The 144179-nt window shown below is 34.5% G+C and overlaps 2 protein-coding genes and 2 long non-coding RNA genes across 21 annotated transcripts; 1 reads left to right on the top strand and 3 right to left on the bottom strand.

Moving 5' to 3' along the window:
- Positions 1 to 57252: 57252 nt before the first annotated feature.
- LOC116402010 lies at positions 57253 to 69580 on the bottom strand. 3 transcript variants are annotated; one of them, XR_004214368.1, is made up of 4 exons: positions 69386 to 69580; positions 66212 to 66347; positions 61007 to 61088; positions 60536 to 60904 (listed from the first exon to the last, which is right to left on the bottom strand). It is a non-coding gene; the product is annotated as an uncharacterized LOC116402010 (long non-coding RNA). The 3 variants fall into 3 exon arrangements; XR_004214369.1 differs by lacking the exons at positions 60536 to 60904; positions 61007 to 61088 and adding an exon at positions 57253 to 58108; XR_004214367.1 differs by having other exon boundaries at positions 60536 to 61088.
- Positions 69581 to 75187: 5607 nt separating this feature from the next.
- On the bottom strand, positions 75188 to 79191 carry LOC101209703. 6 transcript variants are annotated; one of them, XR_004214621.1, is made up of 6 exons: positions 78657 to 79189; positions 78330 to 78404; positions 77890 to 77997; positions 77559 to 77660; positions 77090 to 77302; positions 75188 to 75448 (listed from the first exon to the last, which is right to left on the bottom strand). It is a non-coding gene; the product is annotated as an uncharacterized LOC101209703 (long non-coding RNA). The 6 variants fall into 6 exon arrangements; XR_004214617.1 differs by having other exon boundaries at positions 77090 to 77164; positions 77240 to 77660; positions 78657 to 79188; XR_004214622.1 differs by having other exon boundaries at positions 77090 to 77164; positions 78657 to 79187.
- A 9781-nt stretch (positions 79192 to 88972) lies between these two features.
- Positions 88973 to 94509, top strand: LOC101217916 (ETO1-like protein 1). The gene is made up of 6 exons (XM_004145318.3): positions 88973 to 89332; positions 89667 to 89868; positions 89978 to 91699; positions 92496 to 92787; positions 93152 to 93461; positions 93998 to 94509. The coding sequence occupies exons 2-6, from the start codon at positions 89741 to 89743 to the stop codon at positions 94216 to 94218; spliced, it is 2673 nt and encodes an 890-aa protein (XP_004145366.1). The 5' UTR covers positions 88973 to 89332; positions 89667 to 89740; the 3' UTR covers positions 94219 to 94509.
- Positions 94510 to 95032: 523 nt separating this feature from the next.
- LOC101210198 lies at positions 95033 to 142696 on the bottom strand. Of its 11 annotated transcripts, none has more exons than XR_004214656.1 (22): positions 142262 to 142696; positions 141648 to 141906; positions 137133 to 137238; positions 136912 to 137053; positions 134725 to 134986; positions 134175 to 134542; positions 131505 to 131578; positions 130563 to 130710; positions 130133 to 130313; positions 128846 to 129056; positions 128039 to 128533; positions 127430 to 127487; positions 126765 to 126852; positions 125821 to 125895; positions 125604 to 125687; positions 123138 to 123281; positions 117425 to 117497; positions 115809 to 115891; positions 96924 to 96978; positions 96755 to 96809; positions 95482 to 95675; positions 95033 to 95373 (listed from the first exon to the last, which is right to left on the bottom strand). XR_004214656.1 is itself a non-coding variant. In XM_011650889.2 (21 exons), exons 1-21 carry the CDS (start codon positions 142548 to 142550, stop codon positions 95644 to 95646), a joined length of 3282 nt encoding a protein of 1093 aa, XP_011649191.2. In that variant the 5' UTR covers positions 142551 to 142696; the 3' UTR covers positions 95035 to 95643. The 11 variants fall into 11 exon arrangements, 3 of the variants coding, with proteins under 3 accessions (XP_011649191.2, XP_031737273.1, XP_031737274.1); XR_004214657.1 differs by adding an exon at positions 95752 to 95871 and having other exon boundaries at positions 95035 to 95675; XR_004214658.1 differs by lacking the exon at positions 96924 to 96978 and adding an exon at positions 95752 to 95871 and having other exon boundaries at positions 95035 to 95675; positions 142262 to 142695.
- Positions 142697 to 144179: the final 1483 nt, after the last annotated feature.

Raw genomic sequence — 144179 nt, 5'->3', positions numbered from 1 at the left:
ATTATATGTATATATAAAGAAGAAAGTAAGAAAAACAAATTTATTAGAAATATTATTCAAGTTGTTATTTATTGTTTGAGAAAGAGGACAATCTTCTTCTCTTATCTCTTGTTCTGTATTTGGAGGTTAGCTATGGCTTCAAATGGTAACATGTTTCCAACCCCAACTTTCAAGATTAAGTAGGAAGAATTACAATTAGTGAGGATTCAAATGAAGGTGTTATATGGCTCACAAGAACTGTGGGATATTGTTGAAAAATGATTCTCCGAAGTCGAGAACCAGAATAATGGACTCACAAACCAACAACGTGTTGAATTGAGAGAAAATTGTAAGATAAGAAGACTTTATTCTTCTTTTACCAAGTTATTGACAAATTTATCTTTTTTTAGAGAATTTCAACCGCCACTTCTACAAAGGTGGTTTGGACTACTTTACAATCAAATTATCACGAAAAATATAAGGTAAAGATTGTACACTACAAGAAATTGAGGGTCTCTCGACGTCCTCCAACGTCGACATATATACCCAAAAGCGTCGAGAAAAGATCTCTCGACATACATAGCGTCGAGAAAAGATCTCTCGACATACATAGCGTCGTCGAGAAGGAAGTCAGTAGTAGTGTGTAGGGGGAGGAAATCTTAATGAGCAAATGAAAATGAATCAAGAATGACTTACTCCTGACATTGAAAATTCTTGCGTCGGAGAAGGTTGGCCCTGTTGGGATTTATGTCCTAAAACTCGTAGATTGTAAATATAATTCATTGACCGTTATTAATAAAGTGTTATTGTTGTAATAATTGTTATTGATTAAATTATTAGTTTTGTCTTAATAACCAAAATCCAATAAACTAACATTCTAAGCTATTTAATGAGTCTTGAACAGCATGTAGAAACATACAAGGATCAATATTTAAGATCAACTTAAAGGATCTATAGTATAGGGATAAAATTGGGTATCTTATCCTAGTAACACTATTGATACGACTCACTTTGTATTTGATACAAACGCAATGATCTAATGTGTTCGTGTAGTTGACATGCGAGTAAGGGTATCATATGCAATGAGTTAGCATAAGATTAGACCGTGAAATAGTAACCACTAGATGTAACTCCGTTAACTAGTTAGATTTCTATTTCACTAGGATGACCTAGGTAACAGTCTTAATCCTAAGTGTGTTATGAATTCCTGTTCGCGATGGATTGTCCTTGATTTATATGGGTGAGAGTGGCCAGATCGCCGACTCAATAGGCTTATCATTTTGGGGACAAGACCGAGTGGGGAGCTAGAAACATAATTACACAAGATGGAATTCACTCCTTCCCTACTTTAGGGTAAGTAGATGGATGTTCCCTTAAATGGTGTCTCCAAGTTTTGAACAAAGAGTCATACCCTCTCTATAGCATGAGAAAAGTTTCTGTTTATTGGTAGGACCATAAACAGGTTGTTCATTGGAGGAATACTAATATTTAAGGATTAGAAGTAACCTAGGGGTAAAACGGTAAATTGACCCAGTTGGTGTTACGAACACTCGTGGAGGACTAACTTATTGTTATTGGTCTATATCCGTGAACACAAATATATCTATAGTGAGAAAAGTTCAACTCTGAGTCTTTAGTGGAGTGTACATACAATTAACGAATATTGATTAATGTGGTTAATGAGTTTAGCTAATTAATCTCAGATCGTTGTAGCTTCTGATCTGTAGGTCCATTAGGTCCTCTTCCTAGCTCGTAAAGGGTAATGAGATTTAGTTATATTGGTTCAAATTTGAAATGTTCAAATTTATTTTAAGAATTAGTATAATATATAGTGATACATTATAATATAAAGTTCATCAAACTTTATTATATAAATTTAATTTTGGATATGATTCAAAATTAATTTATGAGAGTTAAAATATTAATTTTAATGTGAATTGGATTCATGTTAAAATTATTGATTATGAGATAAACTTATATTTTAATATGATTCAAATTTAATATAAGATATTTAATTTAGCTATTAATTAATTGAGGATGAATTAATAGTTCAATTTGATTTAATTAAATTTGATTTAATTAAATTTATAAGGTATTAGAGAGATATTCATTCAAATAAGATTCGAATTCGAATGAAATATTAATTAAATATGATTTAGTTAATTATATTAATATAAATATATAAGATATTGGAGAGATATTCATTCAAATAAGATTTGAATGAAATATTAATTAAATATGATTTAATTAATTATTAACTAATTGATTAATAGTTAATTAATTAGTAGATTTGATAAAAAAATCTTATAATTCTTCCTGCTCCTTTTCCTATTCCAAGAAGGAAAGAGAATTATAAATATGTAAAAGAAAACACTTTTCTTCAACAAATTAATCAAGAAAAACAAAAGTAAATGCTTTTGTTCTCTGCAAAAAAAAGAAAATGTTTCCCTCAACTACCTTTAATGTTTTCTCATCTCAATTGGTTCCTACAAACCAATCTCATTCTAGAGAATAGGAAGATCTCCAACGGGTGGTGTCCCAATTTGGAGATTGGTTTGTAGATTCAAAGACGTTATCGAAAGTAAGTTCTCATATCTTATAAATTAAAAGCACGCCTAGTTTTATATTTAGAATTTTGATTCTAATTTTTTCAATGTAGTGGTATTTTAAGATTCTCAAATTAGTTTGAGAAATGTTTCTTTAAATTCTTTTGCTGCCATAGAACTTTTATCCCTCCAGGCCCGACATGTTGCTTAATACGTTGAGGAAATGACATCATTTCTGAGGTCTTTTGTGCATCGAGAGAGAGTTTTAATATATTTTTTTCATTTATTATGTTCATTTTTTTTGCTTTGATTTAAATTCAACAAATTCTGAAAGACAATTAATATAAAATTAATAAAATTATTAAAATACCAAATTATAATTTATATAATTAGAAACTAAATCCAAATATGCGAATAGTTACAAATTGTTTGAAGCAATTACATAAAAAAAGAAAAAATATATATTATTTAGCTCGTAGTCACTGCGGATGCCATCTTCGAACAAAACCACACCTATAATGACATGAAAGTAAATTTATATATCACAAATAACAAATTATACAACTTAAAATTTCAAAAATATGTACCATAAGTTTTCAAAATCCTCTGTGTGCCTGACTCGTTTCTTTAATCATCTTCTTCATTTGTTCCATTTGTCGACCATTTTCTTCCATATGTCGGGCATACAACTTGAGGAGTGTAGGCGCACGAGTTTTGATGAACAATCCCCTTGGAAGCAAGAAATTCACTAAGGTTATGGTTTTGGAATTCCCGACCATTATCACTCCGAAGAATAGCAATTTTTTGATGGAATTGTGTTTCAATGGTGTGATAGAAATTTTGAAACATAGAGGAAACCTCAGATTTATCAGTGATAAGGTAGACCCAGGTAAGACGGGTATGATCATCAATGAAGGTTACGAACCACCGTTTTCCAGATGAGGTTGTTATCTTGGATGGTCCCCAGACATCACTATGAACAAGAGTGAAGGGTTGGGTTGGTTTGTATGGTTGTGAGGGAAAAGAGACTCGATGTTGTTTGGCCTGAATACACACATCACAAGATAAGGTAGTCATCTCAACTTTAGAGAAGAGATGTGGAAATAAATGTTTCATATATTGAAAATTAGGGTGGCCTAAACGAAAATGCCACAACATACAATCTTGTTCAGAAGTAGTGAAATAGGAAGATAAGAGACTAGTCCTAGGAATGCTACTAGAAGAGGTATCGTCATCAAGGAGGTAGAGTCCCCTACTATGCCGGGCAGTGCCAATCATCCTCCCCGAGCTCAAGTCCTGAAAAGAGACAGAATCAGGTAAGAATATTGCTTTGCAGTTTAACTCATGAGTGATCTTGCTTATCGAAAGCAAATTATAAGATAGTTTGGGCACATGCAAAACATTATGTAAGGAGAGCCCTGCACAAGGAGAAATCTTCCCCTTTCCAGCAATGGGGGCCAAGGAGCCATCTGCAATTCTAATTGTCTCGTTCCCAGCACAAGGAATGTAAGATACAAAATGTTCAGAGGACCCAGTCAAATGATCTGTGGCACCAGAATCCAGAATCCAGGGGTTCTTCCCATCAATACTAACAAGACCGAAGGAATGAGGTATACCTGATTGGACAATGGCACCTAAAGTGGCAAGACTGAGATCAGTTTGGTTTTTGTGTGGATCGGATTGTTGAGGAGGTTCAGCAGACTCACTCACATACGCCCGCCCTGTGTTCTGTTTGTCGTTGGAAGGGCGTTTCTTACTTCCTGGGGGACGACCATGTAACTTCCAACATTGTTCTTTGGTATGCCATTGTTTTTTGCAATGCTCGCAGACAGGAATTGGTTTTCCATTATGCTTGTCACTGCTACTGTTAGAAGATCTTGCACTAAAAGCAGCAGAGTCAATAGTAGGGGTTGCGGAAATATTCATAGCACTTGTGCGATCTTCCTCGAGGTGGATTTCAGAACAAACTTCCATCAGGGAGGGAATCGGTCTTTGGCCTAGTATACGCACTCGAACTACAGCAAACTTAGGATTAAGACCAGCAAGAAAGTCATAAATCCTGCCATTCTCTTCAATTCTCGAGTACTGCACACCATCAGTGGGATCACACTAGACTAGTTCTCAACATAGGTTCCATTTCTTGCCATATAAGAGAAAGCTTATTGAAAAAGGATGTGACATCCATGGTTCCTTGCTTGCATTCATGAACTTGCTTTCTCAGCGTGTATAGACGAGAGACATTCTGACGTTTTGAGTAAAGTGTCTGGGCTGTGTCCCAAATATCCTTGGCTGTTGCAGCAAACAATAACGGCTTGCCAATTTGAGGTTCCATACTATTGATCAATATGGATCGAAGAATAGAGTCTTCTGCCTTCCAATATCGTTCATGTGGGTCGCCCGGTAGGGGGCGAGGTATTTTTCCTATCAGAAAGCTAAATTTTTGTCGTCCTTCGAGGACCATCTTTACTGACTGAGACCATGAGAAATAGTTGTTGTCATTCAACTTTTCTCCTGAAAGATGATAATTTAGGGAACGAGTTTAATCAATTAGGGAACGAGTTTACTGGATTCTCAGAATACATCGGTAGAGAAATATTGGATGTCGTCTTTAAGGTAGCCTCGAGTGCTGTTATCTGTTGTCGAAGCCCTTCGAGTTGTTGATGAACTATTCTCGAGGAAGCTTGCACGTTATGGTTCGAATGTGTCGAAGATTCAGTAACCTCAAATGTTGAGTAAATTTGAGAATTTTTAACATCGGGATGGTAGCTAGGATCATTGGGTGGCTGGACATACAAATTTGACGGCAGAAGCGGTGGTGGCCTATCAGAATTAGATGGCAAAACATAAATCAGGGCGTTGAGAGCAATATAGGCCGTAGATGAAGAAAAGGGTTGGACAGATGAGATGGTCGACTCCATCTAAGGACGAAAACCAGGCGCGTGGTGGTTCAGCGGCGGCGCGGACGACTGCGGAAATGACGAAAAATTATTTTCGAATGTTTTCTGTAGCCGGCTTAATAATTTGTCCATGGAAGCACTCATCCGAGCATCAACGGCAGCAGCTACGGCGACACTAAAATTGATGACTGTCGCTTCTGTTTGATTTTCATCAGTGGTTTGGTTTTTTGGGGTTTCCAGGGTGCTTTCATTGTCCCGCTCTGATACCATATTGAAAGGAGAGACAACGAGTTCACACCAATTTACGTGGAAACCCGAGTACCGGGAGAAAAACCACGATTGTTTGTTGTTATTATTTTCTAATGAATAAAACAATAGATACAATGGAGAATAAATAGACCATACAATGGAATAAAAAAGGAAAAGATTTAGGAAAATAAGGAAAACATTCCCATAATCTTTCCATAATTATTCTAGGACTCTAACAAGGAAAAAGCCTAGAAAAAAAGGAAAGGATTCCAACACCTCTTTCCGATGCCTATTGATTCTTCTTTAACTTCTGTATATGGATTTGCTATCTCTTTTCTTTCCTTCCAATACCCTACTGATTCTAAACTAGAGTAATTCTTGTTGTATAGCTAGCAAAATAGAAAGATAACAATAAAAATGGTTACTTCTTAAAGTTCAAGAGATCAAAATGAGACTTCATATTAACGTATTTATCAATATTTTTGGCCATCACTTAGGGGTAGGGCATTGCCCTTGTAATCCCAAATTTTATTTCAAAGAAACATTTATCTTTATTATGATATTTTGCTTGGAGAGTTTGTGTACTCTTTTTTAAGAACGATTTGATCGAGTTTGTGTAATATTTTTCTTGAAGGGAGGGAGTGAAACATTGATTACGAGTATATTATTTTCTAAGCTTATATATCTATATTTATTTGCTTAATTAACCATTATTAGTATTTCATAATCATGTATTGATATATATTTATTATATTTCATATATTCATGTAGGTGTGGATGAAATGATACCTTACCAAAGTAAAAGCGAACCAACAATGACAACTCAACTACATTGATAATATAACCTTGAAATACTTGATGAATCAAGTACATTTTGTAGCTTGTTTAGTTTGAATAACAACTTATTTTAGAAAATTATTCAATACTTTATTTTGTAATGTTAATGCTATCCATGGAAGTTATGGTGTTTGGTTTGTTACGAAGTATTTCATGTGTTTGGATTTCAATTAAAAATGAGTACTTCAAGTAAAATTTATGAAAATATAATTAATTAAAGAATTATTGTTATAAAGAAATTACATATTTTATAGCCATGAGCAAAAGTTGTAGAAATTTTTGTATAGCAAAAAAAAAAAAAAAAAAAAAACTATCAAAAGGTTAATACAATAATAATAATAGGGATTATGATGGATTAAATAAAATTGTTATAATTATAGATAGAAATAATATATTATAACATTAAAAAATGTTATTATATGTCAAAGATAGCATCTGATTTTAGTTATGTAAATATATTATAGCTTTACTAAAACAAGCTATCAAATGAATTTATAGCAACATATTTAAGCTATATATGTATATTGTAATCTAACATTTGCTATAGCTCAACAAAAAGGCTATAAAAAGTTTTGGACTTTTAATAATATGGGCTGTTGGGATTTTCGAAAAAGGGTTTGATGCTACACCATACCACAACTTTCCCGTTTAGGGTGAACACTAATCTCGATGTGGATTTCCTATAATTCTTATTGGTTTGGAAGTCAGATTCAGTGTATCCTGTAAGGATCAAATCCTTAGTTCCACACACAAACATATAGTCTCTCATTCTCCTAAGATATTTGAGGATAATTTTAACCACCGTCCTGTGGTTTAACTCTGGGTTGGACTGATACCTACTAACTATTTCCACTGCATAACAAATGTCTGGCATAATGCAGAGCATAACACACATTAAGTTGCCTACAGTTGAGACCTAGGGAATATGTCTCATATCCTCAACATCTTGAGGTGTCGTGTCTTAGGACACTATTCCTTAGACAGGTGGATCCCATGCTTGGAAGGCAATAAACTCTTCTTGGAGTTCTGAATTGAATATCGAACCAATATTTTGTCGATATAGGTTGCCTGAGACAGTGCTAGCGTTTTGTTCTTACGTTCCCTTACTATTTGGATCCCAAGAACATATTGTGTCTCTCCCAAATCTTTCATTTGGAATTGGTCTGCTAGCCATGTTTTAACGTCAGTTAAGTATCCTACATCATTTCCAATGAGAAGGATATCGTCCACATGAAATACTAAGAAAACTACTTTACCTTTGTTGATTTTTTTGTATACACAAGGTTTATCAACGTTTTGGTCAAAACCGTAAGATTTGATTGCAGTATCAAATCTAATGTTCCAAGATCTAGATGCTTGTTTCAACCCATAAATGGATCAATTCAGCTTGTAAACTTTTTGCTCCTGACCTTGGGTTATGAACCCTCCGGACTGAGACATAAATGGGTTGTTTGGTGCGCAAGTTCATAATCAAATACCTGGGAATTAAATGCTTGTGGGCTTATATGATGGGGTTTTGATGCATGAGAATTAGAAATGTCTGTGTTTGGAGTGTAGGAATTGGAAATATGGGTTTTTGGAGTGCATGATTTAGAAATATGGGTTTCTGATGCACGTGTTTGAAGGCTGGTTTTACATTCCTAAGTTTAATTAGTTTGATTATTTATACATTTATTTATTTTGTGAATCATCATCCTAATGTATCAATTATTGAATTAAAATATTTTTCAACTTTTGTACCTCTGATTCAATTTCTTTACTCTATTAATTTCTCACGACAATAATATAAAAACAAAAAATTTTAACATTCAATAACAATTATTTTGATCTAAGTTGCATTAACATGAATGATCTAATTAGAAATATTACAAACCATCCACAAAATATAACAAGTCATTTATTTGATAGGCTTTACAAAAGTTATAGTTAAGCAACATTTAAAAAGGTTTTGTTGTTTTAAAAGGAAGCATAAGGGTCAAACAAAAGTGAAAGTTTAGAAAAGTTATACATTCAACGATGATTATGGTTGCCTTCCTAAGATACGCATGCATTTTCTGTACTTCCATTCTGCTGAGTAGTCAAGAGTTGTGTGCAACATCGTGGGAGCAAGTAATAGAGACTCGACTACAATTAAACAATCATCCACGTACATTCCAAGAATAGTCTGTAATTCAGCATATAATTGTTTATGTAAGGATGATTCTATTTCCATTTTTTCTTTTTGCCATGAAGCAATCTTTCCAATTTCCTTCGAAGTTTCTCACATACTTGTGCAAAATGTGTCCATGAGGTCCCCTGAATATGGGTCTTTTCTTACTTGGCCTAGATGATCCTGCATCATGTGCCATACTTGTTGGAGTGGATGGCATGTCTTCCCCCGATGGTGGCTCAAGTCCATGTGGATTTGGAATATCAAAGTCTTTGAGATTAATATCCATGTCATCTTCCTCAATATCTCTTGCAGTATGTGAGCACATCTCAACGGATGTATTACATCTATCACCAGTAGCCCTATCTCTACCAAACACAATTTCCAAGTCATAGAAGTAAGGAAATGGTTTGTTTAGTAGGTCTCGAGCATTGGGGTATCCGTACATGTTAACAAATGTAAGTATATTATATTTTACTTTTATAGAAAGTATGAATTATATTCACTGTCTTACCTTAACCCAATCATCGAACACAGATTTCTCTGCCTTAAGCACTTTTGTTCCTAATTCCAGCCAAACCCGCTATAGGTTGGCCCCATCATTTCTACTATGGCAGTGTACTGCTTCTTCAAAATTTTCACTCTCAACTCTAGATTTGGAGTTACTTTTATGTTGTTTCCAGGAATTTTTTCTTTCATTAGTTTTTATACTTGTACCAAATATCCTATTTTGAATGTCCCATTGTCAGCCCTCCAGCCACCTTCCTCCACTAGTTGTAGTAAGCACTCAACTAATGCCTCCTCCTCAATGGTTGTCCACCGATGCTCGATGGCTTTTGAATTTGTCCACGGCATCTAAATTAGCACATGAAGTTTAGAAAAGTTAATGTATACAAAATCTATAGATTGAGATAGATAACTTAGTTTTCATAATTTAGAGGAAACCTCATGTATTTCTAACTCCAATTACACACAAAAAATAGTTAAAGTACATATCATGTGATCATAAAACAACAAAATTATATGAAAACTAAACTACATATATTAGTCATACATTATTCCAATCCTCAAACATTTGGTTTGCAAGATTATCCCTCCATTCAGTCCAGACATTAGTCGTTTCCACAAAGTTTATATTCTCAATGTTCATCTCACTTGAATCTCCTTCACCAAGATGTGGCTCCTCAAATGTTGCCTCAGAACCCATTTCTCTGTGTATCAAGTTATGTAAGAGGCAACATGCTGTTATAATTTTACATTGTCTTCCTCGTATAATAGCCCACTGACCCTTCAATGATCCAAATGCTCTTTCAATAACGTTTCTAGCAGAGGAATGCCTCATGTTAAATAGCTATTTCGGACATGTTGGTGGGTTTCCTCCATGCCATTCAGTTAGATGGTAACGTTGACCTCGATATGGAGCGAGGAATCCTTCAACATTCGAATAACCAGCATCACACAAGTAATAGTAACCTGCTCATGTTGCGCCCATAATGAATTATTAGGGTACACCATATTAAATGAACATATGATCTAACACCATTGTGTGGGGAGAAGAGAATGCATCATCTTACCCCTTGGGACTTTTAGACCAGTAGGTCGTGACACTGCATCTCTAAGTACCCTTGAATCAGATACAGACCCTTCCTATCCAGGCATGACAAATATGAACTCACCATTTTGCAAACACACATATGAAGTAGTGGTAATGTCACCCTTTCTAGACCTATATCTTGGACAATCACTCATACTTACATTCACTTTGATGTGTGTACCATCTAATGCACCTAGACAATTCTGTCAAGGGGTAAAAGTCATTTTATTCATCATTTCATAGAAGCACATATCTATTATAAAGTAGTGGGTGAGCCGATTGTATACCTGAAACCATCGCCACTTCTCATGTGAACATAAATGGGTCACTGGATCATGTTGCTTAAGAAGGATTTCATGGAGTCTAAGAATTGCGTTAAGAACAACGTTGAAGTGTCTAGACACTGTCTCACCAGACCTTGCAAAATGCTGTCTAGCTACCCTATTCTTACTATCTTGTGCTACAATATGCAAGAAAATCGCAACCATCTCTTCAAAGTCCACACATTGAGTGGCTTCCAATCCCCCTCTTGTTCTTAACATAGTACACAAGATAGTAAAACATCTTCGATCCATCCGTGTACTCTCTCGACAAGCTAGATCACTTTCATGACCTAGACGAAAAAATTTAAGTTGCCTAATTTGGTGTCTTAGGTGTGGTGATTGGTTTTCTATTCTTCTGTCTCCAAGTCTCATTATCATATTGAACATTAACATCCATTGTTGTTGTGTCGTGCAAATGACAATAAGTATTGCAATCAATTCGTTTGGTTCTATATCCATGCTATCTTAGTACTTTAATTAACGATAGGTTCCTCACAAAACAAAAACAATTAAGTTCCTAGTACACGAGGCTCCTAAAGTAGTATTGACATATATTTGCCATATTTCATAATCATAAAAATTGGCTATGGATAAAAGAAGCCTTATAGATTTTAACATAACAACATGGGAAAAAGTTTCCTCATAGTCAACCCCTTTCGTTTAGGTATACCCTTTTGCTACATGTCTAGCTTTGAAGGTCTGTACCTTCCTATCTGAACATCTCTTTCTCTTATAGATTCCTTTGCACCCTATAGGTTTCACCCCTTCAGGAATATCTACAAGCTCCCACAATGAATTGAGGTACATAGACTCCATTTCAAGGTCCATGGCTTTGACCCATTGGTCCTTGTCTACATCATTCATTGCCTATTTGTAGGACAATGGATCCTCAACGTCATCATCTAGTATGACAACCTGAGTTTCGGTTAAACCCAAGTAACAGTTAGGTTGTGATACAATCTTCCCACTGCGTCGAGGAAGTGTCCACGATTGAGAAGTTATGCACAATATGCTTTTCCTAACTATTTACACTGTGGTGCGAATGGATCAACAAGGTGGTCATGGCGATAAAATGTAATGAAACATGAACTCAGTGATTTGGGGTGGACGTGTAAGAATATTTAATTAATCAATCTTAAATCAAGGTAGCTTAATATTTCAAGGCGATACAAAGCATTTATTCATTTCAGAATTAAGGCGAGTAACCCCTGGGTGCTTTCACCATACTCTCTCACCTTTCGGGATCCAAATACTTAAAGTTAAGCTATGATTTGTATCTCATTTGTTTGTTTGAACTATAAGCAATTTGTCCTTATTAAGATGAGCAACCTCTCGGTGCTTCTGCGACACATATCGTACATTATGTGATATATGCAAGGAACAAATTCAATGACAAGATTGTACTTTTACAATCTCCTCAATGTATGGTTACATTACAAGAAGAAGCGGATCTGCTGACGTAGATGTGCATCGTTAAAAATCCAACGTAGAAAGGCACGTCAGCGCGAGTGTCGTGATTACTGCATCGTAGGAGGTAATGTCGACACCTGAATGAGACAACGCCAGCATAGGGTTGGGCGACGCATGATTTTCCGATAAGGTCAAAATGTCGATGGTAACCTCATGTTGATGTTAGGTCAAGGCATTGGTATTCATTAGAAAATTTTGAGACCAATCACAAATTGTCTGATCATTTACTAAATTAATGATAAAATATACAAATAATTGAATTTGGGTCTAATTAAAAAAAATTGACATGTGTCTCAGTATAAAATTGAAGATATAAATTTGCTAATTCAAAAGATGCCACACATTTTCATTATAACCATTGGATCAAGTTAATTATTTTGGTCTAATTAAATATTATTTACTTGAGCTAAGTATATATGAACAAAAAAATAAGCTTAATTTAGCCCAAAGGCTTAAATATCACCCAAATCCATGTGGTATGAGCCGATGGATCTAGTCCATGAACCAACCAGGCTTAAGCCCATTAACTCGACCAAGGAACTCTATAAATAGAGGAGTTCTCCTCATTTTTAAGGGTTAAATTTCTTTTTTACTCCAGAAGGTTTAAAAATTATTCTCTCAAGAGCTAGAAGGTTCCTTAACTCCTAAAGCCAACCACCCTCGAAGATTAAAACTCCTTTGAAGATACAAGCTTTCTTCCAAGACTCAAACTTCAAGAACATCACGTGCTCTGCTTCCTCAAATCAAGCGTAGGCGTTCAATCACAACTTCAAGAACATCATGTGCTCTGCTTCCAAATCAAGCGTAGACATTCAACAAACTTAAAAAATGTCACGTGTTCCACTTCCTCCAAATCAAACATAAGCATCCAATCGAGAGAGAATAAAGGATCAAATTCTAGATATTGAACCACATCGCATCAAATCAATACAAGCACAACATCAACTCGGATCAAATTTCTTCGAAAATCTCGTGCAAAAAAAGTGCAACATCCTGTGTGATATCTCTACCTCTCATCTCTGTATCATCATCTAAATCTAAAATCAAACCAATGACACCAAAGAAAGTTGCATCCAAATCTTCTGTTTCAAGCAACGCTTACATGGGACCTGTCCTCTGTAGTCATTCAAAGGGGATTATCCAGAAGTAGGATCAAGGTTTTGTCATCACGCAAAGCATCCTTAGGCAATTGATGGAATCTCCTAAAGGCGGGATCATCATCAAAGAAAATCTGACAACTCTACTCTTGCTTCTGATCCATCAGAGCAAGAATTAGACCTTGAAAGTAGTGTCTACCATGATGGATTATGTAACTATTGAGACTGCCATGGCAGAGATGGAGAGGAAAATAAATTTCCTAATGAAAGCTATCGATGAGTGAGATCAAGAAATCTTTGCCTTGAAAGATCAAATGAAAGCTTGTGAAATTGCTTAGTCGAGCAAAACTTCTGCTGCCAAAGCTGACAATAAGGGAAAAGCTTTGTTATAGGAAAACCAGATGCAAGAGTCCAACAACTACAAGATATGATCACAAGCTCCATAAGAGCTCAATATGGAGGACCATCACAAACTTTTTTTATGTACTCCAAGCCACATATCAAGAGAATCAATGACTTGCGAATGCCTATTGGGTATCAACCTCCAAAGTTCCAACAATTCGACGAAAAGGACAATCCAAAGCAACACATTGCTCACTTTGTTGAAACAGGCAAAAACGCAAGATCAAGGGGAGACCAACTAGTCAGGTAGTTCGTTCGAAGCTTAAAAGAAAATGCTTTCGAGTGGTATACTGATTTAGAGTCGAAAGTCATTGATAGTGGAAACAGTTGGAAAAAGAGTTCCTAAATCGCTTCTACAACATCAGACACACTGAAAGCATGATGGAGCTTACAAACACAAGACAAAAAAATGGAGAGTTATTCATCGACTAGATCAACCGTTGAAGAACTCTAAGTCTTGACTGTAAAGATCGACTCAAACTGTTTGTAATGAAAGTGTGCAACGAAGGCATGCACTGGCAGCTTCTCTATATTTTGGATGGAATAAAACCTCGTACATTTGATGAATTAGTGACTCGTGCCCACGATATGTAGTTGATCATCGCTAATAGGGGAACTAAATATTTCTTAATCTCTGAAGTAAAAAAGGAGAAGAATGAAATCAACGATGCTAAAAAGATCATGGATAGTGTCACAAAAGAGTCTATAGTAGTTCATGTGATTTCATTGATATCTCTCTCTAAAAGAAAAGAAACAAAAGTGGAAAGAAAATATGATGATGAAGAAAAGCGACATCCAACTCTTAGAGAAAGAAAGAAAAAATTTATCCATTTACTGACTTTGATGTTGTAGGCATGCTATAGCAATTGATAGAGAAACAACTTATTCAATTGCTAGGATGTAAAGGATTGAAACAAGCAGAAAAAATAGATAATCCTAACTACTGTAAGTACCATCAGATCATTAGTCATCCTGTTGGAAAGTGTTTCGTGTTGAAGAAGCTGATTCTAAAGATGGCTCGTGATAAGAAGATCGAGTTGGATATTGATGAAGTTGAAGGGATAAAAGCCATTGACAGCAGAAAATTTTACAGAAGCATTCCTCAATTTAATTTGGAAATCCCAAAATACCAATACATTGACAAAATAATATAGAAATAATTTTTCTTATTAAGACTTAAAGGCTAAGCATGCTTTCTAATTATAAATGCTTTCGAGTTGTATACTTATTTGACGTCTCTAAATCTACAAAATAAATCTCCAAATTAGGACCCACCAGTTGGAGACTTTCCTATCCTTTAGGATGAGATTGATTTGTGAAAAACCAATTGGGATGAAAAAAAGTTTAGAAATTTGTTACAGTAACTCTTTTACAGAAAAACAAAATTATTAGTTAATGAAAATTTGTTTTCTTTTGCAAATTTATAACTCTCTTTCCTTCATAGAGTAGGAAATAAAGTAGGAGAGAATCATGAGATTCTATTAATTTAAAAATATTAAATTAATAAAAAATTCAAATATACTAATTAATTAATCATTAATCAATTAGTTAATAATTAATAGAATCATATATAATTAATATTTCATTTAAACCTCATTTAATAAATATCTTTGCAAAATCTTATAATTTTATATTAATTTAATTAAAATAAAACTAAACTATTAATTAATTCTTCAATTATTTAAAAGCTAAAGTAAATATCTTATGTTTAACTTAAATTAAATTTGAATCGTATTCAAATATAAGTTTCTCATAACCAAAATTTTTAATATGAATCCAATTAACTTAAATTAAATATCATTTAATAAAGAGCCAAGATGCCTAATCGTTTCTATTAGGAAGATGGATATGACGAAAAATGTCTGATCGTCCCGCTGACAGCGAAGAAGAGCCAAGATGCCCGATCATTCCTACTAGAGAAGTAGATTTGACGGCCGATCGTCCCCTAGTAGAAGTTGGATTGCTGACGGCGAAGAAGAACCAAGATGCCTGATCATTCATACTAGGAAGGTGGATCTGATGGAAAGTGTTTGATCATCCCCTAGTAGAAGTTAGATCGCTGACGGAAAAGAAGAGCCAAGATGCCCAATCGTTCCTATAGGGCGGTGGATCAAACGGCACATGCCCGATCATCCCTTAGTATAAGTTAGATCGTTGATGGTGATGAAGAACCAAGATGACAAATCGTTCCTACTAGGGAGGTGGATCTAACGGCACATGCTCGATAATCTCCTAGTAGAAGTTGGATCACTGACAGTGAAGAAGAACCAAGATTCCCGATCGTTCCTACTAGGGAGATGGATTTGATGGCAAATGCTCGAACGTTCCCTAGTAGAAGTTGGATGCTGATGGCAAAGAAGAACCAAGATGCCCGATCGTTTCTACTAAAGAAGTGGATTTGACGACAATACCTGATCATCCCCTTATAGAAGTTAGATCGCTGGCGGCAGAATCACCTCTACAAACGGTTGCAAAAAAAACAAAAAAACAAAAAAACAACGACAACAAAATAAGAAGAAGAAGAAGATCTTACTTTTAGTTCTTAGAAAAAAAAGGATAAAAAGTTAGAAAAAAAAAAAGAAAAAAAAGACAGGGAGAGAGAAAGGGCGAAGATAAGTTTTTTTTTTTTTTTCTCATACCTTTCTTTTGCTTGATGGGGAATGAATGACCAATGTGTGGGTCTATTTATAAGGCCAACAAATCCAATTTCTAAAAAGATTATGAATGATTTTTAATAATAAAGAAAATATAATCCAATTATCTTATCTTATTTTAATTATATTCAATATTTTTCTCAAATCAATTAAGGTTTGGCCATATTCAATCAAATTAAATTGCGGATAAAACCTTAAAATTTTCTCAAATTAATTATGGTTTGACCATATTCTAACCCTTATTTCAAATTTAAATCAAACTCATGTAATAAATTCATAGTTTGATTAAATAGATATGTTGAATTTAGCAAAAAAAAAAAAAAAAAGTCATATTTTGACTTCAAATTTAATTTTTTCAAGATTCATTCACCCATATACGTGCATTAATCTTGAAAAGGGGCATTTTGTTGAATAGAAAATTTTGAGTCCAATCACAAATTGTCACATAATTTACAAAATTAATGATGAAAAATACGTGCATTAATCTTAAAAAAATTGACATGTGTCCCAATATAAAATTTAAGACATAAATTGGCTAATTCGAATGATGACATATGCTTTCATTATGAATGTTGGATCAAGTTAATTATTTTGGTCCAATTAAATATTCTTTACTTAAGCTAATAACAATTAAACCAAAAAATAAGCTTAATTTAGCCGAAAGGCTATATATCACAAAAATCCATGTGGTTGGGCCCATGGGTCTGGTCCATGGACCAATCAAGGTCAAGTCCATAAAGCTCACCAAAGAACTCTATAAATAAAAGAGTTCTCCTCGTTTGTAAGGGTTGAAAATTTTCTACTCTCGAAGGTCTAGAGAGAATTCTCCCAAGAGCTAGAAGACTCTTTAACTTCTTAAGTTCGAACATCCTCAAAGATTGAAACTCCTTTAAAGATAAAAGCTCTATTCCAAGACTCCAACTTCAAGAACATCACATGCTCTGCTTCCTCAAATTAGTTTTAGGTGTTCAACCAGCTTCAAGACCATCACACGCTCTTGTTTCTCAAATCAAGCGTAGAAGTTCAACCAGCTTCCAGACCATCACGTGCTTCGCTTTCTCAAATCAAGTGTAGGCGTTCAAACAGTTTCAAGAACATGTGCTTTGCTTCCTCAAATCAAGTATAGGCATTCAACCCACTTCAAGAATATCACGTGCTCCGCTTCCAAATCAAGCGTAGGCATTCAACCAACTTCTGGAACATCACGTGCTCCACTTCCTCCAAATCAAGTGTAAGCATCCACTCAAAAGAGAATGAGAGGATAAAATTCTAGAGATCAAACCACACCGCATCAAATCAACCAAGCACATCATCAACTGATCAAGTTCAACTCCATGAATCAAATTTCTCCAAATATCTCGTGCGAACAGTTGACATAAGTGTTTTGTTAACGTTCGATTAACGCATCGACAATACAGAATTATTGACATTGTCATGTACATCAACTTAAAAGAAAGACCAATGTGATGTCTGTATACGTTGGAACAATGTCGTGTCATTAGAAGTTGCCATTCTCAATGCCTCATGTGCGTCAGGAAAACCTTTGTACAATTTTTCTAATTTTTTATTATTTAATTTTGTGTTGTTGCTATTGGGATCGAATTGGATTTAAATTGATTGAAATTCTAAAACAAGTAAAGTACAATTAGCAAAATATAAAGTTGAATATATATTAAAATTAATTCAAATATACATAAATAGACACGTTCGTAGGTCGAAAAATTACATGAATAACCTAAACAAAAAACAAAAAACACAATTAAAGCGTGTGGATGTAGTCCCCTCATGCCTGAACCTACAATGACACGAAATTAAGTTTACATATATATCACCCTAATAAGAAATGAAAGAACATAAAAGTTGAAAATTACGTACATTAAATGAAGAAATCAAGGTCGTCTCGCTACTCAAGTGAGTTCTTCAACCATCTTCTTCATTTCTTCCACCTGCCAAGCATTTTCTTCGTGCCTCTGTCTACATTCTTCTTCTACTTTCTGAAGATGAGTTTTTAGCTCAGTAACTTCCTTGGCGTGCATCTCTCACTCATGGAATGTACAAGAAGAACTACCAGCAGCATGTCAGAACTTTGGTCTGGGTCCCACCTAAGACCTTTTTAGTAGTCGAATTGTCTACCCAAAATTGTCTGCTATATCTCATCCCTAGATAAGGATTTTGAACCCTCTAGAGTGGAGCTGGAATTAGACTTTAGCATTTAATGCTGCAATAAATTTTTTTATTGATTAAGTAAAATGTGTAAATGAAATGTATGTACAAAATAAGACCAAAGCATAGCAAAAACTTACATGAGCATCTCAGCCACTTGAGAAATGAATTAGCCATCCCAAACGTGTGTTTCCTTGAACAACTCTACACGATCGATTGGATGACCCCATTTTTTAGTGAGCTTGTGTGCTTGTTGTAGAAATGACTTGGTGCTGCTATTCTGATTGTAAGGTTGCTTCGCTCTAGCAGCCCTGTTCATCGTTGATTGCTCCAACATGCAAACAATCAAAATGTTACATAGAAGAAAAATGAACTACCGTTTGAGAACATTAAAAGTACTGGTCAGTTAGGAAGTGCCAATCTTCCACACGATTCTTAAATTTTGGGGTGGGTTGGCATGTGTCCATTCAAAATCATTGAACTTCCTAAAATGACGATGGTTTTACCCCTTAAACTCCTTCCAGGTGGTGAGCATTTGATGCTCAACAAATGAAGTAAGTGCTGGACTTGTGAAATGCAGCACAAAAAATTGCTACAAAAGAAAAGTACACATGGATTAGGATTCTATATATATACGTAGGTAATTAACATATATGTATGTGTGATTTTCAAACTTACCTATAAAGATCCCTTCACGAGCTCGATATACTCTGGTGTAACGTTAGGGAAACTGGAAAGGTATCCCCTGTTACAACTTAAGAAAGCAAACTGGAAAGGTATCCCTCATTACCGCACTGATTGTATAGCTGAAGCGAACAACATGTGTCGAGATCGACATATCCTTTCCTAGATCAATCGATATGGGGATCTTCCCATTTTGTGCAACTTATTGTTCCAACTCATGGTTCCTCGAGTGCTTGCATCTTCTAGGAGAGTGAGCTATTTGACAGCCATCAACAGAAACAAAATAATTTCAAAAACAAAACTCCAGGCTTATGCAATTAATTGTTCATGTAAAGGTGACTAATCGACGTGCCACCCATCGATGATGAACTACCCACATTAAAATAAAATAATCATCACTATCATCGAAACTGATAAAAAAAGTAGACATTGTAGTACCTGAGGACAATAAACCAAAATTAATTAAACATATGATTGTACTTCAAACAAAAAATATAAAAAATGAAATATATGTGAATACGTGATTCATCATCATCATTATTCTTTATTGCTTGATTCGCTACGAACAGACAATTGTTCGTCATCATGGTTTATGAAGTCATCAACGACATGACGCACAATCGATCTTTCCACGACTGTAGGATCAGTGTCGAGTTTGCACAGAGTGTCATCCTCAATGTAATCATCCACATGATGTCCAACAACAATTTCAAATACATTAAGTTGTTGATCCTTAACATCATCCACTTCGAGCACGTCTCATATACGTTTATTTTAGACCACCTAAACAACCTTTTCATTGGTACCACTTTTTGGTCGTCGATGTAAAAGACTGTGCCTAGATTGCGAGAATGATTGGTTCCTTAGGACATAAAAATTAGACATGTTGATTGATTTGTACCCTAATTCAACTTGTCCTATGATTTTTGTTCTTATTCATATCAAACAATCTACACTTGAATAGCCAAACAAGGTGTCCCATCAGATATTGAACGTAATGAACTTCATCTAATACACCGTAAAAATTATTCTCATCGGTTGCACATTCCATTGGCACTGTTTTCCCTAACTACCATTACTCCTCTATTTTCTGTTGTGTGTCAGAAATCATGATCTTTCATGATCTATCATGTGAAATCGTACCCCACCTACGATGCATCCACTACACAATCGAACATCAAGTGAAGGTCCCATCGCAGTGAGAAGAAATCATAAAAAAAGTTATCACTAGAACACATTTTGATGACCTAAAACTGTTTTGCTAATGAATATAAGTCTAAAATAAGCCTACATCAATTTGAAATGGATTTATGTACTCTACATACTTGATCTCTCAACCAATCATGTAATGTCATTGATGTCTTTTAAATAAGTCGAGAGAGTTGTTTACCTAACGACTTATCAACCTCAAGTGTTTCCTAAAATTCATAGTTGTGAGTATTTGTGACGACTATGACTTGACAAAACGTAAAGTGCTAGTGAAGTACGGAATTGAAAGTACGTACTTGTGGTACTCCACAATTTCATCTATAGTAGTCAAGATGTACCAATGTATCTGACATTTCTCTTGTCATCTTGAGAAAATTGACTTTCAATCCCACTTAGATATCTAGAACAAAAAGTACTTGATTCACTCATCACATATGCTTCAATAATAGATCTCTTGGGACGTGCTTAGTTTTGGACATATTGCAACAACGTGCTTAGACTTCTCTCAATGGGATACATCCAACTATAATTAACCGGACTAGTGACTTTTGTTTCATACGGTAAGTGAACAACAAGGTGTATCATTACGCTGAAAAAGATAAGTGGAAATATTATTTCCAATTTGCAAAGTATGATAATGATATCTATTTGCAATCGATCCAAATCACTTACTCTTATCGTCCTTATGCACAAGTCGCAGAAAAAACTACACAATTCAGTAGTAGGGTGTACACATTCTTCGGTAAGTACGCTTGAACACTGATAGGTAGTAGTCGATGAAACAAAACATGACAATCCTGGGTCTTAGACCTGATATCTTCCCGTCTCTATCATTCACACATGTGAAATATTATAAATGAATCCATAAGGAAACTTAACTAATTTTAGGTACTTACAAAAAGTAACTTGTTCGCTGCTAGTCAACATGTAATTTACATGGGCCTTCACCAACCTGTTACCGACTTTTATCAGGTATAAATCATTTCTTATTTTCAAATCCTAAAGGTCCAATGGAGCATTCGTAGTATTCTTCGTTTTCCCTTCTATATTCAACAATGTACCGACCAAGTTGTCACAAACGTTCTTTTCAATATGCATTACATCCAATTTATGATGTAATATTAAATTTCGCTGGTAAGAGAGTTAGAAAAAGATACTTCTCGTTGTCCAATTTAGAGCTCTTTTTTTTTTTTTTTTTTTAAACTTTTAGTGATGGATGTTTACTCATCACTGAAAACTTCAAGGAATCAAATTGTTCCAAGATATCATGTCCATACAGTACAACTAGCAAGATTACGCTTTAAACTTCCATCATGTAGCTTACTTCTACGCCAAACATGATTATCTGGTAGATAAAGTCAAAATCCCATGTAAGCTATTTTTCCTCTTATCCTGAATGACGATTTGTCTTTCATGCATATGGGACATGCCTGATACCCTTTTATACTCGATCTGGATAAGTTACCATACGCTGAAAAGTCATTAATCATCCACAACAAAACTGCATACAGATGAAAAAACTGACAGGTAAGATAATCATACGTATGAACACTAAAACTCCATAACTCTTTCAGTTTCTCAATCAATGATTGAAGATAAACACCAATTTTTCTACTAGAAGATCTTAGATCATGTATTAGCAATGACATGAAGGAGTTGGACTATTTCATGCATTTTCAAAGTGACAAATTGTAAAGAATTAACACCACATGCGACATACTATAGGTTGTACTCATATGCCCAAACAGAATGAACTCATCAAAAGCTAATCCAAAATGAACGTTTCGTGGATTTGAAGAGTTGGATGTCTCAACACATCCTCTGTTTCGACTCGTATTTTCTGATGCTATCTCATTTCAGACGAGCCATCATGTGATTCAAACAAGCTCTATAATCTCGATATCAACGAAAAGTGCTATAATGCCTTGTGCGAAATTTTTTTCCTTTGTTAGAATGAACCTTGTATTGAGACTCACCACAAATGGGATAGTGCTGCAAATCAGCAAAGTTCTTTCAGTACAATACATAGTCGTAGTTACAGGCATGAATAGTCGTGTATCCCAAGCTCAAATTAATAAATTTTTGTTTCACTTTGTAGAATGAGCTAGGGACATTAGTACCACGCATTGGAAACACATGTTCTATATATTATCTCAAACATCATGTTGATGGACTTGTTCTATAACCATTGATAACTTTCACATGTATCAATGTAACCAAAAAGTTAAAGGATAAAAATTCTGAACAGTCGGGATATAGCTCACAACGTGCTTCGTTTAATAACTCCTAAAATATATTTGTCGTCTCGTCTTCTACACCACTATTTAACATGTCATTCTCTAAACCATCCTCTACCATTTCTTGTTCATGTTCAATCATGCAACATACCCAACATTTCACTGTCTTAATAAAATGGATTACTACTACTTGATTCATGGAAGGGGTCACTGCTAGTTCCTTTCTGAAAAGCCTCAACTAGTTCCTTCACCAAATCTTTTTATACCTCTATACAAGTTCACTGACTTTCCATGATACACTCAATCTATGTAGGAGGGACATATTTCAATCACTAATAAATATCTCTCCACATCCTTTAATGATGTACAATTTGAGTTCATACATCTCTTACATGGACACCTTATCCATTCATATTCATCGATGTGATACTTGAAAACTTCTAAAACTTAGAAGACACACTCTCTATACTCAACTAATAACTTATTCCTAAGTTTCATCCAACTCTTGTCCATCGTTAAAGACCTATAACATAAATACGTGTAATGCGTCTTTTATTTCTTCTCTCAAATGTTAAATTTTCTCCATGAATAAGTCACACTGCACAAGTACCAATATCTCAACTTTCACTATATCTAAGTTTAAACTAAAAAATCTACATAACACTTCCATCTAACAAGCGTTAGTAGCAACCAAACACTTCAAACAAATTATCATAAACTAAGGGCTCACATAATTCTAAATAAATAAAAGTCACCTTACTTCTAACAAAAAAAAATCATGTTCACAAATAATAAACTATAGGCTACCATAATTGGAGGATAGCCACAACAAACCAATAAAAATTTTCATGTGTAGAAACAATTTCAACAATTTATGGTGTGTTTGGACTAAATTTTAAAGTTTTTGATTTAGAAAATAAGTTATTTTGAAAAAAACTAAAGTGTTTAAAAGTCATCTAAATAGATTTTAAGTGTATTTAAAACAATTTTTAGGAAAAAGAGTTTAAACAAAAATGCGTTTCTTGAATTTTTTTTTTAATTCAATTCAAATGGATCCTTAGAAATTTTCAAATTCATTAATTTCATCAATTCATCAATTTCAATACATTTAAATCTCTCTGAAACAATCAAAATCTTAATTTCAATAATTATTACTACAATTTAATAATTTAAACCCTAACGTATTACAATTTTAAAAATTTCATTCATGAAGGGAAGAAAGTCATTGACAGCGGAAGATTTTACAAAGACCTTAGATCAATTTAATTGGGAACTTAAAAATGCCATGCATTGGCAGTGTTATAGAAACAATTTTCTAATTGTGGCTAAGCATGCTTTAAAATTATAGGCTAGAGAAAGAAAAACTCACGTAGTTCGGTGCCTCTGTACCTACTAAAACTCCAAATGGGAGACACTACTTGTCGGAGACCTTACGACTTTGGGATGATATGAGTTTTGTAGGAACCAATTGGAATGAAAAAATCTTTTAAGAGGTATCACACAGAGGTAAAAGCTTAGGCTTGAAAAACCTGTTTATAACTCCCTCTTCTATAAGAAGTTTGAGAGAATCATGAAATTCTATTAATTCAAAAAATATTAAATTATTAAATCATATTTCATTAATATTTCATTTAAATCATATTCAATATGAAGGGAAATTTTCAAAAATAGAAAAATTTACAGAATATTTACAACATATAGCAAATTCTATCACAGACAGTTATTAATATGTTATGATAGAAGATTGTTATCGATAGAATCCAAAATTTTGCAATAGCTTGTAAATATTTTAATTTATTTTGCTATTTTTAAAAAGGCCCCTTTAATGAATATCTCTAACAAATTTTGCTATTTGCAATAGCTTGTAAAAATGCCCTCAAAATTAATGATAGTTTTAATTTAATTAAACTAAACTATTAATTAATTATTCAATTAATTAATTGCTAAATTAAATATCTTACATTTAATTTAATTCAAACTTGAATCATATTCAAATATAAATTTCTCTCGTGACCTATAGTTTTAATGTGTATCATAGACACATTAAATTTTAACCTATAGTTTTAATATGAATCCAATTCACATTAAATTAATATTTGAACTCATTTAAATTTTCATCCCTCATAAATTAATTTTGAATCATATCCAAAATTAAATTTATATAATAAAGTTTATTTAAAATATAAACTTTATATTATAATGTATCACCATACATCATAGTAAGGGACTCTTGGAAAAATAACAAAAAAAAAAAAAAAAAGATAATAGGGTCCATGTCACTACATTTTCTAAATTGCAAAAGTAGCAAATTTAAAAGCCGATAACCTTATGATTACTGTCTGATAGCCCTCTAGTAGCCCTATACTTACCGTTTGATAGCCGCCTGATATCATTGATTTTTCCATATTCGAAATATGCATAAAATATGTGTCATGAGCTGTTTTTTTCTAAATGTTTTTGTCATTTGATGCAATTTCCCTTATATTAATTTTCAAAGTAAATTTGAACATTTGAAATTACAACCAATATAAATAAATATCATTACCTTTTACGAGCTAGGAAAGAGACCTAATGGACCTACATATTAAAAACTACAACAATATGAGATTAATTGGCTAAACTCATCAACCACATTCAACTAACAAATATTTAATTAATTCTAATTTGTGAAACTCGTAATTTTTGTAACCTTTGGTTTTTTAAAAAATAGTCCACGATAGGAGGAAGTGAAATTTATAGGAAAAGAAGATAAAGATTATTGAAATTCAAGTTTAATTTGAGAATAAAAAGAAAAGTAGGAAGATTGGCTAAGGTTGGCTATAGAGGTTAGAAAGGGTTTCAAGTGTTTAAGGTTGGTGAGAAAGAAAGATGCTTCTCACGACTCACTTTGGTATTTTCACTCAAACTAGTGTTGAAAGTTCAGAAATTGAGTCTAGTTTATAGTTTATTGAGGAAGGTGGTTGGTTGTTTTGAATATGAGAAGGTTGGCGTTTTGGATCAGAGAAGGCGAGAAGGTCAGTTCGCGAGTGAATCTGAGCAAGCTACACTCCCAGAAAGCTACAAAATACATTGTTTGGTGTTTTTCTCTGAAATTTTGGGGCAAGAAATTTAACGCATTTTAGAGAAACTTTGTTTAATGAAGTTTTTCCAAAAAGAGTTATGGTTTTTAAGATATAAAATTTTTAAGTCGGGTTATGTAGTCTAAGTGAGATAGTCATGGAAGCTAGCTATGAGTTTTGGACAACTATGTGGTATGATAAAGGTAAGCCATTTAAGGATTAAGTGAGGTGTAAAAACCTTGTCACCATGAATTTTAAGGTGTAAAGTAAGCAGAAGGTGTCCTAAGATGGTTTAAGGTGCATTTAAGCAAGAATGAGGTGTCAACTTGTACTCATGCAAGAAACTTGATAAATAGGACAACTTTAGTATTGAATTGTTCATAATCCACTTGAGCGTTTTGAGTAAAATTAATCTAGAAAGTTTCCTATTTGAGTCTATTTTCTATATTCGGGCTGTTGATTTAATTTGAGAAAGGGAAAGTTGGGCCTGAGTAAAAAGAAGAGAGGAAGGTCGTTCTTGGGTAAAAACTGAACCGTCTTTACTCCAAGGAGGTTACAGGACGCGTTCTGTTGAATATTTCACTAAAAGTTTGAGCTAACATTTTAAGATATTTTGAAACAATTTTGTAGAAGAAAGTATTTTCATTTGAGTTATTGCTTTTATGTTATTAAACTTTAAATTGAAGATAAGGTTCTGGTCGAGTGATAAGGTTAGGCGAGATGGGCAAAATTGTTATGTTATAGAGGTTGTTTTGATATTTTTGAAAATTTTAAAGCATCTTTAAGATATTTTCTTGTTCAAAGGACTAAATAAGGAGTAAATATGAATTTTCAGGACAAGGAGAATTGGAAGAAATTCCCAAGACCAAGGCTATTCAAGTATTGTGAGTAACACCATGTTTTCAAATCATTATTTAAGAAACATTGTTTTCAAGGCTTACAAGCAATAGCTTGTGAGTAACAAAATGATTTGAATGTATTTGTTAAGCGTGTTTTCAAGTTTTACAAGCAATAGCTCATGAAATGATTTACTAAAGTATAAGTTCAAGTGAATATTTCAAGTTATGTTTTATGATAAATGTTTACTAAAATGATATTTCAAGCCATGTTATGATTTCATGATTCAAGAAAATATTTCAAATAACTTCAAGAAAATATTTCAATGTTTTCAAATGTTTTGGTGTCATGCCCAAATATTCCATGAGACCTATTTGTATAAATGTGGTTAACGTAATGATGGTAGGATTGACGAACCTATAGTTTATGGGCCTTCAATATTGTTATACCTTAAAGGAGGAGGGTTAGCTACCCATCGACCATTCCATCTTCAGTCAAAGAGGTAAGTATTGCCCATTGCTATAGATGATTGTCTTAAAAAAACAAAGCTATGCAAATATTTCAAGTTTCATGTTACGATTTACTGATAAATGTGTTCAAGTTTCAGTTTTATACCAAAATGTTTACGAAAACTTATTTTCTAAAATTGTTGCTCACTAAGTCTTTCGACTTACCATTTCAAAATATTTTTTCCACTTTTAGTTATGGATTGTGGATCTCCATGTGCTAAACATATTACTGTCAGGCCAACTTGGTTTTCAATTATAAAAGAAATTGATGTACTGTAAATTTTATTATTGTTATTCAGGAGTTTATACTTTTACGTTTGATATACTTTCCACTTGGTTTCGATAAAAAACAATTTTAAAATGGGTTACACCACGATTTTAAGTATTTAAAGTTTAAAGACTTCCGCTGATGAATGTTTCATGTTTCAAGTTATATGTCAGTTGAGGTTGTTCTGAAAGTGAACGGCTTCGGCTGACATCACGCCACATCTTGAGACAAGCAAGCAGGTGTCTGGGGCGGGGTGTGACATGATTCCACAAAACCATCAATTCTAAATCAAATATTTCAAAATAATGCTCAATAGTTCCAACATAATTAAATAAAATTAAGATAATTGAATTCAATATTACCTTAATTTCTAGAGAATTACACGTCGTTTGGAATTGAAAATTAAAAAAAACACAGGCAAGATGGAATCTGTTAATTTATAAGCTTTACCAATTGCTGGAGTATCTTTGAAATTAGGCGAATGGAGAGAAGACGTTGATTTAGTTGTGATTTGCATGGACAACTTTGACGTTGTACTCCATACACAATTCCTCTTGCATGATAAAATCATTTCCATGCCACTTGCTTAGTGTCAGGTTGTAAAGAGCAGTAAATCAATAGTGGTCCAATAAAAGATTAAGCAATCGAGTGGAGTGAGAATGATTTTAGCCTTACAACTAAAAGAAGAAGCTCAATAGAGAAGAGCCAACCTTTATGAACATCCTGTTGATGGATGAGCAAATTGAAATTGGAACTATCTCGGTAGAGATCCAAAAAGTTGTGATCGAATATGTTGATATAATGTCGTTTGAACTACCTAAGTCACTGCTTCCTCGACGGGGGATTGATCACGAGACTAAATGACTCCACTTGAGTTAGCTGAACTCAGCAAACAATTAGACAAGTTATTTGGTTGTTGGATTTATCAAACCTACGAAAATGTCCTATAGGGCCCCTATGCTATTTCAGAAGATGAAAGACAACACAGTCCGACTATGTATAGACTACAGAGCTTTAAACAAGGTTACAATTCTAAACATGTACCTGGTTAGTGTTGGTGGAATTATTATACCGTGGACTTAGTTTCAATGGTTTCGTTCTTAAAAGTTACTGTAGCAATACTTCACTAAGTCAGACCATTGCGCTTAATGCACTCATAATAACTTTCGGTATTGCTTGCTTTTAATCTATGGTGATGAGTCATGAGTCATGATCATTGCATTTGAAGTGCTCTCACGTACTTCTTCATTGTATAGATCTTCAGTCCTCGTTGGGTACAACTTTTCCTACGGCTCGCCCAAGTGCAAATGAATAGTAGGTTTACGTGGGTGATCCAGGGTCGAACACAGGAAATTGTTATAGATGTTAGTTCTAGATACCACTGATAGTAATAAAATTGAAAGAATGCATGCTAACTACAACTACTTATTTATAGCTCGAGACTCATGCACAGAGAGTAATTTAGGGTAAAGGAGAATGGGTTGAACTAACTTGTATGCAAATGGTGGGTGAAAGAAAACATACTATTAGATGATTAGTCATTGTGATAACCTTAACGTGCTATAATTGCATAATGGACACATGATTAAGGTGACCTCATATCAAAGTCTTTAAACGCCACACTTGTTCGCCTTTCCGGATACAAATGACTATGCTGGTTTAGGTAAATTATATCTAGAGATCGTGACTCATAATACTTACAAAATTTCTTATTTAAGGATGACAACCTCTCTGTACCTATTGTTCACACTTGGTCACCTTTCAGAATACAAATGTTGGAAGCTATCTCGCTAAGATGAAGTTTGTCGCCAAACTCCTCCCTACTCACATTAAGCCTTATCCTTGCTACTTACCCTTCGGGACAGTTGGTGATTTACACTAGCCAAATGATGAACAAAGCTCAACTAATTCGATAAGCTTTATAAGTTGAGCTCCTTATCAAGAACTTATCACAACTCTTCTCTTTTAATAACACGAGGATAAATGAGATGTTAAGAGATGGTGGATTGAAAATGTATAAACATGCAGTTTATGTATAAAGAATGTAGGTCTTTGGCCATTGTACAATATAAACAATACATAAACTACAATTAAATAAAAATGAAAAGATAGAATAATGGAAAATGTTACTACAAGTTTGGAGATCAACAACAAATATTCTTTTCTTTTATCCCGGCTATAAAATCTCAAGGTATTTTGTTTAATCTCTCTCTATAATTTTCTCTAGCCATTTGAGTCTCTCTTTCTCTCTGATCTATTCACGCTTCGGGCCTATTCGACCCCCCCTTTCTCTCAGTGGGGATGAAATGCTTGTAGAGGCTACTTTTTTTGTGGAAAAACTTTGTTCCTTTGAGTGTGTCAGCACTGACATCTGCCCCCGTGAAGTCACATCATTCCAACTACCATTCTCGTCTTTTTGTGATTTTTTCTTGCGTGATGTTTAGGTTCATCGCCGGAGGTTGTTAATTGCCAAGTGCGATCCATCACTTTGTCTTTGCGTGAGATGTCAAGTGTGAGCTTCTCATTTCTTCTTTTCTCACTTGTCCTGTGTTTAAACATGATAACCGTGTAAAACAACAGCGTCACTTATGAAAGTCATATTTCTAAATATTTATGCATTTATAACATAAGTTATGCATTCTAATTATCTCCTTATGTGTTTTATCCCATTATTCTAATAAAAAGGGCTATAATAACGGTCATTTCTTCACATTATCAGTGCCCTCTCCCAATCATAAGTGACTTGTTTAACCAATTGAATGGGGCTTAGTACTTTCCGAAGCTTGACCTTCAGTCAAGCTATTACTAAGTTCGGATAACACAAAGGGACGAACTAAAGATTACTTTCGTAATTAGATATGAGGCCTTTGAGTTCCTCGTAATTCCCTTCAGCTTGACAAACGTCCCTGCAACCCCTTACACCTTGATGAATCATGTATTATTTGAGTATATCTAGATGATTTTGTGGTGGTTTATCTTGATGACATTGTGGTTTTCAGTTCCAACCTTGAAGAACACCAAGTCCATCTTCGATTAGTCTTTGACAAGCCCTAACAAAATCAACTATATGTTAAGAAAGAAAAATGTGCTTTTTCTTAATGACGTATCAATCTTTTGAGTCACTTCATTGAATATGGAAAGATTTGAATGGACGAGAATAAGTTATGAACTATTAAGGAGTGAAGAGCCCCCGCTTATGTGATAGAATTACACTCCTTCCTAATATTGTCTAATTACTATTGTCGATTAGTTAAAGGATTCTCAAGATGGATGCACCATTAACTAAGTTGTTGAAGAAAGGTACAACTTGGAGATGGTCTATCGAATGTCAAACTGCTTTTGACAAACTAAAGGTGACAATAACGAGGGTTCTTGTCCTCAGACTGGTTGACGTATTTAAGTCGTTTGTAGTTGAGATCGATGCGTCATAATTTTCTCTTGGAGGTGTCCTTACCCAAGAGAGTCATCTAATAGCTCACAAGATTCGTAAGCTTAATAGTGTTAAGATGAGGTATATTGTCTCCAGGAAAGAAATGCTTGCAGTGTTCCATTGTATGAGTACCTGAAGGCAATCTTTATTGGGATCGCCCTTCATTGTGAAATCTGACAATAGTACTATATGTCACTTCTTCGGTCAGCCAAAGTTGACCTCTAAGACGGCGAGGTGGCTTGCATTTTTAGTTGAATTTGACTTACAGTTTCAACACAGGAAAAGAACCAACAATCAAGTTGCTGACCCTCTTAGCCGTATAGGCCAGCACTCGACCCTATGTATGCTAGCCCTCTTTATACGAGTAAAGTTGACGCACTGATGCACAATATCATTTGTGAATTCATTTAGAAGAATTCCTCTACCTAGGCTGTCATTGCTATAGTCAAAGTCGTCAAACAAGACAATTTTGGATCGCAGAAGACTTGTTATTAAAAAAAGGAAATTGGTTGTATGTTCCAAGAACAGGTGATCTGATAACTTGTAGAAATACAAGTTATTATAGCCTTAGATAGAATATGGGACCAAAATGCATAGAAAGTGTGTCAAAACACATAGCTTATGTTGTAAATGCATAAATAGTTAGAAATACACTTCACATAACCATCCATGCCTGTTTCACTCTGTTTTGAGTGTCTAAACGCACGATTGGAAATAAAAGAAGAAGTTAGTGAATTGTAGAGGAACTCACCTTGAGACTACGTGAGAAGACTTTATCAGTAGAAGAGAAGAGGTTTGGTAGAAGACAAACATGGTAGATGGAGTTGATATGAGTTAGCAGCAGGCAACTTTCGGCACTAAGATACTCAAAAGATTATATTTTCTGCCTAAATCTGCATATAAAAAGGACTTCATCACCATAAAAAAAATGAGGCTCGAATAGGCCACAAAATGCTTGCATGAGCTAAGAAAGTGTCCAAATTGGCCAAACCCTAAAGAGTTGGTGGAAATGAATGGCTTTTCCATTGTCTGTAAAACACTTCTTTCTCTTCTCTGATAAATTCACGAGTGAGGTCTGAGTGAAGAAGATCCCATTTCCCATCTCCTCGAATTTGTAATGTGATTTCTATTCTTTAATTTTTATTTTTGTATTTCTTTACACTGTATTTTTTTATATTGTATAGTGGCTAAAGGCCATTCTTCTTTAATACAATGTATATTAATGCATTTCCAATCCATCATTTCTTTATTGTTCATTTGTTCGTGTGTTATTTGTAGTTTAGGATCTATGATAGATTCTTAATAAAAAGCTTAGCTTATAATTCTTATCGCGTTAGCTGAGATATTTTCATCACTTGGCCAATGCATGTCGCCAACTATCCAAGAGGGCAAGTAACAAGGATATGATTAACACGCGCAAGGAGGAGTTAGGAGACAAACTCCACATTTGGGAGATAACTTCCATCATATATGTCCTGAATGGAGAACATGTGTGAGTATTAGGCGCTGAAAGGTTGTCAACCTTAAACGGGAAGCACTATAAGTGTAGGTATTACACTTGATTTTTCTATAGAACATAAATATTTATAAGGTTGAATAATTTATTTTAATAAAAAGTGTTTAAATAAATAAATGACATTTTGAATATTCCTTTTTTCTTAAAGTTTAAACATGAGTGGGGATTATATTTCACCTTTCATTTCATTTTAAAACCATACTATGCTTTTTGATATATTAAAAAAATATATATACACACTTTTTTCCTTTTGGAAATCTGGTTCACCACGATATTTTGCTCTATACATTTCGTTCAAGAGCTACCCAAATATGAGCATGTTATCAAGAAGGGAATCTTTGACCAAACAATTTGATGAACTGATTTGACTAAAGTGAAAGCATAAGTACTTTAGTTTCTGTCTTTTATTTTTTGTTTTCCTTTTTTTCTCTAAAATTGTATATATTTCTACAATATTACCCTTCCATAAAATAAGGTTTTTCATATATAATTCCTACCATCAAGATTAGACTCTGTTTGATTGACCTTTCGTCAATGATCTTTTTATAGACATTTAATCTTTTATGAACATAATAATCTTATATTTTAAATTTTCAAAATGAAATGCTTTAAAATTCATATGACATAGATTTTTTAATGTACTCTTCAATTACTTTAAAATTCATTTTCCATCGATTTTCTAAATTCATTTATTATACTTTTAATCTACTCTCAAATATAAAACTAAAGGTCGATTCAAACATAGTAGATGAATAGTAATAGTATAATCTAATTACTTTATTTATTTATTATCTTCAAACCTATCATTAATTTCATACATCATGAGTAGAGGATAAAAAACGTGAAATCCATTAAGTTTTGGAAAACTTTCCGAACAACCCAATTTTATATTTCAAATTATATAAAGTCTTAAACCTGATTGTGGGAAATTGTTTGTAAAGGTCTTTTTCTTTTTTTTTTTTTAAATATCAAGTTGATTATTGTGGAATATAATAAGAGAGAGTTTGCAACCACCCAAAAATAAAATAAAAAATTATGATAGTAGATTTTACGTTACTTACATTATAAAATGTAAAAATAGTAAATTTAAAAGCAGATTATCATCATATTACTATTTGATTATCATCATATTTACCAAATATACAATATGCCAAAAAAGAGATATCATGAGCTGTTTTTTTCTAATTCTTTTTATCATCTAATACAATTTTTATATAATCAATCTTCCTCCAAAGAAGTTAGCCTATCAAAGTCACTAAAAAGCTCACAGTGACCCTTAATCTCTATTCATACTTTCTTTATGGTAATGGAAAATGTTTCATAAACACACAACGTTTAATGGGAAGAACCATCATCATTTTTATATCTTTTCTATCCATTTTCATAATCAAAATTTTGTCTCCTTTCTAGCTGCTTTTTTCCTCGAGTATTATATTACGTGCGTTCATGACTTTTTCTTTCATGATTTATTGCTCATATAATTGCTTTTTTTTTTTTTTGACATGTGCATGCACATATTTAAAGGTGAAAATATCATTTTAACTTTTATAATAGATTGTATTCTATTTATTTTTTTTTGTATTTGAAACATCTAAATTCATTTATTATACTTTCAATCAATCTAAAATATGGTTAGATAAGGCTTTATTAGCAACCCATTGTAAATTTTGGAAAGCCTTTCTTCAATAAAATATCATTAATTATTAATTTACTCAATTTGATAAAAAAAAAAGGATTAAATTAAAAATTACAAATTAATTTTAAGATTGTTTCAAATACTTACGTATATTTTAAATACTCAAATGAAAAGATGAAACATTTTAATTAGTTGATCAAAGTAGTATTTTAATCTTACTAAACTTATTGGTTTGACATAAGGGAAGAAATTCAAGTTAATCACAATATGAGAATGAAGTATGGTTAAAAAAATTAGAAAGTTTTGAGCTTATCAACTAAGCAATAAAACAAGTAGAGATATAGATGCCCACAGAACTCAAACTTTTTGCTTTAAAATAGTATTGATCAATTCAATGTCACCATTTATAAATTCATCATGATAAAAAGTAAAAGAAAAAAACAGATTTTATTTGAGTGGGCAACAATGGCTATAGGGTTTGCCACTTTGAAGGCAATAATATAATGGTTTCCATGGCATTCACTTTTTAATGCGTTTAAAGCATATCTGTTTAAAAGCAGCGATATATGTTTCTATATGATGGTTTTTTTAATCTATATATATGGGGATTTGATCCTTGAATCCCATGGAGCTAAATAATTTAAAGAATATGTATAAAAAGTTATGAAGAAATAATCCTTTTACGTTTTCTATTTTGTCCTAATATTGTTTAATAATTTCAGTTCTATCATTATATATATTCACTACAATTATTTGAAGCTAGCACTGCAGGAGTGTGATTTAGGTCAAAAATATGAAACTTCGCAGTCTGAAATCCAAGGTATAATTGAACAAGCAATTATCATTTGTCCAATCACAAACATGCAACTCATGAAACGGGTTGTATAAAAAAGAAATATATCAATTCGTGCACGAGTATAATATAATACAAACTACAAATATAAGACATTCGCGTTCTAATGATGTAAATATGCCTAATAAATTCCTACATTTTAAAATTTCATAGATTCTTATTTGGTTGTTTCAAATACTTCTGCAAAACTAGCTTTACTTGATAGCTTTACTTCATGCTTAAAAACTGTCAAATATCTATTTACTTGACTCTTTTCAATGCGTTAAGTAATCCAGTGTAAAAAATAAAAGAGGTTTACTTGACAGTTTTTAAGAGTCAAGTAAACCCAGTGTAAAGACCAAACTCTTCTATCTAAGTCGAAGTCATTATTTTAAACAAAACACTTTGATTGACACAAAATATTATGAAATTTATTTGAAATCATAACTATCAAGAAAAACTTAATTTCAGGCCCTATTTCAAACAAATAAAATTCTAAAAGTACTGTTTACAAAATAACTATTCATAAACTTAGTTCAATCACAAATAAAATTAAAACCACCAGTGGAAGCAATTTAGAAGACATTTTTCCTATGGCAATCACAGATCCTTGTCCCTTGTCGGTCTGCCCCTCTAGTTACCTTTGCCTGAAAAGTTAAACATAAAAGGGTGAGTATAAACATACCCAATAAGAGACCCACTACTAATCCCGTTAGGGGAAAAATAAAACTGTTAACTTCCTATTGGGGGTACCCTGCACTTTAACAGTCTTGTGATTCCGTAGGATACACATAATTAATCTAACCTCCCGAAGGACGCACATATCAGTCTAGTGCTCTGCAGAAAACACATATTAGTCTAGTGCTTCCAAAGGATGCACAACAGGTGGTGATCCCGCGGGACACTTGCAAGGCACACTACCCAATAGAAAAACTAACAATTTTCTCCTCAGTCCAAACTAAACATCTTATCAGTCCATCCCTAATACAGTCCAACAGTCCCATCATGAAAGCATCCTAGTTTGACACCATTACAGTCAATCTACTCAATCCATCATAATATTAATTGGTAGTATATCCACTCGTCAGAAAAATCAAGGTAAATATACATAACACTCTTCTCACATTCACAAGTCTACTGCCCATACTTAATCTACCGTTCACCCAATCTAAACAACAATCAACACGTTCACATTCTCATACTCAACAACCATACTTCAACAATTGTCATCATGACAACAGCTAAATGTAAGTCAGTCAACCAAAGTATACATTTTTCACCAAAACTAGTTTTATATATATATATACACCAGTCATTCATACTCAGTTTAGAAGAATTCGTACAGTCAATACACATTTCAATCTTAATAAGAGTCCAGTAGTAGAAACCCCTTCCCTTAACGTTAGGTAAGCTCCTTAATCGAACTAAAGTCCGCGAAACAAACCTAAACATAACGATAGAAAAAAATTTCAATTACTTTCACATTACTCCCTCCCATTTAATTGCATGAATGAAATTTCGAAACTTACCCAAATATTAGCGAATCGAGCTCCTCCCAAAACTAGAATTTGTTGTGAATCCAAGAAACACGAGCGCTACTTTCAACACCTTCCATGATTAATCAACAAACCAACTACAAGATAGTTATGGAACAACTACAAAACCCACAATTTCTCACCACTAAACAATCTTACAAAAAAATCAGTGGCAGTGGCGTACGAACAAAGCCAAAACAATTGTGCAGAACATATCCGACAGCTAACTTCGAGGAGCAGATCGGTGCAGATGATGGTGGACAGCTCGGTCGAATAGGAAGAAGCACGCACAACTTGGATCTGACACCTTCAGCTCGAGTTCACGACAGGCACCCGACGATGGTTGCTTCACGGGTACCAGATGAAGACCTGGCGGCGATGATGGTTTGCCGATGAAGACTCAACGGACGCTCCCCGATCGGCAGACAAAGAACGCGCACGAATAAAACTGGTACGCGACGGTTTGGGACGCGTTGAACTAGGCGGACAACGTGAGGTTGGAGGGTGGTTGGCTGCAGAGTTGAATGAAAAATAAAAAGAAGAGAAGAAGGTAAGTTGTGATGGAAACGGTAGACATGTGTAGTGGAATTAGGATCAAATTTTACTCTAATTACAACTAAACACTTTAGTGATTAACATGCATCACAATCCTAAAATGAAACAAAATAGGGTTAATAGAAAAACTCACATTTGATGCTTTTCTATTATCGCAATCTTCTCACGTGCTCTTCACGATTTCCTCACGAAATCAAAACCGGGACTACCACTATGTTGACCCGCTATTCTTCAAACTTAGAACTGAGTTGTGGGACTCGAACGGTAGAGAAAATAGGGAGAGAGATGGATGTAGGAGGAAGAATTTGTGTAGAGAACTTTTGGAGAGAAAAAGAAAAAATAGTTTGATTTTGCAATTCCAAATTACTAAAATCAAATTTTAACAAAACATAACCACACTTTTTATTTCCAATCCATTCCTTTTATAAGCAAACTACATGCAAAATTTTCATGTAGTGAGCTTCTACTCTCGACACTTGGCATATTACCAAGTAGGTGTCTCACATGCATGAAGCCATTTTTTTATTTACATGCAATATTCTTCCAAGGGTAAAATGGTAATTTGACATTTAAAAAGTCAAAAGTCAACATTTTGACTTTTTACCATTTTATCCGTCTTGACTAATTTCAATTTCCCGAGTATGAATTCGCATTCATTTTTTCAAAATTCAAATCATATTTGAATATAAAGTCGATCAAAGTTTGATTTTTCAAAGTCACAAGTCAACATTTTGACTTTTTACATCTTTGACCTTTTTCATCAATTCCGAGCTTCCAAATATGATTCCATATTGATATTTAAATCATATTTAAACATGAAGCTCTACTTAAGTTATAATCGATGACTATATCAAATATATATTTATCAGTTTCTCTCTCTTTACCTATTTTGAACAATTCAAATTATTTCATCATAATGTTCTAATTTGATTCCTTATGAGCTAGCGGGGGAACCTAATGGACCTATAGATCATGAACTCCAATGATCCGAGATTAACTGGCTAAACTCTTTAGACTGAGTTAATCAACCTTCCTTAACTAACGGGTCATTTCACTAGAGTCCCGTAGTTGCACTCCCCTCACTATAGATATATTTGTATCCATGTCATATGACCATGATAAGTAAGTTAATCATTCACAGGTTGTTCATAATCTCGGTTGGGTCAAAGTACCGTTTTACCCCCAAGATTATATCTTTTCTCTTTAACTCCCACTGATCCACTATTGAACAATTGGTTTAAGGTCCAACCTTTAAACTGAATCCCTCTCGAGCCAATGAGAGGGTGGGGCCCCTTGTTCAAGACTTGGATTCAGTCCTTAAGGGAACAACCTATCTACTATCCCTAGAGTGAGTAGGAATGAATTTCGTCTTGTACCCTATGTCCTTAGCTATCCACTCGATCTTACCCCTGAAATGGGAGGCTTATTAGGCCAGCACCATTGAGCTGCCCTCACCTATGCAGATCTAAGAATAATTTCGTGTGAACAAAAGTTCATAGTTAGCTCAAGATTAAGATCAAGTTACATTGGACATCTATAAATGAAATAGTTAGTTTTACAAAGCTAACGATGTTATAACTTAGAAGCGACTATCTCATAGTTCCAGTCTTATGTAAACTCTTTACATAGGATGCCCCCACTTCCATGTCTCTACATAACGATTTAGGATCACATCGTTTGTACTAACTAAAAAGTAGGCTGCATCAATAGAATCTTCCGAATAAGGCGCCCAACCTTATTCGTATACTATAGGCTATTTAGGCTATTTACTGAACTTGATCAACGTTTATGTCTCTACATAAAGTTCAAGTTTACATAACAATAGCCTTGGGACCTTAGTTTATTGGCTTTAAGATTATAGTATTAATAACGACTTATTGAATAGAATATGATTACAAACTACGAGTTTTAGGACATAAATTCCAATAGGTTGGTGGCGGCTGTGGTCACGGAGGAGAAGATGAAGGGGGGGGGGGGGTCTTTTCCCTTTTTTTTTTAAAGAAAATAAAAGAAAATAATTATAATAATAATAATATAATTTAATATTATTATTATAACCTCTATTTTTTTTATCCATGCTTTTCTACTTCCTTCTCTAAATTTCTTTAATCAAAATAAACTATCTTCCCCAATCCAACTATAACCACAAAACACCCAAGACTATTTTAGATAACAAAAAAAAAAAAAAAAAAAAAAAAAAAATCGACAGATAAACTGTGAGAATAATACCTCAAATTCGGGGTGTTACATTCTTTCCTCTTTAAGGAACTTTCGTCCTTGAAAGTTCTAATCCTTGAACAACCCTGGGTAACGAGCTCTCATATCATATTCTCGCTTCCATGTTGCCTCTTCCATGAGATGATTTTGCCACAAAACTTTTACTAAGGAAATTCTCTTGTTACGAAGCACCTTTACTTCTCTAGCCAGAATCTCAACTGGTTGTTCCACATAGCTCAAATTCTCATCAATCTCCAATGGTTCATAATCCACTATATGAGATGGATCTACCACGTACTTCCTCAACATCGAAACATGGAAAACATTATGAACTGGTAGAGAGATGGTGGCAATGCCAAACGATATGCCACGACACCAATTCTCTCTAAAATATCAAACGGTCCCACAAAACGAGGACTCCATTTTTCCTTCTTTTCAAAACGTAAAACACCCTTCATAGGTGCTACTTTCAAGAACACTTTATCTCCCACCTCAAATTCAAGATCTTTTCGTCTTACATCGGCATAACTTTTCTGTCTACTCTCCGCTGTTTGCATATGTGTTCTAATCTTCTAAATAGCCTCGTTTGTGGATTGAACCAACTCAGGACCCATCAATCTTTGTTCACCAACCTCATCCCAACAAACAGAAGATCTACAACATTTACCATACAAAGCCTCAAATGGTGTCATGCCAATAGTAGTATGAAAGCTATTATTATATGCAAACTCCATCAAATGCAAGTGAGGTGTCTTAGGACATTGTTCCTTTGACAAATGAATTTCATATCTGTACGGCAGCAGACCCTTTTTGGAATTCTGCATTTTATATCTAGACAACATTTTGTCTATGTAAGATGCTTGAGACATGGCTAGTGTTTTGTTCTTACGGTTTCGAACAATTTGGATTCCGAGAACGTATTGTGCATCTCCCAGATCTTTCATTTGAAATTGCATAGCTAGCCATTTCTTGATATCAGTAAGATATCCTACGTCATTTCCAATAAGTAGAATATCATCTACATATAAGACTAAAAATGCTATAATGGAATTGACGACCTTTTTGTAAACACAAGGCTCGTCAACATTTTGTTCAAAGCCATAAGATTTGATCGCAGTATCAAATCTTATATTCCAGGATCTAGAAGCTTGTTTTAATCCATAAATGGATTTTTTAAGCTTACAAACCTTTTGTTCTTGATCTTGTTCTATAAACCCCTCTGGTTGAGACATATAGATACTCTCTTCAAGATTACCGTTCAAAAAAGCTGTCTTGACATCCATCTGCCAAATTTCATAATCATAAAAAGTGGCGATGGATAAGAGTATTCTAATTGACTTTAACATGGCAACAGGAGAGAAAGTTTCCTCATAGTCTACTCCCTCTCTCTGGGTATAACCCTTTGCCACAAGTCGAGCCTTAAAAGTCTGTACTTTACCGGCATGGTCTCGTTTTCTCTTGTAGATCCATTTACAACCAATAGGTTTTACGTCATTTGGTTGATCTACTAGAGTCCAGACAGAATTAAAGTACATAGACTCCATTTCGAGGTCCATGGCTTTGATCCATTGGTCACGATCTACATCTTTCATTGCCTGTTTATAGGTTAATGGATCCTCTATGCCATCGTCAGGTATGACGACTTGAGTTTCAATTAAACCCAAATAGCGATCAGGCTGATGAACAACCCTCCCACTACGTCGAGGCTCTCTCAACTGTTGAGAAGGATGTGATTGACCAGATTTCCTAGTCTTATCAACTACCTTAGTGGATGAACTAGGTTTATCTATAGCACTTTTGGAAATTTCTTTTAATACTAGTTTACTACGAGGTTGATGATCCCTGATGTGGTCTTCCTCTAAGAATGTGGCATTTGTTGACACAAATATTTTATTTTCTTGAGGATCATAAAACAAACCACCTCTTGATTCTTTTGGATAACCTATGAAAAAGCATAATTTTGAACGATGTTTCAATTTCTTAGGATTTTGTACCAACACGTGTGCTGGACAACCCCAAATTCTAAAATGACGTAAACTTCCTTTACGCCCTTTCCATAGCTCATAAGGTGTTTCTGAAACACTTTTAGAGGGAACATTATTCAAAATATAAGCAGCTGTTTCTAAAGCATATCCCCAAAAAGAATCTGACATCTGAGAAAAACTCATCATAGAGCGAACCATGTCTAACAAGGTCCGGTTTCTTCTTTCTGATACACCGTTCTGTTGAGGTGTACTAGGTGCAGAGAGTTGTGACTGGATTCCATTTTCTATTAAATAGTCTCGGAATCGTAAGTCCATATACTCTCCACCTCGATCTGATCGAAGTATTTTTATTGTTTTACCTAATTCGTTTTCTACTTCAGCCTTATATTCTTTGAACTTTTCAAGACTATTAGACTTATGATGTATTAGGTAAATATGACCATACCTTGAATAATCATCAATGAAGCTAATGAAATATTCATATCCACCTCGAGCTTTGACATTCATTGGTCCACAAAGGTCCGAATGTACGAGCTCTAAGGGTCCTTTGGCTCTTAGATCTTTTCCAGTAAAAGATCTCTTGATCATTTTTCCTTCAAGACAAGATTCACGAGGAGGTAAAGATTTATCTTCTAACCGACTTAGAAGCTCACTTTTAACCAATCTCCCAATCCTATTGAGATTTATGTGATCAAGTCTTAAGTGCCATAAATAGGCATTAGAAGAAACTTTTTGTCTTTTATTCTGAGTTTCAGCTGTTCTGAATATTTCAGTATTTAAGACAAAATTTGCTCTGGTTGGTCTTAACTTATATAAGTTGTCTTCAAGTATAGTAGAACAAACTAGAATACCTTTATAGAAAACGAACGCTTCATTAATTTCAAAAGATATTCTATACATTTGTTCCAAAATACAAGAGATAGATATTAAATTTCTTTTCATTTGAGGTACATATAAGACATTCTTAAGTATGACATATCTATCTCTAAAAAACAACTTTAAATCTCCCACTGCTGAAGTTGAGATCATCTCTCCTGTTCCAACCTTAAGAGTAATCTCGTCTTCTGAAAGCTTTTTCCAAGAACTATTTTCATGAAATGAGAAGCAAATATGGTTAGTGGCTCCTGAATCTAGTATCCAGGTATAATTTTCATATTCCACTAAACATGTTTCTACAACTAGTAAATCATATTTACCTTGTGTTTCCTTCTCTGCCTTTTTTTCTGCAAGGTATTTTGGACAGTTTCTTAACCAGTGCCCGTTTTGGCCACAATGGTAACACTTACCTTTTTCTGCAGCTTTCTTACCCTTGTTCTGTTTGGGAGTCTTTCCCTTTCCCTTCTTTTTTATTTGAGCATTAGGTTTTGAGGGTCCAGCTTTGGTTTTAGAGGACGATCCTCTTATAAATTTTCTTTTTGTGGTAGCAACATTTGCTTCCACTTGTTTTCCTTTACCCATAGTAAGGTTTTGGAATCGCTGGAGTTCATTCAGAAGGGTTGTCAAGTTAAATTCTATCTTGTTCAAAGACGCATTCGTTTGGAATGGAATGAAGCTCTTCGGAAGAGACTCTAAGATAAAACTAACTTGATTAACCTCTTCGATGGGACCACCATTCACTTCAGCGATGTTGAAGTGCATCATCATGTCCAGAACATGTTCTCTAACAGAGGTCCCTTCCTTCATACGCTTAGTGTAAATGTATTTGACTACCTCGTGTCTTAAGGACCATTCTGGTTGCCCAAACATTCCCCTTAATGAATCTATAATCTCTTTAGCCGTGGCTAAGGATTCATGTTTCTTTGCCAATACATCAGACATGCTGGCAAGAATGTAGACACAGGCTTTTTCATTAGCTTTTATCCATCGATCATATGTGTTAAGATTTGATTTCCAAGCCGCATAATTATCGCCATTAAGTTTTTCGAAAGCTAAAAGTTGAACTATTGCGCTATTCATGCTGAAAAACAAACATATTCTTTTTAGGAAAAACTATAATCATAAAAATATCCAATCTAATTTAGCAATTACTAATAATGTACCCTTTCATTATTTGTATTTTGCAACAATATTTCAAAGGTTTAGAACAACCTTCTCCGAAGGGTAGTTGATTATTCCTCCTTTGAACCAAGACAATCTTGACTAGATGCTATCTCTAGCATAACTGCTTATTCTTTATAGCACTTAGTTATCGCTACTTTAGTCGAGAATATACTAACAACTTAGTAATTCTTGTAAGTGTTACCCACCATTTTCAGATTTCATAGATTAGAATCATTATGAAAACTAATCTAAGAAAACCTATCCAGATTTGGAGTTCGCGGTGTTCTGAATCCTATAATACAACCCTCCGAAGGGAACGTCGCTCCAAGGCAGACAAGTAGGCATATTATAGAAATCTCATGGTGAGACCTAATTAAGACAGAATGTAAAATTGGTGCGAAGTAATTAAAAAGATGCAAATAATTAAATCAGCATGTCAAATGCGTGTAAGTAATTTACACAAAATGAATGTGAGATGGGTGATGGGTGTCAAATACCTAAAAGGATTCAAATAATTAAACGATGTCAAATGAGTGCCAAATGATTAACACATCAGCAAATTAATGAGTGATTTAGATGAATAATTAAGATAGCACCCAAATGGGTGCCAAATAATTAACTTAGTATCATCCATCATGAATAAAAAAAAGAACTTACCAATAGATTTTCCTTAAATGCAAAAGGTTATTTCTTGATTCTCTTCACCTCTTCCCAAATCACACATAAAAAAAATTCTTTTACGTGTGCCCCTTTTAAAAATTTTCTCCTTCTCTTTTTATAGGACAAGGTTGATTGAGTTTTTAGATAATGAAGTGGAGTGCAGACTACGGAGAAACGGGGAGAAGGTGGGAGAGTGGGAGAAAGTGATAGAGAGAGAAAGTGAGAGAGTGTTGACGAAGAAAAAGGGATGGTTGAGAAAAAATAGGGAGGGAAAAAACCCTTTTATTTTTATTTTCATTTTTTAAAATATGTATTTGTTTTTATTATTTTTTTGTTTTAAACTATAAATTTAAAATTCAAATTCAAATTCAAATTCAAATTATTTTTCTTTTATAATAAATAAATAAAACAAAATACGCTATCTACAGCTTATAAATCTTAACGTGTTGATTGTGCTTTTGTGAATGCTTAACCAACATAAGTTGCTAACTACCCGAGAGAAAAAAGTAGTCAGAACCTAATTAACACGCGTGGAGAGGAACTCTACCTCTCCACGAAAGTATATCTAACATTTGGATCTCATAAAGAGAGCTAGTGTGGACAGTGGTTACTAAGAGACAAACATTCTTAAATACGAAATACTATAAGATACATAAGTTGTTTCTTATAGACATAGCTCACCTAGCCATACTTGGTCATATAGATCTCTAAAAAGTAGTCATGTGTGGCATATATGCGTTCTAGAGAAGCATGCTTTAATCACAAGTGTGTCTAAGTAAGTTATGTCTCATCACGAGTATCTCCCTACTTTTTCATAAGATATCGTGTGGACATTCATGACTTTTTTTCCTAATACAAGTTAGATACACTGTACTTTCTTTCTCTTCACGTTGCATTACAGACTTTCACTATGTAATTAATTAATTCTTACATTTAGTATTCTCTAATTCTTTCAACTTGTCTAAATGAATAGTAGAACCTATAACTAATATCTAGAACAATTCCCTGTATTCGACCATGGATCACCCAAGTAAACCTATTGTTTCACTTGCACTTGGACAAGCAGTAGAAAAACTTGTACTCAACAAGAACTTAGAAATCGTGCGATGAAGAGGTACATTGTGAGCTCCTTATAGGCTATGATCAGACCTTATGACCCATCGCCTCAATGGAAGCATGTTGTACAGAGAGTTATGGTAAGCGCATTACACACAATAACTTGACTCGATGATGTATTGCAATTGCATTAATTACAATTGAAATTCTCAAGTCCCAACACTGAATTAAGTGCAACCAAGTTTTTAGCGTCGTTGCCGGGTAATTGATTTTTAGATGTTGGAGTAAGATTTTACTTAAGTTTAGGCAGAGCATTTGATTTTGGTGAATCAATGATTAGCCAAAAATCGCAAGAAGAGGTTAAAGATACCGGAGTAATCTGTGATTGCTTGAACCAATCCCAAAATCAATGTATCTTTCAAAAGATGACCTAGAGAAATCTCAATGGATGTGGTTGGCTGCAAATGAAAATGAGAATTTTCATGAAGTCATCTAGAGAAGTGTCATCGCGCGAAGCTAATGAAAAGTGCAATTTTAGTTAGCCACCCAACAAGGATCGAGAAAGATCATTTGAAAATTGCGATGAATGATTGAGAGCAGAGACTTATTGCAATGATCAATCAAGACGTTAAGAGTCATGATGCAAATGATCAATGAAGTTTAGGAACAACACGGTTAGGAAGCTACGCAAGGCAGAAGCAATGATACACACTTATTCCTCACCAAGGAGTTTGGACGTATGGGTACATCTGTAATATATATTCTTTCCAATCACCTTAAATTTGTATCTTCATAATAGCGTGCAATACTCCTTATACACTGACACCTCTGCTTAGAATTCTTTTTTTTTATTTATTTTGTAAATCAATTTTGAATTCTTTTGTTGTCACTTTCTGTATATCTTTTAATATCTCATAAGGATTGCTAGTCACGTTGTGCCAACATAGGTAGTCTAACAGTCTTACACAAAATAGGAAGCTAGATTGCATAAGGAAACGATGAAATCTTTAGAGATATGAATCATCAGGTCAAGTCCATCAATTTTAAATTTCCAAGACGAAATGAATGTGCCGCCCTCGAGCCAGGAGTAGTCACTCCAGTTTTTCACATCATATTTATTGTGACAAGACTTTAACCGCTTGTTAACTACCCTTTTTAACCTTAGTTAAGAAGGTCTATTTAAATCGTTCAAAAATCAAAGTTTTAGTAGTTAGCCAATAAACAAACCAAGAATACACTCATTGTATATCCTTAAGGTTCTGCCATTCCAAAAATTTCTTCTTCAATGTTCTTTATTGGACTCGTCTTGTCTTTCACCAAGATATGCTCCCCTTTACAAAGTACCTCATAAGGCCACCCTATCATAAGTACCAAGTACTCCTCCTTCTCGACGTATAGTGCGAAAAGTTTACAAGAACTAGAAAAGCACAAAAGGATGGAGGTCGATGTAGGAAATACGAGAATAAAAGAATATATAAAGGAGGATGCAAAAGAAAGTGAAAAGATATACAATAATAAAAGATTATGTAACAAGAAGAGGAACAGGCAAAATAGCCAAGCAAGGAAGGAAGATCTTGAGCTTTCAATGGAAAACACCTCCTCGTCTGATGCTGATTTTACAGGGTTAGCAATAAGGACCCCCACAAGATCCACAAAGGGAATTCAGGTCTTTGGAAGTGGGAAACAAAGTTGGGGGAGGACGTGGTCGAGGAGTTTGAGAAATAAGAGAATAGAAACACTCTGTCGAAGGAGGAAGTGCCCATCCACAAGAAATAAGAGATCCATGTGTATTCAAAGGTGCTCTTGCGGGCACTAGTAGAGGATGAGAAAAATGGAAAGTTGGGACCTCATCACCATCCATATGGGGATAAATAAAAAGGGTGATGAGGGGAAAAACAAGAAGAGGGGGAAGCCTGAGGACCCAAGAGAAGATAACCATTTAAGGCTAAGGACTCCAATGATGTCTTTTCATGCACCCACCACCTTGGCCTCTACATCATTAGCAAGGCCTCCAAGGACAAACCACTCAAATTTCTCACAATTTCTCTTCCAAGTAATCCATGTTCTCCTATTCCAAACCTTACCAAATCCAAAGAAGTATAATGATTCGGTTGCAAAAGTGAGGATAGCCTCTCTAGATCCTCACCCTAAGAAACCTCCTTTTGTCGTTAAAATCAGTAGGATTTGCTAAGTATCCCAACATAGTGCTTATTCTTTTTTTATTTATGTCCTTTACAATACAAGTGATCACTTTTGATGCACTCTTTAAGAGTTTAATTTTTCTTGTCGAAAATTTGGCTCCCCACCTTGTAGTATTCTAATTTTACTTTGTACTTCCATAATACAAGGAAATAAAGTATGTGAATAACATTTCATTTGTTATTTGTGCGTTTAACTTGTTAAGGAACCTTACCTACAAAATATTTCTATAGCTTACTAAGGCGAGCAAGTTTAACCTCAAACCAACTCTTGTAAAAACTTTCCTAAAGACTAATATTATCATTTATTTTAGTTATTAGGACTTTGCTAATCTCTAAATTTGGGGGTACGCGAGGTCTGTATTAAAATTTTGAAAACTTTTCGAAGAACTTTGCAAGGCAAGCAAAAATAAGGTGTTTTAAAAAAGTTAAAACTAAGCCAAAAATGAAGTAACATTATGAAATTACATATTCGTAGATTTAATTAAAATAACAACCTCTATGTTGCCTCCTCTCGCAAAAATAAGAAGCAAAGCTTCAAAAGTAAAAACTCAGAGAGTTGAATAATAAGAGGCGGTAAGAGTTATAGTTGAGGAGAGAAACAGACTCATAGAGTGACTATAATTTTTCACTCAACGCTCAATCCATTGTAAATATAATAAAAAACATGCTTTAGTCATTTCAAAATATGAAAATAAGGTTTACTAAAGAGATTAAAATATTGAGTATTAAAGAGCCATATCCATAGTGTTACAAGGATAAGGTACCCAGCTTTATCCCTATACTATAGACCCTTTAAGTTGATCTCAAACATTGATTCATGTATGTCTCTACATACTGTTCAAAACTCATTAAATAGCTTAGGATGTTAGTTTATTGAATTTGGGTTATTAAGACAAAACGAATAATATAATCAATAACAATTACTACAACAATAACACTTTATTAATAACGGTCAATGGATTATATTTACAATCAATTGAAGAAGACATGTCAAAACAATCAATTGGTCGTATTAGTTATCTTTGTCTTAACCCACTAAAATAATCCAATCAATTCAGCAAAAGCAAGCAATCAAATAACCCTAATCAAACAAATGGTTTAGTTTTTGCAACGATACTTCAAAAGTTTAGAGCAACAACCATCGAAGGGTGATCAACTATTCCTCTTCTGAATTGAGACAATCTCAGTTAATAGCTAATACCAGAATAACTCATATTCCTATAGTTTCTAGCTACCGTTGTTTGGTCAAGGATTCATTAACTAACCCAATTCATCACATAAGTGTGACCCTACCATTTTCAGATCCCAGAGGTACGCTTCAACATGCTACCGAAAAGAAAGGCAACTGTTGAAGATTAACCTAAGAAACTCTATCCATTTATGGAGTTTGCATTGTTCCAACTTCTACAGTCAGGCCCTCCAAAGGGATGGTCGCGCTAAAACAACATGCAGAAAGATCATAGAAATCTCACGGTGTAACCTAATGGAGGAGATCGTAGGATACGTTGGCACATGTCCTTCTCCCACTTACTATGAACATTTCCCTTATTCACCTTGTTATTGACCTGTACAAACACTCTCTGAAGGGAGGCCGCTCCTAGGGCGACACGAAGCCGAGTATGAATCTCACGTGTGAACTCCTAGGGACGTGAGAGCTAAAAATTGATATATCATATATACCATTTTCTCCCACTAAAATGTTCTATTAATTTAGGGTTTGTTGTACTTAGCTAAATTTCGGCTAAATGAATCTATCTAAGTCTATTCATATTATAACTCTTATAATAAAACATTACTATAAAGTTTCTAGGTGTATTAAACTATTTAATTTACCTAATGGCATCTGATTCTTAATAGGATTAAGGTTAATTCAACGTCGGTTCCAGGTCAGTTCCCAGGTTGGAGGTGCTTTGTAAATCATCAACTTAAGTACCTCAGCCTTAGACAAAACTTTACCGGTGGAGTTTCCTTATAACCTTAAATTCTATTCACTCTTAGGATTTCTAGGTGTATTAAACCATTTAATTTACCTAATGGCATCTTATGCTAATATGAATAAGATTAATTCAACACCGGTTCCGACTCAATTTCCAAGTAGGAGGTGTTTTGTAAACCGTCAACTTAAGTACCTACAGCCTTAGAGAGAACTTTATCAGTGGAGTTTCCTTATAATCTTATCCTATTTATCCTACTTAGTTTCATTAAACTAAAAAAACAATATGATTCTAATCCTATTAGAATTAATGTGATCTTAGGTCTATTTAATTTTTAAACAATTTAAAACTAAAACAAATTAATCCTAAGATCCTATGTTTGCATGCAACTCTTTATTATAGGTTGACGGTTTTTAAGTATCAAATTTTATAACTATTATAAAATTACTTAATTAGTCTTATAATATGCCTACTATGGTTTAATTAATTAAAAAAATAAACCATACAACATGCAAAATATTTATTAATATATATTAATCTATGGATGTAATATGCTCAATGCAAATTTGATTTTCATTTTAATTAATATAACATTTTTATTAAAAAAATCGTGTATAAACCAATCAAGCATCCATAAGACATTAATTTAAATATAATAAATTATATTTAACTAAGTAATGTCATGTTGCTTATCTAATTTCATATATTTAAAATATCAAAATACTTTAAATAACTCATGAAATTCAAAATCTATCATCTTTCTTGAAACGCGCCCAATGATATATCTTTGTTTCCGTTTTCTTTACTTTCCAGCAACTCTTGTCATCGAATCCCATTGAATGACATAGACTTACATACTCGATTACAAAATTGAAATGCCCAAAACAACGAGCCCTTACATTAATCAAATTAATGAAAAATAGTAATCTAAGGTGCCAAAATCGAAAACATCTATTTTGCAAACTACATTCATAATGCAAAAAAAAAAAAAAAAAAAAAAAAAAATCCCACCTAACGAATGCAAATTTTAAAATTTTCAATTAATATTTGAGATGACTCTGATACCAATTGAAGAGATAAAAGCCCTATGGTAGCGAGAGAATTTAAAAAATCGTTATTCAAATTAATTTACGAATCTTAAAATATCAGTACATCGGTAAAATTTTAGAATCAAAATTTTAAATAAAAACTAAGCATGCTTTTAAATTAAAAGATACAGAGAAATTACTTTCGATGACGTCTTTGAATCTACAAATCACCGAATTGTGGACACCACCTGTCGAAGACCTTCCTATCCTCTGGGAAGAGATTGGTTTGTAGGAACCAAGTGGCATGGGAAAATGTTTAGACATATTTGAGAGAAACTCTTTTCTTTGATAAATTTTCGTTAAAAAAATTGTTTTCTACTCAATATTTATAACTTTCTTTGCTTCTTGAAATAGAAAAAGGAGTAGGAGAGAATCGTGAGATTCTATTATCAAATCTACTAATTAATTAATAATTAATTAAATCATATTTAATTAATATTTCATCCAAATCTTATTTTGAATAAATATATATCCAATATCTTATAAATTTATATTAATATATCTCTCCAATACTTATAAATTTAATTAAATAAAACTAAACTATTAATTAATTCTCTAATTAATTTATAATTAAATTAAATATCTTATATTAAACTTGAATCATATCCAAATATAAATTTCTCTCATAATCAATAATTTTAATGTGAATCCAATTCATATGAAATTAATATTTGAACTCATTCAAATATTTTCTCTCTCATAAATTAATTTTGAATCATATCCAAAATTAAAGTTATATAATAAAGTTCGATAAACTTTATATAATAATGTATCACTATATATTAAACTAATTCCCAAAGTAAGTTTGAACATTTCAAATTACAATCAATATGAATAAATCTCATTACCCTTTACAAGCTAGGAAGGGGACCTAATGGACCTACAGATCAGAAGCTACAACGATATGAGATTATTTAATTAAACTCATTAACCACATTAATCAATATTCGTTAACTGTGTTTACACTCCACTAAAGACTCATAGCTGAACTCTTCTCACTGTAAATATATATCTGTATCCACGAATATAGACCAATAACAGTAAGTTAGTCTTTCACGAGTGTTCATAACAATGTTAGACTTTCACGAGTGTTCATAACACCAACTCGGTCAATTTACTGTTTTACCCCTAAGTTACCTCTAATCCTTAAATACCAGTGCTCCTCCAATGAACAACATTTTTATAGTCTTAACAATAAACAGAAACCTCTCTCGTGCCATAGAGACGAGAGGGTAGGGCCCTTTGATCAAGAGTTGGAGACACCATTTAAGGGAACACTCATCTACTTACCCTAAAGTAGAGAATGAGTGAATTTCATCTTGTGTAATTATGTTTTCAACTCCCCACTCGATCTTGTCCCCAAAATGATAAGTTTATTGAGTCAGCAATCTGTCCATTCTCACCCGTACAAATCAAAAGACAATCTCTCACGAACAAGAGTTCATAACACACTTAGGATTAAGACTAAGTTACTTAGATCATCCTAGGAAAATAGAAACCTAACTAGTTGACGGAGTTACATCTAGTGGTTACTATTACGCGGTCCGATCTTATGCAAACTTATTGCATAGGATACCCTCACTCACATGTCAACTACATGAATGTGTTGGAACATTGTGTTCGTATCAAATACAAAGTGAGTCATATCCATAGTGTTACAAGGATAAGGTACCCAACCTTATCCCTATACTATAAACCATTTAAGCTGATCTTGAACATTGATTCATGATGTCTCTACATATTGTTCAAGACTCATTAAACAACTTAGGATGTTATTTTATTGAATTTGGGTTATTAAGACAAAACTAATAATATAATCAATAACAATTATTACAATAATAACATTTTATTAATAACGGTCAATGGACTATATTTACAATCTACTAGTTTTATGACATAAATTCTGACAGGTGTACCAGTTGGTTCTAGTGCAGTTCCTACCGATGAAATTAGAGGTTGTTTCATCTTGAGGACAATGGGGCACATGACATATGCTTGCACATCTGAGGATAATGACAAAATGTCTTAAAGAGGCGAGATTCACGACTAAGCTAGTTTTATTAACTTGCTTATGTTTAGTCTATTTAAGCTTTTTTTGTTATCTTTTGTAAATAATTTCAATTTTTTTTTTGCCATTCATAGGCATTCTTCCCATTTTAAATAGTACAGGACTTGGAGAGCGGAAGAAAATGGCTATTAAACATGATTTCAACCTTAAAAGAGTCCGAATTTGAAAATAATCTAATCTAAGAAAATAAAGTAGAAAAGATGAGCAAACATTTCTAATTAAAAAAATAATAAAAGTCTAATTTAACAAAAGAAATAATAATAGGAAAAGGAAAAAAATTATTTGTCGGATTCCAATGAGGAATGGACACTGATTGGATACCCAAATAATTATGAGTTGAAAATATATGTTTGGTTGATTTACAGTTTTAACCCTTCAAATATATGTTTATTTGTTCTTTAAATTTCAAAACTGTACACTAGATTCCTGGTAGTTTTATTTTAAATTTTAGAGAATTTTTACCATAGAAATAGCAAAAAAGAAAAAGAAAATAGATAAACTCATAATATTGACAGACTTATATGAAGTTTATCTTATATATTAATGATAGATTTGTATTAGTATCTATCAAAAGCTTCAAATATTGATAGAAACTATCAGAGTTTTATCTCTGCATCTATCAGTGATGAACTCATGTGTAATTTTCTTGTCATTGATGTTAGTAAAAAATATACAAAATTTTATTATAACTTTTAAATAGTATAATCAATTCAGTAAAAATAAAATAATGAAGGATAGATATAAATTTTAATTTTACGTTTATGGAATCTAAAATTATCTAACATACATTAATTTAAAAAAAAATGCATAACATTTTAAATTTTATGGAAAAAAACAGAAGCTTTAAGGAGGTTTAAATTTAAAATGTATGATGAAACATTTTTAAAAATAATAAAATAAATTAAAATATACAAGTAGTAGGAAAATTTGGGATTTTTTCATCATTTTTATCATTGTTTATTAATGCCACTAATAAAAGTATTTAAATGACTATTATTATTAGAATTTAAATTTGCTATTATTTACCATTTTTTTTATAAAAAATTTAAGAATTAATTTAAAATTTAACGCATACATTATCATAAATTTATACAATTAGGTCAGGTATGGAGAGATAGTCAACTAATTAATTAAACTATGATGTAAATAGATAAACTATTTTACGCTATTTATATCATCAATCCAATCAACTAGTTGAGAAGAATTAGAAGAAGTGAAAGTCTGATTTTGTGGGTATCAAATCTCAATCAGTTAAGAAATCATTAATTAATCCTTTATTATGAATGAAAACAAAAACTTCCACCCTTTAATTATTTTTCTCTTTTCTAAAACCATTTTTTTTAATGGTCTGATTTTATTTATAGTACTTTTAATAAATTTTAGACTTTTTCTTTAAAAATCAAATTTTTAATCAAAATTAACTAAATAATAATAGGATTGTGTTTCAAATATAATAAGGTGAACAAAAACATTTATAAATTTAGATAAATATCAGTCATAGGTTTTGATATTACCTGCAAATTTCTTATATTTGTAAATATTTCTAACATATTTATTATTTAAAATTATTTTTTGTAAAAATAATGATTTTGAATAATTTTCACAATTAATTTATTTTGTTTGTTCATATTTGACTTCCCATCTCCCATCATCTATATAACTAAAGAGGGGTGGAGTTGGTTTAGGCATACTTTTCTCAAATGCTGTACTTGCACGGCAATTAGAATTAATGGAGCTAACAACAACAACAAAAACATTATTTTTAAATTCTTTTTCAAGAGAAAAAAATATTTCTCCACAAAAGTTATTCGTTGACCATTTAATATTATTGGATGTGTGAAGTAGGAAATGCATTTTAAATATATATTCATTCTTAACCATTTCTTACGTGATTTTCAAGTTTACTAATAACTAATGTAATCACTTCAATTACAAGTTTAGTGGATGTGTTTATTTGACTTATAAACTTTAAAAGGAGTTCTAATACATTTTCGTCTTCAAAACTTCATCTAACTTTAATTTGGAACATTTTCGTAAATATAACACAACATCTAAATATTTACAGTGTGTCTAACAAAAGTTCATCTAATCGGTCCTCCAATCTTTAATTTGAAACATTTTCGTAAATATAACACAACATTTAAATATTTACGGTGTGTCCAACAAAATAAAAAAAAATCCATGAAGTTCACCATTTTTTTTTTCAAATATTTCAGGTTTGTCATTTCTTTCCATATTCTTACTTCTGCAATTTTTCTTTTCCTTTCAATTGTTTCTTCTTCTACAATTTTTCTTTTATTTTTTTTTCGAACTGTTATTTGGTTCATTATCATGTACAAAATATAAAAGATTTATTTTTATTTTATTTGTTTTTCAAACTATTATTTGGTTATTCAACGTCATGTACCAAATATAAAACATCTTGGTTCACTATCTTGAATAAAAATCGTTGGATATTGACACACGTTTAGATTTGGGTACAACCAAATGTAACAAATATAAACAACCTTAAATACAATAATTGAGATATTGGTACACGATCGTTTAGATTTTGGTAGCTAAATCTAAAAGTGAGTGTACCAAAGAATCTTAAAAAAAAAAACTGTTTACATTTTGGTACCTAAATAAATTTAAACGATCAGTTCTAAATGATCGTGTTTCAAATGATAGCAAAATCTAAATGATCATGTAGCAAAAAATCTTGAAAAAAAAAATCATTTAGATTTGGGTAACTAAATCTAAACGATCATGTAGCTAGCCAAATCTCGCGAGTGACCAATTAGTTGTAAGTTGACTAAGACATTTTTGGTAATTTCCATTGTTGGGCTTGTGGGATTTTTTCATTTTTGGAATTGTTCTATAAGCGTAAATATTTTTTCGGTTTGTTATATATATATATATTTTTTAAAAAAACCCTTTTAATTTTTTGTTCAATATATATAAAATCGAGTTTAATGTCTAACAGTTGAATCCCATATCTTTTAGTTTTTTTGTCTAATATGTTTGTAAATGTTAGAAAAATTAAATAGGCTTGAGGGATGTTTGCACGAGAGTCCCGGAGAAATTTAATTCCTGAAGTTGAACTTAAGTTGATGTTGCAATTTTGTTGATTTGATGCGATGTGGTCCAATCTCTAGAATTTGGTCCTCTAATTCTCTCTCGATTTGATACTTATGCTTGATTTGAGAAAGCGGAACACGTGATGTTCTTGAAATTGGAGTCTTGGAAGAAAGCTTGTAGCTTCAAAGGAGCTTCAATCTTTTGAGGAAGTTGGAGTCTTGGAAGAGAGCTTGTAGAAGTTGGAGTCTTGGAAGAAAACTTGTATCTTCAAAGGAGCTTCAATTTTTTAGGGCGGTCGACTTCCGGAGTTAGGGAACCTTCTAGAGCTCTTGAGAGAATTCTCTCTAGACCTTCTGGAGTAAAATGTTTTTTCAATCCTTACAAATAAAGAAAACTTCTTTATTTATAGAGTTTTCTGGTGGGCTTTATGAGCTTGAGCCTGTTTGGTTCATAGACTAGACTCATGGGCTCAACCACATGGATTTGGATCATATTTAGCCTTTGGACTCAATTAAGCTTATTTTTGGGCTCAATTGAAGTTAGTCCAAGTAAATAATATTTAATTGAACCAAAATAATTAACTTGATTCATTGGTTAGGATGAAAACACGTGGCATTATCAAAATTGGTCAATTTATGGTTTCAATTTTAATTTGGGACACATGTCAATTTTTTTAATTAGTTCCAAATTCAATTATTTGTACTTTTCATCATTAATTTAGTAAATGATGTAGCAATTTGTGATTGGTCTAAACATTTTCTATTCAACAAATGCCTCCTTTTCGAGCTTTATTGCATACACGAGTGAATGAATCTCGAAAAAAGATAAATTTGAAGTCAAAATACGAGCTTTCTATTTTTGCTTAATTCAACATATCAGATTAATCAAACTACGAACTTAGTACATGAGTTTCATTTAAATTTGAAATAAGGGTTGGAATATGGTCAAACCTTAATTAATTTGAGAAAAGTTCACTATTTTATGTGAGACCCAGAAAGTAAATTCGGCAACGTATTAAGAAGTTGGCATTGAATAAATCCGCAGAAAGGATTAAGCAATAAAATCTTTTATGGTTAAGTATAATCGCGAAGGAAGTTTGCGATAAAAAGAGAATCTTTGCGTAAGTTAAGAAGTCAATGTTTTGAGTGTTAGACTAGGCGTTTTAGGTGGTCTTCACGAGAAGAACCAAGTGTTTCATGAAGAAGAAGTCTACGAGGAAGCATTGGAGTTTAAGTTCGCGACAAGAGTTCTATGCGAATAAAAGTTGGTTAGTTCGTGAGGAATATTAAGTGTATGAAGAAAGTTGAAAGATTTGCGGTGAGATGAGGAAGCGACTAGGCATTTAAAGAGTATTTAATGTAACTTTTGGTTGAGTTCTTTCTTTAGAGTATTGAATTGAACATCTATTATTAGTAAATCGCAAGTTTTGGCCGAGTTGATCGTGTTAAGTTTTTCACATTAAGAATGTCTTTGAATGTGTTTGGCGTTCGGTGCATATTCCGTTGTGTTTTGAGTGTTAATAGCTTCAAATGAGTTGAGAATAAGAGTTGCGAATAAGAACATTTCAAGGTTGTAACCAACTCACATCCTATTCTCACCAACTCACATCCTATTCTCCCAACTTCGGCGTTTTGGTCGCAATACGGTTTGAGGTGTGACATTTATCCGTAGTTTAATTTGATTTGAGGATAAAAATTAAAATTTGTTTGTTTAAAAAATAAATAAAAATTGGAATACAACCAAAGTTTTAATTTAAAATAAGGATGAGGTTTCTACCCTAGCTTAATTTGTCTAGAGAATGCACAAGAATTTGGAATGACCAATTTTAATTTATGATAAAAATGAGACACTCAATCTTGAGATAAAATTAGATTTATGACTTTGATTTAAATTTGAGACAAAATGGAGGACATATATGCAAGTTAATTTGACTTGAATTTTGAACCCAAATGTTAATTTTAAAATTGGGAATGAGATCTAAATTTTTTAATTTTTTTTTTAAATATTTTAATATTTTAATTATCTCAAAAAATTAAATTTGAGATTTCTCCCAAAAATGAAATAATTTAAAGTAAGGTAAGATAATTGGATTATCTTTTATATTTTAAATATTAAATATAATTAAAATAAGATAAGTTAATTAGATTATCATTTCTTTATTATTAGAAAAAGATTAAATATCATTCATATTCCTTTTAGGAATTGGATCTGTTTTTAAAAAATGATTAAATATCATTCTTAATCCTTTTATGTATTAGATTTGTTTTAAAAACTGATTAAATAACATTGTTAATTCTTTTAGAAATTAGATTTGTTGGCCTTATAAATAGACCCACACATTGATCATTTATTCCTTATCCAACAAAAGAAAAGTATGAAAAAACTTGTCTTTTCCCTTTTTCTCTTCCCATTTTTTTTACAGGAGCTAAAGGTAGAACTTCTTCTTTTTTTTTTTTTTTTTTTTTTTTGCAATCATTTGCAGGGGTGACTCTGTCGTTAGTGATCCAACTTCTACTAGGGGACGATCAGACATTTGTTGTAAGATCCACCTCTCTAGTAGGAATGATCGAGCATCTCGGTTCTTCTTTGTCGTCAATGATCCAACTTTTATTAGAGAACGATCGACTTTTGTCGTTAGATCCACCTCCATAGTAGGAACAATTGGACATGTGGGCTATGCTTTTCCATCAACGATCCAACTTCTACTAGGGGATGATCGGGCTTTTGTCGTTAGATCCACCTCTCTAGTAGGAACGATTGGGCATCTCGATTCTGCTTCATCGTCAGCGATCCAACTTCTACTAGGGAATGATCGAACATTTATCGTAAGATCTACCTCCCTATAGGAGCGATCGAGCATCTTCATTTTGCTTCACCGCCAGAGATCCAACTTATTGAAATCTCAGGTAACTTGCAAGACGTTGCAGGTTGAATGTGAATTTTAGATCTAGGCAAATGGAGAATCCATGGTCGAGGTGAGTTATGATGAAATCTTCACGCTGGATGTTGGTGAATGTGAATCCCAGATCTAGGCAAGGAATAATATATAATGTGATGGTTGAATGTGAATTCCATATAACGCTCCGAGTTTAGGAGGGAGACATAAATGAACCGGTTGAAAGGATAAAAGCCCTAGGTAGCGAAAGATTTTAGAGAATCATTCTTCAATTTAATTTAGGATTCCCAAAATACCAACACATTGGAAATATATAGTAACAAAATTCTAAAAGGTTAAGCATGCTTTTAAAGTAAAAGATATAGAGAATGGAAAACTCAAGTAGTTTGACGCCTCTAAATCTACTAAAACTCCAAATTGGGGACTCCACCTGTCGGAGACTTTTTTATCATTTGGCATGTGATTGATTTGTGGGAACCAATTGGGATAGAAAAAGGTTTAGAGAGAAACTATTTTTGTAGAGAGGAAAAGCATAGATTTAGGAAAACTATTTTCTTCTACATTTTTATAACTCCCTTTTCTTGAGGGAGTAGGAGAGAATCATGAGATTTTATTAATTTTAAAAATATTAAATTAATAAAATTTTGAAATCAACTAATTAACTAATTAATCAATCAATCAACTAATAATTAAATAAATCATATTTAATTAATATTTTATATAAATCATATTTAATGAATATCGGTTCAATGTTTTATAGTTTTAAATTGATTTAATTAAATCAAATTAAACTAAATTATTAATTAATTTCTCAATTAATTAATAGCTAAATTAAATATCTTATATTTAACTTAAATTAAATTTGAATCATATTCAAATATAAATTTCTCTCGTAACCAATCATTTGAATGTGAATCCAATTCACATTAAATTAATATGTGAAATCATTCAAATATTTTATCTCTTATAAACTAATTTTGAGTCATATCCAAAATTAAATTTATATCATAAAGTTTGATTAAAATATAAATTAAAATTAATTTATCACCATATAATATACTAATTTTCAAAGTAAATTTGAACATTTCAAATTACAACAAATATAAATAAATTTCATTACTTTTTACAAGCTAGGAAGATGATCTAATAGACCTACCAAATAAAAGCTACAACGATATGAGATTAATTGTTTAAACTCATTAACTACATTATTGTTAACTGTGTGTACACTCTGCTGAAGACTCATAGCTGAACTCTTCTCACTGTAGATATATTTCTATGTCCACGGATATAGACCAATACTAGTTAGTTAGTCTTTCACGAGTGTTTGTAACACCAGCTGGGTCAAATTATTGTTTTACCCCTAGGTTACTTCTAGTCCTTAAATACTAGTGCTCCTCTAATGAATAACCCGTTTATGGTCCAACCAATAAACAGAAAACCATCTCGTGCCATAGAGAGGGTAGGACACTTTGTTCAAGTCTCGTAGACATCATTTAAGGAAACACTCATCTACTTACCTTAAAGAGTGAATTCCATCTTATGTAATTATGTTTCCAACTCCCAGTACAAATCATATTGAGTTGGCAATATGACCACTCTCACCTGTACAAATCAAAGGACAGTCCCTCGCAAAAAGGATTTCATAATACACTCAGGATTAAGACTATGTTTGTTGAAATTTTTATCTTAAAACTAATAGTTTGTAAGCATATTCTATTCAATAAAGTCATTATTGATACTACCATCTTAAAGCCAATAAACTAAGGACCTGATGCTATTATTGAGTAAAATTAAACTTTATGTAGAGACAAAAAAGTGGATAAAGTTCGAGTATATACCCTAAATAGTCTATAGTATACGAATACGGTTGGACACCTTATTCTGACAACACTATAAAAGTGGTTCGCTTTGTAGTTAGTATAAACGACGTGTTCTAAATCGTTCATATAGAGACATGAAAGTGCGATCATCCTATGTAAAGAGTTTACATAATACTGGAACCATGAAATAACCACTTGTAAGTTATAACACTGTTAACTTTGTAAAACTGATTATTTCGTTTATAGATATCAAGTGCAACTTAATCTTAATCTTGAGCTAACTATGGACTCTTGTTCACATGAGATTATCCTTAGATCTGCATACTAAGGGTAGCTCATTACTACTGGCCCAATAAGCCTCTCATTTCAGAGGTAAGATCATGTGAATAGCTAGGGACATAAGGTGCAAGATGAAATTCACTCCTTAGGGTTAGTAGATAGGTTGTTTCCTTAATGACTAAATTCAAATCTTGAACAAGGGACCCCACCCTCTCGTTGGCTCGAGCAGGATTATGTTTAGTGGTTGGACCTTAAACTTATTGTTCAATAGTGGATGAATGAGACTTAAGGAGCAAGATATAATCTTGGTGGTGCAGCTTGTGAAGGATTAACTCACTTATCGTGGTTATATCACATGGACACATATATATCTATAGTGACGAGAGTACAACTATGAGACATTGATCCTTATCCCTATACTATAGACCCTTTAAGTTGATCTCGAACATTGATCCATTTATGTCTCTACATGTTGTCCAAGACTCATCAAACAACTAATGATGTAAGTTTATTGAATTCAGGTTATTAAGACAAAACTAAGAAAATAATCAATAACATCTATTAAAATGATAATAATAACACTTTATTAATAACTGTCAATGGATTATATTTACAATCTACGAGTTTTAGGATATAAATCCTAACACCTGTATGACATTTGAATGAGATCGATCCTTCGGACATGAAAGTAATGTTTAGAAAGACTTAAAATAATTAAAAGTTACTACCTATACCGACAAGATGTATCTTCCTTTTCAGTGGCTCGATCATAGGAACTCCAAAGTTAAGTATGCTTAGCTTGAAACAATTCTATGTTGGGTGACCTCCTAGAAATTTTTCTAGTATGCCTCCTCCGTGAGGACAGAGCACACGAAAAGAACTTTTGTTGGTTTGTGGTGAGAAATTTCACTAAAGCCTTTAGTGATAGAACTAAGACATGCACAATGGAAAAAGAATCAAAATTTTACCCTAAATGCACTTAATTAACAAAAAAAACTCTAAACTAAAAAATAGGGTTTTTAGAATACTTACATTCGAAGCTTCCGTTTTTCTTTTTTGAACAACCAATAAAGTTGACCTACTATCCTTTGGACTTAAAACTTGATTGTTGGACCTATTGGATGAAAGGATCGGGAGAGAGAAAAAGATGAAAAAAATTGGGCTTGGTAAATTTTCTTTCTTCTTTTTTCTTTTAAGTAAATAAGAAAAGAAATACAATTTGGTGTGAGAGCCCAAATCAAAATTATCCAACCCATCAAATGCCCTATTTATAGGGATTTTCCATGCAAAATTGCATGTCCATGCAATTCTAAAGCCCAACAACTCAAAGTCCACTTTTTCTAATGACCTTTTTGTCTTCATCAAAAGACAACACTTAGCCCACTAGAGTTATCGAGATTATCTAACAAAATGTTAGAACAAAATGTTGAATTTTTCCCCTAACGTTGGTCAAATGGCAAAATAGTATTTTGGTCAAAAGTCAAAGTTTGACTTTTCAAACCTAAAATCAACATTTTGACTTTTTATTATTTTGTCCATCTTGACTAATTTTGGCATCCTAAGCATGCATCCACATTCATTTTCTCAAAATTCAAATCATATTTGAATATATTGTCAATCAAAGTCAACATTTTGAACTTTTTACAACTTTGACTATTTCCATCATTTTCGAGCTTTCGAGTATGAATCTGTTTTCATATTTATAATATTTAAATCCTATTTAAATATATAGCTCAATTTCTAAACTAAAATCTGATGACTATATCACATATAGTTGTTGGTTTCTCTTTCTTCTCCCAATTCGATCAATTCGACTTATTCCCTCACACTGTTTTAAGTTTATTCCATATGAGCTAGCAGGGGAACCTAATGGACCTATAGATCATGGGCTCCAACGATTCAAGATTAACTGGCTAAAGTCTTTTAAACCAAGTTAATCAACATTTGTTAACTAACGGGTCATTCCACTAAAGTCCCGCAGTTGCACTCCCCTCACTATAGATATATTTGTGTCGATTTGATAAAGCCAATCAGTAAGTTAATCCTTCACAGGTTTTTTGTAACCTTGGTTGGGTCAAAATATCGTTTTACCCCCAAGACTACATCTTGCTCCTTAAGTCCCACTAATCCACTATTGAACAATTGGTTTAAGGTCCAACCTATAAACTTAATCTCTCTCAGGCCAATGAGAGGGTGGGGCCCCTTGTTCAAGACTGGGATTCAGTGCCTAAGAGAACAACCTATCTACTAACCCTAAAACGGGTAGGAGTGAATTTTATCTTGCATACTATGTCCCCAGAGCCCCAGCTATCCACCCGATCTTACCCTTGAAATTAGAGGCTTATTGGACCAATGCTGATGAGCTGCCCTCACCTATGCAGATCTAAGGATAATCTCGTGTGAACATGAGTACATATTTAGCTCAGGATTAAGATTAAGTTAACTAGGTCATCAATAATCGAGATAGTCAATTTTAAACAGTAAACGATGTTATAACTTAAAATTGATTATTTCATGGTTCAGTCTTATGTAAACACTTTATATAGGATGCCCCCACTTTCATGTCTCTACATGAACGATTCAGGATCACCTCGTTTGTACTTACTACAAAGCGGGTCGCATCCATAGTTTCTCTAAATAAGGCGCCCAACCATTATTTATATATTATAGATTATGTTAGGCTCTTTACTCAAACTTGATCCACATTTATGTCTCTACATATATTTCAAATTTAGTAAAAAATAGCCTCGGGACTCAGTTTATTGGTTTTAACATTATAATATTCAATTTCTCAATAACGACTTTATTGAATGGAATATGATTACAAACTACGAGTTTTAGGACAAAAAATTCCAACATTTAGAACATGTAAGGATGATGCTGCCGGTCGTAGGGGAAAAAGAGGAATGCTGGTGGTCTGAATTTTGAATCCTGGGTCGGGGGCATTAAATCTCAGGTCTCGAGAAAAGATTAAATGTGACAAGACGCTGGTGGAAACCTAGGTAACTTGTGTGACATTGGTTGAATGTGAATCCCAGATTTATGGCTAGAGGAGAACCTCAGATCTCGATGATGAGTTTGGAATGCTTGATCACTTAAAACTATGGAACTTATTGTGTGATTTTTGTCATGGTGGTTTGATAATGAGAGTCAATTTTTTTTTATGTGTCCTTATTGCTATTATTATCTAAATTTTTTGTATTCCCTAAAAAGATTATATTACTAGTTATTGATTATATTACTAGTTTTGTTTTAATAACCCAAATCCAATAAACTAATATCCTAAGTAGTTTAATGAGTCTTGAACGGTATGTAAAGACTTACATGGATAAATGTTCGAGATCATTTTAAAGGGTTTATAGTATAAGGATAAGACTGGGTACCTTATCCTAGTAACACTATGGATACGGCTCGCTTTGTATTTGATATATACAAACACAATGATCTAACGCGATCGTGTAGTTGACATGTGAGTGTGAATGTATCACATGTAATGAGTTTTCATAAGACCAAACCGCAAAATAGTAACCACTAGATGTAACTCTGTTAACTAGTTAGATTTCTCTTTCACTGGGATGACCTAGGTAACTTAGCCTTAATCCTAAGTGGATTATCAACTCCTATTCGTGAGGGATTGTCCTATGATTTGTACATGTGAGAGTGGCCAGATCGTCGACTCAATAAGCTTATCATTTTGGAGACAAGATCGAGTGAAAAGCTGAGAATATAATTACACAAGATGTAATTCACTCATTCCCTACTTTACGATAAATTGATAAGTGTCCCTTTCAATGGTGTCTCCAAGACTTGAACAAAGGGTCCTACTCTCTCTATGGCACGAGAGGGGTTTCTATTTATTGCTAGGACCATAAACAAGTTGTTCATTGGAGAAGCACTGATATTTATGGATTAGATGATATTTATGGATTAGAGGAAATCTGGTGTAGAAGGGTAAATTGGCCAAGCTGGTGTTACGAACACTCGTGAAGGACTAACTTACTGTTATAGTTCTATATTAGTGGACACATAAATATATCTACAGTGAGAGGAGTTCAGCTGTGAGTCTTTAGTGGAGTGTACACACAGTTAATGAATATTGATTAATGTGGTTAATGAGTTTAGCCAATTAGTCTCAGATCAGTGTAGCTTCTGATCTATAGGTCCATTAGATCCCCTTCCTAGCTCGTAAAGAGTGTAATGAGATTTATTTATATTGGTTGTAATTTGAAATGTTCAATTTTATTTTGCAAATTAATATAATGTATAGTGATACATTATAATGTAAAGTTTATCAAACATTGTTTTATAAATCTAGTTTTATGATTCAAAATTCATTTATGAGAGATGAAATATTTAAATTGTTGGAATTTATGTCCTAAAACTCGTAGTTTATATTCAAAATTTTGTTCAATAAAATCGTCTTATTGATACTATAATCTGAAAGTCAATAAACTAATGTTCATAGGCTATTATGTAGACTTGAACTTTATGTACAGACATAAAAGTGAATCAAGTTTGAGTCATAGCCTAAATGATCTATAGTATATGGATAAGGTTGGGCGCCTTATTCGGGAGATACTATAGATGTGGCCTAGTTTGTAGTTAGTACAAATGATGTGATCCTAAATCGTTCATGTAGAGACATGGAAGTGGGGGCATCTTATGTAAAGAGTTTACATAAGACTGGAACCATGAGATAGTCGCTTTTAAGTTATAACACCGTTAACTTTGTAAAACTAACTATTTCGTTTATAGATATCTGATGTAACTTAATCTTAATCCTAAGCTAATTATGAACTCCTATTCACATGAAATTATCCTTAAATCTGTATACGTGAGGGCAGCTTAATGGCGCTGGCCCAATAAGCCTCCCATTTCAGGAGTAAGATCGGGTGGATAGCTAGGGACATAGGGTGCAAGACGGAATTCACTTCTACCCACTCTAGGGTTAGTAGGTAGGTTGTTCCCTTAAGAACTGAATTCAAGTCTTGAACAAGGGGCCCCACCCTCTCATTGGTCCGAGAAGGATTCGATTTAAAGGTTGGACCTTAAACCATTTGTTCAATAGGGGATCGGTAGGACTTAAGGAGAAAAGATATAATCTCGAGGGTAAAACGGTACTTTGACCCAGTTGAGATTATGAACAACTTGTGAGTGATTAACTTACTTATCATTGTCATATCACATGGACACAAATATATCTATAGTGAGGGGAGTGCAACTACGAGACTTTAGTGGAATGACCCGTTAGTTAACGAAGGTTGATTAACTTGGTCTAAAGAGTTTAGCCAGTTAATCTCGGATCGTTGGAGCTCATGATCTATAGGTCCATTAGGTTCCCCCGCTAGCTTATAAGGAGTCAACTTAGAACATTATGATAGAATAATTGAAATTGTTCGAATTAGGTAAAGAGAGAGAAATTGACAAATATATATGATATAGTCATCGATTATAACTTAAGATAGAACTTCATTTTTAAATCTGATTTAAATAAGAATATGGATTCATGTTTGGAAGCTCATAATTGAGGAAAAAGGTCAAAGAAGTAAAAAGTTAAAATGTTGACTTTGGCTTTGAAAAATCAAACTTTGATCGACTTTATATTCAAATGTGATTTGAAGTTTGGATAAATGAATATGGGTTCATGCTTGGGAGGTTGAAATTAGTCAAAACGGACAAAATGGTTAAAAGTCAAAATGTTGACTTTGGACTTGAAAAAGTCAAACTTTGAATTTGGTTTAAATGTTGAATTACCATATTGTCGTTAGACTAATTTAAATAATAACACTTGTTGAGTTTTGGCAAGCTTATCACTTGCATGTTGTATGCAAGTAGCTTATTGCATGCAAGACACCTATCCCACTAAGAATGTCAAGTGGTGAGATAGGAAAGCTCTTGCATGTAGTTTGCTTGTAAACAAGTTTTATGAAAAGGTGAAATGACTCTTGGATTTGAAATTGAAAATTAATTTTGTAATTGAGAATTACAAAATAAAACCAAGAACTCTTTTCATTTGAGTTTTAATTTTTGAAACATCGAAACACAAAAGAAAAACCTAAAGGTTAGGTTCCTCCATAGAATCTCATCTCTCTCTATTTCCCACATGATGAAAACGGTAGACATGCGCAGCGGAATTAGGATCAAATTTTTACTCTAATTGCAACTAAACTAGTTTAGTGATTAACATGCATAAAAAATCCGAAAATAACAAAGATAGGGTTAAAAGAAAAACTTCACCTTTGATGCTTTTCCTTTTTTTGTAATCTCCTCACGTGCTTTTCACGATCTCCTCACGAAATTGAAGCAGAGACTACCACTAGCATTGATCCGCTATTCTCCGGACTTAGAATCGAGTTGTTTTTTCTAACTTTGCCTAAATCCATAAGAAAAAGGAATAACAATAATAATTAATTCTCAAACATTTGATGGTTGTTATAAATTCAACTTTCCACCTATTAGTCTATTATCACAAATCTAGCCAACATTCCACCTTCTCTCCGTTTGCATAGAGAAGGAATTTACTAATTTAGTAAACTATCTAGAAAAAAATAATTAAAGAATAATTTATATGTTAAGCAAATAACTTACTATGATGGGACTAGAGAAGTATAAAGTTTATACATCATTGTGCTTCAAGATTCTAAACGAACAAGATTCAAAGATGTTAACAATTTTAAAAAAATGTAAATAGATTTGAGAGTAGGAATTTATACCATATAGTCATGATTCAGATTCTCAAATGCAACTTTCATCTCATTTCCTATGTTTATGAATTATAGATCAAAATGACAAACTGTTAGCTTAATGAGACAATTTTAAATCTTAAATGCTTACTTCGAAAAGAATATTATGTTCATCAATTTCTCCAGCCATGTCATCCAAAGGTTTAGATTGAATCCAATTCTGAACACAAATAAGTGCTTCTGCAGTTTGAGGAGTTAATGAACTTCGATAAGAATCTAACACTTGTCCTTTCATGCTAAAGGCTGACTTAGAAGGCACAGTTGATATAGGAATACGGTAGATTTCCCTGGCTACTTGGCTAATGATCTTAAATCGAGAAGAATTCACCTTCCACCAATTTAGCAAGTCTAAATATTCATCTTCTATACAAGCCTCATTTAGATAACGAGCCACCTCTGTTTTAGTATCATTGAGAAATATTTTGTTGCTTTGTTTAAATCTATCATGAACAGCAAAACGTGCTTTATAAGATCCACTAGATGAAATAGAAGGTATTTCACTTTGACTTTGAAACATAAATCCTTCGATAGGAATACATGATTGTGTTTGTGAGTATTTTTCTTTTGACATTGAAATTCTCGTATAATAACCATCACACAATCGACGAAATGCTTCTTCAACCTTATTCGTCCATCGTGTTGGAACATCCATCGTAAGACAATTTTTTGTTAATATTTTATCTTCTTTAGCAAAATCTTTAAATATTTGCAGTCTAGCAGGAGATGACCTAACATACTTCACAACATTTCTGATTCAAATGATAGACACATGCAAATCTTTTAAGGCATCACTTAACAATTAAAGTAAGGATATGGGCACAACATCTAACGTGAATAAATTCACCATCCAACACTAACTCATTTCTGCTTCTAAACTTTTTAACCAAGTATGCAATGGCTACATCATTTAAGCTTGCATTATCAACGGTTATAGTAAAGAGCCTATCAATACCCCATCCTTCTAAGCATTTTTCAATGGCTCTCCCTATTGTATCTCCTCTATGATTAGCTATTTGACAAAAGTTCAAAATTCTTTGTGAAGGTTCCAATCATCATCAATGAAATGAGCCGCTATAACCATATAATTAATATTTTGTATAGAATTCCATGTATCTGTGGTAACTAACCCTTTGGCCACTTCAAGTTAATACACTTTTTAACCTTTTTTTCTCCTTCATATACATCTGAAAACAATCTTTTGCAACAGTTACTCTTGATGGAATCACAAACTTTGGATCTAATGTCAGACAAAATTGATGAAATCATTCACTTTCTACAAATTTAAATGACAATTCATCCAAGATAACCATCCTAGCAAACATTGTTCTACAATTTGCTTGAGTTAAGGGTGTAGCCATTAAACTACTTTTAGAATCTCCTTTTCCTTCGACATTATCATCCAATGGATCTACATACTTCTTACATTTCTCTAAATGTCTTTTTAAATTAGTTGTACCATTTCTTTTGGAATCACAAGCATATGAAGTCTCACAATGTTTACAAGCAGCCCTAGGAAATTTAGAATCACATCATTCTACTTTTATAAAATGTTCTCATACCGATGATGATGGTTTAACCGATTTTTTTTTTCCTAATACTGGACTAGAACAACTTTGTTTTGAAGTTTCTGTCTATAGAGAATGAAGTCATCCTAATAATCATCAAACAAAACAAACAAAAAAACACACAATTTTTAACTAATAATCACAAAAGAAAACAATAAGTAAAGCATATATCTTTTAACGGACAATACTTTTCACACAACAAAGCATATATCTCATATATCTTTAATGAGAAAACAATGAAGTATATATTTTCATTTTCTAGAAATAATAATATACTACATTATTGCAAGAAAGTCCCCTTCAAAAGTAGAGAAGGAAGTTGAAACAAATTGTTGTCCTATGTTTTCATCCTTTACTTCATTGAACTTTCATCAATTTTTCAGATTTGTTATGAACTGTAGGAGATTACTTCTCTTTAAGCTGTGTGAATTAATGAATTTTTTGTTTGGGGTTGATGAGGACATGTCCTTTCCAAGGATTTCCTCTCTGGCTTTCTAAAACTGATTTGAGAAATATTTCTTTAAGTTGTAAATGCATGATTTAAAACTCTCTTTCAGCTCACATCCTGAAAAAAGTATATTAAAAGCCTAAAATGATATATATGTTTAATTTAGGCATGAAAAAAAGTGTGAAAATACTGATCTATAAACAACAAAGTTTGAAATTGAGAGGCAGAAATAGGAAAGGAGAAGAGAGTAAGGAGAGGGATATAACAATAAAGAAGGCATTGAAAATTAGTATAACTTATAGGAACCAAATGGAAACGTTTTAAGTAAACATATCCACTTACCTGTCATGAACTGTTCTTTAACTATTAATATATATTTTACAAATTTGAGAGTGTGTACCGAGTATTATTACATCTTTTCTTTTTCAGATTTAGATTGAAGAGAACAATTCTAAGACAAAGATTGAATAGACCCAAATTAAAAAGAGAGAAAGGTTGAATTGAAAGATCGAAACAAGGAAGACAAGACAATAAGAGGGAGACAGGGCAGTAGTAATCTGTAAATCATGATTTAAATTTTAAAACACATAACACCAAACATAAAATTATGAAAAGTTCTCTAGAAAATCTTGTAAAAAAAGAGGAGGAAATTTACCAGCGATTTCGATCCAAGAGGAGAATGGCAATGAACGGAGAACGGAGAACGGAGAATGGAGAATGGAGAACGAACCCACGAATGAAGAAGACAAACCCACGGGAACTCGTGTAAGAGGAAGACGAATGAAGGACTGGCGAAGGATGAAGACGAAGGACTGGCGAAGGACTGGACAAAGGACGAAGACGAAGGACTGCGAAGTGCGAACTGCACGAGGGAATATGTTAAAGACAAACTTTTTAAACATAACTCATTTACATTTGAACAGAACCGAACCGAACTGAACCGATCCAGTTCCGGTTCGATTTGGTAATAATATTGATGAAGCCCAATCCAACCCGTCGGTTCGATTCGGTTCAAGTTTTTTCACCCCTAATTTGAAGGACTCATTTTATAAACTTTAAAATGTTTTCAGGTAGAGAGACTTTTATTTGCAATATTTTGTAAATAGTTTTAACATTCTGTTATTTGTGAAAATATACCACGAGAATTGTCAAAAATAGCAAAATATTGAAACTATTTATAAAATATAGTGAAAAAACTTAAATAAATTCTATAGAATTTTTTTGACTTTACTATGTTTTTTAAATAGTTTCAATATTTTACTATTCATAGCATCCAAGTTAAACTAGGATGACTAGAAGTGATAATTAGCCAAACATAGACACTAGAAATTGGATAATTAAAAGTGGAACTACTGTAATAAAGTTGAATACACAACCAAAATGATATTTATATCTAACCAAAAAAAATATCACAATTGAGACTTTTCTTTGTGTCAAAAGAAAAAAAGTGTGTAAAGTAAATTGGAAAAGAAAGGATTTACTAGGAGAAATGTCGTTTTTAATTAAAACTACAAGTGGAACCATACGCCTTAGGTTTGATTTGAACGTATCACCATGGCCCCTCTTAATACCTTTAATTTTAATCACAAATATTAATATATAAATGGAAATTTAATTAGAGATTTTGACATCCAAAATAAAACCCTCAACAGCAACGAATAATTCCCCCCCCAAAAAAAAAATTAGTGTTTAACCAATAAAAGTGACTTACCATCCATAACTTCAAAACAACCTCTATCAGTTTTTCTTATTCAGTTAATAATCTTTCTCTACTTTCCTTTTTCCTCTGTATAAATTACTCTCCACACCAAACCTTGGGGTTATGGCTGGGGTTGCAGGGGATGATGTGAAGTCGTGTCCTCGGGGACATTGGCGTCCAGCCGAGGACGAGAAGCTCCGACAGTTAGTTCAGCAGCATGGCCCGCAAAACTGGAATTTTGTTGCAGAAAAACTACAAGGAAGATCAGGCATATCTCTTTTTGTAGTATCATTTGACAAGTTTTTGTAGTTTTTCTTCCTCCTATTGAAAAGAGAAAAGAAAAGTTTTTTTAATAACTCTTGCTTATTTATTTGGTGTTTTTAAAGATCTTCCTTTTTTAAAAAGTAGTTTTTGTTAAGTATCCCAGAATTTGAATCTCTTATCTTAAATGAAGAAGTACGTGACATAAAATTAAACTAGTTTTTACATGAGAAATAATTGCCTGATGGACCTAAAATCTTTAAAATTATTATATGATATATTAAGTAGTTTTTAAATCCATACATCTTCAAAAAGTTAAGAGTCCAAACTGATCGTGCAGTTTATATATTAGAAATGGAATATATATATTGATTTTATTAACTCCTGACATCGAAAGTATAAATTAAGAAATTAGGATTTTAATCTCCATTCGGTTTTGTGATTGTTTTCAGTTTTTCTCCACTTAGTCCAACTCTTTAATTTACTTAAAATAGATTAAAATGGTGGTAAGATGTCCCAAGAAAATAAACGTAATTTTTAAAATAAAAAAAATAAATAAACATTGAATAGTAATTACCAAACGAAATCGAGGAAGAATCCTCTTTAATGGGAGAAAGACACCCAACTTTTCAATCACTTCTCCTAGGGTGTTGTTAATTAAAGCTTTTTATTAACTATAATGCTTGTTTCTATAGTTTTGAATTTCCTTCTTACATATGTTTGTATATAAGTCATGAATAAAGTATTCTTTGTCGTCTCTAAAAACTGAGAACTTTTGTTGATTATCATTTCTAAACTTAGTACATAATCAGAAAAACTCAAGAAATGCATACTATACAGATAATTAATAAATGTTATAAAATCAACAAATGAAGATAAGAAAGGAAAAACGTGAAGAGCACAGAATAGTAAATACAAAGAGTTTACATGATTTACAGAGGGAGAGTCGTTTATTATTAGAAAGAATAACTCATATTAAAACATTTTCCAACCATTATAGAGTTTGTGGAGTGCATTTCTCTAAACCCTAAAGTCAACTTTGAAGTAGCAGATTTAAGACACTCCGACGAAAGGTAACAATACACGGAATAGAAATGTCAATAAAACACGAACATATGATCAAATATTTGTTCTTTTTTCTGAATTTGATGAAGATTTATTAATTATTTTGATGATGTAGGGAAGAGTTGTAGATTAAGATGGTTCAATCAACTAGATCCAAGAATAAACAGAAGACCATTTACAGAAGAAGAAGAAGAAAGGCTTTTAGAAGCTCATGGAATTCATGGCAACAAATGGGCATTAATAGCAAGGCTATTTCCTGGAAGAACTGATAATGCTGTCAAGAACCATTGGCATGTAATTATGGCAAGAAAACAAAGACAACAATCCAATAATAATAATCTCTCTACAAGGAAGAAAATTACAAACAGTTATCAACAATTTGTCCTCCATTCCAAATTGATCTCTCACCCACACGGTGACAGTCACGGCCGCGGAGGATTGTTCGGCAGATTCTGGCAGCCGAAACTTCGAAACCCTAACAACCGGTGGGATTATAACTTAAATTTGTTCCTCAGGTCATGCTATCAAAATTCATTCCGTTCAGAGAGTTTTAGACCGAATATTCGATCAAAATCGACGATAAAGTTTGAGATTTTGAATGAATCTGTTGAGAGGAAGGATGCCAAGTTCATAGATTTTCTTGGGGTTGAGCAGTGAGTTCAAAAAAATATTTTATGTTTAATTTGATTATATATAGAGAGAGGCCATGAGAAAAATTAGGGTTTTGTTTTGTTTTATTATGTTTAAATTAAGAAGAATGTGATGAAGTTTTCAACTGATTGTTGGAGTAAGTACAAACATATATATTAATAAGAAATTTTGAAATCATTAAAATTCTTAGGTTTGATCCTTTGATTAAAGAATTGTATATTTTTTTTCTGTATTAATTCAAAAACAACTTTAGGAAGATTTAAACTCAGGAATTTTCTCTCTTGTTAAATCACCAATTTTTTCACACATGTAAATTTTACATGAAATAATCAACTTCTAATTATATCTATTTGTCTGCCACGAGTTTATATATATATATATATGCATGATAAAGAGTTCTTTGTACACTTATTTCGATGATGATTTTATATACGATCATTTGCATTAAAGTCTGTGTCGTGAATGCAACAAATTTGTTTGGAAGTGAGTTTTTAAATCTAACCTAATAATTAGAACAGTAAAGTTGTACTAAACTCTTGGAGTACAAATTAAAGGAATGTACAAAATGGTAGTGTAAGACAACAATTAAAGTAAAGTAATGAAGGACGAACAATGTTCAATTTTACCTAGTATTTTCTCTAAAGAGAACTTTGATCATGTTGTATGGACTATTATTATTCTATATTCAACGGAGGCAGTAAAGTTTTTTTGCTTCTTAAGCTTAAATTAAATGGCTGTAGTTTGGGTTGTGCTTGTTTCACTCAATTTAGTGGTCAAATATTTGAGGTAACCTATTTGAGGTTGATCATCATGGTTGTTTCAAATTTTCAAAATTTTGTTACTTCTCACATACAAATTTATAGCTCAGTGGTTAAAAGCATTTAATTTAAAGAGAATTGTTTGTATTTATAAATATATACTTTTGAGTAAAAAAACAGAAAGTACGAACAAAAGAAAACAAACAAACAAAAAATTGATATCGGTATAAGGCTCTCGACTTGATTTGATCCTACTCAAATTAATGTTCAAACAATAAATATGTAATTGAACATTTATATTTCAAATTTTAACAATTTTTTTAAAAAAATTATAGAGATAAAAAATCAAATTTCTTAACTAGAAAAACTAAATTACATACCATTTATCCATAATAAGCTAAGCTCACAATTTTGAGTTGTTTGCACTTTTTTCAACTCTGCAATAATATTAACCTGTGTCCTCAAGGAAAAAATAATAATCTACATATTCACCATTAAATGTTGTATTAAACGTTCATTTAATTATAGTTTTGACTTCTATTACAAGCATGTATTCATTATGAATTTCCTTAATATATTTTTAGTTTACAAAATAAATATATAAACATATCACACAACCATATATCTGATAAATAAATATATTTTTAAAAAATTATTGTAAAGAGTAAAACTATTTAATAAAATATAGCAAAATTATAAATTCTAACTCCTAATAACAATCAATTGATATATTTAAATCAATTATCTATTATTAACTAAATTTAAAATTTTATTATATTTTATAAATATTTTTTATTCATAAATATTTTTGATTCAATATTCTACCGTTCAAAATTTCACTTAAAAAAATAAATAACTAAATATATTTGAAGTTCAACCATGATTGAATATATTACAAGTTCAAGAATTATTATCTTGTAAAGCGTCACATAAATACAACACACTATAACACAAATTTTAACCAACTTATAACTAGTCAATTTATAAGGTTTAATAAATTCTCGTTTCTATCTTTGGTAATGAGAAAAAAAAAATTCTAGATATAGTTTAATAACGTTTTCATTTCTTTTTTTTTTTTTTCTTTCCTTTTGCTGTTTCTTTTTCTTTTGAGAACAAGAAATAGGATTTTATTTGATAAGTATTATTTTCTATTTCTTAAAAAAAAAGATAGAAACATAAATTTATTTGTTTGATAACTATTTATTGTTTATTTGTTTCTTTTTTATTTTATTTTCTCTGTAACAATAATATATATTTATAAGATATGTCATACATTAAAAAAAATACTATTAAAACACTACTACAAAACGGACAATACTTAATGCTTAAAAATTGTCAAATATCTGTATGTTGTTCAACGTATCAAGTAATCCAGTGTAAAAAATAAGGAAGGTTTACTTGACAGTTTTTAAGCGTCAAGTACAACTATACTTGACAGGTAAAAAGCGTCAAGTATATAAAATTACTCGACGTTTTTTACACGTCCAGTAATCTAGTGTCAAGAGTAAGAGGGTTTTTTGTTTGACAATTTTTACGCGTCAAATAAATATATACTTGACAATTTGTTTATTCTTGACACGTTTTACATGTCAAGACTTTTTTTTTTTCTTTCTTTCAAATGAAAAATTGTACAATTTGAAATATCCATATAATTATATTGCACATGTTTTGAAATCCAACAATGGTATACAACATGATCAATGGAACTATTTACATTTCTTGAATTAACCCAAACCTTCAATCAAAGGATAGTTGCAAATTTAGCAAATAAAATCAAATTAATTAAGTATATAGCACAATTTTAAAAAATTTGCAAATATAGCAAAATTTATCAAATTCTATCAATGATATAAGTTTATCACTCATAAATCATGTTGCAAATATTGGTCTATCACTGATATACCATATGAAGTCTATCAACAATACAAGTCTATCAGTGATAGTTTTGCTATATTTGCATTTTTTTTAAAATGTTGCTATCCTTGATTATTATTGCTAAAATAGTCATCCATTGCAATTTTCCTTCAATCAAACGACTAACAAATTGTATATATATCATTGAACATATACATATAGTTGGTCATTACAATATACTTCCAACATAGAAACATATCGTTCTTATTCATATTACAAAACGAGTTATAAACATCGTTCTTAATCACAAAACACAAAGTATATGTAATAATAAGAAACAGAGACATCACCCTCCTCCAAGCACCAACACTCTTAGATAACTTCAAACTGATCAAAGTCTCACCGATTGTTATCCTCAACTCCTTGCAATCTACAAACGAAATCATTAGAATAGCATTAAAACTAATAACTTTAACTTCTAACTCCAACTGGCATATAGCAATGAAGACTTAACTGTGAAGAACTATAAAGATTGGGTCAACAAAAAACTATCTAACATACCATATGCAATAACTACAAAAGGTGCGCAAATTCTTTGTGCCTTTGAACCTTTGTTTTTGGACTATGAATAGCTATTACTTTAAAGAAAAACAAAGACTCCAGATGACGATGAATGAATATTCAAGAAGCTTTTATATATTGATTAGGTTCCCATATTAAGCTGCGAAGGCCTAAAGAATATTGTTCAGATTTTCGGTTCATCTTTAGCTACATGGGAACTAGAGACGGATGAACAATATGCTTTAATTTCCGGCTAAAGCTATAATAACCCTACAAATAAAAAAGAGAGGCAATTCATTTAATTGCATAAAAAACTACTGAATATGAAATACAACAACCATACTCAAAAGAAACTGATTGATCTAAATACATAATTCATTCAAGAAAAATCATTAAAAATCATTAAAAATCAACGAGATAGTTGTACAAGCTATAAAACAAATCTTGTCTAAGTAAATCTCTATAATACAAGTAAATATGTCTAAGTTTCTAACATCTTCAATCTCTTCAAACTTGCAATGGAAAGAGGAACCAATAAAAGGTCTTCCATATACAAACTATTTAGAAACTTTGTCTAACAAAATATAAAGTACCTGCAAATGAATCTTGTTGACTTGGTATACTATATATTGCTGAGATAACAGAGAGTGGTTTAATTTCTAAACAAGTGCAAAGATAATTTCTTAATCATACCTCTTTGGTAGAATTATTCAGCTAAGTCTCTTGATATGTCAAGATGAGTAAAGTTGTGCTTAAATGATTGAGTTCAAGAGTTTGAAATCCTAAGAACAAACTGAATTAAAATTTCTAACCATGCAATAACGAAAAGTAGACTGACTACCCATGTAGCAGATCATAAATTATCCAGTACCTTGCTGGCAAGAAGAAAATTTATTTCTATTTATATAATTATAACCATAGCTCAATTCTAGAAATTTTAAATTCAAACCACTTATTAACCCAAAAGCTTAAGCTAATGGATAAAGGTATATAAGTTATATAAGTTTAATACTATATCGACACTTTTAGATTCCCCAACTTGTAGGCTTGGAAATTTTTAAAAACCCCAACAAGTGAATCAATATTAATTGTAGAGAAAATAACGTTGCAAAATATCAAAAGCTAAATCTAATAGGTGAAGGTAAAGTTAATATCATATCAACATTTTAAAGATAATATGATAAAAAAACCCTCTGGTTGAAGTTCTGGCTTTTCTTTAAGCTATTGATCTGAAATAATTCCTTTTCTTTAACATTATAGCAGGGAATAGTGTTGAATTCTCAGGTTGAGGCCATTTTACCATCGGATGCATTACATCAATACAAAAATTTACTTGCATGAGAAGAGAGGGAGAGAAAGAAGAAAGAAAAAACTTTTTTTCTAATACATGTTCTTCATCCCAAAGCCAAACATAAACTTAAATAGTTACAATAAAAGGGATGTGTGAAAACCTGTATCCATACAAGCTCATATATGACACTCTGTGAGTGTACGAAAAGTTTACACATACCTTAACAGCTAATTCTCCAATTGCCCAGCAGAAATTGTTTGCCACATAAACAATTTCCTTCAGCTTAGGAGCATCCTGTGCAAATTACTCATATAAGACCAGTAAAATAACCTCAAATTAGAAATGTAAGCCATAAAATAGCTTAATTACTAGTTGCTTTGCTGCAGCGGTAAGAAATTCTGATAAAAGCAGTTGCAAATGGACGTGGCATACCTGACCACATAATATAAATAAACCATAAACACAAGAAAAATATCAAGAAACAGAAGTTCCTAGTAGTCAGCATAGACTTGCGTATAAATCATGTGCTTCATCCCTCCACTGAAGAACAATTCATTACTTTTTCAAGGGAAAATAGGCAAGCATGATTAATGCTGAGAGGCTCGTTGCAATTAAGATTTTTGAATAACCTACTAAATCAAAAAGAAGCAAAGGAAAAACAATCTAAGAGATCAATCCAAATGCTTACTCTTCCAAGATCCCCAAGCAATGCAAAGGCACTCTGTCGGACATCCAAAGCTTCATCCATGCAGCATTGCAAGAGCAAGTCCCTCAAATTGCTTTGAGAAACCTGAGGGAAATTCCATGAAATGCCACATGCAAGCAAGTTCAGAATATATTGTCGTATCAATTACTGCTACAAGAAAGCAGTCACATTCAATCAAAGAAATATACGACAAAACAGTAACAAAATAGTCCTAAAAAATTTATCAACATCTGATATCCTTCCCTTTTCAAATCTTACAAAAGGATCACAAAAGAAAAAGGTGAGGTAAATGTTTGGTTTAAAATTTAATTACCAAGCTTTCAATTCCACTGCCAAGACCTTTTGCAAGTACTGAAAGAAGATCAAGACAGCACACAATGAACTCTCTATCATACTGAATCCCAGCAGAAACAGGCTCAATCTGCAATAGGAAATCAAATCAACATCTTAGATCAAACAATTCAAGCATAGAATAGCAGCTAGCACTGATCAATGCTATAATTCAAACTTAACAGCACATATAATCAAAGAGTAACCAGACTTCAGGCACTTAACTTAGTACAAGGTAACGACAATAGTGGGAATGAGAAGAAAAAGAACAAATCTATGAATTATAGCATTTTTTACTGAGGAGAAACATATCGATCATCATTTCATTGATGGAAAGGGGAAATAGAGTGTTGAGAGAGACTACAAAACACCAATACATTAACACATAAACTTCTCTTAAGTTGGATTTACAATTTTCCTTACCTCGCACTGAAGTTGGATTGCCAAGACCTTTCGCTAAACTTGAGGCCCTGAATGTGGGATATCAGAAATGAAGATCTGAGATTTAAAATAAAAGATTAATTAAAAAAATGAAAAAGACGGTGAGGAAGACGAGAGAGTGGATGAGAAAGACATGCCTTTTAGAGTTGGACAACTCGTTAGTGGCCAATCTCACACTAACGATTCATTTCAAATAATGGAAAAAAAAAACGTTGAAATCCAGATAATCCCAAAACCCATCAAGAATAAATCAAACAAAATCGAAAAACCATGTAGAAAAAATGAAATAAAAAGTGGAGAAAAACTAACCATCATTCAAGAGAAGCATACACAAGGGAAGCTCGCGCTTGAAGGCATCAATCATCTTCATTTCATCCTCCAAGTTGGTGATAAGAGAATGGAGTCTAGAAGCCCTATCTAAGGGATTGGAAAGAGAGGAAATGTGATGGAGAAAGTCAGGGATGGTGTTGGGAGGAGAAAGGAAAGGCATTTGGGGATGAAATTGAAAGAAGGAAAGGGAAGACATTTAGGAAAAAGATGGGTTTTGTTTTTTTAAAAAAAAATTTGTAACCTTTTGAAAATTAATTTAATTTAAAAACAGACGAAGGTTAAAGTCTCCATCTCCACCATAGAGAAGCCATGGATGAACTTACTGGCTCTTGTTCATAGAGAAGCCATGGATGAACTTACTGGCTCTTGTTCCTCTTCGCTCAATATTTTCATTGAACATGAATATGACTTAGATGGATGGTGACGAACGAGGAGGTAGTGGGGCACGAATGGGAGAGTAATGGGGAAGACGAACCAGGAGGTGGGTCATTTGCAGTTGCTGATCCAGAAATTTGATGTTGGGGACACCGAACACTATATAATAAACACACTAAAATTATTTAAAAAAATATTTCCATGTTTTAGCTCCACTAACATTCATTATCTTTGTAGCAATAAAGAAATACTGTCAATTTTCACATTATTTTTTGGGAAATCGTAATATTATTGATATTTGGAAAAAATACAAAATAGGAGATAAGATTTAAACTCACGACCAAGGGTTGTGTAGGGACACAACCACTATAGCAGAAGCAGAATTTAGACAAAATGAAGCTAAATTTAATATATATTGTAATCTAACACTTCAAAATTAATATTAAAATACAAAAACTGATAATGTGAGAGGGACATGTGCTCCTGGTCCCTTAATAAATTCGTCCCTGGATCGTTTGGTAATGGAATAAAATGAGGGAAGAGGAAAAAAAACAGGAGGAAAAACTTAGGGTTTGTTTTAGAAATTGAGGAAAGGGAAATTTGGGAGAAAACTTAGGTTTTTTTTACAAACGGGGAAAGGGCAATTTGAGGAAATCAAAAGAGGGATTTTTTTTTAGAAAATGGTGAAAATATATATTAGTTAACATTTAAAAATGTCAAGTAATTACCACTAATCTTGATGTTTTTAACCGGTTAAGTATTTAAAATAAAAAATATAAAAGTTTTCACTAATTGTTATTCTTGATGTTTTTTACATTACTTGACAATTTTTATTAGAAGCGTCAAGTATTTGAAAACTACAAGTGTTAAGTATGACTCATTTTGTATAGTAAAAGTTTTATGTCATCTAACACAAGAAAGTCTCAATGACAATTATAAAAGTATAATAATAAAGTTGTTGTATCATATTCTTTATATGTTGTCCAAATTAGATTGACACTATCATCTCTAAGTTAAGTCATTTGTTTTAAATGATGTCGAGTCAAATGCAACTTAATAATAATTATGTAAAATATTAAAGTTAAGGTAAATGAATATCTTAATCAACAACATTTATATTTGTAAAATTCTACTTTCACTGTTCACTAAAACAAATTCTACTCAATTTTAGATGAAATACTAAAAATATTAGAATTAAAATAATATATAAAAACACATATAACAAAATTTAATATAAAAGAAAATATATATTGAAAATTAAAATGAGATATAAATCTAAATATTAGATAACTATAAAATTCAAAATTAAAATATAATTATTATAAATAGGTAACAATGATGGTGTAGATGTCCATGTATATATATGTCATGTGTCTTATTCTTATAGACGTAATGTCCAAATAAGACGACCTCCTTCATCCATGTGTTAAGTAAACATACACCCTTAGTGTCCAAGTAAATTCACATCCTACTTGTTCAATGTGTAAGGACTTGGCCGCGTATCACTAAGGCGATGAAGGTCATGTGGTAGGGATACTGTTCGAAGAGACTTCTGATACTAAAATGCGTTCCATGAAAGAATTGAGCGATGAAGGGTCCCTACATGAAAATTGTTAAGCAGCAAACAACTAAATAATTTGAGCTACACAGGAAAATAGTGATGTGACCCTGATGTCAACATGTCGGTGATTGATTCGACCGAGTTTATTGTAGCTTTTTTTTTTATATATATAGAATAACGAGGCAAAAATGTAGAAGAAGCATACCAAAACGCGTACGATATGTTGAAAATGATTTTCAACGTATAAATTTTTTTTTTTTTTTGCAAAGGTATTGTAATAAATGTTGGGGGTGGGGATTTGGACCCGAGACCTCTTGTCCACAGGAACATACAAGTGCCAGTAGAATAGTTTTTTGAAATAATAATAATAGGATGCTCTAAAATGCGTGAAAAATAGTGTATCTTCAGTGTATAAACTTAGGTCTATGAACAAAAGAAGAAGTTAGCAAATCGCAGAGTCTCTCGTGAGAAGAATATGCAAGAATCAAATCACAACACGAGAAGCAATTTGCTAGACGACAAGAATGGTAGTCCAATTTATTAGATATTTGTTGGATGAATATTTAATTAATTACATGATTTGAATTTGTGGTGTTTGTTGATAGTTTGACCTAATTGTATGTGATGAGATTTAAGTAAAATTATGGAATTTAATTGGTGTAATGTGTTGAATTAATTAAATATATGTACATGGGTATGTATATTTAATTAAAATTTTTGAAACTTTGATGGAGAATGCTATTAATTATGACTTGAGAGTCGGTATTCCGAGTTTTTTAAGAAGGAAATATTGTAACGCCTTGAAAATTAAGATAATTTTTGGAGTTAATTATCTTAATTTTATTTGGTTAGGGGTTAATTGGTTTGTGGGAATTGAAATTTATTTAAATAAGTTGGGTGTTATTTAATTAAATTGAAGATTAAAAGTTTGGTTGAAAATTTGATAATTATATGTGTGTATATATATAATTATGGAAAAGGAAAAGATACTTATGTTTGTTCAAATATAATTATTTAAGAGAAAAATATTATGTTTTGGAAAGATGATAAAGATAAATTAATTGTTGGATAATTATTTGGAGAAAGGATATTTGTTGAGAAAGAAAAGAAAAAATAAGAAAAATAATTCTATTTTGAAAAATATAATTATTGGTAATATGATAATTATTTGATGAGAAAGAGAAAACAATTGATTGGATGAGAACTAAATGAGAATAGAGAAGAATTTGATCTTTTTGGAAAAGAATTTAAAAGGAAAAGAAATATATTTGAAAAGGATATTATTGATAATAAGAATGATATTATATTAATATTAATAGTATTATTATTAATTATATATTCGTGCATTTCTTCTTCAACCTTTCCTCTTCTCCAAACCCTAGTGCCGTCAATCCCTTCTTCGCTGCGCGCATCACTCTGACGATCACCCATGCACCATCACATCTCTGATAGCCAAGTCACTGCGTTCTGAGGTGATCCCCATCTCGTCAAAGTTGTAGTCTCTGTGTCACGTTGTTTGGATCTGAATCGAGCAGTCCGTTTCCGCTTCGATCTGTCTCCCTTGTGAAGCGCCAGCTGAATAGCTCCATAGTTCAACTTTTAGCTTCTGAAAAACTTAATGGCGATAATTATGCGGCATGGAAATTAAATATTAATACAATACTAGTGATTGACGATTTAAGATTTGTCTTAACTGAGGAATGTCCTTAAATCCCTGCCTCTAATGCTAACCGAACTGGACGGGAAGCATATGATCGATGGGTAAAAGCAAATGAAAAGGCTTGTGTATATATTCTTGCCAGCATGTTTGATAATTTGGCAAATAAACATGAATCCTTAGCTATGACTAAAGAGATTATGGATTCATTAAAGGAAATGTTTGGACAACCAAAATGGTCCTTAAGACACGAGGCAGTCAAATACATTTACACTAAGCGTATGAAGGAAGGGACCTCTGTTAGAGAACATGTTCTGGACATGATGATGCATTTCAACATCGCCGAAGTAAATGGTGGTCCCATCGAAGATGTTAATCAAGTTAGCTTTATCTTAGAGTCTCTTCCGAAGAGCTTCATTCCATTTTAGACGAATGCGTCTTTAAACAAGATAGAGTTTAACCAGACAACCCTTCTGAATGAGCTTCAAAGGTTCCAAACTCTTACTTTGGGTAAGAGAAAAAAGTAGAAGCAAATGTTGCTACCACAAAAAGGAGCTTTTTAAAAGGATCGTCCTCTAAAAGCACAAGTAGACCTTCTAAGCCTAAAGCTCAAATGAAGAAGAAGGAAAATGGGAAGACTCTCAAGAAGAACAAGGGAAAGAAAGCTACAGAAAAAAGTAAGTGTTACCATTGTGGCCAGAACGGGCACTGGTTAAGAAACTGCCTGAAATACCTTGGTGAGAAGAAAACAGAGAAAGCAGCACAAGGTAAATATGATTTACTAGTTGTTGAAACATGCTTAGTCGAATATGATACTTCAACCTGGATACTAGATTCAGAAGCCACTAATCATATTTGCTTCTCATTTTAGGAAACTAGTTCTTGGAAGAGGCTTGAACACAAGATTACTTTAAGGTTGGAACGGGAGAGGTAGTCTCAGCTGAAGCAGTGGGAGACTTGAAGTTGTTTTTTGTTGATAGATATATCATACTACCTTAAAGATATTTTGTATGCTTCTCAAATAGTTGAGAAATTAAGTATCTATCTCTTGTGTTTTAGAACAAATGTATTGAATAATTTTGAAATTATGAAGTGTTCACCTTTTCTAGATAATATATTCAATTTTGTTCTACTTACGAACAACTTATATAAGTTAAGACTAACTAAAGCAAAATTTGTCTTTAATACCTAATTGTTTAGTATAAAAGACAATTGGTTTCTTCTAATGCCTATTTATGGTATTAAGATTTGGTCACATAATTCTCAATGTGATTGGGAGATTAGTTAAGAGTGGACTTTTAAATAAGTTAGAAGATAACTCTCTCAATGTGAATCTTGTCTTAAAATGACCAAGAGATCTTTTACTAGAAAATGTCTAAGAACACAAGTACCCTTAGAGCTCGTACATTCGGACTTATATGGACCAATGACTGTCAAAGCGCGGGGAGGACATGAATATTTCATCAGTTTACTTGATGCTTATTCAAGTTTTGGTCAAGTTTACCTAATACATCAGAAATTTAATTCTCTTGAAAAGTTCAGAGAATATAAGACTAAATTGAGAATCAATTAGGTAAAATTATAAAGACACTTCGATTAGATTGAGGTGAAGAGCATGTGAACTTAAGATTCCGAGGCTATTTGATAAAGCACAGAATCTAGTCACAACTCTATGGATCTAGTACGCTTAAGCAAAACAGTGTATCAGAAAGAAGAAACTGAGCTTTGTTAAACATGGTTCGCCCTATGATGAGCTTCTCCGTGTGATCCTCAAGGATCAAGGAACTTGTATTGACAAATCTCACATTCTTGAGGAAAACCTCATCAGTAATCACCAAACCACGTAGTAAAATAGTATTGAATAGGATTTCTAAAGATGTTAACAAATATACCTAGTTCATCAACTAAAGTAGTTGATAAAACTTAAAAATTTGGTCAATCACATCCTTTTCAAGAGTTGAGAGAGCCTCAATGTAGTGGGAGGGTTATTCATTAGCCTGAACATTACTTGGTTTTATCGTAAATCAAATCATCGGTTTAGAGGATCCATTGACTTGCAAAAAGGAAGCAATGAATGATATAGATTATTTATCTGATCTCAAGAAATGGCTAGCTAAGCAATTTCAAAATTTGGAAATGCGCAATGTATTTTTAAAATTCAAATTGTTTGGATCTACAAGAACAGAACACTAGCCATGTCTCAAGTATCTTATAAAGACAAAATTATGTCTAGATATAAGATGCAGAATTCCAAAAAGGGTTTGTTGTCGTACAAACATGGAATTCATTTGTCTGTTTATAGGTAGAATTTCCTAAGACACCTCAAGAAGTTGAGGATATGAGAAATATTTCCTATGCTTCCTTTGTTGGGAGTTTGATGTACGCAATGTTATGTATTAGACCTAACATTTGCTACTCAATAGGGATGGTCGGTAGGTATCAGTCCAATCCCGGACGTGATCACTAGATAGCGTTGTTAAGAATATTCTAAACTAGTTTAGAAAACAAAAGACTATGTACTTGTGTATAATGCTAAGGATCTGATCTTTATTAGATACATTAATTATGATTTCTAAAAGATGCTAGAAAGTCTACATCAGAATCAATATTCACTCTAAGTGAAAGAGCAGTAGTGTAAAGTAAAATTGTACTACCTTACCTGGAAATAGAGCAATGTTGAGGGGCAAACTTGTAAATTTAACTTATTATTTTGGGATGGAAGTAAGAATATATAAAAATGGAAGGAGGAGAAAGAAATATAAATTAGGGATAAATGAATAATGTGGGAAGTTCCAATCACATTGGAGGATAAGTATGAAGAAGAAGAAGAGGGTGAGGGTGAGGGTGAGGGTTAGTTTAGTACTTTGATGGGAAAACATTGGCACTTGGGTGGTTTGATTGGGTGGCCTAATGCCTATTGTTGTGAGTTGTTAATTACACTTCTGACCCCACAACCCAAAGTGTTTCCGTGTGCTCACTCATACCATTTCCTATCATGCTTTTTCTAGGTCCCACTAATCCACCTAACCAAATTTCTCAATTTGCCCTTCATTTTGGGTTTGGTTAATGTATTTACCATTCAAATAAATATGCTTCCGAAAACCCTATCAAAAGGTGGGTTTGGGTTTGGATAACTTGTACTCAATTAATTCTTAATTGAAATTATGTTACAATTCTTCATTTTGTCTTAGCTTGACATTTAAGAGAGGTGGTTAAAACTACATGATTCAAACAAAGAATATAATGGAAGATCAATGAAATACTAAGAAAATTCAAATTCTATAAAAGAAAAATACCTCAAAATACCTAATTAAATATTAATGTAGTGAAATCCCATATTGATATGGAAGAGAGAAAATGAAATATTTGTGAGAATAATTGAAATAGGAATATAATTGGATTGAATTGATTTGTGTGTAAGCAGGAAGTTAAGTTAAGTTAGTGAAGTTGAGGGTGAGGAGAGGAGAAGAGAGGAGAAGAGAGAAGAAGAGAGTGGGTCCCAGAATGAAGGAAGATGGAAAGAGGACCCCAACATTCCCATCAAATAATCGGATAGTACCGAAGAGAAGGGGTAGGAGCGCAACATCCCAACATGTCTCTCCGATCATTTATTCGCCTCATTCACACATTTATTTCACTCTTCCACTAAATCTTACCCAATTTTTAATCACACACTATCAATATTCACCTTCATTCATTTTCTTTTTTCTTTCTTCTTCCAACAAATAAACTAATAAAAGTTGGGATATCATTCCTCACTATTTTTACTACACTCCATATTCCTCACTATTTTTACTACACTCCATACCAATTGAGTTATGTCCACTTTCACATCCCAACAATAATAATTAAGTTTTAGTTGTCATTGTTAATTGCGAAAAACTAATTAATTTTAAGAAAAAGAAAGTGTACATGACTTTTATACCAATAAAAATAAATTTGTAATTTGTAGTATAGAATCTTCAAGACAAAACAAAGAAAAATAATTATGATTATGATATATCTAAGTTAGAATTATTCTTATTTTATCTTTTACTTTATTCTTGGTTTACCCACATAAATATCGAGATGTCCACCGATATTTCCCACTGTTTTTTTACTTTTTTTTCTGTTTTTGTTTTTGTTTTTGTATTTGATAAATAAATAAATAAATAAATAAATAAATATATATATATATATATATATATATATATATATAAACATTAAGTAATATAGGTATGTATGTACACGTTTTTTTTTTTATGCATTTTGGGCAATGGTGGGGTTGGGGTTGGGGTTGGAGAATGTATTCCATGTCCTCGGCCTCGAAATGTCAACAAGGAAAAAATAATTTTGACTCTCTTCCTCATTCCTAGTGTGTTCGAGAATTTTCTGCCTCATTTAGAACGTATTTTTCGTAATGAAATAAAATTTTTCACAAACAAAAACTTAAGTAACAATTTAAACATTGGATAAGACTTTTATTTTAGCATAAAAGAATGTTCAGATAATAAGGAGGGAAATCATTTAGTCACGAAGCTCACATTGTAAGGTCTTTTTTAGGAAAAAAAGAAAGGCATAAGCCAACTAACAAATCAAGGATCCAACCTTGTCAAGTCCAACAATATAAAAAAGCATATTTCAAAGAACATTAATATAATAACTAGAGATGTTGGGATGGGACGGGATGAGAGATTTTCTCGTCCCCTATTTCTAAGTGAAATTGCATGTGGGAATTAGGGTGGGGATTCGCCACGAACAACTTACATAGTTGTGTTCGCATGAAAAAACTCTTAGTTTATTTTGTAGTTTAACAAGTTTTTTTTAAAATTTATTTCAACTATGTAAAAATGATAGAATTACATAACAAATTTTCCTTATTAAAAATAGCAATATTTTATTTGCAAAAATATTATCTTAATAGATCGATAGTATATTTAAGTTTCATGCTATATTTTCTAAATAGTTTTCTTTTTCTAGCCGTTTATGAGATTTTTTCTTAAAAGATACCATCATTCATCATTTCTAAAAGTTAAAATTTACATATTAATTGTTAGCCTTGAACTCATTGCATATACATATCTTAAAAGTAAAAAGTTTAGCATCTCTATCCTAAAATGGATTAAATTATGACAAAAGTAATTATGACAGAGGATTTAGAAAAAAGCAAAATTATTTTAAACGTAAACGCTATTTGAAACGGAGATATTTTTTAATATTTACAAGTAAATTTTTGGATTCTATCAATTGTATAAATTATTAATAAACTTTTATTATTGTTACCGATAGAAATATATTAGTATTATTCAGTATCTATTATTGATAAAATTTGAAACTTTTTGCTATATATGGTAAATATTTTGTCAAATTTACTGTTTCGGACATTTTTCCTTTAAAATATTCATAGAATAGCATATATTTACATTGAGTGATATTTCACAATATCCTCAAATAGACATCTATAAGTGTCTATCACTAAAGTGATAAATAGGTCTATCAAAGACACTTATAGATATCTATTTGAGTCTTATTGCAAAGATAAAAAATAAAATTTTGTTATATTCATGAATACTCGTTTTGTTGTATTTGAGAACAACCCTTAGGAAAATGCAAAATTATAAAATTGACTGATTATGTATGTGTTTGTGTTAATATATAGTTTTTAAAAGTATATTACTATGAATTATATGTATGGCAGTGCGGGATGAGGAGTTGGATGAGGTCGGGGACAAAGAATGTATTCTCGTATTCGTCCTTGTTTGGCCAATAAAGAGAAAATTCTTCGTGCTCCCATCCTCATTTTTTGTATAATCAAGGATTCTTTACCTCAAGGATTCTTTACCTCGAGTAGGGGCACAGCCTTACCCTATGGAGAGAATATAGACCTATATCAATAAAAATCAATACAATTCAAAATAGCACTATATAAAGTGTATGTTTATCCTAAATTTGATTTTTAAGCTATGGTCTTACAAATTTTGCCTAAAATTTAAAGATAAAAATGTCATACCACCCTTTAAAAAAATATAACAAAACGGTAAAATATTTATATTAGAACAATTTCGAAAGCAAAACCCAAAAGGAAAAACATAAGAAATGTCTTGTCATTAATTGAGATCGTTTACTTTGGCTACATAGTTTAGATTTGGCAAGATGCCAATTTCATGCGCATTTCATTTTGTTACCTGGATCGAAAATATGTTATTGATTTGCTATATTAATGAAAATTCAAGTTGTTTTCATCTATAAAACTGTACATCTATAAATTTCAAATGTTTTTTAATTCACAAAGTGCATACAAAATAAAACAACATTATAAGAAAAGATTATTAGATTAAGACATTTTTTAGTACATAAATTTAAAATTACAATATTCATATAAGACATTTTTAAATATAGTATAATCAGCCAATGTAGTAAATTTTGGATGTTAATGTAAATAGTTGGTTAATTTTTACTATTTTTGAATTCAAAAAAATGAAATGAATAGAAAAGGATAAGTTAGAGAGTGAAAGAGGGATGTGTTTGGTACCCAATGTATTATAGGGATTCATATAAAATACAATCATAGGAAGAGGACCAAATTGGAAAAGAAACAGAATACAATATGAAACGACAGCGTTTTCCCCAAGCCTTGTGGCCTTTGTCGGGTTGAACATTTCCATTCCAGCGTAGAGAAATATATATATATATATATTAACAAAAAAGAAAAAAAGAAAAAAAGAAAAAAAAAGGTTTAACGAAAACAGTGGTTGGCTGCAATCTTTCTTTCTGGAGAGTCCAACGGAAAGAACGTGAGAAAGGAAAACAAAAAGAAGACAACTTTCCTTTTTACCAAACACAAAAAAGGAAAAAGAAAAAGGAAATTAAATGTTTAAACTCCATTTTTCTTCTTCTTCTTCTTCCTTTTCTCCTTCTCCTCTCACAATAATTATAATTTCAATAATTTCAATTTGATCTTCACGATTCCAGACCTCAACTTCTAATTCTTCCCCTCTCCCTACCATCTATGAAGGAGTTGGATGGATCCTTTTCTCGGTTTCTTCAACCAGCTTCTCCTTCTCAGATCTTACCTTATCTCTGGTTTGTTTTTACCCACCCCTTATTTTCTTCATTTCTTCTTCTACATTCTTAATCTCCCCCCCGCCTCTTCGTTTTTTCTCTTCTTTTCCCTCATTCATTTCCTATTCCTATTCCTTTTCTTTCTTATTGTTGTTTTAATTCATTGGATTTTGATTGATTGATTTTATTTTATTTATTTTACTTTTTTTGGAAGAGATTCTTTACAACCTGTGTTGTATACTTGGGAATGGAATTTTCCGATCAGATTAGGTTTTTGCGATCTGATGATTTCGTTAGTTTGTAATTTTTTATTTTTTTTAATGTTTCCGTGTTTTTTCTTTTTGGTGTTCGTTAGGTTAGTTCGATTGGGGAAAGATAGCCATCTGGCAATTTTAGAGATCTGGAACTCGTGTTGATCTCTTGTGTACGATGAGGACTTTCTTCCCTTCCGAGTCCTGTAAAGAAACGCAGCTTAATGCTTTCTATCCGCAGGCTTGGCTCCAGGTTGAAAGGGGGAAGCTTTCTAAACTCTCCTTACACTCCTCTTCTTCGTCCATGTAAGATATATACTTCTGTGTTTCTTTTTTCTCTCTCTTTTATTAATATTTTGTAGTATTATCTTTTTTACCGTAATTTAATTCCTTAGGGTTGATTAAATTGTTGTAGAGAATCTCTTATCAAGGTCCCTGAGCCACCAATTCTGCCGTACTTCAAACCTGTTGATTATGTAGAAGTTTTAGCTCAAATTCATGAAGAACTTGAGTCATGTCCTGCCCATGAGAGATCGAATCTCTATTTGCTTCAGTTTCAGGTCTTTAGGGGGCTTGGCGAGGTTAAGCTTATGCGAAGAAGTCTTCGCTCTGCTTGGCAGAAAGCTAGCATTGTTCACGAAAAGCTTATATTTGGAGCGTGGTTAAAATATGAAAAGCAAGGGGAAGAGATTATTACTGACTTACTTGCAACTTGTGAAAAATGCGCACAAGAGTATGGACCTGTCGATATTTCTACCCAATTCCCTCTAGATACTGGGGTTGATGCTGGAAATCCCTACGACAATTGTGCAGCTGATGGGAAACCAATATCGAAACATGTCACTTTTAAAATTAATGATGAGGATATTGTTTGTGATAGGGAGAAAATTTCTGGTCTCTCAGCTCCTTTTCATGCTATGCTTAATGGATGCTTCACTGAATCAAACCGTGAGGTAATTGATCTGTCTGAAAACAATCTTTCCCCATCGGGAATGAGGGCTATAAGGGAGTTCAGCAACACAGGAAACCTGGGTGAAGTTTCTCCAGACCTTTTGTTGGAAATATTGATTTTTGCAAATAAGTTTTGTTGTGAAAGGCTCAAAGATGATTGTGATAGAAAACTAGCATCTCTTGCATCCACTAGAGAAGATGCTGTGGAGCTCATGGACTATGCCCTTGAAGAAAGTTGCCATATTCTTGCTGCATCATGTCTGCAAACTTTTCTTAATGACCTTCCTGATTGCTTGAGTGATCATCGCGTGGTGGATATATTTATGCATGCTAATAGAGAACAACGATCAATTATGGTGGGTCATGCCTCGTTTTCCCTTTATTGTTTATTAAGTGAAGTTTTCATAAACCTCGATCCTCGATCAGAGAATACGGCTTGTTTCCTAGAAAGGTTGGTTGAATTTGCCGAAACTGATAGGCAGAGACTCTTTGCTTGTCATCAATTGGGATGTGTAAGGCTCTTAAGGAAAGAGTATGATGAAGCCAAACGTCTATTTGAGGCTGCTTTTAATGCAGGCCATATTTATTCTGTTGTTGGGTTGGCTCGGTTAAGCCAAATAAATGGTAACAAGCAATGGTCCTCTGACAGTCTGACCTCTGTTATCTCTACTGGTGTCCCACTTGGGTGGATGTATCAGGAGAGATCATTATATTGTGATGCCAATAAAAAATTGGCAGATCTTGAGAAAGCAACTGATTTGGATCCAACTCTGACTTATCCCTATATGTATCGAGCTGCTTCCTTAATGAGGAAACAGGATGTTCATGCAGCTCTTGCCGAAATCAACCGTATCCTTGGGTTTAAACTTGCACTTGAATGTTTGGAACTCCGGTTTTGCTTCTACCTTGCTCTTGAAGATTATCAAGCGGCAATCTGTGACATTCAAGCTATTCTTACTCTCTCTCCTGATTATCGGATGTTTGAGGGGAAAGCAGCCGCATCACAACTCAGAACTCTTGTGCGTGAGCATGTTAGTAATTGGACAACAGCAGATTGTTGGATTCAATTGTATGATAGATGGTCTTCCGTTGATGATATCGGGTCTCTGTCTGTAATCTACCAGATGCTCGAGTCTGATGCGGCAAAAGGTGTTCTGTACTTCAGGCAGTCCTTGCTTCTTCTACGGTATGCCATTAACCTTGACTTGTGACTTTTTTTTCTCTTTGTTATTTGTGTGTTTTGTGTCTAGGCTTTAGAGGACATATTTTCTTCATTTATTATTACTGTTGTTTTTTTAGTTAATTAAGTAATTACTTATTTGTTTTATTTGTACACGGAGCATTAGATTGTTTTTTCTATCACTGTTTACCTAGTCAAAATAGACTTTGGTAGATTGTTGGAAATATGCTAATTATTTTAGACAAGGGCATTTGCTAAATGAGTAGCATCTAACATGTAAACTTCATTACAAAATCTATCCATTCTGAATGCATAACCAACGGCAAGACAGGTAAGCTCTGGACTCGGGCTGTTGATTTCAAACTTATACATGCTGCTCCTCTCAAATTAACGTGAGAATATACTTTCTTGCACATTCAGCATATGGTCAGCCTTGATTAAAGACTTTAACATCATAACTGTAAATTTCGAGAACATTATTTATGCTGGACATGTCATTCTGAAATGAGAAATCTGGATCAGCACTAAACGAACTGGAGATTTAGTCTGGATTACTACCTACTTCTAATTGCTTAAATTCTTTAGTCTGTCTGCATAGTATATCTTATGTACTTCAACTGAATAAATATAAAAGAATCAACAATAGAGTCCCTTATTTTAAAACTTTTTCATGTCATTGCATATTCTTCCTGTGCTGGCTCTCATCTCAGTTATGTGCAATAGAAGTGGGGAAGTTGATCTCTTCCAACCGGCGGTCTTTTTCTTTTTTTAGTGTTCAAGTTTTCTTTCGTTGACTTGTCAGGTTGAACTGTCCTGAAGCTGCCATGCGAAGTTTGCAATTAGCTCGTCAACATGCATCCAGCGAACACGAGAGGCTGGTTTATGAGGGTTGGATCCTGTATGATACAGGCCATTGTGAGGAAGGGCTCCAAAAGGCTGAGGAATCAATTAAAATTAAGAGATCCTTTGAAGCTTTCTTTTTGAAGGCCTATGCACTGGCTGACTCAAGCCAAGACCCGTCTTGTTCTTCTACAGTTATTTCCCTCCTAGAAGATGCTTTGAAGTGCCCTTCGGATAGGTTGCGCAAAGGTCAGGTATGGTTTTCTCATCACCTTGGCCTTCAGAATGGAACTCCAACTGCTATGATCGTCGATAGAATGAATGTCTTGATTTGAGATGAATCTATAACATGTCTGATGAAATTAACCTAAGTTTTTGCATCTTTAGATCTCTAGCTTTTGATCGTACATTTCATGCAGTAATGTAAAATTCACCGTCGTGGTTGTCGTTCGGTAAATGCTATATTGATGATAAGTCTGAAGGACTAAAGATATATATGGAGCATTAGCATGAACGTTTAATATTTATTACTTATTGTGCTTAGGCCAGCTTGCCGTTCAGTTATGACTTATATTGAAAATTTGTCTCTAGTCATGGAACTGGCCTTTTTTTTTCCAGGCACTAAACAATCTGGGAAGTGTTTATGTTGATTGTGGGAAGCTAGACTTAGCAGCTGATTGCTACATTAATGCCCTCAAAATTCGTCACACTCGAGCACATCAAGGGCTTGCTCGGGTTCATTATCTAAGAAATGATAAAGCCGCTGCATATGAGGAGATGACCAAACTAATTGAGAAAGCACGCAATAATGCATCTGCATACGAGAAGAGATCTGAGTATGGTGACCGTGACTTGACCAAATCAGATCTAGATATGGTTACTCAATTGGACCCTCTTCGGGTGTACCCATACAGATACCGTGCTGCAGGTAGTCATATTTCTCTTTTTCTACTCTCCACCTTTTTTTTTCCTGGAATTAGGAGATTACTACTTGCCTTATATTTCAAGCCATATTAAGCACAAATTATTTGTTGTGAGAATAATGCCTAACAATAATATGACATTGTGAAGTTTTGGAAATGAAGTCTTCGTCTCACTTATTAAAGATTTAATAAGACAAAAATTGATGGTTTCAACTTGTGGGACGCACAAACCTCTTGAACTCCTTGGACAAAACACTCCCCATGTTTTTAACCAATCTAATCACTTCACGATGTTAGACTACCATGATGATAATTGATAATAATTAATTGAGGGACAGCCAGCCCAACAATAGAAGTTGACACAATATGGCACAAACGTGGAACGAGGACATGTCACTGATAATTAATATCGATTTTGACTTTTTAGATGGATTGTTTGAGTCGGTTGGCCCTTTCAGTTTGAACAAGCCAATAATTTTAAGTTGAATTTATTCACTATTTCTTGTTTGTAAACTAAAGGATTTTTTTTCTATGGAAATAGTGTTGATGGATAGCCACAAGGTAGACGAAGCGATTGCCGAACTATCAAGAGCAATAGCATTCAAAGCAGACCTTCATCTTCTACACCTACGAGCGGCATTCCACGAGCATACTAATGATGTATTGGGGGCTCTTCGGGATTGTCGAGCTGCCCTTTCGGTTGACCCAAACCATCAAGAAATGCTGGAGCTTCATAGCCGCGTAAACAGCCAGGAACCATGAGGGTAGAAGGGGTGATTTAAACAAAATGCCAAAGTTGCAATATCATCAGCACCATGTATACTAGAGCATGTGTATGTAACGACCATTTCATAGATTTTTCCCCCCATATTTCAGGTTTTGTAAGTTTATATTTGTAAGATTTTTGGTAATTATAATCAATTAATGTAAAATCATCTGTTTCCTGTTCTGTGTTCTTAATGTATTCTGATGAATCAATGTAAAGCGGCTTCAAACAGTGGGGAAGAAATCTAATTATTTCCAACTCTTGAAAGAAAAGAGAATTTGGGTTTACTCTTTCCCCCTCCTTCCCAACTACTAACGATCTTTAGAGCCTAATTTGTTTGTAGATTATGAAGTTAATTGAATCAGTATCAACAAAACCTCCCCTAGGATTCAATCCTTTCCAAAAACTCCAACAGTTTAAGCTTCAGCCAGTTTTTCTATCCTGATAGCATGTGACCAACTCGTTCTATAAACTGTTCTTCTGATCAAAGAGGGGACATGTGGGAGATGTTTTTCGACAAAAAGAATGAAAATATAATAATATAGCATTGGATAATTACAAATATAGCAAAAAATATATATATACAATGCAAAACGATGAATACATTCCTTCCAAATCTTGGAGTTTATCGTGTAAGAAAAAGTTTATCAACAATAAAGTTTTTCTATTTACACACCATACTACTCTTGCAGATAGATTTTGCTTTATTTGCAAACTCGATGAAACCCACCGAACTACCTATCCAAGCACAGATGGGAGCAAAAGCGACGAAATATTTGAAGTCGCCAAGACTTTTTCTCCAACATTCAATGTTCACAAATCCAAAACTCAGTCAAGCTCTTTATTTATTTTAAGACATCAAGGATATACAAATATAAAAGAACATCCCCGCAAAAGAAGCACCAACCTATAACAAGGAATTCCAATCCAATCATTAAAGAAACATCTAGATCCTAATTGTTAACTACAAAAGAACTTAAAAGAGTAATTTACACAACCTTCCACCTTAGAACAGAAAGTTCGATCCCAACCCCATAATTGTTGTGCCAACTTTCTAAAGATTGAAGAAGCCCTCAACACACCAAAATACTATGCGGATGATACAAACATATCAAAGGACTTTCCCCTATCGTTGGGGGGAGGGGGTCTATCTGTTATGAACACAAATAAGTTCGGAACTCAAAATCATCTCATTTGTAATTATCATTAAATTACAAACTTTACATAAATAAGATATTAGTACAACGTCAAAAGAACACCTCGAATCTTGGTCAAGTAAGCATCATCAGTTTGCAGTATTGTTGGATTACTCATGAAGAGTCGGTAATCGGCGCTAGATGGGCCTCTAAGCTCCATCCAGCATGCTTCAGGTACTCTTATTCACAAGAATGTCGTATTCTCAAGAGACAAAAAATAATGCATCAATTGAGCTTCTGACTGTCGGCATCAAAACCTGCCAACACGTAAGAGAGAATTAGACATTCTAAAACAACATTCACTATTATATGGGACAGTCGAAAAAGGGGTACCTTTGGTGGAAGAATAACTAGTCTATGTATAACAAATCTCAAACAGCAAACTCATCCTCCTTTAGGAGAAGGGTGGAAATAAGTATGTTGCAAAGCATCATTCACATTTAAACGGTCCTCCTACAATTCATATGCATTTCAAAACATTTGAGTTAACGAAATACTCCAGCGATATGATAGGACACCATGAAGCAAAAAGAAAAAAAGAAACTATTTACGAAGAACACAATCCGGCCCATGATTCTTCCAAAATGCCTCAGCACACTACGCGATATGATAGGGCACCAGAAAGCAAAAAGAAAAAAAAATATACAGGAACTATAGCTTCCTGTCGATGACAACCCAATTTCTTTGGCTTGAACATCAAATTCTAGATTTGCATATGCATGTCTTCTTAAATGCCTTCGGAAAAGCCCAAGGATAAAAATGCCAAAGTCTCACGATAGCACACTCCAAATACAATAATTATTCAACGACAAAACTTTCAACATAAAAAACATTATCTGGAATTTTTTCACAGGTAATTTAGAGAGGAAGATTCTGAAAGTATAAACAACTTCCAAGAGAACTCTTTTCCTCGATCCAATTTATACCACACCACCACCACCATATGCCAGATCTGTTTCTTGCTATTGATGCAATATTTTAATCCTTTGAACAATATGAGGCTTATAAGGCTTATGACATTATGAAAACACACCAAGGTTTAACGTCCCCACTCATGTAATGATTAGAATAATAGTATTTATTTGCTCCATTCTCTTAAAATATAAAAAGATTGAGTAGTGACCATTGAACATTGATTTTTTTACCCCCTTTTTATACTTCTATATGACTATATGATCAATACTTTAGGCTTACACCTCATACCCCTTGAAGCTTATACCTCACCTCTTCAAGAGAAAAAGGCTTAAGCCTTTTAGAACATTGTTCAAGATGAGTGCTTCCAATAAAAAATATTTAATGAAAACAAAACCTTCGTACTTCCACACCAAAAACTCACTGGATTCCATTGTAGTAGATTGCGGACCAATCGTAGAGCCCAAACATTTGGAAACCTGATACACAGTAAAATTATGAGTAACAAATTAGTATTAAATCTAGAATGATCAAAGTATCTGTCACATTCCCTTTGTTAAATTATTCACGTTCCTTCATGGATGAAAGCCAACCTCTGCTATACCAAGTTGAAAAAGAAAAAATCCCACATTGTCTCCAGTTTGAGCTCTGTTGAGTGTTGGTGTAAAAGTAATACGCAGCTCATATAAAATGTTTCACGTAGGGTTTAAGATCATGCTTCAAAAGTAAAAAGGGGAAAGAATACAAATTAAATGGATATAGGATCCAATCAAGTAACATAAAACTTGAGTAACTAAGAAAATACTTCAATTGACCTATATCCAAAGCGAGATTATAGAACCTAATAACAGGGACCATACATTTGGAAAATTGTCAGAAATAACATAGTTAAGTTTTCATCTTACAAAACTAGCGCCCTATTTGAAAATTTGTTATGCTAGCATTTCTCACTACATAATGGTCTTTTACATAGGGGAATAAATAGACCTCACAGGAACCACTAGTGGAAAATAATAATAATCCATAAACCCTAACTTCCTCTTAACACCCTCCCTTATACTCATGGTGGTAGAATAGAGAACTTCAGTTTATGAAGAAAACTTTCGAATCAAATTAACAGATCTGGGATAGAACTAAAAACCTATGTAGAACGAAAAAAGAACTTCTAAGAAACACAAACCTTCGAAGAATGAAACAAAAACTTATGGCCCGAAATAAAGATCCTTGTTATGATATATATTTAAATATATGTCCTTTATCATAATTGTACATACAGTCTACAGTTTATTTATTCTCTCTATATATATAACTTTACTCTATATATATAACTTTACTCTGACTCAACATGAATAAGAAATATACTTGTCTCTAAATTCTTATTACAATCCTCGTAAAGAGATTTAAACATAAACAAAACTCAAACAACTGATTTGAAGAAGACTGATTTGGAGAAGACTGATTTGAAGAAGACAGAACAAAGACCCATAATTTTTTTTTCAAAAGCAGAATTGCCATATAATTGAAAATAAACCAAATTGGACCAAAGTGAACTAAACCAATCTGATGTAATTCAAAGCTGGGATTTGGATCCTCTCTTTTATTCAAGAATTCTATTCTGCCATTCTCAATAGGAGAATGATTATTTATAGCTGTGAGTGTTGGTTGAGTGTAACTAATCAGTTATTGTAACTGATTAGTTTGAAGAAAACGGAAATAACAGCTACTAACAGCTATTAACAGAAGAAACAGCTACTAACAAAGAACAGTTGAAAACGGAAATAACAGCTACTAACAGATAAAACAGCTACTAACAAAGAACGGTTAAAAACAGAAATAACAGCCAATAGTAAGATAGTTAATGACTGTATGATTGCACTGTTATAATTGCATCATTCCATCCTCCCGAGATTGTACTCGACCACGAGTACATTAGTCGGCAAGCTGGAAGTCGTCTGGGGCATGATAGGGCTTCAAGTCTGCGATATTGAATACCGAATGGATGTGCATATCTGGGGGAAGTTCGACCTTAAAAGCATTATCTCCATATTTTTCTGTAATGCGAAATGGGCCGATCTGTTTATCCTTCAGCTTGTTGTACGTTCCAGTGGGGAATCTGTTTTTTCTTAGGTGTACCATTACTAAGTCCCCTTTGGAGAAAACAGTTTGTCTCCTCTTTTTGTCAGCTGCTTTCTTATAGGAATTAGTGGATTGGATGAGGTGGTCATGAACTTCCTTGTGTAGTTTTTCGATATCCTCTGCCATGGTTTCGGCTTCTTTGTGACTTTCCACAGTAACAGGGAGAGATGCGAGGTCAAATGTTAACCTCGGTCGTTTAGTGTATACGACTTCAAAGGGGCATTTGTCAGTCGATCGGTTCTTCATGTTGTTGAAGGCAAACTCTGCTTGTGTGAGGGACAAATCCCACTGTTTAGGTTTAGAGCCACTGAGACAGCGTATCAAGTTACCCAGTGTTCTGTTGGTTACTTCAGTCTGTCCGTCGGTCTGAGGGTGAGCTGTTGTGTTATATTTCAGCGTTGTATCAAACTTTCTCCACAGGGTCTTCCAGAAATGGCTTAGGAATTTTACATCCCTATCGGAGACTATGGTCTTAGGTACTCCATGTAATCGGGTGATCTCCTTGAAGAATAGGTTAGCTATGTATACAACATCATTCGTTCTCTTGCAAGCGATGAAGTGAGCCATCTTGCTTAATCGGTCAACAACCACCATGACTGAATCATGGTTTCTTTGAGTCTTGGGGAGCCCGAGTACAAAGTCAATTGAGAGATCTTCCCAGATTGATTGTGGAATCGGTAGTGGGGTATATAACCCTGCATTAGTTCGGGAGCCCTTGGCCCGTTGACAAACGGAACATCTCTTCACAAAGTTATTGGAGTCTTTCCTTAACTGTGGCCAGTAGTACCGTATGGAGATTGTTTCAAAGGTCTTATCTTGCCCGAAATGTCCGGCTAACCCGTTAGAGTGAGCTTCCTTTATTAAGGCTTCCCGCAGGGAAGTGTGTGGTATGCATAATTGGTCTCCCTTGAAGAGAAATCCCTCTAGGATGTGGTATCCTTCAGCCCTTAAGTGATTGGAGCATTTATGCCAGATGTCTGCGAAGTCAGCATCTCTTTCGTATAGTTCTGGCAGGTGCTTGAAAGCAATTATTTCTGAGGAGAGGAGTGTGAGTAGGGAGCCTTTTCTACTCAGTGCGTCAGCCACCTTATTCTCTTTTCCAGCCTGGTGTTTGGTAACAAAATCGAATCTCTGTAAATAAGAGATCCAACGGACATGCATTCGACTGATATTTTTTTGAGACTGAAGATATTTCAGGGATAAATGATCTGTCAAGAGAACAAACTCTTTGGAGAGCAAGTAATGTTCCCACTGCTTGAGAGCTCGAACTAAGGCATATAGTTCTTGCTCGTATGTGCTCCATGTTTGTCGTGCGGTGCTCAATTTCTCACTGAGGTATTCAATCGGGTGACCTCGTTGGGATAAGACTGCCCCAATTCCTGTGCCACAGGCGTCTACTGCTACTTCGAAAGGAGAAGAGAAATCTGGCAGTTGCAGAACAGGGCTAGAAGCTAACCTTTTTTTTATTTCTTCGAAGCTCTCCTGTTGGAATGAAGTCCACTTAAAGTTCCCCTTCTTTAAGCAGTCGGTCAGTGGTGTGCAGATGGAGCTGAAGTTCCTTATAAATTTTCTATAGAAAGAAGCCAGTCCTAGGAAGGCTTGAACTTCTTTGACAGTGGTTGGAGCCAACCACTCTCGTATTGCTTCAACCTTTCTTGGTTCCATGCTTACCTCTCCTTTCTTGATTATAAAACCAAGAAATGTAATTTCAGACTTCAAGAATTCACATTTCTTTTGATTGATGTATAGTTCCTTTTCTGTCAATACTTGAAACAACTTTTTAAGGTGGAGCAAGTGTTCGTCGTTCCCACTGCTGTACACCAATATATCATCGAAAATAAACCACAATGAATTTGTTGAGGAAGGGGTGCAGTACCTGATTCATTAACCTCATGAAGGTACTGGGAGCATTGGATAGGCCGAAGGGCATTACCATCCATTCGAAACAGCCCTTCATTCGTCTTGAAGGCAGTCTTCCATTCATCACCTGGTCGGATACGTATTTGATGGTATCCACTCCTTAGGTCAATCTTCGAGAAGATGGTGGCCTTGCCGAGTTGATCCAAGAGGTCTCCAACTCTTGGGATAGGGAATCTGTATTTTACTGTGATTCGGTTAATGGCTCGGCTATCTACACACATTCTCCAACTTCCATCCTTTTTGGGGGTGAGGAGAGCTGGGACAGCACAAGGACTGAGGCTTGGCTTAATATGCCCTTTCTTGAGTAGATCTTCGATATGTTCATGGAGAGCTGCATACTCTTGAGGGGTCATCCTGTAATGAGCTAGGTTTGGCAATGATGCTCCGGGGATCAGATCTATATGGTGCTGAATGTCTCGAAGAGGTGGCAGTCCGTCAGGTTCTTTCTTGAGGTGTGGGAACTCCTCGAAAAGTTGTTGTAATTGTGGCTCCAACTCCCCAGCCCGTTCTCCATTAGAGCTGTCTGTCATCACAAGGGCTAAAATATCCTGCTTTCTTTCTTTTAGAAGAGTTTTGCCACTGCACGTTGTGAATAGTTGGCCCCTTGTCTTACTGTTCTCCTCGTTTTTTTTGGTCAAAGGCAGCAGAGTTATCCGTTTACCCATCCAGTGGAATTCGTATGTGTTTTCTGATGCAATTATAACAGTGCAATCATACAGTCACTAACTATCTTACTATTGGCTGTTATTTCTGTTTTCAACCGTTCTTTGTTAGTAGCTGTTTTATCTGTTAGTAGCTGTTATTTCCGTTTTCAACTGTTCTTTGTTAGTAGCTGTTTCTTCTGTTAATAGCTGTTGGTAGCTGTTATTTCCGTTTTCTTCAAACTAATCAGTTACAATAACTGATTAGTTACACTCAACCAACACTCACAGCTATAAATAATCATTCTCCTATTGAGAATGGTAGAATAGAATTCTTGAATAAAAGAGAGAAATTAATTCCAGCTTTGAATTACATCATTTTCTATCCCCTTATGCAAGGTTTGAGTGTCGTGCTGCCACGGTCTGCCTAGGAGGACATGGCATACATCCATGTCGATTACATCGCATACGATCTGATCCTTGTAGCTGCTTCCGATAGAAAGGGGGCCCGTACATACCTCATTAACTGTGGACTCATTCCCTTTCTTTACCCATCCTATCTTGTAGGGGTTTGGATGTGGCTGAACCTTCAAGTTCAGGTTGGAGACTATCTTCTTTGCTATAAAGTTTTCACTGCTACCTCCATCAATAATAACATCGCATACCTTTCCATTAATAGTGCACCTTGTCTTGAAAAGACTGTGGCGTTGTGGGCTCTTTTCTTCCTTGGGAGCAATGAGTACTCTATGGATAACACAAGAGATTCTATCTCCTTCATCGGCCTCAATTTCTTCCGTTTCCTCTCCTGGTTCTGACTCATCCTCACCAGGTAAGTTGTCTTCTTCCTCAGCTAAGGCAATTGTTTTTCTTTGAGGGCAAGAATTTGATAAGTGACCTGGTTGTCCGCACCTGAAGCATTTGCCCAATGATGGGCGAGTGTAATTCTTTTGGTTCTTGCTTCTGTTGACTATCTCTGCCTTCTTTTCATATGTTGCAGTCTGAGAGTCGGCTTCTTTTCCTTTTCCATAGGTTGGTGCCATCGGCTGATCATTTGACTTGCTCGCATAGCTTGTCTTCTTGATTGGTGTTGGTTCCCATGTTGTTCTTCGATTCATGGTGTTGGTCTTTAGAGCTATCATCTCTTCTACTGTTTTGGTCAATGAAATTGCTTCAGATAGGAAACGGAGAGGCTGTAATCTTACTTTTTCTTTAATATCAAAGCGCAGACCCCCCACAAATTTGGCTATTTGATGCTGCTCGTTCTCACTTAGATTTGTTGATGCAATTATAAACAGTACAGTCATTAAATCTTACTATTGGCTGTTATTTCTGTTTTAACCATTCTTTGTTAGTAGTTGTTTTTGTCTGTTAGTAGCTGTTATTCCTGTTTTCAACTGTTGTTGTTAATAGCTGTTTTCTTCTGTTAATAAGCTGTTGGCAGCTGTTATTGCCAAACTAATCAGTTACAACAACTGATTAGTTACACTCAACCAACACTCACAGCTATAAATCATCATTCTCCTATTGAGAATGATAGAATAGATTCTTGAATAAAATCAAGAAATTAATTCCAGCTTTGAATTACATCAAAGTGGTATCAGAGCAGCCCCGATTCTTGGACGGATGGCTTGCCGAAGAGGAAACAACCCAGCCACGGGGGACAACCGTGTGCAAGAAGAAGCGGAAGACACCGCCGCCCTCTCACCAAGGACATCAACGGTTCGCTTGCTGGCCGTCGAGGACTCCTTGGGAGATTTACACCGAAAGATAGACAGAGTAATGGATAACTTTGAACTTTTGGCAAGAAGGATGGACGAGTTACGGGCACCACCGCAGCTCGAAGCAGAAATGGCAGACGATGGGGAGTTCAACAACAGACGTAGGCAACGTGGACGGGGAAATTTCAGAAACCTCCACAATCCACGATACGCTAATCGAGGAAGGGCTGATCTCAACCCACCACCACAATTCTACGCCGACGTCCATAATGAGCAAGAAGACGAATCTTCGAGCAGTGACGACCAGAACAACCCCTGGGACGCCTTAGACGAAACACAGAGAGGACAACACGGCAGGAGATTCGGCACGCGGGCAGAAACTCATCATGACTTCAAGATGAAGGTTGACTTACCTTCATATAGTGGCAAGAGAGATATCGAATCCTTTTTGGATTGGCTGAAAAGTACTGAGAACTTTTTCAGTTACATGGACACCCCTGAACAGAAAAAGGTACGTCTCGTGGCCTTGAAACTCAAAGGGGGCGCATCAGCATGGTGGGAACAACTGGAAGCCAACAGGCAAAGATACAACAAACGACCCGTACGCTCTTGGGAAAAAATGAAGAAACTATTAAAAGAACGATTCCTGCCCCCGAATTATGAGCAGACTTTATACAACCAATATCAGAATTGTCGTCAAGGTACCAGGACAGTCACCGAATACATAGAAGAGTTCCACCGATTAAGTGCCAGGACAAATCTAAGTGAGAACGAGCAGCATCAAATAGCCAGATTTGTGGGGGGTCTGCGTTTTGATATTAAAGAAAAAGTAAGATTACAGCCTCTTCGTTTCCTATCTGAAGCAATTTCATTGGCCGAAACAGTAGAAGAGATGATAGCTCTAAAGACCAACACCATGAATCGAAGAACATGGGAACCAACAAACAAGAAGACAAACTATGCGAACAAGTCGAATGATCAGCCGATGGCACCAGCTTATGGAAAAGGAAAAGAACCCGACTCTCAGGCTGCAACATATGAAAAGAAGGCAGAGATGATCAACAGAAGCAAGAACCAGAATAATTACACTCGCCCATCATTGGGCAAGTGCTTCAGATGCGGACAACCAGGTCACTTATCAAATTCTTGCCCTCAAAGAAAAACAATTGCCTTAGCTGAAGAAGAAGATAACTTACCTGGCGAGGGTGAGTCAGAACCAGAGGAGGAAGCAGAAGAAATTGAAGCCGATGAAGGAGATAGGATCTCTTGTGTTATCCATAGAGTACTCATTGCTCCCAAGGAAGAAAAAAACCCACAACGCCACAGTCTTTTCAAGACAAGGTGCACCATTAATGGGAAGGTATGCGATGTTATTATCGACGGAGGTAGCAGTGAAAACTTTATAACCAAGAAGATAGTCTCCAACCTGAACTTGAAGGTTCAGCCACATCCAAACCCGTACAAGATAGGATGGGTCAAGAAAGGGAATGAATCCACAGTTAGCGAAGTATGTACGGTTCCCCTTTCTATCGGCAGCAGCTACAAGGATCAGATCGTATGCGATGTAATCGACATGGACGTATGCCATGTCCTCCTAGGCAGACCATGGCAACACGACACTCAAACCTTGCATAAGGGGAGAGAAAACACGTACGAATTCCACTGGATGGGTAAACGGATAACTCTACTGCCCTTGACCAAAAAGAACGAGGAGAACAGTAAGACAAGGGGTCAGCTATTCACAACGTGCAGTGGCAAAACTCTCTTAAAAGAAAGAAAGCAAGATATTTTAGCCCTTGTGATGACGGGCAGCTCCAATGAAGAACAGGCTGAAGAGTTGGAACCACAATTACAACAACTTTTTGAGGAGTTCCCACACCTCAAGAAAGAACCTGACGGACTGCCACCTCTTCGAGACATTCAGCACCATATCGATCTGATCCCCGGAGCATCACTGCCAAACCTGGCTCATTACAGAATGACCCCTAAAGAGTATGCAGCGCTCCATGAACATATCGAAGATCTACTCAAGAAAGGGCATATTAAGCCAAGCCTCAGCCCTTGTGCTGTCCCAGCTCTCCTCACCCCCAAGAAGGATGGAAGTTGGAGGATGTGTGTAGATAGCCGAGCCATTAACCGAATCACAGTAAAATACAGATTCCCTATCCCAAGAGTTGGAGACCTCCTGGATCAACTCGGCAAGGCCACCATCTTCTCGAAAATTGACCTAAGGAGTGGATACCATCAAATACGTATCCGACCAGGTGATGAATGGAAGACTGCCTTCAAGACGAATGAAGGACTGTTTGAATGGATGGTAATGCCCTTCGGCCTATCCAATGCTCCCAGTACCTTCATGAGGCTAATGAATCAGGTACTGCACCCCTTCCTCAACAAATTCATTGTGGTCTATTTCGATGATATATTGGTGTACAGCAGTGGGAACGACGAACACCTGCTCCACCTTAAGAAGTTGTTTCAAGTTTTGACAGAAAAGGAACTATACATAAATCAAAAGAAGTGTGAGTTCTTGAAGTCTGAAATTACATTTCTTGGTTTTATAATCAAGAAAGGAGAAGTAAGCATGGAACCAAGAAAGGTTGAAGCAATACGAGAGTGGTTAGCTCCAACCACTGTCAAAGAAGTTCAAGCCTTCCTAGGACTGGCTTCTTTCTACAGAAAGTTTATAAAGAACTTCAGCTCCATCTGCGCACCACTGACCGACTGCTTAAAGAAGGGAAACTTTAAGTGGACTTCATTCCAACAAGAGAGCTTCGAAGAAATAAAGAAAAGGTTAGCTTCCAGCCCTGTTCTGCAGCTGCCAGATTTCTCTTCTCCTTTCGAAGTAGCAGTAGACGCCTGTGGCACGGGAATTGGGGCAGTCTTATCCCAACGAGGTCACCCGATTGAATACCTCAGTGAGAAATTGAGCACCGCACGACAAGCATGGAGCACATACGAGCAAGAATTATATGCCTTAGTTCGAGCTCTCAAGCAGTGGGAACACTACTTGCTCTCCAAAGAGTTTGTTCTCTTAACAGATCATTTCTCCCTGAAATATCTTCAATCTCAAAAGAATATCAGCCGGATGCATGCCCGTTGGATATCTTATCTACAGAGATTCGATTTTGTTATCAAACACCAGGCTGGAAAAGAGAACAAGGTGGCTGACGCACTGAGTAGAAAAGGCTCCCTGCTCACACTTCTCTCCTCAGAAATAATTGCTTTCGAGCACCTGCCAGAACTATACGAAAGAGATGCTGACTTCGCAGACATCTGGCATAAATGCTCCAATCACCTAAGGGCTGAAGGATACCACATCCTAGAAGGATTCCTCTTCAAGGGAGACCAATTATGCATACCCCACACTTCTCTGCGGGAAGCCTTAATAAAGGAAGCTCATTCCAACGGATTAGCCGGACATTTCGGGCAAGCAAGACCTTTGACACGATCTCCATACGGTACTACTGGCCACAACTAAGAAGAGACTCCAATAACTTTGTGAAGAGATGTTCTGTTTGTCAACGGGCCAAGGGCTCTCGAACTAATGCAGGGTTATATACCCCGCTGCCGATTCCACAATCAATCTGGGAAGACCTCTCAATCGACTTTGTACTCGGACTCCCCAAAACTCAAAGAAACCATGATTCAGTCATGGTGGTTGTTGACCGATTCAGCAAAATGGCTCACTTCATCGCCTGCAAGAGAACAAATGATGCTGTATACATAGCTAACCTATTCTTCAAGGAGATCACCCGATTACATGGAGTACCTAAAACTGTTATGATATATATATATACATATGTCCTTTATTGTAATTTTACTTAGTCTCTAGGGTTTAGTTTATTCTCTATATAAATATGTAACATTGCTTTGACTCAATGAGAATAAGACATATACGTTTCTGAATTCTAAATTACATGGTATCAGAGCCCTCCATTAGGTTTGGAGTTTGGGTTACCTTCCGGTGACCATTTGTCAACCTCCATTAGGTTTGGAGTTTGGGTTACCTTCCGGTGACCATTTGTCAACCTCCATTAGGTTTGGAGTTTGGGTTACCTTCCGGTGACCATTTGTCGACACGCGCCCATACCATAAGAAGCACCACCTCCGTCCGCCCAAGTCTGTCTTCGCCGATCGCCGGAAAACACCGCGCGTGACCTTCACGCGCCGCCGGAATCATCGTCACCTTCACCCACGCGCCGGCGCGTGAGAGCGCGTGAGAAGTCCGATTTGTCTTCTGTCTTCTGGGCTTGTCTCGAACCATTGTTTCCTGCCAGTCTGTACCATTGGGTCTATCAAATAACATTCGGGTTTGACGAAAACCGAAGGTTACACGATTGGTTTTGTGTCTTTTTCCAATTTTGCAGCTGTTTGGATTGATTTTCTCTTTGTTCGAGTGGACTACAATCAACGTGTGACTTCAATATGGCCGACATAAAAAATTTGGTAGTCTCCAACGTTATTCCCTTGGCCTCTAAGATCACAGAACATAAGTTAAATGGATCCAATTATTACGATTGGCGTCGGACAATTTTATTTTATTTGAGAAGTACTGATATGGATGATCATATGACTGAAGATCCCCCAAAAGATGCAAAGCAGAAGAAGGATTGGCTTCGTGATGATGCCCGTTTATATCTTCAGATCAAGAATTCAATTGAGAGTGAGATAATTGGATTGGTTGATCACTGTGAGTCTGTTAAAGAACTTTTGGAATTTTTGGATTTTCTATACTCAGGTAAAGAGCAAGTGCATAGAATGTTTGAAGTTTGTATGCAATTTTTTCGTGCGGAACAGAAAGCTGAGTCTGTCACCAGCTACTTTATGCGGCTTAAGAAGATCATTGCCGAGCTGGGCTTGTTGTTACCTTTTAGTCCTGATGTTAAAGTTCAACAAGTTCAACGAGAGAAGATGGCTGTTATGATTTTTCTGAATGGACTCTTACCTGAATTTGGAATGGCAAAGACACAGATTCTCTCTGACTCCAAGATTCCATCATTAGATGATGCCTTCACTCGAGTCCTTCGCATTGAAAGCTCTCCGACTAGTGTGTCTATTCCTCAACCCAGTAGTGCTCTCTTTAGCAAGAACAATAACCCTCGGGCACCTCAGAGGAATAGTACTGATCATCGAAAACCAGAGTCTGTAGAGATTGTTTGTAACTACTGTCGTAAGCCAGGCCATATGAAACGTGATTGTCGGAAATTGCTATATAAGAATAGTCAACGATCTCAACATGCTCAGATAGCCTCCACATGCGATATACCAGAGGCGTCAGTTACTATTTCTGCAGATGAGTTTGCTAAGTTTCAGAATTACCAAGAGTCATTACAAGCGTCATCTTCCTCTACTCCGATTGCATCCACTGTTGCCCCAGGTAATATAAAGTGTCTTCTTACATCATCTACCAAATGGGTCATAGACTCTGGTGCCACAGCTCATATGACAGGTAATTCTCACCTATTTTCTAGACCGTTGTCCCCTGCCCCTTTCCCATCTGTTACATTGGCCGATGGCTCCACATCTTCTGTTCTTGGCTCTGGCACTATTCACCTTACCCCATCCTTTTCTCTCTCTTCTGTGTTACATTTGCCTAACTTATCCTTTAATTTAATTTCTACTAGTCAACTTACTCATGACCTAAATTGTGTTGTCATGTTCTTTTCTGGTTATTGCTTGTTTCAGGATCGTGTGACGAAGAAGATTATTGGTAGAGGATATGAGTCAGGAGGCCTTTATTTCTTTGATCATCAAGTATCGCAAGCTGTGGCGTGTCCTGTCGTTCCCTCTCCTTTTGAAGTCCATTGTCGTTTAGGTCATCCATCTTTGTTTGTGTTGAAGAAACTTTATCCAGAATTTAGGTCTTTGTCCTCTTTAAATTGTGATTCGTGTCAATTTGCGAAATTTCATCGTCTTAGTTCGAGTCCTCGAGTCGATAAACGAGCAATTGCTCCATTTGAGTTAGTTCATTCTGATATTTGGGGTCCGTGTCCAGTTGTATCTCAAACAGGCTTTCGTTATTTTGTTACTTTTGTTGACGATCATTCTCGTCTAACTTGGTTATATTTAATGAAAAATCGTTCTGAGTTATTATCTCATTTTTGTGCCTTTCATACTGAAATAAAAAACCAATTTAATGTCTCTATCAAAACTTTGCGTACTGATAATGCGGGTGAATATTTTTCTCATTCTCTTGGCTCTTACTTGTGTGAAAATGGCATTATTCATCAATCTTCCTGTGCTGACACTCCATCTCAAAATGGTGTTGCAGAGCGGAAAAATAGGCATTTACTTGAAACTGCCCGTGCTTTATCGTTTCAAATGCATGTTTCAAAAATCTTTTGGGTTGATGCTGTCTCTACAGCTTGTTTTTTGATTAATAGAATGCCTTCCTCTGTTCTTAATGGTGAGATTCCCTATCGTGTTCTTTTTCCTACCAAGCATTTGTTTCCTATTGCTCCTAAGATATTTGGTTGTGTCTGTTTTGTTCGTGACGTTCGTCCTCATCATACTAAGTTAGATCCCAAATCCTTGAAGTGTATCTTCTTGGGTTATTCACGTGTTCAAAAGGGTTATCGTTGTTATTGTCCTACCCTTAAAAGGTATCTGGTTTCGCCTGATGTTGTCTTTTTTGAAGATACACCCTTTACTTCATCACCATCGAGTTTGTGTCAGGGGGAGGATGACAATCTTTTTATATATGAGGTTACCTCTCCCACACCATCCTTGTCTACTGATGTGCCTCCTTCCCGCCCGTTGATTTCTCAAGTCTACTCCCGACGACCTCCACCACAACCTTCAGACTCATGTCCTCCATCAATGCTTCCTTCATCATGTGATCCAGCGCCAAGTGATGATCTTCCCATTGCTCTTCGCAAAGGTAAACGCAAGTGTACTTACCCCGTTTCTTCCTTTATTTCCTATCACCAGTTATCTCCCTCCACATATGCGTTTATTACGTCTCTTGAGTCCACATCTATTCCTAACTCTGTTCATGAAGCTTTGTCTCATCCTGGCTGGCAAAATGCAATGATTGAGGAGATGACTGCTTTAGATGATAATGGTACTTGGGATTTGGTATCTCGTCCTGCAGGAAAGAAGGCCATTGGTTGTAAATGGGTGTTTGCTGTCAAGATGAATCCTGATGGAACAGTGGCTCGTTTAAAGGCTCGCCTTGTTGCCAAAGGTTATGCTCAAATCTATGGCACTGATTATTCAGATACATTCTCTCCGGTTGCCAAGTTAACTTCCATTCGCCTATTTCTTTCCATGGCTGCTACCAATAAATGGTCGTTGCATCAACTTGACATTAAGAATGCTTTTCTTCACGGTGATCTTCAAGAGGAAGTTTATATGGAACAACCACCAGGGTTTGTTGCTCAGGGGGAGAGTGATAAAGTATGTCGCCTTCGAAAATCTCTGTATGGTTTGAAACAGAGTCCTCGTGCGTGGTTTGGTAAGTTTAGTCAAGCCCTTGTATGCTTTGGTATGAAGAAGAGTACATCTGATCATTCAGTTTTCTATCGCCGATCTGAGAAGGGTATAGTTCTACTAGTTGTATATGTTGATGATATTGTTATTACTGGAAATGATGCATTGGGTATTTCGTCTCTCAAAACTTTCCTTCAGGGTCAGTTTTATACAAAAGATTTGGGCCAATTGAAATATTTTTTGGGCATTGAAGTGATGAGAAGCAAGAAAGGTATTTATTTGTCTCAACGAAAATATGTACTTGATTTGTTGTCTGAAACAGGAAAATTAGGCGCCAAACCAAGTGGCACTCCAATGATGCCAAATCAGCAACTTGTTAAAGAAGGAGAATTATGTAAAGATCCTGAGAGATATAGGAGATTAGTTGGGAAGTTGAACTACTTAACAGTGACTCGACCAGACATTGCATATTCTGTAAGTGTTGTAAGTCAATTCATGTCTTCCCCTACAGTGGATCATTGGGCTGCAGTAGAGCAGATTTTGTGTTATCTAAAAGCTGCTCCTGGACGTGGGATCCTATACAAAGATCATGGACATACGAGAGTTGAATGTTTTTCTGATGCTGATTGGGCGGGGTCTCGTGAGGATAGGAGATCGACTTCTGGATATTGTGTTTTTGTAGGTGGAAACTTAGTTTCATGGAAGAGTAAGAAACAAAATGTTGTTTCTCGTTCGAGTGCTGAGTCAGAATATAGAGCTATGGCACAATCTGTGTGTGAAATAGTATGGATTCACCAACTATTATCTGAGATAGGCTTCAGTATTACCGTGCCAGCTAAATTATGGTGTGATAATCAAGCTGCACTTCATATTGCATCTAATCCAGTATTTCATGAAAGAACTAAACATATTGAGGTGGATTGTCACTTCATTCGTGAGAAAATCCAAGATGGGTTGGTGTCCACAGGATATGTGAAGACCGGAGAACAATTGGGAGATATTCTAACTAAAGCTTTAAATGGAACAAGGATAAGCTATCTGTGCAACAAGCTGGGCATGATCGACATATTTGCTCCAGCTTGAGGGGGAGTGTTTATGATATATATATATATATATGTCCTTTATTGTAATTTTACTTAGTCTCTAGGGTTTAGTTTATTCTCTATATAAATATGTAACATTGCTTTGACTCAATGAGAATAAGACATATACGTTTCTGAATTCTAAATTACAAAAACCATCGTCTCCGATAGGGATGTTAAGTTCCTAAGCCATTTCTGGAAGACACTGTGGAGAAAGTTTGATACAACGCTGAAGTATAGCACAACAGCTCACCCTCAGACCGACGGACAGACTGAGGTAACAAACAGAACACTGGGTAACTTGATACGCTGCCTCAGTGGCTCTAAACCTAAACAGTGGGATTTGTCCCTCGCACAAGCAGAGTTTGCCTTCAACAACATGAAGAACCGATCGACTGACAAATGCCCCTTTGAAGTCGTGTACACTAGACGACCGAGGTTGACATTTGACCTCGCATCCCTCCCTGTTACTGTAGAAAGTCACAAAGAGGCTGAAACCATGGCAGAGGATATCGAGAAACTACACAAGGAAGTTCATGACCACCTTGTCCAATCCACTAATTCCTATAAGAAAGCAGCAGACAAAAAGAGGAGGCAAACTGTTTTCTCCAAAGGGGCCTTGGTAATGGTACACCTAAGAAAAAACAGATTCCCCACTGGAACGTACAACAAACTGAAGGATAGACAGATCGGCCCATTTCGCATTACAGAAAAATATGGAGATAATGCTTTTAAGGTCGAACTTCCCCCAGACATGAACATCCATTCAGTATTCAATATTGCAGACTTGAAACCCTATCATGCCCCAGACGACTTCCAACTTGCTGACTAATGTACTCGTGGTCGAGTACAATCTCGGGAGGATGGAATGATGCAATTATAAACAGTACAGTCATTAAATCTTACTATTGGCTGTTATTTCTGTTTTAACCATTCTTTGTTAGTAGTTGTTTTTGTCTGTTAGTAGCTGTTATTCCTGTTTTCAACTGTTGTTGTTAATAGCTGTTTTCTTCTGTTAATAAGCTGTTGGCAGCTGTTATTGCCAAACTAATCAGTTACAACAACTGATTAGTTACACTCAACCAACACTCACAGCTATAAATCATCATTCTCCTATTGAGAATGATAGAATAGATTCTTGAATAAAAGAGAGAAATTAATTCCAGCTTTGAATTACATCATTTGTCCTGGCACTTAATCGGTGGAACTCTTCTATGTATTCGGTGACTGTCCTGGTGCCTTGACGACAATTATGATATTGGTTGTATAAGGTCTGCTCATAATTCAGAGGTAGGAATCGTTCTTTTAATAGTTTCTTCATTTTTTCCCATGAGCGTACGGGTCGTTTGTTGCATCTTTGCCTGTTGGCTTCCAGTTGCTCCCACCATGCTGATGCGCCCCCTTTGAGTTTTAAGGCCACGAGACGTACCTTTTTCTGTTCAGGGGTGTCCATGTAACTGAAAAAATTCTCAGTACTTTTTAGCCAATCCAAAAAGGATTCGATATCTCTCTTGCCACTGTATGAAGGTAAGTCAACCTTCATCTTGAAGTCATGATGAGTCTCTGCCCGCGTGCCGAACCTCCTACCGTGTTGTCCTCTCTGTTTTCGTCTAAGGCGTCCCAGGGGTTGTTCTGGTCGTCACTGCTCGAAGATTCGTCTTCTTGCTCATTATGGACGTCAGCGTAGAATTGTGGTGGTGGGTTGAAATCAGCCCTTCCTCGGTTAGCGTATCGTGGGTTGTGGAGATTTCTGAAGTTTCCCCGTCCACGTTGTCTTCGCCTGTTGTTGATCTCACCATCGTCTGCCATTTCTGCTTCGAGCTGGGGTGGTGCCCGTAATTCGTCCATTCTTCTTGCCAATAGTTCAAAGTTGTCCATGACTCTATCTATCTTCCGGTGTAAATCTCCCAAGGAGTCCTCGACGGCCAGCAAGCGAACCGTTGATGTCCTTGGTGAGAGGGCGGCGGTGTCCTCCGTCTCTTCTTGCGCACGGTCGTCCCCCGTGGCTGGGTTGTTTCCTCTCCGGCCAGCCATCCGTCCAAGAGTCGGGGCTGCTCTGATACCACTTTGATGTAATTCAAAGCTGGGATTTGGATCCTCTCTTTTATTCAAGAATTCTATTCTGCCATTCTCAATAGGAGAATGATTATTTATAGCTGTGAGTGTTGGTTGAGTGTAACTAATCAGTTATTGTAACTGATTAGTTTGAAGAAAACGGAAATAACAGCTACTAACAGCTATTAACAGAAGAAACAGCTACTAACAAAGAACAGTTGAAAACGGAAATAACAGCTACTAACAGATAAAACAGCTACTAACAAAGAACGGTTAAAAACAGAAATAACAGCCAATAGTAAGATAGTTAATGACTGTATGATTGCACTGTTATAATTGCATCACAATCTGATTAAATCGAACCAAATTGAAACGAGTTTGGCTGAAGTAAACTAAACAATTCTAACTGCATTGAACCAAACTTGACTGAGAGAACTGAATCGAGCTTGAATAAAACATTAAATATAGCTAGAATCATGAAAAAATTGAGACCCCGGAACAAAGATTTGCAAACAACCATAGACAGATCTGGACAACGGTCCAAAGCAGTAGGTGGGCTGTGAATCAAATCTGGATCTGGGCGAGCTCAATGAATTGAATCTGTGGCAGCAAAGCAGATTGGAGGAGGTGGTGTGGTCTAAGTCGGAGAGACGTTGGGAAGGCTGAGACGTGGTTGATCTGGGCAGAATGCGGATTCACGACAGCAGCTCGAGGACTAAGGGAGACTGCGACTGATCTGGAGCAATAGAGGGTTGTGGCGAAAGCAGCAATGTGGTGGTGTAAATCTTGTCGCAAATTGGATCTCAAATGAGGAGTGAACAGAATCTGGGACTTGACAAAGATTTTGATGGTGGCACGTATTTGGCAATGGCTAATGAGAGGTCAGATTTCAAAGTGGGTCTGCCTCCATCAAAAACCTTCCTTTTGACAGAGGCAGAGATTGACAAGGCTAGAGGCGGCAGTGGCGGCTAAATTTTAATAAGATAAAACCCTAGAGCTCTGATAACAAGATAATTTTAATAATATTACTTCTATTAAAATCTGTATTTTCAATAGTTGTACGCAAAAATCCACAGATTCTGTTTAGCTTGGATTCTCGCTTCACTACAATTTGTCAGATTAAGCATTTTTGTGGCAACATTTTCCAACCCCCAAGTACTCTCCAATGGCTTCGAAGGTTTTTCTGGACCAGTAGTCCAAAGAGAGGTTTCTTATTCTCAACCATTCTCCAAACCTTCCATTGCCAATGGCCGGTTGTGTTTACGTCTACCCCATTCTTTGAACTAAAGGTGGAACGGCGCCATCTCCTGCCATCTTCCTAGTTCATTGATGAAGTCTTCAATCGAGCCTTGTCCTGGACTGACAGGAGCGCTTTCGTCGAACAGTGGGTTGATGATAATTCTTGTTTGGACATAGATTTCTAGCCTTTTTCAGATTTCTCTCTAATCATCAAAGGCAAAGAGCCTTGTGACAATCCAAAGATGTTCAAACTTTGCTCAAGTAACTTCCTTACTTTTCTATCGCCCATTGGCTCTGTTTTGTTCTCTTCAAAGCAGAGGAAGCCTGAGAACTTTCTCCTCCGTCTTTGGTGGAAGTTTGAAAGTCGACTTTATTATCACTCTGTTTTTCTTTCTTTTTGTCATAGGCTGTGTTACCCTCTGATTTTACCTTAACTGTGTAGCTTGCACTCTTAGCCTGTGTTGGATGTTGAGTCATGGCATTTTTACACGAGTGCTATTTTATATATTCTCCTTTCGGAGGGAAACTTTCTAGCAATTTTTAAAAGGCCATCCACTCCTATTTGACTTCCTCCGAGCACACCCAAATGTCGGAGGGAAGCTCTGACATTGGCCAAAAGTCACAACATAGCACCTATCCACCTTTTGTCCTGAACTTCGACAGCTTCATCTTCCTTGGTTTATCTCCCCGTGTTTCTGAAAGAATTGATCTTCCAGACCTCTTGATAATTCCCATACTGCTTCTAGGAACCAGCTCAACTGTGCTTCTGATACTAGCAAAATTCTTTGAGCTTCCACATCTTCAACAGGAAAGCTATCATCTTCTGACCAAATACAATAATGTGACAAAAGAACTTTGGAGCTTTCAACTTCTATTGCGATTGCACCTCAGGCGGAGAGCTGATGAGACAGTCTTTTCACCAAAACAGGTAGCTAGAAGGGGATGGGACAGAGGAGAGGACTTACCTAAAACTGACAGCCTTTGTCACTCATTACCTACCTTCTAAGGAGGGTGATAATTCCCCAAAATATAAAGGACGTCTCCTAACAAGTACTAAGTTAAAGTTTCAAATTGTCAAAGAACACAAATAATAAAATATAGGCGACTTTTGGAAATATAGACAATAAGATGCACATTGGTATTAGACACGTTTCAAGTGATTTGTAAAAGACTGCATTATATCAGAATACCATTCAGAAAAGCAAAATGAATAAAATAAAATAAAATAGTAATAATAATAATAATAGACTGACCCTAGTTTAAGAGGGTCTCTACTCTTTATCTGGCGGGCAAAAACTTCTTCAGAGCATTGCCAGGATGCTGGGGAATCTCCTTGCTGGATCATAATAGATGACAATCCCATTATTGTCAACCAAATGTCGAACCACATACGGAAACATTGTGTACATCAAAGAAAAATGAGTAACAATTCAAATGTGCACATATGCAAGTGACATTGATATCGATGCATAGATATCTTATCAATGTCAGTACATATCAAACTATTTGCATTGGGTATGAACCATTTGTCTAAGGAGCAAATTAAGAGAGAAAACATAAGTATGACTGTATGAGTGCATGTATATACATTGGTTTTAAATGTCTCAACTGTAACTCACCCAAAACAAACAAACAATAAAGAAATCAAAAGGACGATATCTATTATTTAAGCCTGTGAATAACATATTCCTCATGCAAATAGATTGCAAAGCGACTACATTTGAAGAATATTATTGATTTTTTAGTCTCTTCTCTTCCGTACAAACTCCCATATTAAAAGAAAAATGTAAGAAAATAAGTTACTGGTTAAAAATAACTGAAAATGTAAAGGCAGAGAAATGAGGTAAAAAGAACGACACTTGAGAAAGAAAGCTCACTGCTTCAAGACTTATGTAACAGCAACCATCGAGAACCTCCCAAAGTCATCGAGTCCACAACTACTAAACAACCCTCCCCACCATAAAAAAATTGCATTTTCCCCAAACCTCCAAAGCCACTCATTGAGAAATAGAATGCTATATTTCTGTTCCAGATGCCAAGCAGAATAGCTTATCTCATACATTGCCCCTCTTTTCTTACATTCACAAGTACTAACCATTCCATTATCAATCCCTCCAACAAACTCCAACTATTATCTCAACTACTCAAGTCTGTTTCTGTTTTATCACACTGATTAGATATGTTTGATGCGAATTCAAGCATTCCTATGGTTTGTCATTTGCTGAAATGCCATTTTCAAATGAAATTTTGCTTAGACTTGCAAAAATAAACAAACAAACAGGAATATCTCCTGTTAGTCCTTTCCCACATGTTCTTGTTCGTTTATATGCGATGACAATTGTGCTATCGTGAATATTGAATTTAAGTTCTAATTATGTGACTGAGTTAGGGTCATGTCCATACCCTTATAACAAGTTAACAACGGAATATTATAACAAGTTAGGGTCATGTCCATACCCTTGTAACTAATTAACCATGTAATTACATGGTTAATTAGTTAAATGTAATTAGCCAGCTATAAAGTTGTTAATTGCTTAGAGAATCTCAATAGTTTCAGTTGGTCATTGTGAACTAAATTAGTTGTTGAACCCTACATTGTCTAAGTAATTGAGCAAACCATAATCACATTCACAGTGCAAGTAATATTAAATCCTAAACCAACTAACCACATTATCAATCTCTTGTACTTTGAACATTAGTCTATTTTATTATATTAATAAAGAGGCTGGTTCCTATTTCAAAAACTAACCACAATACTAGATTGCATCAGACAACAAAGTTATCTAAAAACTATGCAAAAGTTGGGAAAGAGAAAAAGGAACACATGATATACAATAGAAATTTACAGAGGTAAAGTCAAATAACTAACATGACCATTTTTTTGATAACTTCTTGAGGAGCTCCCAGGAATTAAAATGCACAACTCCATGAACGACCTAAGCCTGCAACAAAAATCTACATAAACAAACAATTTGATATATCTTTAAATGCATTTTGGTCTTTGATTTCTTATTAGAAAGCTGGTAAATAAACTAGTTGTTGAGAAAATTAAATTAGACCTTTTCTATTTTCCATTCCCCCACCTACTACAGATCATTTTCACTTTCTTTTTTTCTTTTTAACACGACCACTTTTCATGGATGACATGGAAAAGAGAGACTAATGCTCAATAGATCCAGAACTCCACAAACGAGAAAAAAGTAAATAAGGAACCATTCAACAATCAAAATATAAGTAGAAAAACTCCAAAAACAGAAAATACATAGAGATAAAAAGAACAAAAGTTGAACTAATAAGGGAAAACTGAAAAGGCTGGACAACTGAGACTGACAACCTGAGAAGAGTATCCAATAAAAATAAAGAAAGAGAGCAGCAAAACAAGGCGTTGAGACAAGCTGAGGCAAAAATATCTGAACAGGAACACCACTTTTCTTCAAAATTTCTTAGGTTCCTTTCCATCATAATCCCGATAGCATATCTTTTACGGGAGGAATCTAAATAAGGAGTGGTCTCACTAAAAGAGGACCCTCTAGCAGCTGAAGCACATTGTTTTGACACTTGAATCAAAAACCCAAGAAAATCAAAAGAAATTAAGACGCTTGCACCAAAAATTGTAAGAGAAAGGAAAGGTAAAACTGGAACTCAGATCCCCTTTTTTTAGCCACTGAAGCTTGCATTTTTGTTGTTAAGTTTCGCTCTTCAATAAAATAAAGATCCATAAATTCACCTTAGGCCAAATAAAAAGCTTATAACTCTTGAGAAGAAAGAACATCCACTTCAACTTTATTACCAATGTTTCAATTTCAACTAAAAGATTCTGCTCCCCTGATTTCTGCTGAGATTCTTGGCTGTGAAGCCAATTCTTAACCACTGGCTTGAGGTTCCAGATCTTAGAGTGAATAACAAAACCAGCCTAACCACTAGAGGAATCCTCCGAGAAAGTTTGTCGAATGATCTCACAGCATTCTTTGTTAGATAACCAAGAATTGTAAAACAAGAAGGTGATGGTCCCCATGTGAAGTTTCCAGTTCCAATATTTCTACTTTCAACTTTCTTTTTATAGAATCAACAACTTTAATTGAGAAAAATGAAAGAATACAAGGACATACAAAAGAACAAACCCAACAAAAGGAGTCCCACTAAAGGAAGAGGATCCAACTAAGGTTAATGTTTCCTAGCGAATAGTTACAAAAAAGCTTCACAACCGAAACCCAAAAGAACACATGAAATCTCATCAAAGACCAAATGATGTAAATCAAAGTAGAATTATTTCTCAAAATGAAATTCTCTGCCTCTAATGGCTAAGAGAAGGGGTATTTATTAAGAATGTGTAAGTAGTTACAAGTAGTTGATATAACTGTTTTTATGAAACAGTTAACAGTTTAAATAATTAAACTGTTTTACTAACTATCTACAGCTGTTAGTTAACAGTTTAAACAATTAAACTGTTTTACTAACTATTCTATATTACATCATTCCACCCCCTAGCATCAAACTCGTCCCGAGTTTGTCATGCAAGTTGAAATCCATCCGGTGCAGTGGAGTATGACAAAACCAACCTCCTACATTTTGGACAAAAATATTGTGATCGAAAGGATAAAATCGAGACAAAAAATCAAATATGGCCACTAAAAGATGAATCTCTCCATCGGCCATAAACCCAAAAAAGACGTTCCCTTCAATCTCATTTAAAGCCGTCTTCAAAGAATCAATTTCAAAAGAATAAACTTTTGAAGAAAATCCTTCCAGAATCACATTTTCTTTATTATTCGCTTCAAGTTCTTTGATGGTTTGAAGATTCATTTCCACCTCAACCAATGTGTCGTTGATCTTTTGCTCGGTGTTTGATACTTCTTTTTCATCTTCTTTGTTGGATTTTTCTTCACTTGTGACCACTTCCAAGTTAACATTTTCAAATTCTTGTTCTTCAATTTTATCTTCATGATTTTCTATTTGAAAATTTTCCAACCGTGATTTCTTTGTCTTCTCTTTTGTATATGAAACCAATCTGTTCTTGGACTCTTGCAAATAGATTGATGGTTGATCTACATGTTGAGTCTTTTTCTCCAATGAAGGATGATTTCTTGGAAAATTAGTTTGATTGGATCATTGGGCCATTTTTTGATATTGCCCCTTTCTTATTTTGTCCCAAAGTGTTTTAGAAACATTATCGAAGTCGCTAAAATCATTTTTCCAATTTGGGTGATGATAGGTTCTTTGAGAAAATCGGACATGGCCAAAATTTGAATGTTGAAATTCTTCTTCCGAATCACTTGAATCAGCATTCCAGCATTGTTTATGGAAGTACAATTGATTTTCTTGTTTATACCAACTGCTGGGTTTTTTTTTCTACTATCAGCATGTGGCCAAAACCTTCTGTTATGATCATTTAGTGTCCTTTCTTGCGATTCATCATCAGTAGAACTCCAATCTTGAAGTTCTTGGCTGTAATCTTGGTTCCTTGGAAGAGGTTCTTGATAATCTTGGACTGGTCTCCTTCTTTCTTGAGCCCCAAATCTTCTTTCACGATGATTTCGTTCAGCACTATGAATTCCAGTACCACGGACGTCACGCTGATTATTGAAGTTCTTCTGATTTCCTCTTGCTCGCCAGCCTCTTCTGTCGTCAAAATTGTGGCCGTTTGCTGCATTTGCTTCTAGCCGTGGTGGTGCCGGTAGTTCATCCATCCTCCTATTCAGTAGTTCAAAGTTATCCATCACTCTATCGATCTTTCTATGTAGATCTCCCAAAGATGTCCTTGGAGAGAGGGCAGCGATCTCCTCCACCTCTTCTTGCTCGTGGTTGTCCCCTGCGGCGGGGATTCTTCTTCGGCCAGCCATCCGTCCGAGGATCGGGGCTGCTCTGATACCATTTGATGTAAATCAAAGTAGAATTATTTCTCAAAATGAATTCTCTGCCTCTAATGGCTAAGAGAAGGGGTATTATTAAGAAGGTGTAAGTAGTTACAAGTAGTTGATATAACTGTTTTTATGAAACAGTTAACAGTTTAAACAATTAAACTGTTTTACTAACTATCTACAGCTGTTAGTTAACAGTTTAAACAATTAAACTGTTTTACTAACTGTTCTATATTACATCACCAAACCTCACAAGGACCCCTATCCTTCCCTCTAAAAACTCTATCGTTCCTCTCCCCCTAAATATTCCACATAATCGTGCACATCCAACAAGCTATAGAAAACACCATTTCTCTCTGAAAAAGCGGATGGAAGAGGAGCTCCTTGATCGTCACACAAACATCTCTCTGATCATCAATGCTAACATCTAACTGCTGCAAGAACAAGCTCCACACAGACCTCGCATATTGGCAACCCCAAAAGAGATGATCCAGGTTTTCCACTGCCTTCAACAAAGAATGCAGCAAAAAGGCCCCACAAGCAAAGTTTTCCTCCTCGCAAGTCTATCAAAAGTGTTCACACGACCAAGCAAGACTTGCCAGATAAAAACTTGACTTTTTTAGGGATCTTAATCGTCCAAATGGTATCAAACACAAACTTCCAAATGGGAGAAGGATAAGAAAGATTTACAAGAAAATCCCTCCCTAGGATAGGACTCCATAGATGAACATACCTTCTCCCTCCCTAAAAGAGCACACCTCCAATAAAGAAAGCAGAGAAGCAACCTCCATCGTTTCCTTAATGAACAAATACAACGAAACCAGAAGGAAAAGCCCCACAAATGAATATTTATGATCCCAATCTTATGATGACTCCAATTTTAAATAATTAATTCAATTGGTTTAATTATTTAAAATTGAAGTCATCATAAGATTGGTTTAATTATTTAAAAGCCCCACAATTGGTTTCAAAGATGAGAGAAATTTGAGAAAACATTGCAATGTCAATTTTCTCTCTTCTCGCTCCTCTCCCTCCCTTCCTTCTTTTAGTCCTCAACCACACTCTGGTCCCTTTTCCTTTTCCGACATTCTCTCCTTCAACCAGGGGAGTTTTTTCTTACACTTTGGTGATTTTGAAATGATCGAGCCTCCTCCATTGACTAAAGGCCATTTATCATTAGAGGCCTTTTCGAACCCACTTGACTTGATGAGATCAAACCAAGCTTTGATTGATGGAGTTGTTGAAGATTCATTCTTTCAGGAGGGGGTGGAATATCTAAGATCAATCCAAAAAATTCCTTCATGTACAAGAAACCCCTTTGAAGCTTTGAAACAAGGTGCTCACCAGAATTTTGCCTCATCAATGGCGTTTACCTCCATTGAAGCGACAATGAATTCAAATTTGGACTCCAAGGAAAGTAGTGTGAACATATCTACAGGATTCGAAGAGTCACATTGAAGGAGGAGAGATTAAGAACTTCAGTCTTGAAAGGAACAAGACAGAGCAAGCTAAAGAGGATCTTTTAATGAAGAAAGACAAAAATCAATGTGGCTGATCCTTAAAAGTTTTCTAAAGAAATTAATCCAGACAACGTACTAATTCAAGAATCTAGAAGAGACAGCTTCGATAAAGAATTCATAAAAAAGCATCTAGAGATCAAAAGACTTTGGCTGAACTTTAGTTGGAAGCTTTAAGGAGTTTTGGGGACATTCTTACATTGCTAAAGCAGATTTCTCTCTGAGAACTGGAGTAATGCGTTGAAGGCAGTGCTGGCAAGACTTTGTGGATTGGAAGACTGCTTTGAGTTCCTCTGGGCATTGGTTTGCATTGGCAAGATAATTTTGAGGCAGCTGTTTGCATCTTCATGGCTTTCTCTTCATCCTTTCATCTTGAAGATTTGGGTGTGCAAGATTTTAGATTTGAGTGAGCTAATTTTGAGAGAGAGTTCAAGTATTGCTTTGTATTTAGCTTTTATCGATGTATTGTCTTCGTGTGGTTTTGATTAGCTTGTTTATTTTCTGTTCGGGTTCATTTTTAGGTTTCCATCATATTTGTGTTGCCCGAATATAGTCTTTGTTTAAGTTCCAGCTTGTATTTTCCCTTAGTTCTTTTGCTCTTAGTGTAATACTCTTGTATTTTGAGCTTTAGTTTCATTATCATTAATAAAAAGACTAGTTTCCGTTTAAAAAAAAACAATTAGATAAATCATTAAAGGGGCATTTTTAAAAATAGCAAAATAAATTAAAATATTTACAAGCTATAACAAAATTTAGTCTTCTATCACTATAGCATATCAATGACTATCAGTGATAGAATTTGCTATAGGTTGTAAATATTTTGTAAAATCTACTATTTTTAAAAAATTTCCATCATTAAATTGTTTTAAAATTTCAAATTGTGCAAAAATAAATAAATAAAGAACATTCTAATTTTAGCCAAAATTTCAGAATCACAGACTACTCAAACACTACGTAACATTGCATCTTGTACACAGTCTAACAACGGCAGACTACACAACCTTGCACCCCAAACATTCTCTAGATTCACCTCCGATGACCTCTGCCCCTAAAGAATTAGTTTAAATCTAAATCTAACTATTATCCGTATTCTTACTACTACCTTTTCTTTTCCTATTTTATGGTAAGAACTGAGCTTTCATTCAGATAAAGCATGACTATAACAACTGACATCATGATCACAGACCTTTCTATGGAATGAACTTACTTGTATGCTAGCTGCTTTAAGCCGTCATTCCAGCCTTGAAGATGCTGGTCCAAAAGAACACGGGTTAAATCACTAACCTGAAAAACATTGGGTGATCCTAAGATCAATTCTAACATCACTACACCAACGCTCCACATATCATACCTGTTAACATGAAACGGAGATAAATTAACTTTTTTCCATGATGAGCAATAAAAGCACAAAAGAACACAAGTCATCCACATATATTGGCCACAAACAAAAGAAAGGAGCAACCAAAAGATAGTCAGGGGTTCATGAGGACACCAATTGCTTGCTAAAAGATGGCACAGAAAAATCACTAAAAGATTTAAGCCTTTTTTGGGATTAATTTTAGCATCGTCCAAGGTGATTATGAAAGAATTTCAGCCACCTTTTGTGTTTAATAAAATAAACAAGCATCTTCCCAGCTAATTTTGAATTTTAAATTTTATTCTACAAAAATTTTGAGCTCATGTGCCAAACATCATGACAACAATTCAGTATTAATTTACCAAACATTATGACCACTTTAAGGTTTAAAACTAAAATTTACCAAACACTGATTTGATTTGCATTACGATCTATGAAGGCTTTTAGTTGGTAGCAATTATTTTAATAGCTACATCAATCCAATCCTAAATCGAGTCTTAGTCATTCAGGACCTTAAAGGAGGCTTGAAATTTGCCTTCTTATTTGAAACATGAGGTAAAATGAAAGAATACAAACAATAAGACAAGTCCTGTAAAAGGAGGCAAACTAAAACCAACAGGAAATTCAATCTAATAATATAAAGGACAACTATAAAAGTTTATCCGCACCCAAGTATAAAGAGAAACATTAAACCTCACACTAGACCACAGTTCCCATGATCTTTGAGTCCCTAAAAATCATATTGCTTCTCTCAAACCAAAAACTACACAGAATAGCTTAGCACAAACTCAAGGAAACCGAAAAAGAAATATAAAAAACAAAAAAAAAACACTTTTTTATCATGTATTTTTGCTTTTGTTATCCGATTCTTGTGGATATGACGAGGGACCTAAGGAGATGCCTATGTGCGTCCATTGATCCTTTGGTCTCCTTGTTTGTACTCTTAGTATATAATTCTGGTTTGATTCATCTGCCTCTACTTTTGACGATACTGGTGTTTTGCAGCAGAGTGTTCATTGAAGATAGTGTCTTGGAAAACAAGGGGATTAAAAGACTAGTCTAAATGGATTGCCCTAAAAAATTCCTCAGCAGGATCCACCCATATGAAGTCTTGATTCTTACTTGGAAGAAGTTTTCCAAGAATTCTGCTATGTGGTTCCATTCATCAAAGACAAAAAGACTGGATAAGACCCATGAATTGTTAAAATCTTCCTTTAGAATATCAATGCATTTTCTGACCCAAAAATTCTGCACCCTTTGTTTTCCAGAGCGAAAAACAGGGGATAATACTTCATGGTTTTCCTTTGAAGTCGTGCTCTTTTTGCTGTTCGAGAAACAGAATAAGCCACTTTACCAGAGTTCTTCACCTTCTACGCATAGCTTGGACCTGGCAAATTGGTATGTGATTCTATGTATCTTGCCGAGGTAAAGGAAGATTCCCAAGACAAGTAAGTGTGTTTCATAAGGAAGCATTTTAGCATTTCCAAAAACGTTTGCCAGCCCTGCTTCTCTTCCCTGAGAAAACATGAACGTAGAATTGGTAACCAGTCCACATACCTTAAAACCCATCCTGAAGATGCACGGAATTTCTTCAGTCACGTAGTTCCACTCTCATCCTTGCCATTTTTATGAAAGAATCTGTTCTCTGGACCCCGAATCAGTTCATTGAACTAAATAAACCAGCATAACAGAGGCTTCATGGCTTGGAGAACTTTTTCGAAATCTACTTCCTTGATGTTGAATAACCCGTTTTCAAACCAGAAGCAATAGTAGGAATTAACCACTTTGCTGCTTACCACTTCCATTTGAATATGTGGGAAACTGAGAATATCAAAGAAGGTACTGGAGAAGGCGCCTGGTCTGACTGAGGAGGTGAGAATCGCAAGAAGAAAGGTGAAGGTTGGACTAATCTATTGCTTGAAGAAGTTGCTGGCAAGAAAGGAATGTTGGGGAGAAAGGTGGAGGTACAAGGGAGGAGGAGAGGAGGAGAGGAGAGAGGAGAGAGAAGAAAGATAAAGGAGAGATAACGAACCTACTTCAGATCGATAGATTGAAACTTGCCTAAGCTTCAAAGTTCCTACAAACTCTATATTCTGCTACAGTCGGAATAACATCAAAATAGTTCTAATTTCTAATTAACAAAAAGAGAATATAATCTCAAAAGTAATGTTCACAGTTGATTAATACATGAACAAAGAATAGAAAACTTGTAACTTTCTTTCAGAACTCAATGACACAATTGCAACCTGGAGAACAGGTCCTGTTAAAGTAAGATTATAAACAACTGTAATTGCAATTAAATAAAATACAACTTACTTCAAAGTAGCACCTGACATTTCCTGATACCAACTTGAATTAAGCAAGGCTTCAGGAGGTGTGTAATCATAAGTCTGTTCCGCTCTATACAGCAATTTTTGTGAACAATCAATGATACAAACACAAAATGACTGAAGAAGAAGACGACGATGTTGATACAGGTAGAACGGTACAGAAATTTTAAACAAAAATAATCCTTCAAAGCAGAATGAGATACCTAGAAGGCCCCGTAGACCCATAAAGATGCTTAACTGTGAATTCATCAATAGCACTACCAAAGTCAATAATGCGCCTGAAAAGTTAGTTAAGTGCCAATGTCAGCTAAACCTTTAGACATCCAAATAAAAGGAATTGGACTCAAGAGAAATCATAAAAGATGGAAAGCAAGATTTAAAAAAAAATGGATAAATATGAGGTAGCTGGTAAGGTAATCACGAGGGATCATCAGAAGTGACAACTTTCACCCCACACTCACAGAAGTATCATGAAGCAGAAGAAATTTCAATAAAATAAGACTTACAACAAAATAATAATAAGAATAAAATATCTTTTTGGTCGCTATACTTTAGAGTTTGTTTAATTTTTGTCTCGATACTTTCAAATGTCCAATTTTAGTCCCTGAACTTTCAATAAATCTTAAAATTAGTCCCTACTACTAGAATATTATAAATATTTTCATTACTTTTTATTATTTATTAGCATTTTCACTATAAATTTTAAAAATATTGTTAGATATCATATTAAATTTACTTTCACCTATTAACTTAAGCTTTTAGGTCAATTGGTGATTTAAGTTGGTATCAAAGTAGGTGGTCCAAGGAGGTCTTGTGTTCAAGTCTCTACAATGTTATTTCCTCAACATTGATTATTGATTTCCACTTGATGAGTCTTCTTATTTTAGGCCCAGGTGTGAGGAGAATGGTAGACATTAGATTAAGTTTATGTTTCTTTGCATGAAAATTATTATAATTGTTTAATCAGTTTCAACAAAATTTAACTTTGAAGAACTAAACTTTAGATTTACTAAAAGTACAAAGACTAAAATGGAGCAATTTGAAAGTATAAGGACCAAAATGTAAAAAATTTCAAAGTACAAGGACTAAAATGGTATTTTAACCTAATAACAATGACAATGACAACGACAACGATAATAGTAGATACATTTTAGTAGAGACGTTCCAATCTTCCATTCGACTTCCATTCAAGCATTTTCCAGTAGCCTGATCTTCAAAGCATATCACCATGTTCTCTTACATATAAAAGTTAATGGGTTAGCCAAATAATTTTAATTCACGAGTTCTTATCAAAATTAAAATAATAATAATAATAAATTAATTAATTAAAAGCATAAAACGAGCACCGAATGCTAAAAGGGTTTCTTCAAAACTTCACTTTCTTGAAAATGGAATTAGGTTTCCCCATAGTGCAATGAAAAAGTAAAAAAAAAAAAAAACTAAAATTAAAATAAACTAAATAATTAGAAAAAGAAAAGACCATTGGCTCATTCAATTATTTTCTTTTTGTTTGAAACAAAAGTCAAGGTGTTGCGTGTGGGGGGGCTTTGTATTTTAACTTTGGAACATTAATAATTAAAGCCATGCTCATTCAATTTAGTAAGTGTTTCGATGCCCCCTGGTGAGATTTTTCCTTTAAGAAAGGATGGAACAACAATTACAATTTGAAATTAACATTATAAAGTGAAGAGTGTCCGTATGAACAAACCAGAAATGTAGTTGATAAATGCAATGAGAAAAGGCACAAAAAAGAGCCAAAAATAGGCAACAATAATGTTTTAAACCATTGATACAATGGCCGGTTTCCCTTACCAGGTTTAATGTCCCTGTGAGTGATATTGCGGTCATGACAAGACTTGAGTGCCATCAACTGAGAAAAATCAAATAAACATCTCAGATATTTTCATTCTTGCCAAGTTGACTGGGAAAAAATGGCTAACGAGACAAACATATCCAGTGGAAAAAAGCCAATGTACTAAATATGTATTTCCTGAGTAGATTAGGATTTTCTTCATGCATTTCTTGGGAAAAAAGGAATGGCTTTGGAGGGAAACTGAGAAAGGGGATTGAAAGTCCTGTGTAAAATGTATTTTCTCTTATTTCACTTAGAAAGAAAAGAGTTTTCTTAATGTAGCTGTTGGTCAATCTTCCATGGGTTGCTCTGTTTTGCCAACCAAGAAACAGAGCACTGCCTTGACCTACCAAATAAGGAAATAAAACTAGGGTACAACAAAATACAAAAACATCCTTGAGTTCTATAAACAATCAACTAGCTCTTGTTTCCAACATATTTCCAACATAATGTAGTTAACAAGAGATTAAAAGTATATTTAATTGTATATACTACTGCTACTAAAAATTCAAGAGAACAAAATTGGTTGGATAAAGAAAGATGTGTAAAAAAATACTAATAAAGCGTACCAACTGACGTATCAAATTTTTCATCTCCGCTTGTCCTGCTTCTGTTGTTTTCAGCCAATGCCACCACTTAGAAGGTCGCAGAATTTGAACGTGGTTTTTTTGCTCAACTTTCTCTTCATCAGCATTTTCAATAGAATACATGAGCTTCGAGAGGGAAGTGCCTTCATAATGAAATACAAGCCATATTTCATTAGACCGAGATTCAAAAGATTCAACATATCTCACAATATGATTTAAACCTTCTTCATAGATCACTCTCTTTCCTTGAAAACGATTCGGAGAAATATTTTCAAAATGCCTAGTTTCCCCTACTTTATGATGCAGTGATTTGTCCTTTGTCAATAAGTCTTTAGATCCCCATGGTGATTCTTCAAAGACAAAGTTTGATGTTCTAGTTGATAACACATCTCCCAGGCGGGTAGAAGCATTAAGAAATATTTCACCAAAATATTTCTCCCGTAAGCCACTCAAATAGATTCCGGCACCTCTTTCAACCTGTTCATGAACATTAACTTATCATGCATTGCAAACTTCTGAGTTGATTGCAACAACTTCAGCAACTTCTTCTACTGGACAATCAAGAGAGTTTTAATTAAAGGGTTCCATTCTTTGAGAAACTTATTTGTATAGCATTTAACCAAGATCAACCCAGGTAGTCCCAATTGCCAAGCTTATGATGAAGATGTAAGTATTTGATTAAAGTATAAGACAAGCCATTGATCGTGTCTTAGAGAGTAATGTGGAATGGAAAGAATCATTATGGATCTAAGTGAAAAAGTGAAATTTACAGGATCTAAAAAGAATTACCATAACACGTTTCATGATGAACAAGTTATTCTCCTGAGAATAGGCTTGAGAACTATTTGAAGAGCAGCCATAGTTTCTGGCATCAAAAGATGAGTTGCACGAAACATTATCATTCTCTCCTACTGAACTAAATGCTTCCTGGCAGTTTCCATGAAAAGCCAGCCATACTTCACCATAGGAACCACGAGCAAATCTTTTCTTCAACACATACCTAAGGACCACAGGGAAAGTTTATCCACTGTACTGTATATAAATATATAGAATCAATAGGACAAGAATCTTAAGTATCTACAGTTAAACATATATATATGTGTCTGTGTCTGTGTTCTTTGAGGAAAATGTGGTCGCAGCAAAAAGGCTCTATGGAAGTCCAACATGCATGCAGTACACAGGATCCAGACTCCAGGGGCACACCATTTTGCTACCCTCCAAGAAAATAGATATGTAAATGGAACTTGAAAACATAAAAGGGGAGGAAAAAAAGAGTAAAGGGGAACAATTTCAAATTGATTACAACAATGGAGAAAATTTTCACTGAAAGTGTTTGAAGATACAAATTCTCAAAAGGGGAGAAGAGAAATTACACGTGAAAATTCAAACCTTTCAAAAGAAAAATGAAATTACATGCAAAATCCAAGATCTCTAAAGACTCCTGTTCTTTTCTTCCTCTCCATCAATATCAATCAAGGATTAATCCACAAGAATAAACAAAATACCGAATGGAGGGTACAAAATCCACCACGACTAGTTTCAGAAATGAGGGAGAGCGGTCTATAACTGATCCTAAAAATGCAATTTCTACTGTACATTATTTACCATAGATCTAAAGAGAAACCAGAGATTATGAAGTGTTGAGTTAACATAAACGTCTCCATTCATTTTTTATTTAAGTGAAAAAATTCAAGACTTGGGATTTTTAATTGCCTCAATTTATTCTAGATGGGCTAATCCTTTTATACCTTCTTTTCTTTCACGAATCCTTATCCTTTTGAATCTTTTACAATCATCTTTTAACCTACCACATAAATTTGAAGACAAATCAGAGAATATGGTGCTTTGAGTTAACATAAAACTTTCCGTTCATTGTTGATTTAAAAGTTTAAATTTCTCCAGATTTTAGGCTTTTTATTGCCTCAATATATTCTACATGGCTAATGTTTTTATAATTTCTTTCTTTTGAGGAATCCTTGTTTTATTTATTACAATCATGTTTTGCTTACCAATATAATTATTTTTCTTCACAAAAGGAAATAAATAAAGAACCAAAACACCAGAAAATGTATACACCTCAATGCAGATGGTGAATGCTCAAATAGTTGATAATCTGGACCAGGATCGTGAAAAGGAATTGATTCAAGCAAACCAATAAAATTAGCGAAGCCTTCAGGATTAAAGCACTGATCTTTAGTTCCAATCATCCCAAGATGAAAGCACAAGCTTTGGTCAGTGTACACATTTACAGATCCACCTACAGTATACAGTGCTCATACATTTTAGCTAAAATATGTAGTTGACCAATAATAATACATGAGAGAATATAAGCTATATTACCACTGAAGCCAAAGAAAGAAAATGGTTCATAAATCTACAGCAAAGGACTTGGTCCCTTAAAAGTTCCTATTTTCTTTTAAACTAAAAAGCTCCACAACCTTGTGATCAGCCATTAAACAACACCCACACACACACAACAAAAACAACCACTAAGCACTTCATTTACCATATGGCTGATTGAGGGAATCTGGAAGAGCATGGGGTAGATCACATACATATTCATCTTCATTTTGAGTTCGCAACATGTAATCCTTGTACTCATCCAGATTCTCAGACAGATAAAAACATCCCAGATTATTATGTCTTCCTTCAACCTAGACCACATTGCCAATCACAAACCAGATTTTAGAAACGATGGGAAAAACTTGGTGCAGTTATGAACAACGCATTCAATAACCTTGACACACTGAAAGAGAGAAGATATTTCATTGAGCAGGCTATAATTACTGCAGAAAAAGAAAATTGAGAGAGAGAACTCTGGAAAGACCAGTCCTGAAAAAATCGAACTTTTTCATGGGTAAAGAAATGAAAAGTTCATTTCATCACAACAGAATTTCATTTATAAACACAAAATTGCAAAGGGGAAAAGGCATCCTCAAACCAACCTACTTACAGATCAAAAATAAAAATTGAAAAAAGAAGTGTTTGGACATAAAGGCAACTCAAATATTCAACCAAAAGGAAACATTTGCAAGTACACTGCCAAGAAGAAGAAACTGTATGGTCATAAAAATGGCTACTACATTGACAACCATGAATTTGATGTCCATGCTAAATGTGAAAATAAGGAAATTGTTCCAAAGTTTTCTTCTTTCTTTTCTTTCTTTTTTTTTTTTTTTTTTTTTTTTGGGGGGGGGAGTAAAAAGTGTCGCCAAGTATAACTTCTAGCATTTAAATGAAATAAATATTTCTAAGACAAAAAGAAAGTACATTTATTTTTGCCTATCAAAATTCACCATTCCATCTTTCAAACTATAGCAATAGCCCCGTGAATTAGGAAAATGCAAAGATATAATGAACGACAACGGTAACAAAAATAAACAAGGACTCCAGAATTTCCATGTAGAAAGGAAGACAAATCAAATAAACATATTTCTCTAAGCCTTACCAATAATCTGTTGAACTTAGACATAACTGGATGAGAATGCTCCAGTTGCATGGCACTGGAAGAGATACCCTTGCCTGTTCGTTGCAACAAAAAAATTTGAATTTGAGCATATAAATAATCAATAAAATAACTAGATTGTAAACTTCTGGGTAAATACCTGGTATGCAAATTACAAACCTAGAAAAAGATTATTTTGCCTCTAAAATTAAAACAGAATTCTATCATTACTTCCAGACATGCAACAAGTAGAACATCTCAGCAAGGATACTCTATACTATGTTGGTTCATCCTAAGAAAATGCACATTCTCAAAAGTGTACAGATTGTTTGAGGTGAAGGTAAGCTGGGCCTTTCAGGATCTTTTAACCAAAAGAAGGGCGAGTCTTCATTTGACTCTTCTTTCAGAGCAAGTAGTGAGGAATTGCAGCTTTTTCATAAGTCAACCAAGCTTGAGAGATAGAGACATTTTGAGCCATTAGAGACAGATCTTAGTGCCTTGTTTCAATGCGAGGAAGAACCAATGTTGAAAAACTGCCCTCTACTACTCGCTCTCATCCCCAGTCTTGTGAGATCCCCGATCATCTAAAGTCAATAGTCGCCAATTGTAGACTTATTCTAGTTTGAATCTTCAACGCTGAATGTAGTTTCCCCCGCTGTTGGACCAACTTTTGTCTTCCATGATTTTTCTTTGCGTGGAATCTGTGGATTGGAAGTTTTCTTTTAGTTCCTTTGGGCATTCGATTGCATTGGCAAGTTAGTCTTGAAGCAACTGGTTGCATCTTCTTGGTGTTCTCTTTCTCCTTTCATTTTTAATAATTGGGTGTGCACGAATTTAGATTTGAGTGGGATGTTTTTCAGAGAGCATTTAAGTTTTGCTTTGTATTTAGCTTTCTACTAATGTATTGTCTCGTGGCTTTGATTAGCTCAGTAACTGAAATTCTACTCTCATCCCACATAGTAAGTAACTCTCCAGATTTTCCAAAAGCCTCCATGAAAACCCCTCCAATATCCTTTGAATTCCATAACTTCTTAATCAAGGCTATATCTTAAAGGAAGCTCTCTTGGTTTCTTGTATAAGAACCAAGTCTGGATTAATTTTATGTACTTTGAGCGTTTGTCTCACTTATTATTAATAAAAAGACTTGTCTTTGTTCCAAAGAAAAAATTTTAGGGAAAAATGGGAACATAAAGATATCCTCTCCAAATATGAAAGTAAAAGAGTTTGGAAGTTAGAGTCTAATGGAAAGTTCTCGGTTAAATCATTGGTTGAACATCTATCTTTAGCTTCCCCCATCGAAAAGCATCCATATTTGGCTCTTTGGAAGACTAAAAGTCCAAGAAGAGTTAACATCACAATTTGGATAATGCTGAATGGGCTATTGAATTGTGCTTCGGTTGTGCAGTCAAAACTTCCATCTCACATTCTATCTCCAAGTGTTTGTTCTTTATGTTTGTAGGATTTTGAAGACTTACTACACTTGTTTTTTAGGTACCCCTTTGCAGAAAAATGGTGGCTTGGGTCTTTGATTCTGACTTTAAGAAGAACGTGCTGCAACTCCTAATCAGCACCAATCTAAAAGAGAAATCAAGATTGATATGGATAAATCCTATAAAGACCCAACTGTTGAAATCAAAGAATATTTCAGAACAAAGAAGCCACTTGGATGAATCGTCTGGGGATTGCTAGAATCAATGCATCCTCATGGTGTTCCTTAGCTTTTGAAGCATACTCAATTCAAGATGCAGGCATTTTTACAGGAGTAGTCTTTTTAGTTTGAAGTATATTTTGTTTGGGGTTTTTGTTGTTTTTATCAGATTCTTTAAGATCATTGTGTTGTGGTTTGGTAGTTGGTTATATTGGTGTGTATTTTGATATATTGGTGTGTATTTTGATTTTAGATGTATTGTTTGGATGGTATTCACATGAGTTTGGATTTCCTTTTCGATCAAAATCGGGATGTGATGAGAGTGCTATGAGATGTCAACCTAGTTGAGATGTCTAGGTGCACTTACTGATCTCATAGGCTTTGATCTCATCTCTCAGATCTCATCTCTCATAGGCTTTGATCTCATCTCTTCATTGTACTCAAACATTACTCTGTCTATTCATTTTCTTGATGAAGAGGCTTGTTTCCTTGTTCAAAAAAAAATATTGGAACAAGAATCTTATAGCTTGCGACACAACATTTACCAACCAGACTACAAGAAAGAGATTTAACAGAGAATCTTATTTTCTTCTCCTACAACCAAATACTCCCATCATTCTCAATTATTAATTTGAGCAATTTTGGAACTGTCAACAACTCACGTTCCTCTTCTTCAACAAACTTCTCATAATGATATTCCAACTATTCCACCATGAGTCCCACACATCACTTGGCAGTCTGAATGTTGGTTCCCCGCTTATGAATCTTTGAAAGTTGACGAACTCTAATCGTCCACCCAGATATCTTAACAAATTTTATTGTCTGCCCATCTCCACTTTAACTTCAGAATTTCTCTACACCAAATCTCATAATTGATAATTCGTAGTTTTCAGTTTTCACAGTTCATACAAGTAAATATATAAATTCTCAAAGTTAGAAAAATGGTACTTCTATGAGCTGAGACTCCTTTCATCCGTAAATCATATCAATGTAGACATTATAATTATAACAACCAAAAGAATTACCTGAGTGCTCTCTAATAAGATTTTCTATTCCAGATATGGGAAAACTTGAGTCTCTCTGTGCAACAAAGCTCCCCTCCTGAAATCTACCAGAAGAACTAGCAGGTCTTAAAGGAACCACAATAGCAGCCATGTTATCCATACTTCCCCGTTCAAAGGCAGTGCTAACAATGCAATCCGCCAGTGAGTATGAGCATGAAGGAGAATGTTCAAAACTTGACATGCCATCATTGTGTATTTCCCACAACAAATCACAAACATCTTGTGAGCTCAGTTTCTCAAAAATGCCATCAGATGAAGCCACCAAAAAGCTATCGTTAGCAGACAAAGGTTGCCAGTCAGTTACCTCTGGTGCAGATATAACCCCGTAACTGATAATCAAATAAAGTAAATTAGTTATTTGGTACAAATATTGATGATTATAAATTCTCAATGCTTATTAGTTGTTAATCATGAGCCAAGATTTTAAATTAGTTTGCATCAAGTTTGAGATCTATAATAAACTAAAGTGAACCATTCCCTCAAATCAATAGAATTATTTTGTAGATTTCACCTTTTGAAAGACACATCACCAATTGCTCTGCTTATTGCCAACTGACCATTTACTCTTGGTACACCACCCCAATCAACAACATGACCCCCAGCAATCTCCACCCTAGATCTTTCATCCTCTCTATCTGGATGATGATCTCTTGTCAATTCTTTGACATAAAAATGCTTCAGCCCATCATATGAATCTGGTCGAGAATTTCCATAACCTCTTGCACGTGACGCACCGCTATATCTTTTTTGCTTGTATAACCTTAAAAAGGTGGCTTCAATTCAACAAAAACAATTAATAGAAATCTTTCACTATGATTTTACAGACATGAGAAAAGTGATGGTTAAGATAAAGAACAGATAAATTAAAAATATGATAACCATAAAAAAGTATATATATATTCAACTAATGGGTACCACTAAGATCTTTCGTAACATTTTATTTTTGGTAATAGTTTTTTAGTACAACACTTGTGAAGATACCTCCCACTTCTAGGATGAAAGATCATATCAATTACCGATAAGCTAAGGTCACTTTGGCAACTTTTGTTTTTTGGTAATACAAATATTTCATTGATGAATGAATACCACTGAGCTTTTTCATAGCTTAGACCTTATTTTTCCAACATTCTAGAAAAAAATGCTCTTTTCTAACTTAAACAAGGTAATAAGTTTTGTTAATCAACAAATTTGTGGCATATTTTGGGTGGAACCAAAGCAAAATCACGGGGACTTGTCCCCAAGGGGGACAGTATAAGATCATAGTTTTTCTTAATAAAATCAACAACTTTTATTGAGGAAAAAAAAATATATGAGGGCATAAGATAAACAAGCCCACCAAAACACGAGGGATTCCAACTAAGTAAACCTTTGCCGAGGGGATAATTTCAAAAAAAAAAAACAAGCTTTGATACTGAAGCCCAAAGGAAAACATGAGGCCTCACTATGGACCAAACCTCACATAGGTCCTTATCCCTACCTTTCAACACTCTACTGTTCTTCTCCCCCAAATATCTCATAACACTGCACATACCCCAGCAAACCACAAAAAATGGCCTTCTCTCTAAAAGGCAAATGGAGGAGGAACTCCCTGACCATGGAACCCTAAACCCTAGCAGTGAAGGAATCCAACAACAACCAGGAAGAAAAACTTACAAGAAAAGCCTTCACTAGGATTAGGACTCCAAACAGGGGCATCCCTCCTCCCAACCCTAACATTGTGCTCGATAAAGAAAGAGGAAAGACAACATCCATCGTTTCCCTGTTGGACAAATGACGACAAAACCCAAAAGAAAAGGACAGTCTCTAAACCAAGAAATCAGAGACCAGGCAATTTTTTAAGGAAGACAATGATAGAGATGAGGAAAGGTAGCGCAAAGAGGGCTATCCCCCACCCACTGGTGAGGAAAGATAGATTAAAGTTAGGGACAACCAGACAGTTACAAATATAGCAATTAGATTCAAGATAATACCATATATAGCAACATTTTTAAAAAAATTGCAAATATAGCACAATCGAAGTTTATCCCTGATAGACTATATTGCAAATATTAGTCTATTATTGATAGACCATAAGAGTCTATCAGCAATGGAAGTCTGTCATTGATAGACTTTGTTATATTTGCAATTTTTTTAAATGTTACTATACACTTCATTATTATCCCTAAAATTGTTACCCATTATAATTACCCTCAAAGTTAATTAGTTCTGATCAATTTTGATTAGGTCTTGAAGTGACCGAAAGACAGTATGAGTATCAATTCTATATTCAATAAAAGATATTAAATTTTAAATATTGCAGGCTGAAAACACTTAACCATCACAGTGACAAAAGACTTGAAGAAACCATATGCCCAGAGTACCCATATGTGGTTCTACTTCTGGAAACCAAAAACAAATACATTCCACGAGAGCCAAAATAGTTTATCCTAAAAGGAAGGAACATGCAATAACCATGAATAAAAAAACCAAATTATTGGTTTCAACAACTGATTTAAGAAAGGTAAGACGTAGAAGAAGAAAAATAGAAGATGTAACTAGATTAATCAACAGATTGATTCAAGTTGATGCTTCAATCTGATAAGAAGACCCCTAAAAAATCAAAATAAGAAGGGAAAAAAAGAAGAGGAAGAAAAGACCAGCCCAATGCACAAAGAAGAACATTTAATTAAGATCCTATTTCAAGTGCTTTCCTGCTGACCTTTAGCCTCTGCAGGTGACTGAAATTTTTCAGAGCACAAGAAAGCCTTTGAGTCACCAATGTTTGCAACCAAAATTTGTGCATCGGCTAATAATATAACAGTAGCAGTAGAACCGGAAACGAGATTATTTTTATGTGCTTCCTTCATAATTCAACAGATTTTGTCAGCATCCAGTGCAACAATTCTCACAGGAATAATAGAGACATCAAATACAACTTACCTTGGAAAATGTTTTATCAACATCTTGTATAGCTCTCAACAGTGCTTCTTTCAAAATTTCCAAATGAAAATCATCATCAAAATTGGCTGGAAGTAAGTATTTGAGCCTGGAAAAGGATAAAACTTAGAACACAATGATTGAAATACTCTTATATAATGAGATATATAAACATGAGATAAGCCCTGTTAAGTTAATTTCCTATCTATTTTAGTTGTCAATTCTCCTCATACATAGAACATACAGCATACACATGCATATAGATATGTATGTATGGCACTGAAGCTCAGGCCAGAAGCCACGAAATAGTAGATGCTACATAAAAGATCAATCAAATAAACTCAGTTCTAAATTCTAACTTATTTGAGAACTGCTACTCATTAGTAAATTTAAAAGTCCCAATAGACACAAAACTACTCATTCATTACCGTAATACTTACAGCAATCCATACCATTGAAAAAATCTCAATCACTTACTCCAATAATTTTTTCGAAATTAAGAAATAAACTCGTGCTTCAAGGAAGTTGACTACCGCCTGTTATAGAAGTACAAATGCCCAAAGATGAGCAAGAATTTTGGCAGAACTTTCAAGGTGGAAAAAAAAATTGTCCAAAGGTGATTGAAAGTGGTAGCACAATATGTTTACTTAATTTTTATTTTTTTTTTATAAATCAAACAGCTTTAATTGAAAAAGAACGAAAGAATACAAGGCATACAAAAAACCAGCTCACCAAAACACCCCAAATAACAAACAGGGGACCAACTAAGTAAAATGTTAACAATTACAAAAGTGCTTAGAAATCAATGCCCAAAGGAAAACATGAAATCTAGCCAAAGACCAAATCTCAAAATGCTCCCTCTCCCTACCACTAAAGACCTCGTCATTCCTCTCACCCCAAATGTCCCAAATAATAGCGCACACACCAGCCAACCATAAAAAAAATCCTTTATCTTAGAATGGCAAATGGAGAAGGAACTCCTCAATCGTCGCTCTAACACTCCTAAAGCCAACAAAACTAACACCGAACTCCGGCAGGAAAGAACGCCACACTGCCCTCGCGTAATGGCAATCCCAAAAAAGATGATCAAGATCTTCCTCCGCCTTCCGACAAAACATGCAACAAAATGGCCCGATAAGCGAAGTCCTCTTCCTAACATGCCTATCCACAATGTTAACACGACCAAGCAACACTTTCCAGATAAAGAACCTTTCTTAGGAACCTTAACCCTATAAACCACGTCAAAAACGGACTCAGTAGGGGGAGAGGGATCAATCAAAAGACTAAACAAGGATTTACACGTGAAGTCCCTTCTAGGATTAGGATTCCAAAAATGAATATCCCATCTCCCCTCCCTAGAGTTACACCCCTCAAGCAAAGAAAGAAGAGAGGCCGCCTCCGTCACTTCCCTATTGGTCAAGTTACGATAGAAACCAAAAGAAAAGGACACAAGATTCTCCAAGCTAGCCATACAGTTTTTGAATGAGAATAAACGATAAAGATGAAGAAACAAAGAACATAGGGTATTCTCCCCTACCCACTATTCCTCCCAAAATTACGTATCCTTACCATAGCCTACAAAGCAACGAGTAAACCGAGAGAAAGTGGGAAGCTCATAAGACTGGAATTCCACTCATAAAAGATCTAATCAGAGTTAATCTCCCAGCTTTTGAGAAAAAACCTTTCTTCCAGCCTGTCAATCTCTTACGAATTTTCTCACAAACGGGTTCCCAAAAGGACACAACCCTCAAACTGTCCCCAAGGGGAGCCCATGATAAAGCGAAAAGGAACCAACCTCACAATCAAACACCTCCACTCACCTCTGCAGGTTAACAACATTCGTATTAACACCCAAGATGGTGCACTTGCTTCTATTGATTTTCTCAGCTTGACATCTCCTCAAAGAAAGCAACTATATGATTGAGAGCGAAGAAAGACCCCTCTTTCCTGGAACAAAACAACAAAGTATCATTCACAAATTGCAATTGCGATAAGGTCACTTCATTCCTACCAATCCTAAAAGGTTCAACAATATTTCCTTCAATCCCTTTACTTATAAGCCGGTTTGAAACATCCACGACAAGTGAGAACAAAAAAAGAAACAAAGGATCCCCTTGTCTTAAACCCCTAGAAGCTTGTATAGACCCTTTTGGGGATTCATTGATGAGAATCGAGTACTTCACGTTTCTAACACACCCCCACGTCCACATTCTCCATTTATAGCCAAAACCTTTTTCATCATCACTCTATTCAAAAAATCCCAATCCACATGGTCATACGCTTTCTCAAAGTCAAGTTTAAGCAGAACACCCTCCTTTTTCTTCGACCTATACTCTTCCATAGCCTCATTAGCTATAAGAGCTTGATCCAAAATCCGTTTTCCCAACAAAAAGGCACCTTCAGCTTCAAAGATAGTCAATGAAAACACTTTCCTTAACTGATTAGCAAGAACCTTAGCCAAAATCTTATAGACATTGGTAATAAGGGTGATGCGCCAGAACTCCTTTATTTTGTTGGCATTTTCCTTTTTACAGATCAGGCACACAGAGGTTTCTACCATCAAGCTGTTCAAAATGCCCCTTTCAAAGAACTCCTTAAATACCCCCTCCAAATCCGCTTTGAACAAGTTCCAATTCTTTTGGAAGAAGGCCATAGAGAAACCATCGACAACAGAAGATTGTTACCTTCGCAACTGAAAACAACCATTTTAATCTCTTCTAAAGTAAATGGCATCACCAGCTTCTCATCTTCCCTAAGTAAAATAGGGCTCCAATTAATACCTTCCAAAAAAGGCTTAATCCTCACTTCAAGACTGAGGAGATTGGAAAAGGATTTTATGATTTCCCCTTCAATCTCCGTACTATCTCTTGTACTAACTCCATTATCAAGAAGCAAGAGATCAATGTGATACTTATCCCTTCTCCCATTTGCCACTCTATGGAAAAATCCAGAATTACAATCCCCTTCCTTAGCCAATTTGATTTTACACTTTTGGTTCCAACTCACTCTTTCTTTCCTCAATCAACTCCGCAAGAACCCCTTTTAAACTAACCCTCTCCTCCTTAAGACCACGTTCAAGAGGACCTTCCAACTCAATAGTGTCAATCTCATCGATCCTAGCTGTAACTTCATTTTTTTTCAACCGAATGTCTCCAAAGACTTCTCTATTCCACACTTTAAGCTTACCCTTTAAACATTTCAACTTCTCCATAAACCGATAACCTTCCATCTTCCTTGGACCCTCTCATTCCACAAAACTGGCATATTTGCTTTGAAAGACGGATGATCAAGCCACATGTTTTCAAACCGGAAAGGAAGCATACCGCACATGAGCATTCCATTAATTAAAATAATGGACCAATGATCCAAGGTACCGCACATGAGCATTCCATTAGTTAAAATAAAGGACCAATGATCCAAGGTGATTCTAGACCCTCTTAACTACCTAGGATTCCCAAACCTCTCGATCCAATCTTCCGGCAAAAGAACCCTGTCAATTCTCGTAGCCACCCTACTATTGGTCCAGGTAAATTTTCCTCCATCCATAGGCGGATCAAATAAACCACTATCGCCAATAAACTTATTAAAGCATCTCATAGACCTAGTAATTCTCCCATGAGAAGCTTTCTCATCAGGGGAACGAACGACATCAAAATCACCCGCGACACACCATCTCAGCCCATAATAACCAAAAAGATCTCCCAACTCATCCCATAACAAATTCCTTCCTCTAGTCCTCGCTCTCTCGATACTTAATTCATTGCTATATTTTTCCAGTCTCCAGAATACCTTGCAAGGTTGCTGAAAGCTACAAAATAAAATTAGAAAATACACAAGGGATTTTTCCCTTGTGAATTTTGTGGCTTTTATGTTGTCCCTGTATTTGCTAATATGAGCCTAGAGTAAGAATTTTCTTTTATTTCCGCTTTATGGATATGATGAGGGCACTAAGGGGGTGTCAACTTAGTTGAGATGCTTGGGTGCGCCTGTTGATCCCCCGGCCGCTCATTGTATAACCCTCTTGTACATTGAGCTTTTATCTCTCTGTTTTTCAATATTAATGATAGTAAGACTCATTTCCTATTTAAAAATACCCAAGGGATTAGGCTATGGTAACAAAATGGCTGTGCAAACTCCAAGTCAAATCCAATATTATTTGAAATTCAGGGATCTAGAGTATCCATGCGAGCTCTCACACATGGTCAGACTAAAACAAATTCCAACAATAATAGAAAGGGATGGCCTCGACTACTATGCAGCTACAGACGTGCAAATGAGGGTAGAGTTCAATTAATGAAACGGGTGAAGGCTTGGATTTGGGAATTGTGGCAAGAATGTGAAAAGGAAGATTTGTAGACAATGGAAGTTTTAGGAATGAGAATTCTGTCTCCTATCCAAACAAATAAAAACTAACTAAAAATTTAAATTAAAGGATAATAACAATAACAATAGTGCTATTAAATCCATAGCTACCGAAGTATCATAAGAGAAAACATTTAAAGCTATGAGCACAAGCACCTTCCAAGTTCCAGATCACGGTTACAAATTGTGTCCCTCCAACTAAGTTGATTAAAGATAGCACCATGTTCCCTCTCATTCGAAAATGTCTTAAAGGGTCTCTTGAAAATTCCAGAATAAGTGGCATCAAGAAGAAAATAAGTATGCACGACAAAATACTCCAACAAAATCTTTGAAGCCATCTCACTAGCTTCAGCACCATTATGACCATCAAAAACTGCTATAATTCCCACAGGCACCTCCATAAGACCTGTTTTACCTACAAATATTAAAGATATCCGTTTGTCAGACTCCAAACAAGAAGAAATAACATTCCACAACGATTCAATTACCATTAAATTAACACGCAGTCTGGGAAAAAAAAAAAGACATAAATTAGTAAAAACGAGAAACATTTCTATGGAAAAAACCTCACTAAACTAGCCCTCTAATTCCATGGACTCCTCCAAATAAGAAGAAAACGCACACCCTAGGACAAATATGCTAAGTGAATGACATGCATGAGCTCCTAACTCCATGATTTCTCAACAGAGCTCCTACTTCCGTTAAAAGAACATGCATAGTCATAAATCTGAATGAATATTCAACATCAGACAAGGAAGAGAGAGCAGTACTTGGGAAGGGAATTCGGACATCGAGAGCACAAAGAGTGCGATCCTCCTGATACTTTCTTCGACCCTGATGCATTGCAATTTGGCAATGAGGGGCGTTGGGAGATTGAAAAGTGTAGTCAGAATGCTCCCACAGAGGGCATTTCGGGGATTGAAATACCGCCGGAGCGCCGCCTTCCTTGTACACCATCAAGCACGTCGACGATTCCGCAAAGCAGTGGGTTATTGCGTAGACCATAAACCATAGAAGAACCGTATAGAAATTGGTTGCTTCGATCTTCTGGAAAGCCATGGGTACTCATGAGAGTGAAAATCAAAGAAAATTGGAAGGAGAGAAACGGATGAGAAGTATGAAAGGGCACGCGGTGGCGGGATTGCTTCCCGTGGGTGAATGCCGGTACGGTGGTGACTGGAATTTTCTTTCTCTCTTTTTCAATTTTAAAATATCATGTTTTTATTTACTCCTTAAAACTAAAAAAAATTGATTTTTTTAAAAATAATCATGAATTTTCTTAATTTTCACAATGGGTTGAAGTTTCATAAACTGTTTTTTCTTATTAAATAAATACTTTTACAGTGTGAGGTTAAGATTGTCATGAGTATTCATATTTAGGATTTTTTCTAGAACATTCATATTCATATGACTACTTCTTTTAGTATCATTATTTTTATAACTCATTTGTCTCGTGACAACTTGTTGCACTGAAATTTGTATATTTGTATATTTTTATAACTCATTTGATGTTTTCTCTCTTTCTCTCAAATACAAGTTAAAAACTTAGAATTTCTTGAGCTTTATAGAAGTTTTGCCCGTCTTGAGAGCTTTATAGAAGTTTTGCCCGTCTTGAGAGCTTTATAGAAGTTTTGCCCGTCTTGAGAGCGAGCTTTATAGAAGTTTGCTTCAGTACTTCAATTCTTCCTTAGGTCTCTATTTATAGAGAAATTTTGTAGGCTTTAGGTGAGTTTTGGTCTATTTGTTTGTTGGGTTTGGACTTTGACCAATTTGTCTGTTGCACTTAGGCTTGGGTTCATTTGCCTTATTGGGTTTGGACTTTGGCCCATTTGCTTTATTGGACTTGGGTCCATCTGCTTGTTAAGTTTGGACTTGGCTAATCTGCTTATTGGACTTGAATTGGGTTGGATTGAGTAAACTTAATTATCAAAATCCAATAAAATATAATTATTGAATATTTGTTGTGATGATATAGCAGAATTTAATTGGCTGAAATTTCTTGCTCAGGTGTCTTCGTAACCACTATAACTCAGGTCACTTTCTTACAATCATAAATGTTCTATAAATGCATATGCATCTAATTTGTAACACACTTTACAAATGAGTTGTCTTTTTAACTTATATTTCAAAGTCATTTATATGAGGATCAAAATGAGACAATACTTATGCATTTCATTCAATTTATTTTTTCAGTATTTTCTTAATTTCTCCTCCTAATGTTGGAAAAACTGTCTCATCAACGAGAACTATCTAATTAATTTCAATATTGCATAGTAAATATATCATCTATATGGGGTTTAAAGTATTTATTAATTGGTATGATATTAATTTCAACATAAACTACAAGATGTTTCGTTCATTTATCTCAATCAATTATCAAATGTTTGTTGGGATGCAAATTTACTAGTATTCTTAAAACAAAATAACAAGTATATCTATGACGACCATCGCAATAAGATGCACCAATAATCAATAAACTATGAATCTCTTCCAAAAGCATGAGAGTTTCAATTTCAATTTTCGTTAGGTTTATTACATGAAATAATCTTCTAGTTTTTCAATGGATGTTAATGTATATTTTCAATCATTAATTTCATTATTAACTTAAAACGACTCACATGTCAAATAAAATTATATTTTGATCGATTAATTTTAGGTTCATTGTTGCAATTATGTCAATTACATGGA

Source organism: Cucumis sativus, chromosome 2 (genome assembly GCF_000004075.3).
Source record: "Cucumis sativus cultivar 9930 chromosome 2, Cucumber_9930_V3, whole genome shotgun sequence".
Lineage (NCBI taxonomy): Eukaryota > Viridiplantae > Streptophyta > Magnoliopsida > Cucurbitales > Cucurbitaceae > Cucumis > Cucumis sativus.
The sequence above is the reverse complement of the archived record's forward strand: the minus strand, read 5'-3'. Positions and strand labels throughout refer to the sequence as shown.

Coding starts and splice junctions, on each gene's coding strand:
- LOC101217916 (XM_004145318.3), top strand. CDS start 89,741: ATGAGGACTTTCTTCCCTTCCGAGTCCTGTAAAGAAACGCAGCTTAAT. Junction 92,788..93,151: donor ATAGGTTGCGCAAAGGTCAG/GTATGGTTTTCT, acceptor TTTTTTTTCCAG/GCACTAAACAATCTGGGAAG. Junction 93,462..93,997: donor ATACAGATACCGTGCTGCAG/GTAGTCATATTT, acceptor CTATGGAAATAG/TGTTGATGGATAGCCACAAG.
- LOC101210198 (XM_011650889.2), bottom strand. CDS start 142,550: ATGGCTTTCCAGAAGATCGAAGCAACCAATTTCTATACGGTTCTTCTA. Junction 126,853..127,429: donor TCACAGGGACATTAAACCTG/GTAAGGGAAACC, acceptor TTTATATGTAAG/AGAACATGGTGATATGCTTT. Junction 95,676..96,754: donor ATCTACTACAATGGAATCCA/GTGAGTTTTTGG, acceptor ACGTGTTGGCAG/GTTTTGATGCCGACAGTCAG.